This window comes from Oryctolagus cuniculus, chromosome 15 (genome assembly GCF_964237555.1).
Source record: "Oryctolagus cuniculus chromosome 15, mOryCun1.1, whole genome shotgun sequence".
NCBI lineage: Eukaryota > Metazoa > Chordata > Mammalia > Lagomorpha > Leporidae > Oryctolagus > Oryctolagus cuniculus.
The window spans coordinates 81,175,749-81,297,644 of NC_091446.1; the positions used below are offsets into that span (position 1 = coordinate 81,175,749).

Consider the following 121,896-nt stretch of genomic DNA (forward strand, 5'->3'; position numbering starts at 1 on the left):
TGAAGCTGTTAATCATGGAAAAGGGCAGGCATGGGCTCGGTTACAGTCAGATTCCTTTAAAAAAAAAAAAGGGATTTATTTATTTTGTTTGAAAGGCAGAGTTACAGAGAGGCAGAGAGAGAGAGAGAGAGGTCTTCCATCCTGTGGTTCACTCCCCAGATGGCTGCAACGGCCAGAGCTGTGCCAGTTCAAAGCCAGGAGCCAGGAGCTTCTTCCAGGTCTCCCACATGGGTGCAGGGGCCCAAGGACTTGGGCCATCTTCCACTGCTTTCCCGGGCCATAGCAGAGAGCTGGATCAGAAGTGGAGCAGCCAGGTTTCAAACTGGCATCCAGATGGAATGCTGACACTGCAGGCGGTGGCTTTACCACCTACACCACAGCACCAGCCCCAGCCAGACCCCCTTGGTGGGTCCAGTCTCCTGGAAGTTATGACAAACCCTGCTGCTCTTAGCCTAGACCCTACCATCCTGGTCCCCAGAGAGAGCCACCTGCTTAGGCTAAATAGCGTCTCAGAAGCAATGGTGAGCCTCTGTCCAGACACCAGGGCCGGCTTCCTGCTGCCTGACTCACTGACAGGAGCTACCTTCTCCCCATAAGATGCCATGCCATCCTACGGCAGCCAAGAGCCCTGCACGTGAGCCATGCAGTTGCCAGGGTGGGATCCCTCCCATAGGGATGGCCCCTGGTTCTGCCATTTCTTCCATTTCCTGTGTCCACTATCGGGGTTCTGCACATGGGCAGCCTTCCACAGATACAGGCAGCAGGAAGGAATCAAACTGTTAGACGTGACTCCATGTCCTCACGGAGGGGACACGTGGCGGGGAAGAATTTCTGTTCACAGCACTGGGAAACCGTGAATGGGAGGGGACCCTGTGGTCTCACCCCTCCCCCGACCACCTGCTTGGCCACTCTCCCGGAAGGCTCCTCTTGGCTTTCTGATTTTTTACTAGTGAAAAATTCACGGAACTCTGAAGTTTGGGACTCTGCCGTGTGTCTCTGCAGTTAGCAGCGGTGCAAGGGGTCGCTGTCTTGGGACTGAATAACTGAAGGCAGAGGGCGTGGGTGTTTCTGAGACAAAGGACAGGGGCGTCCAGCACGAGGCCTGGCAGTGCAAGTCCAGCCTTTCCGGAGGTCCCGTCCTGACACTTCTCTCAACTGTGACTGCAGCGGGGTCTCTGCGCTTGCTGTTGCTGTCTCTCGCTGTGTGTCTCTGAGCATAGGCCCCAGTGCACGCTCCAGCTCTGTACTGCAGGCAGCGGGACTGGCTGTACTCCATTAATAAGGCCCGTCACACTCATCCCACACCAGATGCCAGAGACCTGGCTGCTGACTTTCCCTCTCCCCATGGACTTGGAAACTCAACCTTGGAGTTGCCCACCACAGCCCCAGACTCAGGCTCCCGGGGGCAGGCCTGGCCCCCACTCCTGGTCCTCCAGCCCTGGCCTCAGCTCTGCCTCTCCTCGTCCACCCCTCCAGGTCTCCTTTCCAGACTGACTGAAGGGTTTCCTGGTTGACCCCTGCCTGCTGCACTCCTACCCCCAAAATACTGCCTCCTTATGTCCCACTTCATCGTCCCAAGCTCACCCTGAGCCTTTAGTGTCTTTGTCCATTTTGTGCAGCTATGAGTGGGCAACATCAGGTGCTCACATGGGGCAAGGCAGAGGGCAGAGAGGCGAAAGGGGTCCAAGCCACCCTTCTCTGATGCCATTTCTCCCACCCGTGGAGGCAGAGCCCTGTGGCCCTCTCATCTGGTAACACTGTCACCATGGCAACCACATTTCAACAGGGCTTCCGAATGGGACAGACACTCGAGTGGTCACACTGGGGAAGCTCAGCTGGAGGAGTGGCGGGGGCCAGCACAGCGAGGCACTGCTGAGTCTGGAGCCTCTGGCCCTGGTCACCCAGAGCCCTCTAGAAAGGACCCTGAGGGCCAGGCAGTCTACTGGTGGGGCCCACACCTCTCTTACAACTGTAAGAACATATTGCCAAGGCGGTTTCTCTTCTCAGACAAGGCGTCTCCCCATCAGAGAGGACCCCAAGGGACAGCTTGGTCTCAGGATCTCAGGGCTCAGTCGTTTCTTCATAGTCGCCAAGGCCCATGCTCAAGTTCAGAGTTTTCTAATCTGGCCTTGGGACCCCAGAAGAGCAGCTAACTAAAAAGCAAACAAAAACAGTAAAAAAATAAAAACCACTTTCAGAACAGAATACTTGTTTCAGGGGCAGGCACTTGGCGCAACGGTTGAGGTTGCCACTAGGGATGCCCGTGTCCCATGTGGGAGTGCCTGGGTTGCAATCCCAGCTCCTCTGCCCCCAATCCAGCTTCCTGCTAATGAGCAGTGTGGGAGGCAGCAGGCAATGGCCAAGGGCTTGGGTCTCTGCCACCCTTGAGGAGAACTGAGATTAAATACTGTGGTCCCGGCTTCAGCCTCGGTCCCCGTCTTGGCTGTTGGGAGCTCTTGGGGAATGAACCAGCATATGGAAGATATCTTATTTGAAAAAAAAATTAGTAGTAATCACTTCAGTGCCAGGAGTCCCCCGCAGGACCTGTTCCAGGCCTCTGCTTTGCAGCCTGGTGTACCGGGGAGTGGCTTCTCCACGTCCAGCACAAGGTGTGAGCCAATGAGGACCTCAGTGAGCTTGGAAGAAGCCGTGGGGCCTCCCCGTGTGTTTCGTTCTCTGCCCACCTCTTGAGACTTCCCATAAAAGACTCTGTAAAAATAAATTGTCAAAAGTCCAATGCCAATAAAAATCTGAAAACTGGCTTATTTAAAAAGCAGGGCATTCACTTCTCTTGCGGTGAATTCCTGGCTGCCTAGTCCCCGGGCTGGCACAAGGCAGATGCCCAATAAAAATTAATTGACTGCTCCACTACTTGGCTGCTCACCCATCTGCGTCTCCGTCCAGCCCATGGCTCTGTGCACATGCACACACACACACACTGCAAGGAAAGAGAGACAGCTGTGAAGTTGGCAGGAGAGCCTGCCACAAACACTCCAACGTGAATGTGCTGTCTTCCACTCCCAGCTCTATGTATTAACTGTGAAATCATGATGTGGCGGGAAGCAAAGTGCAGAGACTGACAGATTGGAAGAGAGGAGCTAGATTTGTGCTTCTTAGTCTTTTTGCTCTACTCCTCCATCTATGTCAAGCCTTGTGCTTTCCTAAGCAAGAATAGAGATGCCGCTGTGCTACTGCCCCTCGTTAGCTGCCTCCTTCTCGTAGGGTGCACGCAGAGGGAACTGGGTTCTTCCCAATGTCATTCAGACTCAGTGCCTCCTCACCAGCCTGCACCCGTGCGTAGAAAGTCTTGGGCTGCTCCATAACCTTGAGCAGCCACTGGAGCAGTCCCATTCCAGTGAAAGACCCCCAGGTCTGGCTAATCCAACCCTTAGGCTCCCTCTGCCTCCAGGCTTGTGAAAGGGGCATCAACAGTCTCCTCTTTTCACACCCACACCCCCCTCTCCCCCAGACCCAGCGTCTGACACCTCTGCAGCTAGATTCTCCAGCCACAGGGGAGCTCAGCAGGAATTTTGAGCTGGCTGTTTCTCCAGAGACAAGCTTTCCTTGTCTCGGGGTGATGTTGCCCCTGGCCAGCAGCTTACAGCCCGGCCCTCCAGAGCTGCCAAAGTGCGTATGATATTTGTGCCGTAAATCAAGGCATCAGACGAATGGTAAGTGGAGGCTGGACTGGGGGCCTGGTTTTGTGCTCCAGCCTCTGTGTACTTCATCAGCCACAGAAGGGTGTTTCGGTGATTCTTACAAACGCAGTCTCTGTGAGAGCTGGGGCTTGGCTCCCTCTCTGCTTAGGGCCACTTTGCCCCTGCACGCTTTGCAGTGGCTGCAAGCTGTAGATGCACTTGGCTACACCCACCAACCTCCCATGCCCTTTCCCTCCTATGGGGATCGGCGGTTGGCTCCAGGGGCAGCCCCCTTGCTCTCCCACTGTGAATGCTGTTTCCGCCATCACCTCTCACCTCCAGATCACCCAGACACGTGTCAGATACTGAAGCCCTTGCACATGACACCTGTCAAGCCCTACAAATTATTCTCCTAAAGTCTTTTACCACATGTCCAGAGGAGAAAGAAAAGCACTTCATTCTACCACCCTCCCCCAAGGAGCAGAAGCAGATGTGGAAGGGGGAAATGCCAGAGCGTCCCAACCACTCTTTTCGGAGGAATGTTCCACGGCTGGCCTCTCACCTGCTAAATGCCTTGGGGCTCTGGGCAAGTAATCACCAGTGCTGTTGGCTTTCCATAAAGGTGACTTCTAAATCATGACTGTCATCGCAGGGAGAAGGGAGACTGTGCCGTGTGGGTGTCTCGGGCACAGAGCAGCATAGGAGAGAGTGGGAGAGAGTGGGGATCCCTCACAGGTACTCCAAGGAGCTCCCTCTGACTGTGAAATAGAGTGTATGGGGGATAGTTGAAGAATTGGTGGGGTTTGTCACTCAGCCAACAAAGAGTCTGATGAAGTGACACAGAGGGGGCACAGAATCCTTCCCTGTCCTCCCCTCCTCCACCCACAACCATGAATTTATGTCCACCTACACTGACCTCTGAACTCCTCTTCTCTCTTTGTATATCATGGTGTCATGGTGCAACTGACTTTATGGTGCCTGATACAGAAGCTCTTGTAGAGAGCATCATGTTCCTGCATTGCAATGGAATTCACATGACCCTACCTCAGAAAAAAAAAAAATCCCCCTGGGACACCCCATGTACCAAAAGATCTCAAATTCAAGATGGAAGACAAAACCGGTCACCAGGAAGGATTTTTCTCAACAGTCCCCTACTCAGTAAATGAGCCCACCATTCCTCTTCTCTTGGATCATCGGTGGTTTCCAAAGTGGTCCCAAGTTCTTATGTCTCCCACACTAATCCTCTCTCCACCCTACAAGCCAGCCTAATCTTCCTGGGGCTCAGTTCTGATTTTAACAACTACATGCCAAAATGCCAAGCCTCTTTTTTTAAGATTTGTTTATTTATTTATTTGAAAGTCAGAGCTACAGAGAGGCAGGGACAGAGAGAGACAGGTCTTCCATCTGCTGGTTCACTCCCTAGATGGCTGCAATGGCCACAGCTACACAGATCTGAAGCCAGGAGCATCCTCCAGGTCTCCCACATGGGTGTAGGGGCCCAAGGACTTGGTCCATTTTCCACTGCTATCCCAGGCCATAGCAGGGAGCTGGATCAGAAGTGGAGCAGCCGGGTCTCAAACCACTGTCCATATGGGATGCTGGCACTGCAGGCGGTAGTTTTATCTGCTACGCCATAATGCCAGCCCCACCAAGCCTCTTCATTCACACTCTGTACGCCCCTCATCCTCCTTATCCATTGGCCCCTCTCCTTATCCTAGCCCCATGTGCCCCTCCGTCTGCTCCTGTGTCCCGGTCACCTCCTCCTATGCCCTGCATGCTGAGTGCTGTAACAACCTCTCCTCTCAGAGGAATGCTTGGCTGCCCCAACCAAGACTTTCCCCCAGCAGGATGGATATTCCCTTTTGTCAAAAAAATAACCCCTGCTTCCTATACAACATTGATCTCTAGGCCATCATTCCAGCATCAGTCCCACTGGTTATGATGCTGGTTCGTATGTTTTGGTTTTACCTCCTTTGCCAGAAGGAAGCCCCCATAGGGCAATCCCCAGCCACATCCGTCTCTATCCCTGGGACCCTGCTTGTAGTTGGACAGTCAGTGCTCAGTGAATGTGTGCCACGCTGAAATGGAGCAGAGACAGAGACGGCTGCTCCAAAGCTCTTCCCTGTTTCTTTCCTTCTGAATTATTTGACTGTTGAGTTCTTACTGTGCAGTGGAGTTATATGTAGCTGAGGCATGGAATTGGCTTTAGTCTATTACAATTAATGGGAAATACTACACGTGTCACGGGGATGGCGCTGGCTATATAACTGGGCTATTGGAGAATCAAAGTCAGTACTCTCCTTTGGTAGTTTTCTGTAACACCCATCCCAGCAGTGTGGAGCAGCCATGGCCTGGAGAAAGCGGTCTTGAGAAGCTCCCTCTTTTTCCATTGCATGCTTTAAATTGTTAAATGGTTGAGTACTCCTTTGCAGTTAGAAGAAATGATACAGATGAGCACCTGTACCCTTACCCAGTTTGTCCCAACAGTAACATCTTGCAAACCGACAGTTCAGTCTCACAGCTACCGTATTGCAGTGACAAAATCCATCCGTCTTGTCCAGATTGTCTTAGTTTTATTTAAATGCAAGTACATGTGTGTGTAAATTCTATCCGATGTATCACGTGGGTGGGTTAACATATCCACTGCCACAGTGAACACGCAACCATCCCGTCACCACAGGAGCCCTCTTTCACAACCACATCCACTTCCCCCCTGTCCCACCTCTCCTCCCCACCCCCCCTTGACTTCTGCTGATCACAGATCTGTTCTCCACTTCCACCATTTTGTCGATTTAAATGGAATCATACTTGTACTGCCTTTGGGGACTGGCCTAACTCCCAGAGTTCCGCCCAAGCATGAGAGTACTAAGAGTTCACTCCCTGCCACACAGATTTCCACATTTTGCTTAACCAGTCGCATAGCTGAAGGACGTCTGAGTTGTTTGCAGTTTGGAGTTATTACAAATCAAGTTGCTGTGAATATTTGTATGCAGGGGCTTGTGCAAAAAAACTTTTAATTTCTCTAGAATTAATGTCCCAGGTGCAGTTTCTGGGTCTTCTGGCAATGGTGTGTTTAGTTGTATGTTACCTTTTCCCCATTGGATGCACTGGCAACCATTTTCTCTGTATCTCCACAAGCATTTGGTGTTGTCACTGATTTTACCAGTCTGACACCTGAGTAGGGATGTCTTATTGTGGTTTTATTTTGCATTTTCCCGAAGGCTCGAGGGTTGCACTTATTTACATCCCTATATCATCTTCGGTGAAGTTCCATTCATGTCCTGCTTATTTTTGAATTTGATTTACATTTTACTATTGAATGCTTTTAATTCTTTATATATTCTAGATACAAGTCCTTTGTTGGGTCTGTGGTTTGCAGCGACTTTCCCCCAGGGTGTAACTTGTCTTTTCCTATAATTTTTAAACATGTTTTGGCAAAGTCATAAGCTCACAGTACTAAAACGGAGGAAATTTTATCTGATTATGACATCTAGGAGATGGGCACGTCCTTAGGTTATGTTCTCAAGAGAAGGTTGGTTATACAGGCTCAGCTGGGGAGGGGAAGGCAGTGTGCTGTGGCATAGCAGGTTAAGCTTCCACCTGCAGCGCCAGCATCCCATACCGGTGCTTGTTCATGTCCCAGCTGCTCCTCTTCCAGTCCAGCTCCCTGCTAATAGCCTGAGGAAGCAGTGGAAATTGGCCAAGACCCGTGGTAGATTCTATCCAGGGAACTGGGGGCACTTTGATAACCACAGAAACTCCTCTGTCCAGCGAGGGACTGAGCAGTGTGGACTGGCGCATTGCATCCACGCTGGAAAGTGTGTGCCGGTGCAAGGCCTCGGTTGCTTCTCTAACTCCTTTCAGGTAGGGAAGCCAACTTGTACGCCCACCCCCCCCCCCCACACACACAACACCCAATGCTTTGCTTAATATACATCGTAGAACCCACAAGAAGGTCACAGCCACTATGCAAAATGAAAATGGCAGGTGCGATGTTTTTGCAGTTAGGCCCTGACAAAGCAGGCCAGGGTCTCCAGTCCAGGTCACCTTCTCAGGGATCCGCAGTGGCACAGCTGGCAGCCACGTCCTCTGGACCAAGGTCACCTGCAGGATCACCAGGGACCACAGGTTCTGCCTCTGTGCTCACCTGGAACAGTAAGCAGCTCTGGGTGAGTGCCTTACCCCTGACTAGGGCCTTCCCCAAACAGAACAGGTCCACCCTCTCCTTGGTCCCACTGCATCATGGGAGTTGCTTTCAATCTCATAAAAGAGAAATTGTGGAGGTGCTTTAGAGGAAAAAGTAGGACTCCTGCCACTTGACGGAGGGATGGGCTTGTTATATAAACTCACGTGCAGAGACACTTTCTCGGGGCAATGGGGGAAGGTGCCAAAGTGGAATGAGACAGCTGTAGTGTGAAGCCACCTGCCACCTCTGCTCACTGTTTGATCTTGGGCGAAGGAAATCAGCTTGCTAAGCCTGTTTGTAACAGAGGAGCGAGCAGCCCATTGCAGCGTGACGTGATGAGTACATTAGATCGCCGGAAGAGACAGCCTTTATCCTATTACTGCCTCAGAGACTGAGAGGGGCAAGCAGCATGATTCGTGATGTCAGTTTAGAGGATGCGCTGCTTCAAGGTCCCCACGTGCCACTGGCGTGGATGGCAGAGGTCCCTAAGCTCTGGGGCATTACAGACCCCGCTGAGAAGTTAAGGAATAGGAAGAGCTGCTCCTTTTCCCGAAGCAGCACATGGCTAATATTCTAGATGTGAGACTCCACGGTGCCATGAAACACGTCTGTGAGCTGCTCTGGGGGCCCAGGCTAGGAACTCACACCTTGAGCACTCGATGCCTGCATGCCACTCTCTGCCAGCAGCAGGTGCATGGAGGGTGAGACTTGCTGTCCCAAAGTACAGGCCAAGGGGCCATGGCAGGCTTGAGCTAACTGTAACCCGATCCCGACCCCCTCACCATACATGAGGACTTCTCCCCAGCCTGTCCCACACAGCGTGTTGGGGCACAAGACCAACTGCCTGGTTCTTTTGTCTGTTGGGGGGAAAATAACTCAGCAGGCCTGAACCCACTCAGATGGTGACATCACCTCAACTTCATTCACGACTTATGACAAAAATAGCTAATCCTTTGCGAGTGCATTGGCACCTGGCCCTGACGAGAAGAGCAAGAGGTGAGGTTGGTGATCTCCGTTTGACAGGCAGCTGAGCTGTGGATGATTGGCAAGTCATTTGCTGTAGGTCATCCAGCTAGGCTGGGGCAGAGCCAGGCCATGAACCAGAGCCCTCCAGCCTCTCCGCCCTGCCATCAGCACTTGTGACCATGGCTGCCTGCGTAGAGTCTGGCTGCAGACACATGTGGCTCTTTTTGGCTTCCCGGTGGCCCAGCCTTCTGCTTGCAGCTCCCCAGCCCAGAGGAGCCGCCTCCAGGAAATCTGCCCTCCCCAGCGAAGCCGCCCCCTGCTTGTTCCGCACTTCTGTGAATCCATCACGGACCTGCTCAGCCTTGTCAGAGAGTCCAGCATGCCCGTAAATGGCCGTGCGTGGTCTTCAAAGCTTCTGGAATCTTCCACTCTGTTAACTAATGGCTTCTTAGTCCCGATAAGCACCAGCCTCTTATCTCACTGGCAGAATCTCAAATACTCACTCTCCTTGTCAGCCTGCCTGCCAGTGTGCCCAGAGGATCCAGTTCGATCATTTGTGGTGACTGAGCTGCCTCCCATAGAGCCGGGAAGACGTAGCTGGGACAGGAGGCAGTGGAGTGCAGGAGCACGTTTCACTGAGCCCCAGATCTTCACAAACCAATGTCTGCCTCATTAACTTTCGGGGTGCCTTGAGGAGGTACTGCTGTCAAAGCTTCTGGAGCATTCTGCGTGCACCCTGCCCCTGGAAGTCCACACATTATAGGGACTTCACTGCCGTGTGGGCCGCCTCACGTCCCCCAGCCCTGCAGTCTAACAGCTCCGTGGCACGTGCCCCTGCCATGTCTTCCTCAGACGCTCTGACCCCCACCCGGTGGCCTAGTCCCTTTGCATGAACAGTCTCTGGTCTGTCCCCAGCGACAGTGGCCCAACAAGAGGGCCCATTCCACGACAGAGAGGCCTGTCTCTCAAATGCACCTAGCCCTAGGCCAGACAGAAAACAGGATTGGCCAGTGATGGGCAGCAGCCCCGCCCACCCCACCCCACCCCCCAAGACAGAGAGGCCTGAGGAGAGATGGGGCAGGCACCCTGTGCTGGAGGCAGCCCACAGGTGCCCTCAACTGTGGGCCATGGCTGAGACTGGGCTGTGAAGTCTTTTCATTTTTTAAAGATGTATTTATTTATTATTTGTTTGAAAGGCAGAGTAACACAGAGAGAGGGGGAGAGACAGAGGGAAAGAAAGTGAGAGAGTTTCATCCACTGGTTCACTCCCCCAAATGGCCACAACAGCCAGGGCTGGGCCAGACCAAAGCCAGGAGCCTGGAACTCCATCCGGGTCTCCCATATGGATGGCAGGAGCCCAAGCACTTGAGGCGTCTTCTGCTGCCTTCCCAGGAGCATTGGCAGGGAGCTGGAGTGGAAGTGGAGCAGCCAGGATTGGAAAACCAGTGCTCATATGGGATGCCATTGCCACAGGTGCAACTTAACCCACTGCGCCATGACGCCAGGCCTGGCTGTGAACTCTGACTGGGTAGAGACCTCAGCAAGCCCCAGATGTGTCGTGTGTAAAACGGGGCGATGGCAGTCCTGGTCCTGTCCTGTCATCATCATGGAACATGCACCACAGTGGGTAGTCGGTGACAATAGCTACCAGGGTGGCCCCCAGCAGGGATGCCGGGGAAACTGGGGATGCTCGTGGCCCATCTCCCCAGCCAAAGTGCAAACACTGTGCCCACAAGAGAGCTCAGCCTCATCTCGCCTCCCCCAGGCTGGGTGATACCCACCGGAGGCCGTCACCATCGCCATCGCCATCGCCATCCGTATCCACAGGCTCCTCTATGTCTTCCCATTCGTCTTCACTCCCATGACAGCTTTCTGGAGGCCAAGGCTCTGGGAGGGAGGCCCAGGAACAGAACTGAGGCAAGGGGATGGTGCCTGCATCTGCCTCCAGACAGTCTCTGCAGGGGAGCTGGCCTTCAGATGCAGGGTCAATAGTCAGGTAGTCTTCATCCCCCCAGGCGGGAGAAGGGGCTTCAGATGGAGGGCACGAGCCCCCTTCTTCATCGTCCTTGTCCGATTCATTGCTGGAAAACAGAAACCCCTGTGCCTCCCAGCCTTGATCAGAGATCCCTTGCCCCCTTCTCCCTGCCTTCCAGAATGTTCACAACGATGCATCCTGTGAGGCCCAGCCAGAGTTCAGACAGCTCCTGTCCGAGACGGCTCCAAGCACCAGCAAGCAGACAGTGAATAAGGCATGGCCCCCGCTCTGGAGGGAGCCCCCAGTTTATTTTTTTTTTTTGACAGGTAGAGTTAGACAGTGAGAGAGATAGAGAGAAAGGCCTTCCTTCCATTGGTTCACCCCTCAAATGGCTGCTACGGCCAGCGCTGCGTGGATCCAAAGCCCGGATCCAGGTGCTTCTTCCTGGTCTCCCATGCAGGTGCAGGGCCCAAGCATTTGGGCCATCCTCCACTGCCTTCCCGGGCCACAGCAGAGAGCCAGACTGGAAGAGGAGTAGCCGGGACTAGAACCCGGAGCCCATATGGGATGCCAGCACCGCAGACGGAGGATTAACCAAGTGAGCCGCAGCACCGGCCCAGCTCCAGTTTAAAAAGAAGAAACAGCAGGAAACAAATGCCACTGTCCAGAGGTGTAAGTGCAACGGTGCTGGCAGCCCAGGGCATTATGGGAGCTGGTTGGGAGAGCACCTTACCAAGGCGAGGAGACCAGGATAGGGTGGGGGCACAGCATGGCAGACAGAGCTGCAACCCAGGTCTCAGACACACTCCTCGCAGAGCCCATCCGACCCTGGATGAGTTTATTGATTTCTCTGGAACCTCAGCGTTTTTGCATTTGAAACACAGGAAGGAAAAAAAAAAAAACCCACGTGGGATGTCTGGGATGCTTCAACCAAACACTTCCAATGCCGCCCTCCCGTGGCTCCTGGCGCAGAGGCTGAGATGCTATTATTACAGCTGCGATGACTACTGTTTCAGTAGAGGAATTAGAAAGAGCCTGAGAAGGGGGCTGGGCGCAGCTCAACTTTCAAAGCCCTTCGCATAAATACCGGGCCCCTCCCCAGAAACGCGCTGAAAGAGTGCGTGTTTCTCGAGGCCACCAGCTGGACTCCCCACGTCACGGGAGGGACACAGGACGCAGAGGCGCGGCGAAGCTGCTATCTGGCGAGGCAGCTGCAGATGCAAAGGTGAGAGAGTCGGCCTTCCCCGGAGCCGCCCCCAGATCCCCACGCAGGCCTCTGGTTAGAAAGAGCAGTCCGTGCACGGCGCTGCCAACATGCAGAGAGGGTGCTCAGAAAAGACCGCTGGCAAGTCTGGTTAGAGAGGACGAAAAGGAAAATCTAAGAGAAAAGCACAAAGATTTAGCTTTTTAGCAACCACACAGTACCTCGGTCTCCAGCCCTGCGCTCCAACCAAGGGACTGTCCCCTGTCCTGCAACGCCCCTTCCTCTTCACATCACAAATCCGCAGGCCTCCAGAGGTCTGTCCCCCTCCCTGGTAGAGCCGGGACTCTCTATCCCACCCCGAGCTTTCTGCCAATGAGACAGTATTCCCGCTCCTGAGAGCTACCAGGGACCTGTCTGAGTGTATCTTGTGTTGTAGAGAGGGGACATCCACGCACGTTATCTCAAAGAATAGGCCATCTGCCTGTTCCCCAGGCAGATAGGGTGTCTGGCAGGTTGGATTTGCAGTGGCTCCAACACATCAAGGCAGAGAACTCTGACGGACTGCTAGATTTGAAGCTCAAGTGATAAACCTGAGCTAGACACCAATATGAGGTCACCGCGTCAAGTTCCTAGGAGGCGGAATTAAAAGATAAGTTTACTTTGGCCCTAAAAATTCCATGCAGATGTGTGTGTGTCCCATTTTCCTTACCCATTCATCTGATAACAGGCATCTTGATTGATTCCATAGCTTGGCTATTGCAGATTGTGCTACAATGAAGACAGTGGTACAGGTGCCTGTTTGGTTTGAGTTTCTGACTTTTGGACATTTACTCATATAGTGGCATCGCTGGGTCAAAGGGCACTTCTCTCTCAATATTTCATGAAATCTCCATTCTGTTTTCCCTAGTGGCTATACTAATTTACAGTCCCACCAACAGAGTGCAAGGGGTCCCTTTTCTCTACATCCTCACCAGCATTTTTAATTTTTATTTTACTCTATCAATAGTAATTCTTTTTATTAATAATCATTCTATATACATATCTGTTGGTCATTTGTATTTCTTCTTTTAAGAAGTGTCGATTCAGACCCTTTGCCCATTTCTTAACTCGACTAGTTGGGTTTTCTTCTTGAGGTTTTTTGGTTGTTTTTGTTTTTGTTTTTAGTGCCCTGTATACTCTGCATTTTAATCCTTCGTCAACTTGCAAATCTTTCCTCCCATTCCAGCTCTGCTCACTTGTCAGCCTCATCCCTCGATACGACACTGGTGTCACACCTGACCTGACAGCTGCAGTTGAGTTAGACCTTTCGACTGCTAATTATCTTTTACTATTCCAGGAACAGCACTCTCCCCCAAATGGTATCAGTAACTTCGGGGTCATTTCAAGGACTTTTGCTTCATTTTGCATTTTTTTTTTTTTTGGACAGGCAGAGTTAGACAGTGAGAGAGAGAGAGAGAGAGAAAAAAGTCTTCCTTTTTCCATTGGTTCACCCCTCAAATGGCTGCTACAGCCGGCGCTGAAACCAGGAATCAAGTGCTTCCTCCTGGTCTCCCATGGGGTGCAGGGCTCAAGCACCTGGGCCATCCTCCACTGCACTCCCGGGCCACAGCAGAGAGCTGGCCTGGAAGAAGGGCAACCGGGACAGAATCCGGCGCCCCAACCGGGATTAGAACCCGGTGTGCCGGTGCCGCAGGCGGAGGATTAGCCTATTGAGCCACGGCGCCGGCTTCATTTTGCATTCTGAAATGGACATGGAGACTTACATCATCACTTGCTGAACAGACAAGCATTTCACTTACATGAATTCAACTACATATGCTAGGCCAAAGTTATAGATACACACTAACAGGAAGTTCAAAGAGTCTACGGGAAATGGAATTACACGTTGTTTATTTTGGTGCAAAAATTTTTGAAATCCAGGGAGTTTTTTTCACCAGATGCATCTGCCGTGAACTTTCTGAAGACCTCTCTCAGGTGCTTACGTGTGTAGAGACAGAGACAGAGAAATACTTTTACTCATTCTGCAAGGACCAAGTGAAATACACTTATTTAGAGAACTGAATCCTGCATCTCCTCAGTCGGTCTCTTGTCCTGAGACCAGACTCTAAACACTTTGCACACAGCCTGGCCCATAATGCAAGCCTCCAGAATTCATAGGAGATTGTTTCAAAGGAGAAGTGAGCTGCTTCCTCCCTGGGGAGACAACAGCACCCCAGCTCCCAGAGTGCTGTCCAAGGCTAGTGTGGCTTGATGTGGATCTCTCCTTACGCCCTCACTTCAGAAACTAGCCATGCGTAAGATGCCACTTCAGCCAAGTCTTCCCTCTGGAAGGCACACCCATGAAAATGCAGGGCTGGGGCCAGCGCTGTGGCACAGTAGGTTAATCCTCAGCCTGCAGTGCCTGCATCCCATATGGGCGCCGGTTCTAGTCCCAGCTGCTCCACTTCTGATCCAGCTCTCGGCTATGGCCTGGGAAAGCAGGAGAAGATGGCCCAAGTCCTTGGGCCCCTGCACCCACATGGGAGACTGGGCAGAAGCACCTGGCTCCTGGTTTTGGATCGACACAGCTCTGTCCATTGCAGCCATTTGGGGAGTGAACCAGCAGATGGAAGACCTTTCTCTCTGTCTCTCCCTCTCACTCTCTATAACTCTACCTCTCAAAAAAATAAATAAAAAAAATTTTTTTAAATGCAGTGCTCTGCTTTATGACAATGTGCCTTACACAGATCTACACGGTACAGCCAAGTCTCCGGGTGTGGCGTGCAGAAACGCAAAGAAGGCAACGTGAAACACAATCTTCTCCACGAATATTTGCTGGGGCGCTGGCAGCCGTCAGCAGTAGGAAGTAGCCACCCGGCAGACGGCAAATTCTGGCAATTTGCTGGGAATGGCAACCAATGGGACCTGTGCTTTAAGGGAAAACAGCTTAGGAAAGGGAAAGCAGAGATGTGTGCTGAGTTCCTGCGTGTGTCAGGCGCGGTGACAATGCTCCGCCCTGGGCGTCTGCTTTCAAACCGACCCTCTGAAACTGCCCTGGTCCTCGTGTGCCCCTGCGAGAAGTCCATCTCCAGGCTCACAGGCAGGCAGCAGAGCTGAAAGACTGGGAAGTCACCATGCTCTTCTTGTTCTAAATTGCAGAAATGGAGTTTGACTGGCAGATGCCACAAGCAAAGAGACAGTTGGGCTGAGACGGCCAATTCAGACACTTCAAGGGGTCCACAGAGAGTCACGGTTCTGCTCTGGAGTCCCACTCCTGAGGCTACTGGGGCTCCCAGAGCTAGGGTCTCCGTTTCACTGGGCATGCACTACATGTTTCTTCCTGTAGGGGGCGATCGCTAACTATGTGTGTGTGAAATGCAAACCTACTATCCCCTTGCTGTAAGAGAACTGAACCGGTTTTAAGTCCTTTCTGCCAGTGGAAGAGAAAATAAGGGAGAAATGGAGCCAGGAAATGAGAAGGAGCAGAATGCCCGCATCACGAGGAAGCAAGAGGAAGGGAGAGGTGTTGGCCACAGAGGGAGCAGTGCTGGGAACACTCAGGCTGCCTGGACCACATGGCCGTGGGCATGTGGCAATGACAACAGACTGAAGATCAGAAGTTTTGTTGCGATGTCCTGGAAGAGCCCCCTGGAGTCTTGTGTGACTCAAGAGAGCAAGCCCTCCAACGGTGATAGATTGTGGACATCTGGTATACCCTTGCAAGGAAGGGGCACTCAGCCAAAGGCCATTTGACTCAGGGAAAAAAAAACAGTAATGTGATGTTTCTTCCAGAGTGTCAGGACTTACAAAGAGAAGATTCAGAGAGGTCGACTGCCTGTTAATACGAGGAAATACTCTCTGATCAACAACTACGTGATAGTAAAATGGGTTTCCATGGTTGAGTAAAAGCTGGGACCCCTTCTCCCAGGAGGCTACAAAGCAGACTCCAGCATGGAGGAGGAGGTGAGAGCTGATCATTGGATGCTGGACAAGCTGACGCTCCGTGATGCCATGAATGAAACACTGAGTGCCTATGTTAATCATCACATGTATACAATTTTAATAACTACTGACTATCATAGCAAGTAAAATTCCCAGCTGGTACCTAAGCCTAGAGCCCTTTCACAACCCAGCTCGCAGGGTCCCTGTTCATCACCCCACACTCCTGAGCAGCAACACGCAGCCCTGTTCTCACAGGGAAGTGGTTTTCTGTGCTCGTCCTCACGTGGATCTCTGCAGGCTATGTCCTTTATCATTTTATCAAGTACGTCTGAGGACTAGTGCCTGGAGTGCAATCATAAGGAAGCAGCAGTACATCTGCGTTCATCCGTTTCAGACAATGACAATGAACATCAGTGACAAATGTGCTCACCTATCCTACTCTGCCTGCAGATGGGTTGGGTTTTGCAAGGTTAGCACAGGGCTCTTTAAAACATTGTGTCTGCCTGCTTTAGGGGAACCTCTCTTCTGTCTGCCTCAGCTCTCCCTGGGCCTAAGGGTGCTGGTGCACTCTTTCCTAGAGTGGTCCCTAGGGATCCATTGGGCATCAGCTCCAGGACCCCTTTCAGATACCAAGATGTCGCTCCCCGTCTTCGTGGAGGAACGACACAGGACCCTGCGCTGTTCTTTCGTCTGCTCGGCCCTCCCCGGGTTTGCTGCTGGTTCTTCCCGGGTTGGCTGCCGTCCCTTCCACCTCCGTGGAAGGGCAGTTCCCCCTGCCACTTTCCCCACTTCCTCAGGGGAGCGGCACACCGCCGGCCGGCTCGCTCGGGGGGTGCACAGGTGTTCCTTCAGATAGATGTTCCCCTTAGATGTTCCTGGTGCATGTTGTCTCTCTCCTCCTTTATAGTCCTCTTCCACCAATCCCAACTCTGCTACCCACACGCCGAGTACGCTGCTCTCCTCCAATCAGGAGCAAGCTCCTGCTGTTTATTGGTTGAACTGGAGGCAGCTGTGTAGAAGCTGTTTTCTCCTCTCCCAGCACCATATTGTGGGAGAGCAGATGCATAGAATAAGTCTTAATTCCAGTAACAGTCTAGTCCGAGTTGCTCCCCACACCAAGATCTGCAGCTGCTCAAGTCTTTCACATTATTAAATGTGCGGTATTTGCCTGGTACCTAGGCGCATCCTCTTGTCTGCTCTGAATCATCTCCAGATGACCTATAATACCCAATGCAATGTAAATGCTATGCAAATCGTCGTTATGGTGCAATCTTTAGGAAATAATAGCAAGCCAGAAAAGTCTACATGTTCAGGACAGGTGCAGTTTGTTTTAGGGTTTGGGGGGTGATTGTCAGTGCACAGTTGGTTGAATCCATGGACGTGAAAGCTGCAGTTTTGAGGCCAACATTGTGGTGCAATGGGTCAAGCCACTGTCTACAATGCTGGCACCTCATATGGGTGCTGGTTTGAACCCTGGCTGCTCTACCTCCAATCCAGCTCCATGCTAGTGCACCTAGGAGGGCAGCAGATAATGGCCCATGTAACTGGTCCCCTGCCACCCACGTAGGAGACCTGGATGGAGTTCCAGATTCCTGGCTTTGGTCTGGCCCAGCTCTGGCCATTGCAGCCGTTTGGGCAGTGAACCAATGGACAGAAGATAGTGGTCTCTCTCTCTCTCTCTCTCTCTCCCTCTCTCTTTGTAATTCTGCCTTTCCAATAAATAAATAGATATATATTTTTAAAAACAGGCCATGAGGGATGAAAAAGTTTGTGTTCTGGGAAAAATCCCAGAACATCTGTAGCTTCCGGGACATATTGGAGATAATTGTAGTCTCAGTCAGGTTTGCTCCCCCAAATCTCACAGGCGGTGGCTCCAAACTTTGTTTTTCTCTTGTGTCTGCCACCCTTCCTAATGCCTAGAACTGTGCTGGGTACTAGGAGTATCTGACCACAGTTACTGACTGCTTGATTGGAATTGTCTAGCAATGCCATGCACGTGATTTACCAAAAGGTCTGCAAACCACAGGATTCTTACCTCCCAAGTCTCCGGAGGTCACAAACAGAATAGCAGTGCTGCCTCATGTCCCTTTCCAATGCGGTAGGCATTGGCGGTGCCTCCTTGTCTCGGCGAAGTCTGCATAAGTGAGGTTGGGACTCCGGGGCATGTGTCAAGGAGCTGGCCCAGGGCCTCTCTCTGCCTTGGCCCCCTTGCGCCTCTCTGAGAGCCTTTTGCAATGGCTCTGCCATGAGACCCAGGCATTCCCCCGTGTCGGGGGAGGCGCTGTCCCTCCAGCTCTCCTCCCGATCCAGACTGGGGCTCTGCTCTGAGTCAGTACATGCTGCCCTGGAGAATTCTCTGTCTGCCGAGGGTGCAGGTGTCTGCGAAAAGAAATCCAAGTGATTATTGCCCCCGTGGCACACACTGAGCAAACTCTAAAGATTTTCTTTTAAAGATTTATTTATTTTATTTGAAAGTCAGAGTTACACAGAGAGAGAAGGAGAGACAGAGAGAGAGAAGTCTTCCATCCGCTGGTTCACTCTCCAATTGGCTGCAATGGCCAGAGCTGCGCCGATCCGAAGCCAGGAGCCAGGAGCTTCTTCTGGGTCTCCCTCGAAAGCGCAGGGGCCCAAGGGCTTGGGCCATCTTCCACTGCTTTCCTAGGCCATAGCAAAGAGCTGGATTGGAAGTGGAGCAGCCAGGACTCAAACTGGTGCCCATATGGGATGCTGGCACTGCAGGCAGTGGCTTTATTCACTGTGCCAGAGTGCTGGCCTCTAAAGACGCTTTTTTTTTTTAAAGAGTAAAAAGCCAGGGCCGGCGCTATGGTATAAATGTTAAGCGTCTGCCTGAGAGCTGGCATCCCATATGGGTGCCAGTTCGAGTCCCGGCTGCTCCACTTCTGATCCAGCTCCCTGCTAATGTGCCTGGAAAAGCAACAGAAGATGGCCCAAGTGCTTGGGCCCTGGCACTCACGTGGGAGACCTGGAAGAAGCTCCTGGTTCCTGGCTTGCAGCCATCTGGGAAGTGAATCAATACATGGAATCTCTCTCTCTCTCTCTCTCTCCCCCCCCCTTCTCTCTCTCTCTCTCCTTCTCTCTCCATATCTCCGCCTTTCAAAAACTCAAGGGAGATAGTTCATGAGCTGGAGGCCATACCTCCCCTGCCCCCCATGTAATCCTATCAACCCACCTGTCAATCAGACTATGTAACTCCTCCCCATTTTGGAGTGCAGGAGAGGCTTGGTGAAGGGGAGGGCTCTCTTCCTCTCTTTCTCTCTCTCTCTCTCTCTCTCTCTCTCTCTCTCCCCACCCCACTTGGGGATCCAGGGATAGACTGATACAGAAGTCCCTCTTTTCCCTTCCTTGGCCCACACTCCCTTAATAAAGCCCCCATGTTCTTGTGTATTTTCACTCCATAAATATGCCATATCACTCTGCGCATCGTGTTTGTGTCTACTTGGAATTCTACTCTAGGTAAAAAGCAAGAGCCTGACATAGGAGCTTGGGCCTGACCTAGCCCAAACACCAGGAGTGCCAGTTCCTGCAGGTTCACCACCAGCTCCTCCCCAGGAACTACACCTTACTCATGGGCACACCTCAGCCAAAATTAAGCAACCCACACCCCAGGGCTGGCGGAGGCCAGGGTCACGGGCACAGGCTCTGCTGCCATGACTTAGGACAGTTCTGAGAGGCAGCCCAGCTGCAGACCCAGGGCGTCAGTGCAGGAGGCCCCAGCTGCAGCTGCACCACACTGGCCTCTCCTTGCCCCCCACCCCCACCCTAACAGGCAATCCCCCAAGGCCTGGCCCCACAGACCTTGACTGTGCCACAGGATCTGCCGCCTGGGGACCCCACAGCTTTATGTGCCACCTTGGCTAGGCCACGACACTCATATATTTGGACAAGCACCAGGCTAGATACTGCCAGGAAGGTATTTTTTTTTTAAGTGTAGTTGATGTTAAACTCAGTAGACTCCAAGGAAAGCAAATTGCCTTCCAGAATGTGGTGGACCTTAGGCAGGCTGTTGAAAGCCTTAAAGACTTCCTGGAGGAAGAGGCAATGCGCCCTCTGTCTCTCCTGGCTTGAGTGTCTACACCAACTCTCCCCAGGCCTCCCACCTTGTGGGTCTGTCTTGTGAGTTTCAGACTTGCCGCCCCCCACCCTAACCCCATAATCGGTGAGCTGATTCCTTAAAATCACTCTCTGGCTCTATAAACATACACACCTCATTGGTTCTGTGTCTGCAAAAAAGCCAGAGTAACACAAACATCAAGGTAAAACTCCTGGGTTTTAAATGAGCCCTGTGGCTGTTTGCTGGGCACGGACTATAAATGCCTGATTCGTGATTCATCCAGCGCATTCCTCCGGATGGAAATGCCTGTTGAAAATGTCAGGAGAGGCAGAGGCAGGGAAGAGGAAGGAGCTGGCGAAGATCCAGGCCCGCCCGAGCTTGTCACAGACTCACTGAGGTTTGGGGACAGCTGTTTTCCTGTGAAAGATGATGGCATTGAACTCGACCGACAAACAGCCTTGAGCATTTCAGGATCACCAGACAGGGAAAGGAGTGCCTGCCAGAAACCAGGTAAGGAGCGCAGAGGTGCGCCTCTTACCTGCCAGCCAGGTAAGGACAGCAGAGGTGCCCTCTTACCTGCCAGAAACCAGGTAAGGACAGCAGAGGTGCCCTCTTACCTGCCAGCCAGGTAAGGACAGCAGAGGTGCCCTCTTACCTGCCAGCCAGGTAAGGACAGCAGAGGTGCGCCTCTTACCTGCCAGCCAGGCTCCACATCAGCCAGTGTACCTGCGGGGGGTCGGCACAGGAGGAGCGTGACTTCCTCTGGGGCCGCTCGCAGTAGGTGGAGCACCTCCTACGAGAAACCCAGCCCCCCAGTTAGGTCTGGGCTGGCATCACAGGGGAGCATCTTCTCTGAGTCCCCCGGGGGCTCCACACCCCCTCCACCTCCACCTGGATCAGTTTCTCGGCTCCAGAAAGCTTTGGGAAACACCACTATGGACCTGACTTTCCCGAGTGCAAGGTTCCTGGACGAGTGGCATTCAGCCCCCACAGAGGCAATGCGCAGATGCTGGGCTGTGCCCTGGGGCAGCATCCACCAGAATTGGTGCCTCCTCTTCAGCAAGTGACAGAGGGACTCAAACGAATGGCTGTTCCCTTCTCTCCCCACCTCCCCCCATGTCTGGGTTCTACCTCCTCAATTTCTGAAGCCTGACCTGGCTCTGAGCCCCCTGCAAGGCTGGGCGTGGGCCCTGGGAAACTCTCATCTCTTCACTGCTCCTGTCCTCTCCAGTGTCCCCTTCCTCTTTCTTCCACATTGCAAAAGGGTGGGGCCTGCACCGTAGTGCAATAGGTTAATCCTCTGCCTGCAGCGCTGGCATCCCATATGGGCGCCGGTTCTAGTCCCGGCTGCTCCTCTTCCAATCCAGCTCTCTGCTGCGGCCTGGGAAAGCAGAAGAAGATCGCCCAAGTCCTTGGGCCCCTGCACCCATGTGGGAGACCCGGAAGAAGCTCCTGGCTCCTGGCTTCGGATCAGTGCAGCTCCAGCTGTTGTGGCCATTTGGGGAATGAACCAGCAGATGGAAGACCTTTCTCTCTGTCTCTCCCTCTCACTCTTTATAACTCTCTCTCTCAAATAAATAATAAATAAAAATCTTTTTTTAAAAAAGGGTGGTCTTCCCAAAAAGCAGCTGTAAGCAGGTGCCTCCTCCCAGGCTGCATCCCTTTCTGGCTCACCTTGCTCTGGGGGGAAGCCCCAAGGCCGGCACATAGACTCTGTTCTGATCTGTGCTGCCTCTTGCTGCAGCTCACTGGCACCCACACTCACTCCCTTCTGTACCCACATCCTAAGCTCCCACCATTTGGGACCCCAAGCTCCAAGCCACCCTTTCAATGCCCAGGGCACAAGTTTGCTTTGGCAGCTCCTACTTCCTATCACAGAAAAAATTCTCAACCTCTTAGCACCGTGGACCTTTCATCCTGGATAACTCTCTGTTGGGACACCTGTCCTGGGCCTTATAGGTACTCAGCAGCCTCTCTGGTCTCTAGTTATCAGTAGCTTCCATCAGCATCTTTGGACTTGGCCAACTGTCCCCTGAGAGGCAAAACTATCTTGGCAGGGGGCTGGCGCTGTGGTGTAGCAGGTAAAGCTACCTGCAGCGCCGGCATCCCATATGGGCGCCGGCTCAAGTCCCAGCTGTTCCACTTCTGATCCAGCTCACTGCTATGGCCTGGGAAAGCAGTGGAAGATGGCCCAAGTCCCTGGGCCCCTGTACCCACGTGGGAGACCTGGAAGAAGCTCCTGGCTTTGGATCAGCCCAGCTCTGGCTGTTACAGCCATCTGGGGAGTGAACCAGCAGATGGAAGACCTCTCTGTCTGTAACTCTGCCTCTCAAATAAATAAATAATCCTTTAAAAAAAAATCTCAGCTTGAGCACCACGGCTGCTGCAGACCTGGCTTAGTCCCCCTGGCTGCCCAGGGCGCCCCCCTTTGCTGGCTCCTGGGGTAGCACCATGCACGGACTTTCACATCTGTCTACACCTCGCCGTGATCTCTGAGGCTCAGGGGCTGTCCCTCCACGTTTGTCCATCCTGCTTAGTGTGCCTGGGATGTGAGGCTTCCAGCCTGGCTCTGCCCAGAGGAGCCTGGGCAGGGACCAGAGGCTTTCTGACTACCGCCCATCGGGGCTGCCGCAGGACTCCTGTGTCCCTCGGCTAACATCACATCACGTGTCACATTAGGGAGCCCCCTCCACCCAACTGCAACCGATCTCTCAGTTCCTAGGGCTGGGTCAATGCACCTTCCTACCCCGCTTTGGGCTTAGGGGGCTGCTACAGCCCACGGTGACACTCTCTCGGGCTTCCCCTCAGCCTGATCACCCCTTTACTAAGCTCTCCTTGAATTACTCCATTTGTGCCAGGATCCTCACTCATATATACAATGTTTCCTTGAGATTTGGAGCTGTAAACATTGAGAAGAGTCTCTCTCTCTCTCTCTCTCTCTCTCTCTCTCTCTCTCTCACACACACACACACACACACTTTCTTGGATCATAGGCAGGACAGAGCAGAACCACGGGTCAAAATTGCACATTTAGCGGAGGGACCGGAAGGAGAGCAGAAGGGTGCCCCCTCTCGCCTGCCCACTCCACGCTGCCTTGCGCACCATATGCTAAGAGACCTTCAGCCAGCGCAAATTCAAGGCCATGGAGAAGGACAATTTAACATGGGAACGGTCTGCCCGTCGCTGCCTCTGTGTGATCAGCGTCCAGCGCGGGCCAAGGTCAGCGTGCACACCCAGCTGCATTCCTCGAGGCCCCAGCACCTGGAAGACAAGGCCTTCGGTGGACCTTCCGTTCACTGCCAGGATGATGTCACCCACGGCGATGGCCCCGTGCTCCTCAGCTGGCTGCCCTGGAAAGAGCCTCTTAATCCTCATGAGATCATTGCTGGAGTGGCTGCAGCTGTCTCTCTCCACCTGCACGAAGCTGAAGCCCAAACCGTTGGTGTTCTTTTTCAGTTTGACTTCAAACTTGGGACCTGTATTGTGGGATGTTGATAAAAATAAATCCTTCAGGTCACGACAACTCAATGCAAACTGCTGAGCAGACAAATGACTTCTGCTTTACATAGAAAGATTTCATTCACTAACATTTAGGCATTTAGGATGGAGTCCTATAGACACATTACAGATCATTGCTACCCAATAGAAGCATGATGTGAGCTGCAGGTACAAACTGCAGATGTTGCAAAGTTCTCACATAGCTGTGTAAAAGGAGGGGCCGGCATTGTGGTGCAGCGGGTAAAGCTACCACCTGCGACACAGGCATCCCATAGGAGCACCAGTTTGAGTCCTGGCTGCTCCACTTCCAACCCAGCTCCCTGCTAATGCACCTGGGAAAGCAGCAGAGGATGGACCCAGTGCTCTGGCCCCTGCTGTCCACATGGGAGACCCCGATGGAGCTGTCAGCATCCGTCGAGGCCAGAATGGAAGCATCTAAGGCAGGCAGGTGGGGGAGTGTGGTATGGCCAGGTCCACCCTTGCCAGCCGGGCCCCTGGCTCATTTTGTCATCAGTTTCTCAAGGTCCCAGGAGATGGTGTACAGGAGGCAGAAATGCAAAACAGACCTGGTTCAAACGCAAGTCTCCCTCTTCCATCCCACCCATCACTCTGCCTCTGGCCACCTTGCACTCTATCTGCCTCATACCGTCGCAGCTAGACAGGATACCCTTACAACGGGACTCGAGCCTGGGTAAGCTTCAGATCACAACACACTAAGGAAATGCACATTTTCCTAGCCGCCAGAAGAGATCGCAAGGGGGTGCCAAGAGGCAACCCACAAAGCTGGACGATTGTGCCCCCCTCAACTGACCATGGGTTTGCTTTGCAAGGTGATGCTGAGAGCAAGTCAAGATGCCTGGCCCGTCTTCCACCTCGCAGCCTGCCCCATCCGTGCCCTTAGCTGGAATGTAGAGCCAAAAGGGTCAGAAAATGCACGTCCTCTCTCTTCAATTTCACCCCTGAACACTTAGCAGAACACTTAGCAGAAACAGTCATATTCCAGCAGCTGCTAAGAGGGCCGAGACAGGCCTAGGGGCAGAAGGGCACCAGTCAGCCTTTGAGGACGATGCATCTGTCTTGCAGAGACACAGCCCATTAGACTGGCTCCCACCGCAGCTGAAAGCCAGCCCCATGGTGGTCGCCACTGCTCAGTTTGTTGTTGTTTTTTGGGGGGTTGGGGGTACCCAGAGGAAGGCTTCCTGCCTTTCCCTTTTGACTTGACAATTTAAAAGCAGCATGTGATGACATGACAACAGTAACATCAATTCTCTCTCCTCACCATCTGTCACCGAGACACAGCTCGCGGGCCTGCCAGGCATGGCTGTTACCAAGGAAACAGCCGCCTGTCCATCTCCCGTTCGGTCATTAGCAGAAGGACACTGCTGTGCGGGCCTGGCACTTCTTCTCTCTAAGACCAGGCTGGCCACCTAGAAGGAAGGGTGCACAGACTCAGTTCACATTGCAGATGGCAGGCAGGAGGCACGCCCTCCACGCCACCCTGCAAATGCTTCCTGAGTCTCTGAGGCTTCCAGGAAGCTGCTTCATTTGAATCTCAAAGCGAAATCTCCAGATTCTCCTGTGTGTTGGGATCCAGAGTTTTTACTGGCACTTGTCTTGCACACGTGCACCTGGAGGGAACACATGTACCCCCAGTTCGGCACAGGCAGTGCCAGCCTCCTCTGCTCCCCTCACTCCCCATCGCTTCTCCTCCTCCTGGTTCTCACTAAAACATTCTTCCCCTCGCATTTGTCCCTGGGAACACAGAACCTCTCCCCCATTGGCCTCCCAGGGGCCACCCACAGATGGGTCCAGCTCTCCCCGCTCTGCCCTGCCAGGACCCATCTGGTGTCTAAGCTTGCAAGCTTCCCAGTAGAAACAGGTTCCCTCTCCCAGTGCCCAGCAGGACCACAGCAAGCTCCAGGTAACTTGGTTTACTGGACCACACTGTCCCCACCTCTGTTGGCCCACCCCACCGTGGCTGCCAATGGACTGGTCTGATGCAGACACTGGACATGCCGCACCCTTGAGGAAAAACCTCCAATGTTTTGCATCATCCATAACCCATGCCCATAGCACAGCATCCCAGGCCTATTGCCAGTCCACCTCCTCCTCCCTCTCTGCTTTGATGCCCCGCCCTTCTTCCCCACTACGCTGGGTGCCCTTGTCACTCAACGCGTGTTTCCAGAACCAGCGGCCAGATGTCACCTGGAAGCTTTTCAGAAACACCAGGCTTCCCTGCAGAAGACTTGGCCCAGCCTCCTGCCTTCTGCCGCCATTGTCAGTCAGCACCAGGCCTGAGACTGGAGTGACAATCCCTACTTGTCATCGCCGCCAGCAGGTCATGCCAGGGCCCTCCCGAACCAAGTTCATCAGCAAAGGTCTGAAGAACTGTTCTCAAGGCCTGTCAATCAAGGCCACGCATAAAAGCAATCTCCACTGCAAACGGAGGAAGCCAAAGGAGGCCAGAACCTGACCTTGGCTGGAAGCGCCCTCCGTCACTCCTGCTGTCTCTGCTGACTGCTGGGTTAGCAAGAGGGGGTGATGCCAGCTCTGTGGCTCAGGACACTGGGGCGATTAAAGGCTCTCACGCTCAGATAGAGGACCACACGCAGCGTGCAGACATGCCTGGGTGGGCACCACAGGGGACACAGTATACAATGGGTGGATGCCTCTGGCATCCCGGATCTCTATACCATTGAGATAAAAAGAATCCCAGGAAAGCCCACCCAGGCCCTAGCAGGTGGAAACTCAGGGTGATGGGGAACAGCATGAGCTGGCGGGGTGGGATGAGGGTCACCGTGGCCAGAGGCAGGGAGGTGAAAGGGCCTGAGAGCAGATGGACACTCTGATCGGCTGGGCTGGAGCAGGGTGTGGGGGGCGCCACCAGGGCCGGGCTGGAGACGTCACCGTCTCCGTCTCTCAGCTCTGTTCTGCTGTCTGATTCCGGGATCTAGGCAGGCAACAAGCAGGCTCGTCAAGGCTATTTATAGGGGGTGAGGCTTTCTGCTTGGAAACATCTGGGTGATGCCTCCTGCATTTCCCATTCCCACAGGAAAGCAAAAGAAGAGGAAGAAGAGAAAGGGAATAAAACAGAGAAGAAACGTTGCCTCCTCCCACCTGGCGCACCTGTAGATTCTGATGTTCTGGAAAGCTCTAGAAGGAAGGGAACACTCACCTGGCCAGGGCCCTTGAGGCACTGCACAGCCTGCTTGTGGGTGAGGCCACACAGACTCACGCCATCCACCTGCAGGAGCCGGTCACCTGGGAAGCGGATGCGTGTTAAGTCTTGAGCTTGTGGGGCTGCAGGAAGGACCCTGTGGACAGCACCCTGCCCAGCACCCTCTGGGTGGCCTGGAGGAAAGGGGGCAGGACACAGAGGTGCAGGTGTCCCTGCAGAGTTAGCAGCGGCCGGCCTGAGCCTGAAGGCGGCCACCTCTCCGAGCATGCTCCCTGCCTCCTGAGACAGACATCAGACTGATGCTATCAAAGCCTTTCTATTATTGGCTCACAGTGTGGTTGAACCAGCACTGGTCAAACGGAGCCTTCCTCCTGTTTTCCCGTGAAATGTTTTTTTGAAAGTATTTTCAAGTTGTTGTGGGGTAATATTTATATCTCTAGGGATTTTTTTTTAATTTCAAAAAAAGATCAGGACACTGGAATTTCAGAGGAAACAGAGATATATGAGAAATCTCAGGTATCGTTTTGGGCTCAAATAGGACCGTTTAGGAGAACAGTAAAAAGCCATCCTTCTGAGCAGTGAGACAGGAGGCAGGGCAGAGAGAAGACTCGCCAGCATGCACGCCCTCCACAGACGGGGACCCAATGCCAGCTCTGCGTTCTAAGGAAAGCAAGACTCTGTCCCATGAAGGCCAAACAGGAACACTCGAGCGTCTTTTGCATCTCTCACCTTCTCTCTCCCTATCACCTTATGCTTCCCAAAGGACTGTCACCCACATCGGACCTGAAGTGTAGAGTGAGGGGCGGGGCAAGGTCAGAGGCTGTGGGTCGGAGGACCCACCCCCGGTCCAGGGTCTTTGCACGGAGCTCCCCGCCAGCACGCGCACCACCACGTCAGCCTCACCCTGCAGGATCTGCCCTTCCTTGTCAGCAGGTCCCCCGGGAATGATGGATTTCACGTAGATGCCTCCGTAGAGTGCACTTGTGTTAACGCCACCCTAGGGGGAACACAAAAGGAAAAATTCACCACCTGTTTGCTCCCTCCCGGGCAAGGAGGGGGCCGCTCTCCAACCTTCCTGGCTAAGGAGCCTCCCCCATCCATCGGCTGTGCCGATGTGCCATCTCTGTCTGATGCATCTGTATTCATTTGTTTAGACTGTTCTCTGCTGAGCCGTGAAGTTGGGTGTGTACGCGGAGTGTGACAACCCGATCCGCCCTCGGGCTCTGCAGGTGCTCCGTCTGTGGATTCAAACGACCGCAGATGGAACACATCTTTTAAAATGAACACACACACACTTCCCTTCTCATCATTATCCCCCAAGCAATACAGTACCACAAACGCGTACATAGCACTGGCGTTGTTTTAGGTTTCGACAGTCATCTAAAGATGATTTAACGTGTACAGGAGGACCCTGCAGGTTCTGTGCAAAGACTGCCACTTTATATAAGGCGCTTGAGCATCAGAAGATTTGGGTGCCCACGAGAGTCCTAACCCCCTGCAGATCTGAGAGATGACTATATCAGTCACAAAATGGAGTCACAGCTCACTTCCTTTATCGCCGTGGATCAAGATCCAACTATGTTTTTCTTCCAATTTACCGTGTGCATGCATACACCCTATAGACAGATTTGCACACCAATGGCACCATTTCATTTCTGTGGTCTCTTTGAACCTCCTCCTTCACGAATGCTCGCCTCTTTACTCATGTCTGCCACCACCACCCAACCCCAGCACAGGTAACACACTGACAACTGCTCAGAACCGGGTGTGTATCCACAGCTCCTTCCACACGTCTCTCTGTGCTCACGACATCCCCTAGAGAAGGCTAAAGAAAAGGCTGGCTAAGCTTCAAGATGGGCACCCAAGCCAGCAACCGAGTGACCCTGAAGCCTGTGGATTTCTTTGTCCGTGAAAGTGAATTTCTTTATTTTGGGGAAAAGTTTGAGAATTAGCTATAAGCCAGGGAAAAACAAACAGAAAAAGCAAGGGCGTGCTCTTTTTTTAAAGATTTTATTTATTTATTTGAGAGGTAGTGTTACAGACAGTGAGAGGGAGAGACAGAGAGAAAGGTCTTCCCTCCGTTGGTTCACTCCCCAAATGGCTGCAACAGCTGGAACTGTGCCGATCCAAAGCCAGGAGCCAGGAGCTTCTTTGGGGTCTCCCATCTGGGTGCAGGGACCCAAGGACTTAGGCCATCTTCCACTGCTTTCCCAGGCCATAGCAGAGAGCTGGATTGAGAGAGGAGCAGCCGGGACTAGAACTGGCACCCACATGGGTTGCCAGCACCGCAGGCGGAGGATTAACCTACTGCACCATGGCACTGGTCCCAGAAAGGTGTTTATATAACTCCATATATACACACATGTGTGTTTATATAACTCCATATAACATGGAGTTCAAGGCAGACATCATAAAATGAGGGTAAAGGGGAATATTAATATGTAAGGGTTGTAACATGGCAAAGATAGCAGTTATAAATATCTATGTACCAAATAACAGGCCACCATATTTCTGGCTATGTATGGGTGTGTATTTACATATATTTATTGGGGGAGGGGGTGAAGCTGCGGATGAAAGATCTCTTTCTCTCTCTGTCTCTCCCTCTCTCTCTAACTCTACTTTTCAAGTAAATAAAATACATCTTTTTTTTAAAAAAAAAAAAGGTTGGTAGAAAAATGAAATTTAAAGATGTTTATTTTGTTTAAAAAACTGAAATCAAGCTATGGTTTTTCATGATATGCATTTGCCATGAACTTTCCAAAGACCCTTCATATGCATGGATTTCAACTGTTTTTTGGGACCAAAGTAAATTTCCATTTAAATGCCATTTTCTGTGGACTGTCGGAAGGACCCCTGTATTTCTGTGGGCCAAGGCCAAGCATGTGCTTCATTGTAATGGACGTTAGCAGATGGCACCGCCTAACCGAATGTGAATACTCATTTAATTGCTCACACTTCTCCAAGCTTTGTGTAAGAGCGCCCTGTCTTTGCATTCCATCGGTTATATTTGGCCAAGCGCATGGATATAAAGTTAAAAATTTTCATTTCAACCTCATTTGTGGAGTCTTCCAGCTTTTCCTGGGTTTTAGTGCTTTTGTTCCTTTAATGGCCATTTGGATTTGAACAAGCCGTTTCAAGAATTATTTTTGAAACTCAATTCCCCCAAGGAAAATCACAGTTTCTTGCCAGCCAAAGGAAATCACCAACCTCCTCTCAGTATATGAATAATCTACACATGAATAATCCCACACTTAGCAAGTTTTTCAGACGAGAGATTGCTATGTTTGGTGTCTGATCGGATCGTTATCCCAAGCCAAGAATAAATTGACCATACTTGGTACCAGACTGTTCACGTGGACTCATGAGCCTTATCTGTCTGTTTCTTACTTGCTTCCTTAAAATCATCTACTGATGACAGGTTCATGGCAGGCCGATGGTGCGGCGATCCAGGAATCCCTGCGTAAGAACACCATCAGGTAGGAGAGCAAGGAGCGACTCACTCACTCCTCTCTCGGGTTTCCTTTGGAGGTTTTCTTTGTTCATGGCATTTCCTTCCCTGCTAGGAAACCCATTGTGTTTCCACTCAACAATTGAATGCAACAATGACATGTCTAAAGTCTAGACCCATTCAAGGACCTCAAGGTTAACTTTCAATGCTCAGTTATAAAAAGCAACACCGGGGACCAGCACTGTGGCGCAGCGGGTTCACATCCTGGCCTGAAGCACCGGCATCCCATATGGGCACCGGTTCGAGACCCGGCTGCTCCACTTCCAATCCAGCTCTCTGCTATGGCCTGGGAAAGCAGTGGAAGATGGCCCAAGTGCTTGAGCCCCTGCACCCACATGAGAGACCTGGAAGAAGCTCCTGGCTCCTGGCTTCAGATCAGCGCAGCTCTGGCCATTGTGGCCAATTGGGGAGTGAACCAGAGGATGGAAGAACTCTCTCTCTCTCTCCCTCTCTCTCTCTCTCTCTCTCTGCCTCTCCTTCTCTCTCTGTAACTCCAACTTTCAAATAAATAAATAAATCTTAAAAAAAAAAAAAAAGCAACACCAGGGCCAATGCTGTGGCATAGCAGGTAAAGCCACCATGGGATGCAGTGCCAGCATCCCATATGGGCGCTAGTTCTAGTCCCAGCTGCTCCACTTCCAATCCAGCTCTCTGCTATGGCCTGGGAAAGCAGTGGAAGAGCCCCAGGTCCTTGGGCCCCTGCACCCACGTGGGAGATCTGGAAGAAACTCAGCTACTTGCTTCAGATCAGCACAGCTCCAGCCATTGTGGCCATCTGGGGAGTGAATCAGTGAATGGAAGATATCTCACTCTCTCTCTCTCTCTCCCTCTGCCTCTCTGTAACTCTTTCAAATAAATAAATAAATCTTTAAAAAAAAAAAAAGCAATACCTTCCAACGTCTGACCTTGGAGTTGTGCTATTCCCATAAACCCTTGAGCAATCACAGCGACACAGGCAATCTTCCCCACCAGCGGTCTACCACACAGAGCTCGGAGAGCGAAAGCAAAGTGCTGGTCTTGGCGTCTGGAATTTTTGGATTACCCCATTTGCTGTGGGCTGATGTCCCCGATGCCACAGGCTGCTGCCTTCTTACTGTGCAGAGACTCCACCCACACTCTTGTCTCCTCACATGGCTTGGGTTCTCTTGCACCTGCGCCTGCTCAGCCCAACGTTGCCCTGGGTCTCCCAGTGCGATGATCCCACAACAGGTCCCACTGACTTGCCTGGGTCCTCCACTTCCTGGGTACCCCTTGTCTACAATGAGCATGCTGGCAGAGCGGGATGCCCACCAAGGCTCCGCATGGGCATCTTCCAACTCTTTCCTCCTAGCAAGTCTTACAGTCACGCTGAATCCAAGGGTCCCATCTTCTTTCACCAGCTCCACGAAGTAGATTCCACCAGCACTCGTTTCTGAAGGTGATGGAGAACGAGAGGAACCGGCACCCTGCCCCAGACACACACAGAAATAAAGAAGGCATGAGGCTCTCCACCCTATTCCAGTAGATGGCACCCCTTAGTTCTCCCCTGCTACACGGAGCAAGCAAACAGCACCACACCTAGCTCCCAGGCTGGGCCACCAGGAGCACCCTCAGCTTTATCAGTCCCTCCCCCTGTGGCCTTGGACAAGTCTCCACGTCTCTGCAGCCTCAGCTTCCCGACCCAGAGAACTGCTGTGAGAGATTCCCTCCTAGTGTGTGACTGCCAAGTGCCCAGCTCAAGGATTCCATAAATGTGGGTTTTATTTCCACGCACGGTGCAGACACCCATGTTAGGACTGAAGCCACCCAGGTACTTTCTGGTAGCTTCTCCTCTGACTGCCAAGTGATGGCATGCTGGGTATAGCATGCACAGTTGATTGAGGTGGAAGAAAACATTAGGAGGACTTTTGGTCATTTCTAGCAAGGGTGGCTGTACTGGGTCTTCACCTACAATGATTGAGCCCTTTGGGGAGGGGCAGAGAGGAAAATTATCTGCCACGTGTCAAGCACTCTGCTTGGTGCTATGAGCGTGCCCATGGACAACGTGCTCATTCATTCACCCAATCATACAACAACATTGGCTGTGCACCTGTTACATCTCAGGTTGCTATGGTTTCAAGATCTTCTCTAAACTCATGTTGAAATGTAACTGCCACTGGGATGCCATCGAGAGGTAGAACCTCGAAAGAGTGTGTGGGTCATGGGGACACTTCCCTCGGGCATGGATTCAGACTGTAGTTATCACAGGGATGGGTTACCCTCTCGCCATGTTCTGACATAGCAGGAGGGCTCTCACTCGATATTGTCCTTTGATCTTCAACTCTCCAGCCTCCAGAACCAGAGGTCAACTCAACTCCTATTGCTTCGAATCCACCCAGGCTGTGGTATGCCATTATAACATGTAGAAATGCATATAACATAGCAGAAAATGAATGAAGACATGGCACTGTGCAGTTTGCTGAGGAGTTGGCAGTGATAAAACAGACCTGCCCAAGTTGAGCTACTCTCTTGCAGAAGAGAGACTTTCGACATGGAGATCCCCAACCAACTAACCAATAACCACCGTAATAGTAAGAGTGAATGTGGTAAAGTGCACGTTACCACCCAGAAGATCAGAGATGCACCAAGAAGGGGAAGAACCAGAATGTGAACCCAGATGTCAGTGAATGGTGTCTCAACAAGTAATGGGCAGGGAAGGAAGAAGCCGAGGATATGCTGAACTGGGCTGACCATTGCTTCCAGACAGAGCATGCCCGGTCCTGCTCATGTTCCACTGGTCACTGCACCCAGAAGATGGAGCCATGATATTCCCAGTCTTCTTCCCCTCTGCTTAGTGTTACCTGGCCACCATGTTGGAAAATCCTATGAATACAGAGGAAACTAAGCAAGCTGAAGGAAACTGGAAAATCACCAGTCCAACACAAAGGGCTCCAAAGAGTTGGTTGTAGCAGCAGACAGAGCCCCAGTATTTCAGAGACCCCACTGTCTTTGATCTGGCAGGATGTCTTGTCTGGACATGGAAATTCAAAGAATGGAAGACTCAAAGTGAGAGTCCAAACTCAAGCAGGCCATAGAAGTTGACCTGGACACAAAGTTGGCCAAATGACCCACAGAAGCCAGATGGCACAGGTCCCACAGCCTGTGCTGGGCTCAACTGTGGCCTCAGAACACCATCCCTCCTTTCAACAGCCTCCCAGAAATCCTTCACAGGCTCGCAGCAACAGAGGCCCCAGTCTGGATCAGGCCCTCTCTGCCCTACTTCTTGCCCAAGGGGCCACTCCAAAGAGCAGCTCAGGAGTGAAGGTTTCCATTCTGGAGTCCAACTCCTTGGAGTCCAGTGCCAGCTCTGCTGCCCACGCCCTAAGAGATCTTGGCATGGTCCTTTCTTCTCAGTGCCTCAGTCATCCTGCTTACAAAACAGGTTGATGATAGCAATTATCTCATAGGACTGTCATGAAGCATTCAGAGATATCACACACTGTGGTGGAATGAGAAGGCCATGCCAAGATGGCCGCTGGCAAGTGAGCATCAGTTACTCAGGAATGGCTTCGAAACCCATCTGGCAATGGAGCCTGCCTGGCAACAGGCTGCGATTGGATGGCTTTGGAAACCACATGGCAATGGAGCCTGCCTGGCAACAGGCTGTGATTGGTTAGGGCATAGAGTGCCCCTTGACTGGATTGGCTGCCTTGGCTATATAAGCTGCTGTACCAACTAAAATAAATGAGTCTGCGGGCTGCTCGCCTCTGGCCTGCTTTCACCCAGCTCCCGGAGTCTGTGTGGTGACTCTGTGCCTCTTGTCCCCACTGCGCTCCTCCTCTCAGAACGAATTCACCTCAACAATGCACAAAGTGATCTGGACAAAGCCTGAGCCCAAAGTTAATACTCGGTAGGTGTCAGCTAGTATCATGACTCATGCCAAGCCCTGAGTCCAGTTCTTCCTGGCAGGCCCTGTCTGAGTGATTGCCTTGGCCAACAGGAAGGAACAAACATCCATAGAACCCTATGGCATACCAGGTGATGGAGTTCAGGGCAGAATGACTCAAAAGAGCAGGACACCTTGGTCTGTTGAGTATTTCAAGGGGAGGGGGGACTTGAGAAGCAGAATGTTCTGGAAGGACTCTCTGAACTTCTACTGCCCTCCTCCCCTGGAGCCGATCAGAAGTCTAGGAAGGATTTTCTGATCTCCCCCTAAAGCTGAGCACCAGACCCTCTCATCAGGTGAGAGATGTCTTTCCTGAACCTGGAGGACAGGAACATCCAAATCCCTGCACACAAGGGACCCAGAAGGGACTCTGGACAAACAGGCCCTGCTCAGTGTCCCCAGCTTGCTCACAGTCTGTCCTATCACATGTCTCCACGATTTCCCATTGGGCGTCAAACCTACTGTAAGTCACACTCAGGTGGAACTGTTTCTTCAGGTCTTCAGTTCCTTATCAAAGTTCACATGACACACATCAACCAATGTGTACGCTTTTCTCTTGTTAATCTGCCTTTTGTTCCAGGCCCCCCCAGCCAAGGAGCCCAGAGTGACTGAAAGGAAAGGATATTTTTCCAATTCTACCCAAGCATAGCATTATCATCACCATGGCTCTGTAGACAGGCATCAATCTTCCAATCACAAGAAAAGAAAAAGAGAGATGAATTTCAGAGGGGTGGGAGAGCTTGCCTGTGTCAACCACAGTCCCAGCTGGAATAAGAAGGTGCTCAACCTGGATGAGGGAGAAGAATCTATGCAGAGCCTGTGTTCAAGGGCACTGGCAGCCTTTAGGGGAACAAGTCAGAAGCAGCTGAAACAGTGAGAGCTTCTCCCAGCCCGGGGCTGAGGGTCAGGAGGAGGGGGTGGCCCACGATGCTGTTCTGTGGCAAAGACTCCCTGATAGGAGGCACCAAGAGAGACAGTCCCACCTGGTACCCAAGGGGACAGCCGGGGGACAGCTGAGCTGGGGCTGAACAAAGCACATGGTCCTCAGCACACCAAGGCCAGACTTGATCTTCTTCCTCCATAGAGTGCTGGTCAAGAGCAAAACCACTGAGATGGCAGGAGGACCCACAGAGGCCAAGAATACAAGATGCTTCATTGCCCAGGCCTCAGTCTCCACAGGTTTCAGTGCCAGAAACAACTGTAATTACAGTAGTCTCCCCTTAGCCACAGCTTCAGTTATCCACAGTCAACAACAGTGCAAAAGTATTCAATGGAAAATTCCAGAAGGAAATGGTTCATAAGGTTCATTATATTGTTGTCACTGCTATGTTTTACTAGTTGTTATTGTTGAACTCTTACTGTATTTAATTTATAAATTAAACTTGCTCATAACCACGTATGTACAGGAAATAGAAGGTGTACATAGGGTTGGGTATTATCTGAGTTTTTTAGGCATTCATTCGAGGGTCTTGGAACAGAGCCCCCAGGGATACGGGTTATGCAGTGACTAAGGATTCTGGAGACTCCTATATGGGCCCTGTGACCCAGACACTGCGAGGAGTTCTCCCTTTTCTTCTTTATCTTCTTCCTAGCAACCACGCAATGCAGGCATTCACTTCCGTAAAGTTACAGCTGAGCAAGTTGAGGGCCAAGCAGGTGAGCAACCCTGCCAGCAGACACTGCACACAGAGAGCAAGGAAGGACCTGGGAGCTGGGCTGCTGGGCCCCACAACCTCTTCTCTCCTCCAGCTTCTAGGAAGACAGCCAAGGGGATGACTACCTTCACTGGCAGAGATGAGAGCTGAGACCCCAGCCTGGACATGGAACTCTGCACCTGCGCTATTTCCAGTTCGCCAACATTTCTGGTCTGATCTCGTGAGTGTGACGGCAACCGTCCCTGGTGCCCGTTGCTCAGGAAGTCTGTAGAAAAGATGGCAGAATCAGCTGTGCTATTCTTTTCTTCGCCGGGGGTATTTCTGCAAACACCTGTGAAAACAAGCCCAGAAGTCAACAGCTTGGAGGGGCTGGCATCTTGGTGGCTTCTCCAGGAGGGGCACAGAGTTTTTCTCCAGTGACAGAAAGACCTTTTACACCACTAGGAATGATGTGTCTATTATTTATTTGAAAGTCAGAGTAACACAGAGAGAGAAGGAGAGGCAGAGAGAGAAGTCTTCCATCTGTCGGTTCATTCCCCAATTGGCCATAACAGCTGGAGCTGTGCCGATCCGGAGCCAGGAGCCAGGAGCTTCCTCTGGGTCTCTCATGCAGGTGCAGGAGCCCAAGGACTTGGGCCATCCTCTACTGCTTTCCCAGGCCATAGCAGAGAGCTGGATCGGAAGTGGAGCAGTCAGATGTCAAGGCAAAGCCTATAAGGGATGCCGGCACTGCAGGCGGCAGCTTCACCTGCTACTCCACAGCGCTGGCCCCAGAATGATGTGACTTTAACATCTCATGGAAGGATGCTGCATTTGCCATAGAGAAAATGAGGACCCAGGGTGTGATTTAGGAACCTAAATGGAGCTGGTGTGATCCAACTGAGAAAGCTCAGGGCCGTGGAGAGTGAATAATTCTGGCTCTCCCTTAGTAAGCTCTTGCCATGTGTTTGGCATGATGATACAGACAGACAGATACATACATAGATACACAGATGTTAGATATGTAGATAATATGTAGGTGATATGTAGATAATCTATAGAGATGATAGATGATACATAGATAATTGATATAGATGATCATATATGGGTGATAGATAGACAGATGAAAATAGACTTGGTAGATAGACAGACGACAGTTCTTCTTATCAGACCCACAAGGAAAATGTTACTGCCATTCAAACCAGAGAGATCTGAATCAAAATGATTAAGCAGCTCACCACGAATACTGTCACAAGTACATGGCAATGCTCCCTCTCACAGTCCCCACCAAGCACATCTGTGATCAGTGTGTCAGGTTCTTTGGGGGAACCTGTAATATCCAGACTATAGGTTTTGACTGGGCCGCTGATGCCCGCTTCACCCGTGTCTGAGAATGGATCTGGACAGAGAAAAGACATGAGGTTGGGAATCAGCAGGTGAAACCCTGGGCAAGATACATAACATTCTGGTTTTCAATGTTCTTATATCTGGAATGGAGATAATAATGTTACGTTCTGGGCAATAGTTTGGATGTCCCCAAGAGCCCACGCATTGGGGGTTTGATCCCCAAAGTCTTGTGCTAATGGTTAATTACTTAAGGATGGAGATTTGATTTATTTATGACATCTGAGACATGGGCTTACAGGGAGGTCTTTAGGTGTTGGGGCTATGGACACCTTTGGATGATGGTGTCATGAGAAGGTTGGTGATATGAGCTGAGTTTGGCCCAGCTGTTCTCTCTCTCTCTCTGCTTGCTGGCTAGCCAGACAAGCCTCCCTCAGCCTACATTCCAGCACCCATCATCCTCATCGGGGGTGGGGCTCCCCATTCTTGAAGTGTGAGCCTCTAAAACTGGAAGCTGGAATAATCCTCCTTCCCTAAGCATCCACTCCCAGATATATTCTTTATGTCAGAAAAATCCGACTAATGCAAATAGCAACGTGAATATTGCAGAGTCTGTGAGGCTGAGAGGTTTTAAGTACATGAGAGCGATAAAAGTACAGATAGATGATAGATGCATAAATAGATAAAGCAAGCTTAGTACATAATAGGACCTCGAAGACAAGGTAGATTTACTGCTTTGATACAAATTCATTGGTGCTCAGGGAAGTGTAGAAGCTCACACGTTGACTACATTTGATTTCAAGTTACTCAAATGTAAAGGAGTCAGAAGGAACTGGAGAGGTCACTGCTTCCTGGTGCCGCATCCTGATCACTTAATTCGAGTGTCTACTTTTGGCAATATTGCAAGCATCTGCTCGTTTTCTTCCACATCATCCATGAGAGAGAAGATGGGACTGAGAATTAAATTGACAACTCAGGTTGTGCAACTTGCGCCCGGCCTAACAGAAATCTTAGTTAGCTAGGAGACTTCTGTGGGGCAAGTGAGACTCGGTTTATCCTAGACCATGATGGCATGTTATCTGTCTAGCCTCTGACCTTCTGTCTAGCCTGGCTCCCTCAACTGCAGCCTGACCAGAGAGAAATTTGTGGTGGCCAAGTCTGTGCCTACAGAGACCCAGCCTCCCAAGTGGACACTGGACGCCCACTACCAGGGGCCGGTTCTGAAGCAGCCCCTCCCCCCTCACAGCAGGTGAACCTGACCTGTGCTGAACTGATCGGCTGCATTGTGTTTCCTGGCAACAAAAGGGGTGGTTTAAATGCTCCTCGAGGGGAGAACGTGGAGGAAAAGGCAGGGGCTGCTGAAAAACCCTGGGAAGAAGAGTGACAATGCAGTGAAATCTTTCGGAGACAGCGAGCTGGGGTGGGGGGGAGAGGGGGGCACTGCGGACCTGCTAGGGCCAGCCCCGGGGGCAGCTACGACCACAGGATGAAAGGCACATGGCTGAGGTCCCAGCATGGTCACTTCCCACCCTCCACCATGGCTTCTGGGACGAGACAGCTATGAAGCCCTGGAAAGGCCCCTAATGAGAATGTACACAATCAAGGGAGTATGCATGGTCTTTAGCAGGCAAGGCAAATGCACAGGCAGCATCTCAGGCCGGCGTGAGGCAAAGCACTTTACCACGTAAGGGAAAAACCGCACCACGTCCCTGGAATGGGAAGACGCAGCCCACGACCCTGAACTTGCAGAGCGTCTGTGGTGAACCTACAAGGTCATCCAAACGCACAGCAGCAATGGTCATTGCTGACCAGTGAGGGAGGAGGTCAGCCTTCTCTCCTTGAGCCCGTCAAACTCCCCGACCTGCCCCAGAGAAACCTACAGATACTGTTCTTTGACATACGCTATTGTTCTCGCCGTCTTAGTGAAAAGATGCAGAAATGCATCTTAAACAAGTAAAACCTTTGTCCTTTGGTTGTTCTGTCACACACACACACACACACACACACACACACATACCCCAAGTAGGAACAGCAGGCCAGCTCTGCAAATGTACCTCGAAAATCACTTCCCTGTCACACTCCCAGCTACTGAAGCAGTGGCCGCCCCTAAGCCCAGGCTATGCAGAGGCCCTGGAGCAGCCACTTTCAATCAAGGCTTCAGTGTCCATCAGAACGCCATCCCCTGTCTCACAAGGAGAGTGGGCGGAACAGCGCACACTGGGTGTAATCGGCCAAGCTAAGAAACAATGAGAGTAGATGTCGCCTTTCAGGGGGACTTGGGACTACAGAGCGTCTCCCGCCCCTGCAGTTGCACAGTGCGGTGATTCGTGCCGGTAGGTTGTCAACTACCACAAGGAGAGCGAGCGATACAAAAGATCTCCGCCCACTTACAGACCCAGCGGCCCATGAATGAACTCCTAAAGACCGGAGCGGCGCTTCGGCTCCAGCCCGCGGGGAAAGACGTACCTTTACACTGAGAGATGATCAATTCGATGGTGTCGGGAGAATTCTGAATCATTCTAACCGCCATGTTGAACGTGAAACCCTGCAGATGGATGCGATTCAAGGCCAGTATCTGCCCCCCTGGAAAAGTGAATCACGTCAATAGCCCAGCGAGGAAGGCAGATGGAGCAGCATCTCTGGCAGCTGGAGAATGCGTACCTGGTTTGATCGTTTTTGCTTTTTCTGCTGGTCCCCCTGGGATAATAGCAGATACAAAAATGCCAGGGTTGGCGTGGCCCATGTCTTCTCCCTCCTTAATGACGAAACCTGCGGCCCAAAACAGCACGGCATGGTGAGATGACCCTTGATGATTTCACAGCCCAGAGAGATTAGGCTGTTTGCTTGGGTGCTGGTTCAAGTCCTGGCTGCTCCGCTTCTGGTCCAGCTCCCTGCTAATGTGCCTGGGAGAGCAGCAGAAGGTGGCCCAAGCGCTTGGGCACCTGCACCTGCATGGGAGACCTGGATGGAGGCCCAGGCTCCTGGCTTCAGCCAGGCCCACCCCTAGTCATTGCAGCCATTTGGGGAGTGAACAGCAGATGTGAGATTTCTTTTCTCTCTCTCTCTCCCTGCCACCAGCTCTGTCACTCTGCCTTGCAAGTAGAGAAACATAAGCGTTTTGTTTAAGTCGTCTCTGTCCTGGCTCTGATTATCTCCTGGAGCAAAACCAGGGCACACTGGTGGGCTGCACACACTAAGGGGGAGCAACCCCTCTTCTCTATTGTGTCTTGGTGGAGTGCAAAGGAGCTCTGAAGACCAGCAGAGCACGGGGCAAACGTCAGAAATGCCTCTGAGTCGCTGTGTGAGCTCAAGCAAACAACCTAACCTCTCTGAGCTGTGAGGCAGCTTAACCCACAATGACACAATGCTGGTCCCGAAAGAGATGACTTTGAATCAACCCCCTATCTTGTATTTTGTTTCATAAGTGGTTTTAAGAATCTTAAAACCTGGTCAGACCATTTCCACCTGCCACTAAAAAGCTATACACGAAGGTGCCTAGGAACACTGGGCAGGGATTTCAGAATTTTTGGCACCAAAATAAACTTTTTAAAGTTTATTTTTCCATAGGCTTTCCGAAGTGCTCTCTATATGAAAGGTGGGGCCAGCGTGGTGTGTCAGTGAGTGAAGCCACTGCCTTCAGCCTGTGATGCCGGCCTCCTACAGTGAAGCACGGGTTCCATTCTGGCCACTCCACTTCTGATCCAGCTCCTGCTAATGAGGGAGGGAAGGCAGCAGTGATGGCCCAAGGACTTGAGCCCCTGCCGCCCACGTGGGAGACCCAGAGGGAGTTCCAGGCTCCTGGCTTCGGCCTGGCTCAGTCCTGGCCATTGAAACTATTTGGGGAGGCCGGCGCTGTGGCTCACTAGGCTAATCTTCCGCCTGCGGTGTCAGCACCCAGGGTTCTAGTCCCGGTTGGGGCGCCGGATTCTGTCCCAGTTGCTCCTCTTCCAGTCCAGCTCTCTGCTGTGGCCCGGGAGTGCAGTGGAGGATGGCCCAAGTGCTTGGGCCCCTGCACCCCATGGGAGACCAGGAAAAGTACCTGGCTCCTGCCATCGGATCAGCGCAGCTCCTCTTCCAGTCCAGCTCTCTGCTGTGGCCAGGGAGTGCAGTGGAGGATGGTCCAGGTCCTTGGGACCTGCACCTGCATGGGAGACCAGGAGGAAGCACCTGGCTCCTGGCTTCAGATCAGCGCAGCAGCTCCTCTTCCAGTCCAGCTCTCTGCTGTGGCCCTGGAGTGCAGTGGAGGATGGTCCAGGTCCTTGGGACCTGCACCCGCATGGGAGGCCAGGAGAAGCACCTGACTCTTGGCTTCGGATCGGCGCAGCACGCTGGCTGCAGGGCGCCGGCCGTAGCGGCCACTTAGGGGGTAAACCAACGGAAAAAGGAAGACCTTTCTCTCTCTCTCTCTGTCTCTCTCTCTCTCCCCTTTCCACCTTCCCTCCTTCCCTCTCTCTTTGTCCCTCTGCCTTTCACATATGTAAAATAAATTTTTAAAAACCAAACTTTGTCATGTGGTATTGGGAAAATAAATCTTTTTCTACCTTGTGCTTAGATGCACCCCAAAATGGTATCAGTCCTACAAGGGAAGCACCCCCGGGTCTCAATGCTCTTTCTAAACACTTAAAGGGAGGGGAAAGCACAAGCAATGGCTGGAAAGGGCAAATTGGGAGAGCAGGGCAGGGGAGGGATGAGAAACGTGAAAGTGGAAAAGCAGCCCCCACCCCTGCCCAGGGGGACAAGCTGGGCCTCACCTCCTGGGAGTCCCCTTACCGAAACCACGGAGTGGATCGCGCCTCAGGGTCACACGCACGACTTCTCGACCGGCTTCAGCTGCAAAGCTCTCTCTCCAGTTATTTTGTGACCCTAGAGGGGGAAGCACAGCACCGTGGTGAGCTTTTCCCTCAAAGTATAGGGTGGATATGGAGACAAAAGGAGCGAACAGCATCACACATACACACATGTGCACCTCACATACATGCATATGCACACTCATGCACACATGTACATGCATGTGCAAGCATACACACATGCACCCATGTGCAAGCACATGCATGCACACATGCATGTACGTGCACATGCACACAAGTGCAAACATGCACACATGTGTGCCCCATGTGCAACACACGCCTGCATGCACACTCATGCACGCACACACCTGAAAGCAAGGGGAGCTCACGTTTCATCTTCCAACAACGCTGGGAATAGAATGCCGAGCACAGAGGAGGACATTCAAAAAGCTTCTGGCAAAATGAAATTCGATGTTAAGTTTATTTTGGTGCAAAAGTGAAATTGGCTATCCATGCAGTATTTTCTCATAATATACATTCTCCATAAACTCCTTGAAGACCCCTCCTCTGTTGTGGATTCCAAAAATCATTTACACCACAATGAATGTATCTTTCAATTCTGTTTGCCACGCATCTGCTGGGTCAGTGTCATTCACTGCTGCCCTACAGGCGCCAGGGGCCAGGGTAGCGGGACCGTGGGGCATGTTGTCAGTGACTACGGATAGATGTCTTCTGTACCGGCCTCAGAAAAAGACAGAAGATGAGCAGAGGTGCAGCTGCCAGAAGTGACAACCAAAATGGAGACACAGCCCGACTGGGATGGGGCTGGCGGCCCAACCCTGGACGTCCTAAGGGCCTTCCCTCAGCGCGGAGCTTGGGGGACACCCGAAGCAGAATCCCAAATCCACTTCCTGTGAGCTGGAGTCCTGGGGAAGTTTGTCACAGTGACCAAGGGACGAGCCCTCAAGGGAAGACCCAGTTGTCCCCTGTCCCTCCTCCCCAGGGACTGCAGTGGAACCCGGCAGGCAGCTGACAGCGTGGAGTTGCCTGGTGCTGTCCTGGTCCAGTCCCAGGCTCCATGCCCATTAGGGATAAATATTGGAGCTGGTTCGAGTCCCAGCTGCTCCACTTCTGACCCGGCTCCCTGCTAGTGGGCCTGCAAAAGTGGTGGAAGATGGCCCAAGGGCTGCACCCATGTGCAACACCTGAAAGAAGCTCCTGGCTTCAGATCGGCCCAGCTCTGGCCTATGCAGACATTTGGGGAGTGAACCAACAGATGGAAGACCTCTCTCTCTCTCTCTCTCTCTCTCTCCCTTTTAAATAAATAAATAAATCTTTAAAAACAAAAACAGTGGCCTTTGTTATGGGTTCTCTCTGTCTTTGCATTCAACTGGGAACCTGCAGGAGGAGGGATGGCAGAGGGGGACCAGGTCCACCCAGAGTGCATTTCCTGGTGAGCGCAGGGGCTGAGACTCAGGGCCCACAGGAAGCAGCAGAGCTAAGGGGTGGCGCGCTCTGCTCCACAGCGGCCACTCCTCCTCCTGCACCAGGGCACTGGGAACGCATTCGCCAAAGCTCACGCGTGTCAGATCCACGCACACAGACAACGCCAAGTGGGGCTGGGAGAGCTCTTCCCAAGTGTAGTAGTTTTGAAAATAACTGTAAAGAGTGAAAAAGATGGCTAGGATGATTCAGGAAGCAGCTTGAAGCAGGGTCACCCGTCAATACCCCGACCCCGCCATGGCGCGTCCCATACCCCTGCTCAGCCCCAGGAGACGATCAAAAGTCGCTGGCTTCTGAATGAATCGGGCATCCTGCGGCAGCTCCGGGCCATGGCAGAGGCTGCAGGGAAAGGCCACAAGGTTAGGTCAGGCGCCCCCTGAAGGCAACGTCTAGGCATGTCTGAGTGTGGACGGTGGCCTGGAAGAGACAAACTCGGTCTCCATCGCTGGGCACATCCACAGGGGGACCCTATCAGGGGCTGCTCTAGGGATCAGGATGCACAGGCAAACCTTGGGGTCTCAGAGGGGACTCTGCAGCCACACAGACCTTGGATGAGCCTCCCCCTGTCCACTGCGGTGGGCTGTGTGGCCACTCACAGAACTCCATGTCCCCAGCTGTGACCGGGACACAAAATCCCCATTGCCCAGGTCTGTGAGGGCACCAAGGCCAGGTCATCAGTGTCAAGCCCCGGTGCTTATAATGTCCTTGCATTCTGATGTTTGCTCTTGTTTGTAGCCCAGAGCCCTGGGAAGGAGCCTGGCACAGTCCAGCACCCCTCCTGCCATGTGCACACCTGTCACTTCTCTGCTGGATCCTTGTAGCCGTTAGCGTAGGGACACCGCCCCCCACCCTCCATCCTGCACGCCAATACCAAGAACTTTTCCTGCAGGCATTCAACTGCATTTGGCTGAATGGGCAGCAGTCTAGTACACAAAGAATGTTCTAGGCTCTGGGAGAATCGAGAGGGCCCCCTGTCTACCCTCAGGTTAGATCCACACAGGGATAAGCTGCCTTCCACAGTGAGCAAAGGAGAGGGAGCAAGAAGCCAGAACACAAGCAAAGTAGTGGGTGCTCGGGGCCTCCACCAAAGCCGGGTCTGGACCTCCAGGATGGCAAACCCCCTGAACAGACTCAGTTGTCCTTATCACCCAACTGTGTTACCACATTGTCTCAAAAATGTTTGAATACAGTGCTGGCGCTATGGCACAGTGGGTAAAGCTGCCGTCAGCAATGTCAGCATCCCATATGAGCACTGGTTAGAGTCTCAGCTGCTCTGCTTCTAATCCAGCTCCCTGCTCACACTCATGGGAAGACAGCAGAGGCCTGAGTACTTGAACCTCTGCACCCGCACTGGAGACCAGGAGGGAGTTCCAGGATTCTGGTTTTGTCCTGGCCGAGCCCTAGCTGTTGTAACTACTTGGGGCACCAAGCAATGGATGTAACTCCACCTTTCAAATAAAGCCTTTTCTTAAAAAGAAGAAGAAGAAGAAGAAGAAGAAGAAGAAGAAGAAGCAGCAGCAGCAGCTCAGGGTGAAAGGCACGGAGGGACAGAAGCAGGTGCATGTCGGGGGGTGGGGGCACTGAAGGCACCCTCAATGGAGCCAGTGGTGCAGAGGAGCCACCCTTTGGCTGTGCTTAGGAAAGCAGGTGGTCAGCTTCTGGGAAGTTGGAAGTCGGGCAGGGCAGTGCTGTTGTGTAGTGAATAAAGTTGCCCCCTCCAATGCTGGCATCCCATATGGGCTCCAGTTCAAGTCCACTTCCAATCCAGCTCTCTGCTATGGCCTGGGAAAGCAGTGGAAGATGGCCCAAGTCCTTAGGTCCCTGCACCTTCGTGGGAGACCTGGAAGAAGCTCCTGGCTCCTGGCTTTGGATTGGCCCAGCCCCGGCTGTTGCAGCGATTTGGGGAGTGAACCAGAGGATGGAAGATCGATCTCTCTCTCTCTCTGCCCTCTGCCTCTCTGTAACTCTGCCTCTCAAATAAATAAATCTTAAAAAGGGGGGAGGGGAGTTGATTTCTGCCTCCTTCAGATCTGTGCTGAAATGGCACTGTGTGTACCCAGGGGATGGCAGAAGCGAGGTTGTGCCAGCTTCAAGCCCAAACCGAAAAGGACTGGCAGCCTGAAGCCCTCAGCTGCCACATGGAGCCTCACTGGAGGTGCTGCATGGAGAGGACTTGATACCACACAGGGAGGGAGAGGGCCCCAGGGCAACCTGCATCCCAGTCCCCCTCACCAAGGGGCCAGGCCTGTGAGCAGACTACTCCAGCACCCGCTGAGATCCTTCATGGTCCCAGCCAGTACCGCACGAAGCAAACGAAGCCCTCAGCCCTCAGCCCTCAACCAAGCCATGCTCGGCTATGTCATCCAGGAGTGGTGGGGTGGGTGACACGATGCGGTTGTTTTAAGCCACAGTGTTTCCAGATAGTTCATTGCTCAGCAAGAGCTGCTGGGAGCAGCCATGCTTCACCCAGAGCGACAGAGCTGCTGCTGCACCGCGGTGCACACACTGCATCCACAGAATTTGGAGCAGTGCTTTTCCAAGAAGCACTTTAGGGTGTGTGTGTGTGCACTTCACCCTCTTGCTGAAGCCCGTGTAAAACTCAGTGCCGAAGCAGCTCCTCCAGCAGCCTTTGTTGGCCGTGAGCTGCCTGGGGATCTAGCCGAGCTATTTATAGAACTTGCAGTGTAAGTGTAACATAAGTTCTAGGCTATTTTTAAAAGTATGCCTGCTTTATACTGTAAAGTTGCACTTAGAAGCTCATCGGCTTCCACAGGCAAATTTCAATGAGCAGCATCCTTCAACAGGCAAGGCAGCACCGAAAAGAAGTTGGGAACCCGGGCTCCGAGGCCAGCTGTGCGTTCCAGTCCTCACCCCTCAGTTCCCTGTCCTGTAAAATGGGAGGAACCGCAGAGACGTTTCACAGGGTGGTGAAGCTCAAATGAATTGACATGCTGAGAGCAGTGCTGGGCCATGATCAGGTCAAACAGACACACTCTCTCGTTTATTTTGTCCTCCTCAATTTCATATCACCTAGCGCATACTGAAAGATGGAAGCAGGTGCTAGGGGGATGAGATACTTGCCCTGCAGCGTATGGCACACACTCAGCCCATAGCCGGCCTCCAGTGACTCTTCGGAATTAATTGACAGTGGCCCACTGAAGGTTCTTTCTTTAAACACTTGACCTCTTTAAACAAGATCTTCCGGTGTGGATCACGCCACAGCACCAGGTACAAGACACCAAGAACAGTCGTGTGAAACCCACCTGCCTCTGATTCCCTCGGGCCCCGCGTCCTTGCTGGTTCCCACGTTGAAGTTGTCCAGGGACGTGCTCAGCACGCCTCCCGTGGTGTCCAGCAGCCCGGGCGTGAACAGCTCGTGTTCTGAGCATGACAACCTCTGAATCCAACTGAGAGGCTTGGACTGGGCTGGGTGCTGGTGGGCAGGACTCAGACAGGCCATTTGCATGGACTTACTTGGTTCTGAATACAGGGAAAAAAAGACACAAGTACAAGGTGCAGCAACACGTGGGGATTTCAATAAGTTCACGGAAAATTGACTGAAAAGAGAACTTTATCTAGTTGGAAAAAAATAAAAATCAGTGCATACAAGGAATCTTCACAAAGTTCATGGAAGATATATATTATAAAAATCATGCATAGGGGCCAGCATGGTGGCACAGTGGTAAAGTTGCCACCTGCCATGCCAGCATCCCATATGGGTGCTGGTTCGAGACCTGGCTGCTCCACTTCCTATCCAGTTCCCAGCTAATGCACCTGGGAAAGCAGTGGAAGATGGCCCAAGTGCTTGGTCCCCTGCCACCCAGGTGAGAAACTGGATGAAGTTCCTGGCTCCTAGCTTCAACCTGGCCCAGCACCAGCTGTTGTGGCTATTTGGAGTGTGAACCAGCAGAGGGAATATCTCTCTCAGATCTCTCTCCTCTCTCTCTCTCTCTCTCTCTCTCTCTCTCTCTCTCATTTTCACAATAACTTTGCCTTTCAAAGAAAAAGAAATATTTTTCTAAAAACTAGGCATTTCAAACAGCTTTGCACCAAAAGTAACTTCTTCAAGTCCATTTTTCCATGAACTTTTCCAAGTGCCCTCCTACACCCCAGATCGGACCTCTCCTTTCTGTTTTCCACACCTGGGACGGGGACCTCCTGCTCTGCCTCACTCTATCCCCTGGCGTTGTTCCTGTGATTAGCCTGGGACTGCAAGTCCTCCTCATTAGCACTTGTGATGAGATAGCTTCAGGAACAGAAGGATGAGAGGAGAGCTCCCTGCCCCCTGCAGCTTCCAGGACCACCAAGGAGCCTGCTGGATGAGCCAGAACCGGGAGAGCTTTGGGAGAAGGTTCAGACCCAGTGGGCCTGCGGCAGAATTCATGGCCCCCGTCCCTGCCCTGCTCTTGGCCTTGGCGAACCTGTGCTCGCCAACGCTGGAGGAGCACAGGGGACTTCAGAGGCCTGGCGTCCCAGGTGGGCTCCACCGTGCGGTCCTCAGCATGGACACGGCCGCGCCTGCCCTGGGAGCAGCGCTCAACCAGATCCTATTCCTGCGCAAGGATGCGCCCGCGCCCCTCCCCCCGACATCGTGCCCTGGACCTGCACCTGCGCCTGCCTGCGAGGGGCCCCACTTCCCTGCTCAACCTGTTCATAGAAAATTGGGACCACGTCACTGCATTCTGGGGGTGATGAGAAAGGAAAGAGACGACTGTCCTCACCGTCTGTCGCCCACCAGAGCCAGGAAGGAAAGAGCCACACATGCGTGCTCACCTGCTTCCAGACTCCTGAGTGGGGTGTGTGCCTGTGCATGTGTGTGTGTGTGCTGTCTATGTACATGTGTATGGTGTGTGTTGTGTGTATACATGTGTGGGATGTGTGGTATGTATGTGTGTATACTGTGCATATATGTGTGTGGTGTATATACACATGCATGTGGTGACTATGGTTGGTATATGTGTAATGTGTAATGTGTACATGCAGGTGTGGTATGTTGTATGTACTTGTGTGTTGTGTGCATGTGCATCCATGTAGTTTGTATGTGGGCATGTATGCTGTGTATCTCTGTGTGTCATGTGTATATACATGTGTGATATGTGTGCTGTGTGTATGTGTATTATGTATGTGTGAATGTGGTATGTGTGTACCATATACTAATGCATGTGGAATGTATGAGAAGTGAGTAATGTGTGTGGTACACTGTGTACATATATGTGTGTGGTGTCTACATATCTGTATATGTGATGTGTCTACATGTGTGTGCTGTATATACACACGTGTGGTATGTGTGGTGTGTATGTGTGTGGCATGTATTTGTATGTGTGGCGTATACACACATGTGTGGTATTTATGTATGTGGTATGTATTTGTGCATGGTGTGTATTTGTGTGTGTGGTGTGTGTTTATGTGTGTGGTGTATATACACGTATGTGGTGTGTATTTGCATGTGGTATGTATATGTATGTGTGGTGTATATGTGCTTGGTATGTATTTGTGTGTGGTGTGTATATGTGTATGGTGTGTATTTGCATGTGTGGTGTGTATATGTGTGGTATAATACACATGTGTGGTGTAATACACATGTATGGTATATATTTGCATGTGTGGTATGTATTTATGTGTGTGGTGTGTATATGTGTGTGGTGTAATACACATGTGTGGCGTGTATATGTGTGGTATAATACACATGTGTGGTGTAATACATATGTGTGGTGTGTATTTATGTGTGTGGTATATATACATATGTGCAGTGTGTATATGCCAGTGCGGTGTGTATTTGTGTGTGTAGTGTGCATATGTGTGTGTGGTGTAATATACATGTGTGGTGTGTATTTGCATGTGTGGTGTGTATATGTGTGTGTTGTGAAATACACATGTGTGGTGTGTATTTGTGTGTGGTGTATATACCACGTGTGGTGTGTATATGCCTACATGGGGTTTATTTGCGTGTGTGGTGTGTATATGTGTGTATGGTGTACATACCATGTGTGGTGTGTGTGGTGTGTATCTACACATGTGTGATGCGGCGCAGTCTGTGTGCATGTGTGTGGAGCCTGTGCTGTATGTGCAGTGAGACCCCAACACTCCCAGGTGCCCGTGAGCGCTTCCTTCCTCCAGCAGCCCCCGCCTCTTCTCCTGCGTGCTGTTGGGGTTACCCCAGGAACTCTGCCCTCCCGAGTCCCTGGCCTTCTCAAGATACTCGGGGAGACTTTTCCATGTGCGTGGGACGCCCTACAGTACCATGACTCACACAATGAGCAAGAAAGATGGTGGCAGGAAGGAGTTCGAATAGGACTTGGCCTCTGGCCTGAATTGGGTAGCATTTGAACTCCAGAGCCCACTCAGGACTCCAGCCACAGCAGCAGCTGTAGTGCCCACAGCTGGTGTCTGCTGGGTGCTGGCTACAGGCCAAGCACAGGGGGACACATGCTGTCTGCCTTGTGTCATTGAGCAGGGCGGTGGCTGTACAGTGAGGCCAGGAAATGAGACCCCAGATGCCGGGCACTCGGCCTGCAGCCGTGCAGCCAACAGGGCTGCCAGGGAGTGCCGCCAGCCACAGCACACCTCAGCCACGTGGGCTTTGATGGGGTGGACAGATGGTAGAGGAGGGCTTCGCTGGGAGGCAGGAGAACCAGGAGCTGACAACCTTTACTGGATGGAAGGAAGAGATGCCAAGAATGTCTCACAGCCACCCCTCCCCCTGCCATGGAGAGGGAATGGTCCCTGTCTCCTGGCCATGGATGGCTCCCAGCATAACTGTGGCACCAGGAAAGGCTGTGTCCAGCCAGATGTCGAGGGCTGAAGTTCAAGCTCATTGCAATGTTCCATGCGTGCAGGAGACATCCCGAGCCAAGGATCATGAGGGAAAAGGAACCAGGGTGACATCCTGGGCAGCCCCCTGCAGATCTGCAGTCTTGCAGCCACAGGCTGGCTCATGGAAAGGCACAGGGCCCCGAGGCCACCCATGGGCCCCGCTCTGCAGGGCTGACAGATCCTGCCTGCCTTAGTCCTGAAATCATGCGCTTGCAAATACTCAGGCAGTTTTTTTTCTCCCCAGGGAAACGAAGATGGCCATAAAGTAACGAGCTTGTTGAGACAATTTACAGTAGAATGACTAAGAAACATTTGGAAAATGTTTGACTTCGCAACAATCAAAGACATGCAAAATAAAGCGCCAGCGCGGAATCATTTTCCCTGTCAAATGCACCCGGATAAACACCACAGAATCCGTTCTGGCACGGATGCCACGGAGCAGGCAGAGCAACACCGGGCGGGGACATGGCACCCAGGAAAACGGCGGGACCTTCAAAATGCCTGGCTCTCGTACCCGATGATTACACTTCCAAGGTCCAGCTCAAAGAACGGACAGGGGCCAGTGCTGTGGTGCAGCAGGTCAAGCCATTGTCTGCAGTGCCAGCATCCCGAATGAGCTCTGATTCAAATCCCTGCTGCTCCACTTCCAATCCAGCTCCCTGCTAGTGTGCTCAGGAAAGCAGCAGAAGAGGGCCCAAGTGCTTGGGCCCCAGCACCCATGTGGGAGACCCAGAGGGAGGTCCAGGCTCCTGGCTTCAATCTGGCCCAACCCCAGCCATTGCAGCCATTTGGAAAATGAACTAGTGGGTGGAAGATTCTCTCTCTCTCTCTCTCTCTCTCTCTCTCTCCCTCCCTCCCTCCCTCTCTCTCCCCCCTCCCTCCCTCTCTCTCCCCCCTCCCTCCCTCTCTCTCTCATTGTAAATCTGATTTCAAATAAACAAGTAAATCTAAAGGGAAATCAGTCAAGGGTAGGGCCAGGCTATGGAGCACCTGACCTGTCACCCTAAGATATCCGGGCTTGTCCCTGCAGGCATCAGAGAGCCCCGACAAGTTATCAATCCTTTTGAAGGCTGGCAGAAGGACATGAGTCCGAGTAGGGGGCAGGAGTTCTAGCAGGGAGCCCACTCGAGAGCATGGAGTGACAGTGAGGTGGGAACAGCAGGTGCAGGTGCAGACTCTCCCAGTTTCCTGCAGAGTGGTCCCATTGGAACAAGGTGAAGATGGTGGCCAAGGGAGTGTGGGGATGGAAGAATCACTGTGGATGTACTGCCAGGATTTTTTTGGCAGGGAGGGGGCCTCCAGCTGGAGGTGGCCGGGTCCCAGCTGCATGGAATCACTGAAAATGGTGTTTGCAAACACTATAGGAAGGGAATTTTTAAAAGACAGGTGAATGGTGAAACAGATCCCTTTTTTAAAATTTTTTAAATGATGATGAAATCAGATCAGACCTATTGTCATGTTTAATCCCAGTGAGAGTCAAGTTGGGAATTGATAATTTCTTCTTTTTTTTTTTTTTTTACAGAAGATCAGTTTAGTATACATTAAGTAAAGCTTTCAACAGTTTGCACCCCCATATAAACACAAAGTGAAATATACAGATCCCTTTAATGCAAACAAATGTTAGATTCCTGAGCACTCCCCGAAACAGTGGAATTTGAAGCTTGAGAAAAATAGTTCTAAGTCAAACAAGCCTGGAAGGACTAATCTCCCAAGGGAGCTCATGCAGTCATTATAAATATTTTACAGTGGCTGGAAAAGGCAATAAGAGCCATATTGATAGCCTGTCGCCTACTGTATCCCAGTAGGGGCAGGTGAGTCAGATTATGGCTCATTTACATGCATCATCCACAGCTCCCTGGAAACATCTTGGAATCCACACCCTGAGGTTTCAGTGAGAGGCTTATGCGGTTCAGCTGCAAATGACAAGCTGCCTTTACTTCCTCTGCTTGGTTCTGCATTCGAAAGCTCCGCAATTTTGTTTCCCATGGATCCCAACCCCTGGGCCAGCCCCAGGGCCCAGTGACCCAGCTCCCACATAAAGTGGCTCCCCATAAGCAGGAGCCACTATCAGTCCCCTCATTCTGAGCCCTGAGCCCTGAGCCCTGCACATGGAGCTTGAAATGTGATGTGTGTGCACCTGCGGGATGGCCCCCGTGTCCAACAGGGGGCAACGAGGTGGAAAGGGAGGGCTCAGTTACACAGCTAGTGAGTGGCACCCCCTGAGGCTCTTGCACTCCATGGGCCATGTTCCAACTGGTGCTTCTCAAATTTTTCCATGCATCTGAGTCACCTGGGCTCTTTCTCAAACACAGGTTCCGACTCAGGAGGAGGCCTGGAGTGGGACCTGAGAGTCTGCATCCTTAGCAAAGCTCCCAAGTGATGCACCTGCTGCAAACTCAGGGACCGTGCTCTGAAGAAGAAGGGCATGACCCACTGTGTTGTATTACTCCTGTCCATAATCAGTCATCAGGCTCAGAGACTGACAACAGCTATACCAAAGCCAGCACTGAAAACCAAGCCTGTCTAGCCCAAATGTCCATGCTCTGGCACAAGTGAAAGGCCCGAGACGGGGTGAAGACGGCAGGCGCCAGGCACCAGGAGCCAGAGGTTCAGATCTCAGCCCCACCAGCAAGCAGCTAAGACAGAACTTGACTTCTCCAAGCCGAATAACACAGCAGTCTGCCTCGTGGGGCTACTTGGCAATTGCAGTGGAGCAACCAGGATTCGAACTGGCACTCTGATATGGGATGCCTGCATTTCAGACAGTGGCCTAAGCCACTTAGCACTACATTGGCCCTATTTTTATTGTGTTCTTGTCATTACTGGGTAGATTTAAGACTTTGTAGAAGCTTCAAGGGCAACTGTATCTACATATGCCAATTACTTTCCTAAAAAAATAATGACAGATTTATAATTGCGAATACAGCATGTACTCACCCGTTGCCACCTGGGGAGACTGTCCAGAGCCCATCAGGGCGTGGAACCCGTGCTGTGCAGAGCAGAGGCCCAGTAGATATTTACAAGTCCTCACGGAGTCGGTGACAAACGTGTGCTTTTTCCCAGTGACGCTGCTGGTGATGCTGAACTTCTTTCGCTGAAAGAAGAAAATAGAGACTTGAATAAATAGAGCCCTGCAGAGGGCAGTAAGATACTCAGTCCCTCAGGTCAGCATCCACCCGCCGGGCATCCAGGAGGGGAGGACTATGGTGTCCGACTAAGACCTTTTGTGTTTCCTTAAAGAAAATCTTTGTGTCTTCCTCCACTCACAAGGCAAGTGCTTGTGGATCAGGCAAACGTCATTTGCCAAGAGGCATGAAATGAGCCAGGTACACCAGTGGCCGCGGGGAGCGAATGGGATCCCTTGGGTGCATTAGGGAAGGACCATTGCGTACTCCAAAAGATTTGCAGACAAAAGTCTCTGGCAGTGGGATTGTGGCAATAACAAAAGCACTCGGACGTGCTTGTGCGACAGTAACCAGACAGAAACAACATGTAGCACCATCTTGAGTCCTGCCCCTCCTCTCAGAAGGAAGCAGACCACCTGCCAGCCTAGCTGGTGTCCCCTGAAATTGTAAGTGTCCCCCGTCTTTCTGATAAGGTTGGAAACACCAGCAGGATGCTGAGGGGCTGACTGCTAATACACATGCAAAGGGGATACTGTCACACAGGCTTGAAGGCAGGTGCACCGTGGATTTGTGAATGCAGACAGTGTTTCCCTGCAGAAAACATTTTGCTACAGCTCCTGACCACAGGGCCTGGCCAGCCTAGTGTGGAATCCCGTCTGTGAGTGGCCTTGAGGAGCCCTGCCATTCTTCTGCATCTTCCAGTGCCGGGATTCCTTCTCAGCCTGGCGCTGGCATTCAGACTGTGCGCTGATGTTTCTCGCTGCTCCGCACCAGGTTCTACGCCAGGTTGCTTTATGCTTTAACTCATGTCGTCTTTGTAGCTACAGAATGGGGGATTTTATGTCATTAAACTGATTCCATAGAAGTGGAAACAGATCGAGAGTCCCCCAAAAATGCAACAGGAATTGAGATCCCACCACCAAGAGATGCTTTTCTATGTTACACTCCTTGTTTTTCAGAAACAGACGCCGTGGCTCACTAAGCTAATCCTCCGCCTTGCGGCGCCGGCACAGCAGGTTCTAGTCCCGGTCGGGGCGCCGGATTCTGTCCTGGTTGCCCCTCTTCCAGGCCAGCTCTCTGCTTTGGCCCTGGAGTGCAGTGGAGGATGGCCCAAGTGCTTGGGCCCTGCACCCCATGGGAGACCAGGATGAGTACCTGGCTCCTGCCATCGGATCAGCGCGGTGTGCCGGGCGCAGCGCGCCGGCCGCGGTGGCCATTGGAGGGTGAACCAATGGCAAAGGAAGACCTTTCTCTCTGTCTCTCTCTCTCACTGTCCACTCTGCCTGTCAAAAAAATAAAGAAAAAGAAACAGAGAAGGGGGAGAGAGAGACAAAGACTCATAGACAAAGGGAAAGAGTTCCCGTTCGTTTGCTGGTCCACTCCCCAAATGCCCACAGTGGCCCCTAGCTGGAGCCCAAAGTGGGAAACCAAGGACAAAACCTGGGTTCCCCTTGTGGGAGGTGAGTGGCAGGGACCTGACGACTTGAGCCATCACCACTGCTTCCCCGGGTCTGCTTAGCAGGAAGTGAGTCAGGACTGTCACTGGAGAGAAAGCCATGGCCCTTGTCTTCACAAGAAAGAATTCAGGCGTGAGACGAGAGCAGTGGAAAGCAAAGTGGCAAGGTGTATTAGGGTAGGACAACCGCAAGAATGGACAGGCGACTGCAGACAGAACCTGAGAGACAGTGCCCAGCTTACATTCGGCCTGGGGTTTTAAGGGGATAGGTCTTGCCTACCCACCTTTTCTCCCCACCCCCTTCTACTCCTCCAGAACAAAGGACTTATTGGGTGAAAATAAGAAAAATTCCTGCCCAAGTTTTCCACTGAGGTTGTCAGACAGAGGAAGCCTGGCTGGCATGGTGGAAAGGGAGGGGCTTAGTTACACAGCTAGTGAGTGGCACCCCCTGAGGCTCTTGCACTCCATGGGCCATGTTCCAAGCTGGTGCTTCTCAAACTTTTCCATGCATCTGAGTCACCTGGGCTCTTTCTCAAACACAGATTTTGACTCAGGAGGAGGCCTGGAGTGGGACCTGAGAGTCTGCATCCTTAGCAAAGCTCCCAAGTGATGCACCTGCTGCAAACTCAGGGACCGTGCTCTGAAGAAGAAGGGCATGACCCACTGTGTTGTATTACTCCTGTCCATAATCAGTCATCAGGCTCAGAGACTGACAACAGCTATACCAAAGCCAGCACTGAAAACCAAGCTTCTCTCTAGGGTGCCCGCCTTAGAGGAAGGATGTTTACCTGGCCAGGTGGAAGGGGCTGGACCCCCGGGACAGTCATCAGGACCTGGGCAGGACTTTGAAGTGCTAAGTGCTGGCCTGCACCTGGAAGGTTCCCAGGGTGACTTCAAAATGCAGATGCAGGTGCAGATGCTGGGCTGCTGTAGATGTCAGTTTCCTTAGGCCCTTCTCACACACACAGCTAATTTCCAACTTCCTGCCTAACAGGACCACAGCCAGCTGTCAAAGCCAGGTGTTCCAAAATAGGACATAGATGTCTTAACCACTAGGCCAAACACTCGCCCCTGCATTGTACTGTTAAGGCTCACACACAAAAAATAGTATTTGTGTAGCTCATAAGGCTAAACCAACAAAGTTATCTCTATGGAGCTTCATAGAATAAAGAATTATAACATTTTGGAAAATTTAATGCTAATATGAATGATAAAATATGAAGTAAGAGAGGTGATATTGTTTCAGGAAAACAGCGTGGAGAAATTATTGCTACCTCAGTTCTTTGTCTCACATGGAAGAAGAATTTCCAAGCAGACAGCAGAGAGATTTAAAAGGATTTATTAGAGTCAAAGACCTCCAGCTGGAGTGGCATGGAGGGGGCGCTTCCAAGAGAGGAAAGAATCCCAAGAGGCCCCTAGCACTGGGGTTTTTAAGTACAGTTTTGAAAGAAAAAAAACCTTGACAATCAGATTGGCATTCAGTTACCAGGTAGCGACAAAACCCACAAAAGACCTGATTTCCAACCCTCCATGCTGTCTGGCCTGCCCCTGATAAAACAAAAGACCATCCAGAGAGGTGGTACAGGTAACTTGCTCTCACAATCAGCTGTGAGCTCAGGAAGAGCTTCCCTAGCTATTTGGAGATTCTGAAGGAAGGAGGGTGACCTGCTTGTTCTTGCTAAAGATAACGTTTTTTGGGGGAAAGAAGCAAATATTTTACACTGCAAATTCCATCGGGACCACCCTGACTCCTCACACTATTACAGTGAATTTATACGTAATTCTAGATGAAGTCTCTGCTCTAGATATTCTATATATTTCGGTAAGAACTTTAGGTTTGCTCCTGTGAAAATAACTTACCCACACAGTGTTCATGCCTGAATGGGCTCCCTGGAATTCCTGACCCTCTTCTAGACTCATCTCACGTAAACCCTGACAGCAACCTTCCTGAGAAACTCCATTCATACAAGCCAGAGATTAACAAACGGCACATCGTTTTCATTGCTTTTCCTTTTTTCCATTCACCTACTTTTGGATAATCATTTTTAATTGTACTTTTATTGACAAATGTGCTAATGTGAATGGATTCTGATTCTAACGAAACTATTCTATAGCTTGTGTCTTTTTACACAATGCATTTTCTCAAATATTTATTTTTTTAAAGATTTATGTATTATTTGAAAGTCAGAGTTACACAGAGAGAAGGAGAGGCAGAGAGAGAGAGAGAGAGAGGTCTTCCATCAGCTGGTTCACTCCCCAGGTGGCTGCAATGTCTGGAGCCAGGTTGATCCAAAGCCAGGAGCCAGGAGCTTCTTCTGGGTCTCCCACGCAGGTGCAGGGGCCTAAGTACTTGGGCCATCTTCTACTGCTTTCCCAGGCCATAGCTGGATCGGAAGTGGAGCAGCTGAGTCTCAAACCAGCACCCATATGGGATGCTGGCACTGCAGGCAGTGGCTTTACCCACTAAGCCACAGTGCCGGGCCCACCAAATACTTATAGATGTTTCTCTGTTAGTCTTAGTACTTCTTCCTCCAACACCAAATCTCAGTCCTTGCCATTTGGTGCCAAATCAAAATAATGTGGACAGGGGCTGGCGCTGTGGTACAGCTGGTTAAAGCTGCCACCTGCAGCACCAGCATCCCATGTGGGCACTGGTTCAAGTCCCAGCTGCTCCACTTCTAATCCACTCCCTGCTGATGCACCTGAGAAAGCAGCAGAGGATGGCCCAGGTCCCTGGACCCCTGCACCCATGTGGGAGACCCGGAGGAATCCAGGCTCCTGGCTTCGGATCAGTTCAGCTCCAGCCGTTGCAGCCATCTGGGGAGTGAACCAGCGCATGAAAGACTTCTTTGTGTGTGTGTGTGTGTGTGTGTGTGTACCTCTCTCTGTAACTCTGCCTTTCAAAATAAAACTTTAAAAAAAATGATGTGGACGAGGCTTAAAGATAAAGTTTGATCTGCCGACAGATGAGGAAGTAGCAGACTCAAGTCTTCAGAACTGCTATCCAAACACAGGGCAAGACGCACATTGCCTCCAACCGGGTGAGAAGGGGCAGGTTGGAGGCTGGGGGTTATGTGGTCAGGTTGCATATTCGGTTCTTGTCCAAGCTCCTCTGTTAGCCAGCAGCGCTCTGCTCTTTAGGGAATGCCTATGACAGCCAAAAGGGCTATGGTCGGTGTGGTGGCCACATGCAGGTGGTAATTGCTTTCTACCCCAGATCTGGAATTCCTCCAAGGGAAACCAAATTCCTGGAGACAATGTTAGAAAACCTTGTAGGGCCAGCTGCACCACACCCTTAATCCAGTGAGTTAAACTAAAGGGGGGAGCCTGGGAGGCTGGCGCCTGATGGTTTCTGACACCTACGTTCCAGGCACTGTGTAGGGCCTTGGTTTCACCTCACTATTTAACCCAGCATTTCAGGCTTGCTGGAGATTTGATTAGAAGCCATGCACTTGATCAGCACACACTGATACACTTTTTTTTTTTTTGACAGGCAGAGTTAGACAGTGTGAGAGAGAGAGACAGAGAGAAAGGTTTTCCTTTTTCTGTTGGTTCACCCCCCAAGTGGCCGTTAAGGCCGGCGCGTTGCGGCCATCGCCGATCCAAAGCCAGGAGCCAGGTGATTCCTCATGGTCTCCTATGTGGGTGCAGGGCCCAAGGACTTGGTCCATCCTCCACTGCACTCCCGGGCCACAGCAGAGAGCTGGCCTGGAAGAGGGGCAACCAGGACAGAATCCGGCACCCCGACTGGGACTAGAACCCAGAGTACCAGCGCTGCAGGCGGAGGATTAGCCTAGTGAGCCGCAGCGCCGGCCATACCGATACACTTTCAAAGCATCCTGTAAATGTATATTAATTTTCTTCAGGTATTTAAATATTTAAATACAATGTTTACATATTGTAGAGGAGTCAGTCAACTTTTCAGATCTAATGACAAATCTAACAAATCTGAAAAGGGAGACTCCACACACACACACACACACACACACCCCTCAGTCTCTTTCAGTCTGTAAATTCTCAAACATACTTTCCCTTTGGAATTCAGTGCTGTAAGACGTTGGACACCACAGAGAGCTGAAGAGCAATCTTGCTTCTCTGCTCAAAGCTGCAAACAGTTTTGGCTGTGGAGGTGCGGCCGGCTGCCACTCATCACCATCTTGATAACATCCTCTCATGGGAAATTCTCTCTGCAGGCAAACACTCGCATAGCGAGCTGCTGTGTGAATAAGATGATGTCAGACTCCAGCCTCAGCTCGGGGACCTGGCCGTGAAAACCCTCCTGGGCGGCCTCTCCGTGCAAACACCAGGTGCATCGTTGCGAATGCCTCATCTCCACGGGCTGTGTTGTCGCCGCGGTGTGTTCGCCTACGTGCTGATTTGTATGTCTGTAAGTCGTCGTGCCTCTATGCAGAAGAGTGGTATTCTTCCAGGCAGAGGCAGGTGAAGCCAAGCTCCAGGACCCCGCCTTGGATGGCGTCTTTGCCAGGAGGGGCCCTGGCACTGTGCCCACCTGGTCGTCTAAGATGCAGACAGTAAGCAGCTTCTTCCATCCCACTCCAACTCCCCTCCTTCTCGCCATCTCTCACGCCAGGTGCTGGGTGCTATGGAGCGGAGTCCCCAGAGGAGATGTGGAGACAGACACAGGTTTAGTTTAGATTTCATGCGATTTATTTATGCCACTTAGACTCCCCTGTGCAGTAGGTACTTTGCTGCCAGCTTCGCCAAACTCCTTCCATGGAGCCAGCACAAAAGCGCACGTGACATTAACCAGGACCTGCTATAGCAGACACCCTAGGAGGCTCAACATGTACAGAGCCTGGTCTCTGGGAAGCTTTTGCAACCGTCAAAAACACCCAATAAGCTGAAGTCCCGTCCACTGAGGACATGCTGCATAATGGTAGACATTACATCATCAATGCACCACATGAGTATTTTCGGGTTTTTTTTTTTTTTGGTAGGAACCGTACAAAATAGGATTTGTTGTATTTCTTGCATTTGTAGCAAGGCGCTCTATAGCAACACCATAAAGAGACAGCATGTCTCCATGCAAAGCTGCATGTTTTATGCATCTTATCAATAATAAAAACAAATTTCTATCAGCCAGGCCAAAAGAAAGACTAAGCCATATCTCTACGCTCTTGAGAGAAAACGGTATTACAAACGTGTCATCATATGGAAAAAAATTAATCAGAGGATGATACCAAAAATTTGAAAGAAAAAAATATTATAGATTGGTCAGAGGGTTAATTAATAAAAATAGGATTTCCTGGATTTTGTGATATTTTCAGTGTTTGCTCAGCTTTTGAAAATTCAAGTGTTGATGTGATTTCTTGTCTCATTGGATAGAAATACCCCCTTGCATGCAGTAGTTTGTGTTTGTCACTTTGTATTCTTTTTCTCAAGCGAGTGCTACCTAGCCTGTACCTCTCCTGCTTTCCTGTGTTTCTCTTCAGAGATTTTGACAGTGTGTAGGTTCATTCTTCCAGTAGGACCATTTTTTGATTGATAATCAAACCATGCACAGATGCCAGCACATCTACCAGTCATGTCCTTTGAAAACAGTTCCCCACCTCCCCGGCGACTTCGTGCAGGCTGGCGAGATAAATAATCTGTGATTGAGGCATTTTGCCTTCAGCTATTAATATGCAAGACTGAATCCATCGTCCTGAGCTAATTCGTGTATTGATCTCGGCGTTCCCAATTTTGTGCTTGCAGAAGCATAAAAAGTTCAGTCATTTTCTGGAGCAGCTGCTTGTTTCGTGGCAAACAGCTGGTGGCATGACTGCATGTGATGCCTTTTCCATAAAAACCAGTCATTCACACCAAGAACGAGCCGATCAGCGGAGTGTAGAAGCCCTAATTAAGTAGTGTTTTGCAGGCTACTAAGTTTGTCTTGTGGACCTCATGACTTCCCGGCTTTAATCAAAACATTGTTCCTCATTGTGGGGGAAACAAACATCTACAAAAATTAAATCAATTTATATATCAAGTACTCACCTATGGGGATTGTTAACCTTTTTTGACTTGAAAAAAATCCACTTTTCAAAATTCCTTTTGAGCTTATCTTCATTTTTATGAATATTTTTTAAACAAACTACATTGAAATTTTTGAATGATTAAACACACAGCAAAGCACATACGAAGGAATGTAACAGTATTGTTTTGATTCCATAACTAAAATTCCTCAAATAAGCTTTTAACTAAGTGAAAGTAATTCATGTAATTAAAATTTTGAAAAATTCATAAATATAAAATGGTTTATATATAAGTTTGGTCAAAAATATCTGGGAAAAAGTCAGTATTCTGGACATATAAATGCCACTTTTATGAACTCAAATTATGCTCAAGTATTATTTATCTTAGAAGTAACCATTTCTCCTAAAGACAAACAATAATGTATCACGAAATTCTAGCAAGAATAATATTTGACACTGCACTAGCCTCAAAATCCACATTATCACACACAAAAGAAACTGTCAGAAGATGAATAAAAGCTATCATGTTCTATTTAAGAAACTCTTAACATCAGATAATGATGACAGAAACTGTGGTGTAGTTGGTAGACAACTCTTAAAACCACTGGAGAAAATAAAATAGAAAAGACATTGAATTTTTTGATGACCCCTAGGACAAAGAACCATGAAGTATCTGTGAAATCCAACAAGCAGTCCTACATACGACGGCCCAGCATCCATGGTGCCAGGGCCAAATTGGTTGTAATTGAATTCAAGAAGAAAAAATACACAATAGTGTCTAAATATCATCTGAAACGTTACGTGTTTAATGAGGGCTTCCTGTGTTTTGAAAATGGCTTTTAAACTTTCAAGGGCCATCACAAGTTTGTACACCTCAGTGTCCGTGGCACACTTGAGCCCGTGAGAGACTGGCCAGGTACCTAGCACAGTGCTAGCAAAGGGACAATTCAACCACAAGGGACGTGGCTGCAAACCTGGGGGGCTCCAGTCCACTGGTGCTATGCTCCCCTCCCTGGCCCTGCCTCCAACCTTGCTCTCATCTGGGGTGAATGCTCCAGCTGAGAACTCTACCCAGAGGAAAAGTGTAGCCCTTGGGGCTAATGACTGTCTACGGGGGTCCTGGTGGGAGGCTGGGGAGGGGTAGTGGGAAGAACAGCTTCCCAAACCCCTGGTAGCCTTCTTCTAGCCACCCAACAGTGCACAGAGCACAGCCTCCCTGCAGCCCACAGAGCACAGATTAACCCCACACCACCCCACAAAGCACAGGTTAACCCCAGCCTCCCCACAGTGCTCAGAGCACAGGTTAACCCCAGCCACCCCACAGTGCACAGAGCACAGGTTAACCCCAGCCTCCCCACAGCACACAGAGCACAGGTTAACCCAACCTCCCCAAGGAGCACAGGTTAACCCCACACCACCCCACAAAGCACAGGTTAACCCCAGCCTCCCCACAGTGCTCAGAGCACAGGTTAACCCCAGCCTCCCCACAGCACACAGAGCACAGGTTAACCCAACCTCCCCAAGGAGCACAGGTTAACCCCACACCACCCCCACAAAGCACAGGTTAACCCCAACCTCCCCACAGTGCACAGAGCACAGGTTAACCCCAGCCTCCCACAGCACACAGATCATAGGTTAACCCCAAACTCCCCACAGTTCACAGAGCACAGGTTAACCCCAAACTCCCCACAGTGCACAGAGCACAGGTTAACCCCAGCCTACCCACAGCACACAGAGCACAGGTTAACCCCAGCCACCCCACAGTGCACAGAGCACAGGTTAACCCCAACCTCCCCACAGTGCTCAGAGCACAGGATAACCTCAACTTCCCCACAGTGCTCAGAGCACAGGTTAACCCCAACCTCCCCACAGTGCACAGAGCACAGGTTAACCCCAACCTCCCCACAGTGCACAGAGCACAGGTTAACCCCAGCCTCCCCACAGTGCTCAGAGCACAAGTTAACCCCAACCTCCCCACAGCGCACAGAGCACAACCATCACACAGCGCTCCAAGCACAGGTTAAGGGTTCTGAGCACTTGGGCGGGAGATGTCTACATGACCGTGTCTCCCAGTGCAGCAGCATAAAGGAAAATGAAGCCTGGCCCTGTATCACCCGAGTCACACTCACGCAGGTGGAAATCTTCCCCGTCTCTCTCCACGGAAGCCATAGAGTTGCAGTCCTGCCATGGGGCTTCACTGCGTATACCACGACTCCCTTGGCACAGACCCCCAGGGCCATGTCCCCCTCTGGCCTCTTCTTCTCTGGGAAGACGCGGTGAACCAGCACGCCGTACTCCGGGAGCTGCTGAGTGACCTGCGTGAGGGAAAAGCCAGGCCACCGAAAGTATGTTAGCAGGTTCCTTTCGGACCACACTCGGCTGAACGAAGGTCCTTCACACAGAACAAACCCACATTTCTAACATGATGGCATTTTTCTATTCTTTCCTTGCAGAGTACCTAATGCAACACTTGGAGAGGCCGCCGCCTGTTCCCTATTCTGTAAGAGACAAGGAGGAAGTCCCAGCCGCTGTGATTCACACAACCCAGGGACTGTGTGTGGAGTAAGTGAGCTCTGGGATGGGTTCTGATGGCCATGCCATTGACAGCCTGGCAGAGGGGACAGGATGAGTCCAGAAATGACTGCAAAGCCACGTGTCTCCCCGGTACACAGCTGCAACATGCCAAACAGCCCGAGAGTGGATGCCTGTGTCCCAGCCAGAGTGCCCGTGTTCAAGTCCCAGCTCCAGCCCCTGACTTCAGCTTCCTGCTCACACAGCCCCTGGCAGGCGGTGGCACTGGCTCGCATGATTGGGTCCCGGCCACCCACGTGGGAGACCTGGACTGAGTTCCAGCTCCTTGATCCAGCCCAGCCATTGACCATTGTGGGCATTTGGAGAATGAAGCACCTGATGGGAACTCTTTGTCTTTCAAATAAAATAGATAGAGGCCAGCTCTGCGGCGGCATAGCGGGTGAAGACGCCACCTGCAGTGCTGGCATCCCAGCTGCTGCACTTCTGATCCAGCTCTCTGCAATGGCCTGGGAAAGCAGTGGACAATGATCCAAGTCCTTGGGCCCCTACACCCACGTGAGAGACCCCAAAGAAGCTCCTGGCTCCTGGCTTCGGATTGACACAGCTCTGGCTGTTGTGGCCATTTTGGGGATGAACCAGCAGATGGAAGACCTCTCTCTCTCTGCCTCTAAACAAATAAATCTTTTTAAAAAAAATAAAATAGATGAATAAATGACATGTTCATTACCTGCAACCTGAATTCCACTCATGAGATCATATCCCTAAGGAACTAAGCAGAAATACAGCTAAAAATTTATGCGGAAAAATGCTAACGTCAGAGTTGCTTAAAATAGTTGCATATTGGAAGACAATTTATAGGTCAAACAACAGAGCATTGAGGCGAAAACTAGGGCATGTCATGTATTAATTCACAATTTCAGTTCAGCAGGATTATATAAATGCACGAACATGCACATGGATTATAAGCCCACCTTTAAATGTATCAACAATAAATGAATGCCCAGAACAAAGGGAGAAAGATGAAAACAAAGGGAGAAAGATGTAACTGCGCTACCTCCCAGTGCGGGGAGGTGGAATTATGCAGAAATGTTTACTTTAACAATCAGAGCGGGACAAGCTCCCTCCCTAACAGGATGGGTCCCCGTGGGCTCCAGGCAGGACGCTCATCTCTCTGCATGCTGCACACAGCCTCAAGCAGACCTCCCAGGGAAAAACCAAATCCATGAAAGACTGCAGGCAAATGACTCCAGAGCTATTCAGTGCTAGGTCAAAGGTCGAGGGAAAAGTGGCCTGCGGTTCAACCAGCGGGGAGGGACACAGGGAGCCCAGGACCCAAGGCTGGGGCCTGGGGAGAGGCTGGCAGGTGGAGTGCACCCCACAGGTGTTTCCAGCAAGGCTGACTCCCTGGCTGTCCCACAGTTGGGTGGCCACTCGCATCACATGGCTCTGTAACCCCCACTCGTGCCCCGTGAGGGAGTGCTCCATCTTGACAGGGAACACGCATGAAGGCTGAGCTGTGGGAGGCGGTGAGCGTGTTGCTGTGGGTCTCAGCTCATGAGACACTTGCAGGTGACACCGTGCTAGGCATGAGGACCTGTGAGGTCCCATCTCCTGCACGGTTGGCCAAAAAGAGAGGGCCAGAGCTTGCCCCGGCAGCTCTGTGTTCCAGTGCCCGTGACTATTAATGGCAAGAAAACACGGACTGAATATTTCTACCGGTGTAGACTTGTGTACAGAGAAATGGGCAAACCCCTGAGCTTCCTCTGCATTTTCATGTGTATCACAAAATTTTATTCACGCATATATTTGAATGGCAAAGAGAGAATGAGAGAGGGAGCAAGCCAGGGTTCCCACTTGCTGACTCGCCCTGAAACTGTCCACAACAGCCTAGACTGGGCTGGAGAAGTGATGCTGAGAGCTGGGAACTCAACCTAGGCCTCCCACGTGCAAGGCAGGAACCCAATTACTTGGGCCATCCCTACTGCCTCCCCAGGTGTGCATTATATGAAGCAGAACCCAGGTACTCCCACATGAGACAGCAGTGTCTGAACTGCTAGGCTAAACACCTGCTCCCCTGAGTTTCCTTTGGAGGCTGCTCCTCAAATCTAAAGGCCCAGCCACTTATGGCATCCTGGAGGACCCAGGGCGTCTCCTTTGCGGAGTGGATGGCTCTGTCCTGGTCCCACCATCTTGACCTAGAGTAGCTGAGGTTGCCCTGATTCTCACTGAGCGTGCGTCCCGGTGCTGCCTGCTGGCTCCCGGGCACACAGCCACTTTCCCAGGAGACCTGAGACTTGCCATGGACGGGGAGCAATGCTTTCTGTCTCCGTTCCCCCATAGCGTCTGGTCTGCAGTAAGCAGGGGTCGTGGAATAAGCAAAGGCCGTTCATCGTAATGGGTGCCCATGAATGCAGGACTGAAATGCCACTGCCTTTGCGGGGAGGGTGAGTGGCTCAGAGCTGCACCCCGTACATGGACCGGGAAGTTGCAAATTCGGGATCTTCCAATGGCTCCGCTTTGGCTCGCAGCCCAGCTTTGTCCATCGGTGGTCCTATGAGTCACGTATGAGAAACGAAGTCTCCCGGCTGGCAGAGGAGTGGCTGGGACGCTGCTCCAAGGTGGAAGAAAGGAGCTACAGCACCCAGCCCTGCTTGCTAAATCCTCCCATCTCTGGGGCCATTTCCAGCACCACCTGCTTCTAGAAGCTTCTCCCTGCCCCATCAGAGCAATGAGGTTCGCCTGTACCTGCTTGCAGGTCTGAGCCCATCTGGCCCCCTAGGGAAGGCTCGGAAGGGGCTTTGCTGACTGTGTTCCCTCGAACCCAGCTCCCTCTCAAGGCACAGAGCCCTCACCCTCAAGAACTGCAGCTCGGCGTCCACTCCCCGGGGTGTAGAACTGAGCCGGTGCATCTGGGAGACCTCCACCTGGACCCGGAGAGCCGTCATTCTTTCGATCAGACTCGCCGGGAGGTACTCTTCCACGCGAAAATACGCCTTGCTCTCCCCCTGCTGGAGACAAAGACAGAGGTCAGAGCGGGCGACGAGGACTCCGCAGGACAGCCATGTGTGGCTCGCCATGCCGCTGGGGGCCCAGGGTGGGAGCTGCCCTGGTGGGCTATCATTTCCCACACTATCAGAAGTGGAGCAAACTCTACAGCGTGGATAGATGGGAGACAAGAAAGGAGTCCCGCTGTGGTCCTGGGAACACACAAGGCTCTCTCAGCCCTCACAGTACTACCACGAGAGGGGGCATTAAGATGAGCAAGGAGGGAAATCAGCCAAGAAAGCCACGGCCACACGGCTCGCAAGGACCCGGAAACGAGGCTGGTTCACCCGAAAGTTCCTCCTAGGAGAGGCTGGAAGACCGGTGTCACCCACTGCTTCATGGGAAGTTCCCTGAAAACAGCCTGCAGCGCAGAGTATGCAGAACTATGAGAAGGGGATCTGGGGGGACCGGCACGGTGTCCGCCACAGTCCACGCTCCCGGGGTGACACAGGCCTGTCCTTGGCTGGCCACGGACCGAGCGTCATCAAGCTTGCTGCTAGCCCACACTGATTCTGAGCTCAGCTCAGAGACACAGAGGGAAAGAAGTTGCTCAGCTAGGCGAGGATGTGGGGAAAAAGGGACACTCACCCACTGTTGGTGGGAATGCAAACTGGTCAAGCCACTATGGAAGTCAGTCTGGAGATTCCTCAGAAACCTGAAGATAACCCTACCGTTCAACCCAGCCATCCCACTCCTTGGAATTTACCCAAAGGAGTTTAAATTGGCAAACAAAAAAGCAGTCTGCACCCTAATGTTTATCGCAGCTCAATTCACAATAGCCAAGACCTGGAACCAACCTAAATGCCCATCAACGGTAGACTGGATAAAGAAATTATGGGATATGTATTCTTTAGAATACTATACTGCAGTAAGAAACAACGAAATCCAGTCATTTGCAACAAAATGGAGGAATCTGGAACACATCATGCTGAGTGAAGTAAGCCAGTCCCAAAGGGACAAATACCATATGTTCTCCCTGATCGGTGACAACTGACTGAACACCAAAAAGGAAACCTGTTGAAGTGAAATGGACACTATGAGAAACGGTGACTTGATCAGCATAGCCCTGACTGTTAACGAACAACTTAATACATTATCCCTCTTAGTAGTTTTTTTTTTTTGTCTGCTCTACTTAATATGACTGGTTTAATTCTGTAATTAATACACAGTTATTCTTAAGTGTTGAAAATTAACTGAAATGTGATCCCTGTTAAACATAAGAGTGGGAATAAGAGAGGGAAGAGATGTATAATTTGGGACATGCTCAAGCTGACTTGCCCCAAATGGTAGAGTTAGAAACATACCAGGGGATTCCAATTCAATCCCATCAAGGTGGCATGTACCAATGCCATCTCACTAGTCCAAGTGATCAATTTCAGTTCACAATTGATCATAATGAAAGGACTAAGAGTCAAAGGGAGCACATAAACAAGTCTAGTACCTGCTAACACTAACCGATAGAATAAATAAAGGGGAGAGTGATCCAACATGGGAAGCGAGATACTCAGCAGACTCATAGAATGGCAGATGTCCTAAATAGCACTCTGGCCTCAGAATCAGCCCTAAAGCCATTCGGATCTGGTTGAAAAGCCCATGAGAGTATTTCAGGCATGGAAAGCCAAGACACTCTGGCAAAAAGATCTCTGTGAGTGAGATCCCAGTGGAAAGAACAGGTCTTCAAAGAAGGAGGTACCTTTCTCTGAAGGGAGGAGAGAACCTCCACTTTGACTATGACCTTGTCTAAACAAGATAAGAGTCGGAGAACTCAGAGGGCTTCCATAGCCTTGGAAACTCATGACTGGAGCATGGGGAGATTACTGATGCCATAGACAGGACTGTCAATTTGTAAAGTCTACAACAGGAGTCACTGTGCACTTACTACTCATGTAGGATCTCTGTCCTTAATGTGCTGTACATTGAGATTTAATGCTATAACGAGTACTCAAACAGTATATTTCACTTTGTGTTTCTATGGGGGTGCAAACTGTTGAAATCTTTACTTAATGTATACTAAACTGATCTTCTGTAAAAAAAAAAAAAAAGAAAAGAAAGAAATTATCAATTCCCAACTTGACGCTCACTGGGACTAAACATGACAATAGGTCTGATCTGATTTCATCATCATTTAAAAAAAATCATCTATTATTTTTCACTTTATGTTTCTGTGTGGGAGCAAACTGTTGAAATCCTTACTTAATGTATACTAAGCTGATCTTCTGTATATTAAGATAATCAAAAATGAATCCTCATGTGAATGGAAGGGGAGAGGGAGTGGGAAAGGGGAGGGTTGCGGGTGGGAGGGACGGTATGGGGGGAAAGCCATTGTAATCCATAAGTCGTACTTTGGAAATTTATATTCATTAAATAAAAGTTAAAAAAAAAAAAAGAAGTTGCTCAGCTAAGCGGGTAAGAAAACACATGGAAGGAATGCCATTGGACTGGCCAAACACCCAGGACACTGACAACATCAAATGCTGGTGAGGAACCAGAGCTCTCATTCACTGCTGGTGAGCTCGCGAAACAGCGCGGCCACTTTACAGGACAGTTTGGTGGTGGTATGGCCGGCGCCACGGCTCACTAGGCTAATCCTCTGCCTGCGGCGCCAGTACCCAGGGTTCTAGTCCCGGTTGGGGTGCCAGATTCTGTCCCGGTTTCTCGTCTTCCAGGCCAGCTCTCTGCTGTAGCCTGGGAAGGCAGTGGAGGATGGCCCAAGGGGCCCTGCGCCCACATGGGAGACCAGGAGGAAGCACCTGGCTCCTGGCTTCAGATCAGCGCAGCACGCCGGCCAAAGCAGCCATTTGTGGGGGTGAACCAATGGAAGGAAGACCTTTCTCTCTGTCTCTCTCTCTCACTGTCTAACTCTGCCTGTCAAAGAGAGAGAGAGAGAGAGAGAGAGAGAGAGAGAACAGTTTGGTGAATAATTTTTAAAGATTTATTTATTTATTTGAAAGAGTCACAGAGAGAGAAAGAGGTCTTCCATCTGCTGGTTCACTCCCCATTGGCCACAACAGCCAGAGCTGCACTGATCCGAAGCCAGGAGCTTCTTCCGGGTCTCCCACATGGGTGCAGGGGCCCAGGGACTTGGGCCATCTTCTACTGCTTTCCCAGGCCACAGCAGAGAGCTGGATCAGAAGTGGAGCAGCCGGGACTCGAACCGGCGCCTATATGGGATGCCGGTGCTTCAAGCCAGGGCGTTAACCTTCTATGCCACAGCTCCGGCCCCTGGTGAATTCTTTAACATCGCTAAATGTAATCTTATGATAGGATCCAGCCCTGGTATGTACTCAAAGGAGAAGTCTTACATCCACACAAAAACCTGCACCTGTGTGTTGATAGCAACTTTAAGCGTAGTTGCCAGGACTTGGAAGCAAAAGGTAGCATTCAGCGGGTGACTGCATAAATACGCTGCACTCCCCTCGGTCAATATTCAACACGAACAAGCAATGATTCCTGAGGCCACGAAGACGTGGAGGGAAGCCTCGATGCATGCTGCCAGGCAAACACCCTCAGCCTAGAAAGTCTTCAGAAGCTTCAAGGAAATGTGTACGAAGAAAAAAAATCAATATTTTGCACAAAAATAAACTTACTTTCTAATTCTATTTTGCAAAACTCTGCAAAGTACTCTCATGTGTCCAAGAAGTCAGTTTGGAACTAAAATAAGCTCCAACCACAAGGACATTGATTTCTATGCCATTTAATAAAGGGAAAGGTGAGAAATAACTCTAGTAATAATAATAGCAATAATAATAAATCACTTACATGGTGCCTATAGAGAGGGGGTGCCCAACAGGAAGAGGGAGGAACACGCAGCCCTGGGAAGCCATCCCATGCAGCCACACAGGACGGCCGCAGGAGGACTGACCCGGTGACGTGAGAGCAGAATGCAAAGCAAGTGTGGCGGCGTCTACAGCTGTGCCGACCCCTGCGTGTGACCAAGGCTGGCAGGGACAGTTGCTCTGCCACGATGACGCGATCAAGGAGACTTGTTTTTATATGAAATCGTCTTTGCCTGCCTCTTTTAAAATGCAAATGTAATCATGTTACCTCCCTACGTGGGATTCTTCAGGAACTCCGGATCTCTCACAACAGTGGTTTTCAACTCCTTTTTTTTCCAACACCAGAAGCACTCATCAAGCAAAATAGAAGGCTCCTAGGAGGGCTCACTCAGTCCTCCCAGGGGTGACAGGTGCCCCCAGCCAGCCTTGTAGCCAGCAAAGCTCAGGAATCGGTGAAACACCTACAGTTCACTGATGAGCCAGCCTCCTCCTCCTACCCATTCAGTGACGCAGAGAGGGGCTCTGCCCTGTGACGTGCCCCCCACAGCAGTGCGCGTACAATGGAGTAAGGCCCCAGAAGTGGATCTTGGCTCCTACTGGCTTGCAATTTGTTCAACCACAGATGACAATAGAATAAGCTGTTGAAGGGAGAGCCGGTGCCCAGTACAGAGCGGGGCCATCGTCAGCGAGCTCCAAGTGAGCAGGTGCACAGGTGAATGGGTCTGTGTACCCTGTTGTCTCTACACACAAAAGAAAGGGGCAAACGTCTGTCTCTGTGGGCAGCAGAGAGCACCCCAGGAATTCTCTGCACCCCACAACTCTGGGAGAAGTGGAGGCTCGGCAGACTCTGGGGAAGCCAGGGATGGAGAATGAGATGAGACTGAGGCGGAAACAGGATGAGGTCAGCCATGGTTAATTCTCCATGTCAACTTGAACAGGCCACAGGGGGCCAGACATCTGTCCCAACCTTCTGCGTGTGTCTGCTAGGTTGTTCCGGGGTGAAATTAGCAATTAAATCAGTAAGCTGAGTTAAGTACATCGTCCTCCCTCTTGTGGGTGGGCGTCTCTCAGTCTGTCCATGCTGTTAACAGCAAAGTACTATAGACTCAGCTTCTCTAAGGTAGCACCTTACTGTTCTGTCCTCAGCGGGAGAAGCAGCAGGAGTGGGGACCGAGCCTATGAAGTTGCTGGAAGAAGATGTAGGGGAAACCCTCCGAGACCTTGTCTCAGCCCTGTTAGAATGGCTATGACCAAACACACACACACACACACACACACACACAAAACAAATGCCCACAAGAAGATGTGACTGATACCATGGACCCTGCGGTGTTTCTGCGGGGCGAATGAGTTAATATAAGGGAGGAACATTCACCTCTGGGAGTGTATCTAAAGAACTGAGAAGTTGGGGGCCGGCACTGTGGCACAGCGGGTTAAAGCCCAGCCCTGCAACACCAGCATCCCATATGGATGCCGGTTCAAGTCCCGGCTGCTTCTCTTCAGATCCAGCTCTCTGCTGTGGCCTGGGAAAGCAGTAGAAGATGGCCCAAATCCTTGGGCCCCTGCACCCACGTGGAGGACCCAGAAGAAGTGCCTGGCTTCAGATCAGCTTAGCCCTGGCCATTGAGGTCATCTGGGGAGTGAACCAGCAGATGGAAGACCTCTCTCTCTGTGTCTCTACCTCTCTCTGTAACTCTTTCTAATAAATAAAATAAATCTTTAAAAAAAAGAATTGAGAAGAGACATCTGTACCTGAATGTTAACTGGACTACTACTCCCAACAGCCAAAATACAGAATCAAGCAAAATGTCTGTCAGCAAATTAATGTTGGGTAGGTGAGGGGGTGGGTGGATAGATGTGTGGGGACATGGATGGATGATGGCTGGCTGGATGACGGATTCTTAATTACAGAAACTTCAAGTCACTAAGGCTCCCCCATCCCGTAGCGGCTTCTCCCGTGACCCCACCCAAGGGCCCCAGGTGCCCACCCCTACCTCCTTAGGGTAACTGCCAAACTCCGCCTGCAAGGCGAGGACGCCCAGCTGCAGCAGCGTCTCATCATCACAGCACAGCCGCTCCTCCAGAATGTCTCTCCGCAGCTGCAGGTAATACTGATGCCTGGTCAGGCTGTGCCTGGAAACGCAACGCAGGAATAAGGGCAAGGCCTTTCTCAGCCTGGGTTGTGGGCGGAGCAGGGAAGAGGCAGGCAGCTGACCCTCACTCCAGGAAGAACAAGTGAAGGAGGGGATGACCCAGCACCAAAGCCACGCCCCCTCCTCATCTTGCATGCTTCGTGGAGGGAGGAAAGGGGGTGTGTTGGAGACGGGGAAAGAGAACTTTGACCTTGAATGAAGTATTTGAAAATTGGGGCCAGCGCTGTGGCATGTGGCACAGTGGGTAAAGCCCTGGCCCTGAAGCGCCAGCATCCCATATGGACACCAGTTCAAGACCCAGCTGCTCCACTTCCGATCCAGCTCTCTGCTGTGGCCTGGGAAAGCAGAAGATGGCCCAAGTCCTTGGCCCCTGGGAGACCCAGAAGAAGCTCCTGGCTTTGGATTAGTGCAGCTCTGGCCATTTTGGCCAATTGGGGAGTGAACCATCGGATGGAAGATCTCTCTGCCTGTCCTCTCTCTGTGTGACTCTGACTTTCAAATAAATAAATCTTTTTTAAAAATTTAAAAAAAATAAATAGGCCTGTGCCGTGGCTCATTTGGTTAATCCTCCACCTGCGGCGCCAGTACCCCAGGTTCTAGTCCCGGTTGGAGCACCGGATTCTGTCCCGGTTGCCCCTCTTCCAGTCCAGCTCTCTATTGTGGCCCGGGAAGGCAGTGGAGGATGGCCCAAGTGCTTGGGCCCTGCACCTGCATGGGAGACCAGGAGGAAGCACCTGGCTCCTGGCACAGCGCACCAGCCGTGGCGGCCATTTGGGGGGGTGAACCAACGGAAGGAAGACCTTTCTCTCTGTCTCCTCTCTCTCTCTCTCTCTCTCTCTCTCACTCTCTCTCTCTCTCTCTAACTCTGCCTGTCGAAAAGAAGAAGAAGAAGAGAAGAGAAGAGAAGAGAAGAGAAGAGAAGAGAAAAGAAAAGAAAAGAAAAGAAAAGAAAAGAAAAGAAAAGAAAAGAAAAGAAAAGAAAAGAAAAAAATGGCCAAGTTCTTATTTTAACCAGGGCCTGCCTCACCAAACTGATTTCCCTCCTTGTTCCAGCATAGCAGGTTCACGTTGGCGGGCAACCAAGCACAGGAGCTATTACTGTTTATACCCAATTCAAGGTTCTGCAAAGCATGTGCCTTTCCATGCCTGGATGCTCAGGTCTCCCGTAAGCACCAAAGGGACAGGTTTGCAGCACTCACTGGAGCAGCTCATAGTGGCTGACAAAAAACTTGATCCTCAGGAAGAGCGTGAAGGGGTCCCCGGAGGGCTGAGGCCTCTCTCGCCAGCCCTCGGGGGCGACTTCCCACAGTCTGGTGTCGCTGTCCAGGAAGAAGAACTCTTCGCCTGCAACGGAAATGGTGTTCGGGGGTGAGAAGTGGTTATGGATGCTCCACCCCTCAGACTCACAGCCCTGAGCCCTGTCCGGAAGTCGGATGTGAGCCCTGTGTGCCGGAGAGAGGGGGAAGCAAGCCTTCCAGGTGCCTGGCACCAGGGATCTGTGTAGGGGCCATGAAAGGCCGAGGGCACCAGACAAACAGGAGAGGATGAAGGCAGATAAACTGGGGACTGAGAGGAGAAGATGTAATTATGGTCAACCCTCCCCCTCCGTGGCCTCGACGTCAGCAGGTGCAGCTAACCATGGATCAAATCACCATGGGAAAAAAAATAGGTCTGTATCGAACACGTACAGCCTTTGTTTGATTATTATTCCCTAAACAATATAGCATGGCAATTATTGACATAGCATTCATACTGTAGCAGGTGCTATAAGTCATCTAGGGCTGATTTTCATGACACAGGGGGGTCGTGCAGCCTACGTATGCAAATCCCCCACCTCTCCTGCCAGAGGTGTGTCAGGCACTAAATATGCTTCTGTCCTCCCAAAATCCGGGTGTTGAAGCCTTGACATGGGGTCTTCGGGGAGTGTCTGGGGTGAGGTGGGGTCTCCTTGATGGGATTAGTGAAAAAGAAGAGGGAGAGACTAGGGCTTCCTCTCTCTCTGCCGTGCAAGAGCCAGGAAGCCAGAGCCCTTATTAGAAAGTGAATAAGGGGTTGGGGGATTCCCTCTCCTGGGACTTCTCAGCCTCCAGGGCTGTGAGAAATCATCATTTCAGCCAGCCAGCCTGTAGGGCATTCTCACAGCAGCCCAAGCCGAGACGGGGTGCAAGCCTTCATATTTGCCCAAGCTTGGAAACCCCCACCCCCCACCCCAAGCTCAGGACTTCAGCTCCTGCTCAGTTTGTTGTGGGAGGGAGGTTGGGTCAGCCCCGCCCACTGAAGGCACCACCTTCTCCCCTCTGCTGTCTTCAAGGGGCTTGCTCCCCCTCCCCCACCCCTCCCTGCTGTCCTCGACCCCTGCAGGGACCCCTTGCGGGTCTGCCCCTCAACTCTGCTGCACACCAAAGCAGCTCCCCCCTCTCCTCCTGGGCGTGGAGTCCTGCCCAGTTTGGAAGGCAGAGTAGTTAAATTAACAATCCCAAGGCACATGCATGTGGGGGGAGGGCAGCAAGTGTCCAGTGGTTCTAATGGCAGTCAACACACAGTGCCCAGCCCTCCCCCCAGTCAATTCTGCCTCAGGGACAAGGGTGTCCCCAGTACAGCCTGGTTGGCAAACCCACCCAGGCTGATCCATACCTAAATCCCGGAGGTCCCACTTTGGAGCAATTTCTCCAAGAAGCCCCTCACCAAGCAACACATGGGAAGGGCTCAGGGGTGGCCGCCTGAGTCGGGGGAAGCAGCAGGGGCTCTGGCCAGAGGTTAGAACCTCTGTTCTGTTCTGTTAGGCAGAACAAGCACATTATTGGTTACATGATTATGGTTACAGATGGACAAAAATAGCATGTTCCCTGAAAACACTTTTATTCACACTTTATTAAAAAAAAAAAAAAAGACCCAGCAAACATCCATTGATCATGAGCACCTCAAAGCACATAAAGGTTGTTCTTTTGATTGGCAGGGAGGATCTTTGGGAGGTCTGATGAGAACTACTGTGAGATGAGGACACCCCACCCACTTCCCGCCAAGCCCCTCCCACCCCGGGTTCTCCCACTGCTCTCTGATGAGAACTACAGTGAGATGAAGACACCCCACCCACTTCCCGCCAAGACCCGCCTCCCCGAGTTCCCCCACTGCTCTCTGATGAGAACTACAGTGAGATGAAGACACCCCACCCACTTCCCGCCAAGTCCTGCCCACCCATCTCCTCCCCCCATCTCCTCCCCCCCCCAATTCTCCCACTGCTCTCTGATGAGAACTAAGGTGAGATGAGGACACCCCACCCACTTCCCGCCAAGCCCCGCCCACCCAGGTTCTCCCACTGCTCGCTGGATGATCACAGGTAAGCCAGTGGGCTTTTCCTGCCGGGGACGGGGAAGAAGACCATGACACGACCACACCTAAGCAGGGTGGGCTGGAGCCAGGACTCAACCTGGAGGTCCGGGTGACCCCGCTCAGCCTCCTTCCCATTGCCCCACAGGGTAGATAGAGGAATTCAGGTGCTGCAAAGAGCTGGCAGCAGTGGATGGAAATGAAGAGTCCCCACGGGAACCGCAGAGAGGGAGCGGGGTATAGAAAGCCTTCCTTGGGGATCTCTGGAATGGCGTCTTCCCGGAGTCCCCTGGGGTCAGGGTGCCGAGTCTCGAGCATTCCCCACGATTAGTGATTAATGTTTGGAATATCAGTGCCCCGAGCTGGACCAACCTGGTCCAGCAAGCCACAGAAACCTGCAACAGCTTAAACCCTAGGCGCTGCCTGGCAGTCTCCCGCATTTACTTGCTGCTGCATCCGCCAGCACCGGACACCCTGGTTATCTCCCCAAAGTCTAGGGGTGCAGGGGGAGGCTCCCCAGCCTCCTGCAATCTTCCCAGAAGGAACAGAGCTCAGGGGCCCAGACATCTGGGTCACTGAAGAGATCAGCCCCTTCCCCCCGACCCCGCCCCACCGTGGGGCTCCTGGGAAGACACTCACCTTTCAGGTAAGCCAAGCCAAAATAAGTGAGCTCTCCAAGGTGGGCGAAGGACACCACGGCCTCGAAGACGGCACCTGCCGTGGACTCAATGTCACATTTCACCTGCAGGCACTGCCCGCTCAGCAGGACCACACAGAGGTCCCTGAGAGCCAAATAGGACTTCCCTTTTTTGGTCTGGAAATGACAAGAGCAGTATCATTTTCTCAGGAACCACGAGACGTCGACCTTTAGCAGGTGCAAATGCAAGTTACCACGCTCAGCACTTAATGTGACAGACAACCGGAAATGAAGTCACCTGTCTTCAGCAAGTGACAAACTGCAGCTCAGAGACTGCAGAGGACTTGTCCAGGGCTGCACAGTTAGCAACAGGCACAACCGTGCTCTCTGCCAGGCTCTGGGGAGGGGCAGACAGGCTGGGCTGCCCACCGGCTTCAGCCGTGAGTCGCATGTCCCGGGAAGCATCGTGCACCCTGATGCTGTCCCCAGTCTGCCCCAGAGTAGAGATTAATGAATTCTAAACTGTGGAGGATGTAGGCGGAGCGAGCAGACCCCGCGGGTGGACAGGGCTGCAGCAAGGGAATGTAGATCCTGGTACAGCAGAGCTGCAGCACAGACTCAAGGCTGCGTCTGCCTCTTCAGCCTCCTCGGGTTCTTACTGGGTTCATGTCCCCCTGGAGCACCCAGTGGCCCCTGCTCAGCCTCCCAGAGAGCCGGTCATCCTGCAGTCACGTGGGCTGCGCCACCTGTGGCTGCATCCTCCATGCCCACTGCCCTTCTCCCCACACAGCAAATCTCCTACGCGTCTTCCATGCTGGCGTCTGGACCCCTTGTCTGAGGTCTGCAGAGTGAGGCCACCTCCTCCCTTCTCTGCTCAGGGCCCCCGCACTGCCCCCAACCACGTCCTAACGCGCAGCCCAGATCTCGCTGGGCAAAGTCGCCCTTTGAAGGCGGCCCTGAGCAGGCACAGAGACCTTGCCTGCAGCCACCCTGACTCTCCTAGCACCCAAGGGCGGCCCCGAGGGCAGGCTGGAGGACCCTGTGGGAGGGGGCTTCCCCTAAGATCACTGGCAGGCTGATGGTACAGGCCTGCCCTGAGCCACCCCATCCCTGTCCCTGCTGTGCACCTGAGCAGCCCCAGAAATTGTTTAACTCGTTCCGGGGCCACCCCTCAGATGGCCCCATCGGCACTGGGGCAAGGCCCGGGGACAGGAGCGTCCTTAAGCTCTTCAGCGGGCAGTGGGGCCGGCAGTGCAGTCACACGGAGCCCTGTGCCTCCGGGCTGTGTCCGGGTCAGGTGATCTGGACAATCACAGGATGATCTGGAGGCATTTTCCAAGTGAAGTCCAGGAGGACAGGGTGTGTATGCAGGGAGCCTCGGCCCCTGGGAGTGCTACCCCCCCCACCTCCCTGGGATGGGCTTTGACCACCAGCTCCTGGCTCCCCAATCCCCCAGCCTCCTCTGCCCTCACCTCCTCCTCCTCAGGGCAGTCACACTACCCCATAGTTTCATCCCTGTGCAAGGCAGGTGCACCTCCCCTCCCCACCCCACCGCCAAGACATCTCATAGCAGGCATGGCAGTGGCTGTCCAACCTGGGCCAGTGGCACCAAAGCTATCTGTGAGTGACCCGGCAAGGACAAGCAAGCTTCTTACCCAGCCCCGATCCAGGTACAGGGAGGTTGTGTATTGCAGGAACAAGCCCCCATCTGTCAGGGTTGGGCAGCAGAGCCATGGGAACTGGGGCACAGTGCATGGACCCAGCAGCTGGTGGGAAGGGAACCCAGTGCCCCAGACACATGACAGGACCTCAGGCACCTGGTGGGGGTCTCTCTCTTCTCCCTGTGAATATCCCTGTGCCTGCAGGAATGTGGCATTACATAGCAGATAAAAAGCCCCATGCTTGCATGTCAAGAGAGGCAGAGAGGCCAGCTCCATGGCTCACTTGGTTAATCCTCCACCTGCAGCACTGGCATCCCATATGGGCACCGGGTTCTAGTCCTTGTTGCTCCTCTTCCAGTCTTGCTCTCTGCTGTGGCCCAGGAGGGCAGTGGAGGATGGCCCAAGTGCTTGGGCCCTGCACCCGCATGGGAGACCAGGAGGAAGCACCTGGCTCCTGGCTTCAGATTGGCGCAGCGCCAGCTGTAGCAGCCATTTGTGGGGTGAATCAACAGAAGGAAGACCTTTCTCTCTGTCTCTCTCTCTCACTGTCTAACTCTGCCTGTCAAAAAAAAAAAGCGAGGCAGAGACAGAGAGAAAGTGAGAGAGAGAGAAACCACAGTGAAAAAGGGCAATGTTGCGTGTTCTCGTTCCCACAGTGGCTGCCTGGCACGCAGGGCACAGCAGGAGGCTGCAAGTTAGAAGGCTGGCCCCACAAGAGCCTGTTTCTGGGTGTGTCCCGTGGACAGCCACACTGTGAGCCTGGGGAATCTGCTTCCGACGCCCACGATTCAGCATACAGAGATCCCTGCCGCCGAAGGCAGCTCCTTCAGGCTCTACTCCAGTGTGTAGGTTCTGGGAAACCCTGATTCCACAGGAAGAAAGGGCACTTGTTCCCAACAGCGCCCTCCACGTGCAGGGAGACACAGGCAGCTGCACACACTGGGCGCATCCGGGACAAGAAGTGGCAGCAAAAGCAACACACAGCAGATGTACTGTCCTAGCTGAACCGGGACAGGTGACCAGGGACGCCCCGGGGTATAAGGCCACCCCTTGTCTTCTGCTGGAAGACAGTCTCCCTCTACACACCCCGGAAGCATCCCCAGAGATGCCAGGGTGCAGGAGCCCTTGGAGGCTCATGAATCAGCTCCAGGATCTGGTGCCAAGGTCAAGAGGCTCCACTGGACAGAGCCAGGCATTGCACAGCATCCTTGTAGGGAGGGGAGACTGCATGACCAGCCCAGCCAGTCTGTCTGGTGAGGTAGCGGGGTGTGCAGTCACCTAAGCCACGTGACCTGAACCGTGTGAGAAAAGGGGTGCCTGGGGAGATCGCCCCTTCCTCCCCCACAGTGCTGGGTGGTCTGCAGGCTGGGGGAAGGCTGAGGACAGGCAGAGGAGGCATGGGCCCAGGGCCATGGGCCACTGCACAACACGGTGAGGAGAGAGCCCATCCGGGACCAAGTGCTTGCTGCTTCTGCCTCTTTGCCTGAGGAGGCCAGGTGCCAGGGTCCTCGGGAGGTCACGGAGCCCCTCTGTGAGTCATTCTGACACCCCCAGACCCTCGCCCCTCAGCCTCTGTAACTCAGGAGCCTCCTGCCCTGGGTAACCGAATCCTTGCCTCCTTGGGCATGGGAAAACTGTTGCTCTATGCCACGCTTCCCTTCCCAGGCTGGGGCCAGGCCCACAGCAGGTGCCCTGTGGCTGCTCTCTACATGAATGAATGCAGGTGCTGAGCGCGTAGGGGTCCAGCCTCTGGAGTGAGGTGCATGGTTCATTCTGGCCGGCGTGCCTCCACTGGCCCAGAGGCCGGCATGTTGCAGGGGGAGGGGCCTTGGCAAGCACTGCATGGAAGCTGGGATTCACTGCGACCCTTGTGGGCACATTGGCCTTAACCCAGAGTGAGCCAGAGGAGGGCGCCCTGGTCTGGGCTGCCATGAGCTATGGATTCAGGGACCCTGGAAAGGAGGGGGTGCCGAGATGCAGCAGGAGCAGGCCAGCTTGGCCAGACATGCACTTCACTTCCAGGGGAGACAGGAAGAATAGAATACCCCCAGATTAATACTGACTGAGAATCTCCTGGCCAAGGGCTTAGCCCTGCACAACAGGGACACAACCTGCAGCCAGCACAGGTGCATCCCTGGGGAGCTCAGGGTGGGACCAGCCACGTGCTCAGGGTGCTGGGCTGGACTCGGGTGCTGCCGGGCAGGAAAGGGCAGCCCATTCAGCATTCACACACACACACCCACCCCGCTCCCTCTGCCTGAACTGTTCTGCCCCCCAAAAGTTCCCAAGGCTCAATCCCTTTCTTTGTGCCTGGCTCAGCTCATGTGGCGCCCCCTAGGGGCAAACCTCTCCATCCTCCTCACCCCGGCAACCACCCTCCACCTACTTCCCTTCTTCACTGGTCTTTGTGTTGTTTAACTTTGCTTTATTTGGAAGGCAGAAAAACAGACAGACAGACAGAGATCTCCCATCTACTGGTTTGTTCCCCTAATGCCTGCAACAGCCAGGGCTGGGTCAGGCAGAAGCCAGGCTCTGGGAACTCAGTCCTGATCTCCCTCCCCCATGGGTGGCAGGGACCCGAGTGCTTGAGCCATCATCTGCTGCCTCCCAGGGTGCACATGCGCAGGAATCTGAAATTGGGAGCAAAACCAGAATTCGAATCTGGGCACCCCAGTAGGGGATGCAGATTTTCCAAGCCACATTTTTTTTTTAAGATTTATTTATTTATTTGAAAGGCGGAGTTACAGAGAGGCAAAGGTGGAGAGAGAGAAAGTGAGCTCTTCCATTCTCTGGTTCACTCCCCAGATGGCCACAACAGCCGGAGCTGTACCCATCTGAAGCCAGGAGCCAGGAGGCAGCTTCCTGGTCTCCCACGCAGGTGCAGGGGGCCCAAGGACTTGAGCCATCTTCTACTGCCTTCCCAGGCCACAGCAGAGAGCTGGATCGGAAGTGGAGCAGCCGGGACTCAAACCAGCACCCATATGGGATGCCGGCACTGCAGGCAGTGGCTTTACCTGCGACGCCACAGCACCAGCTCCTCCAAGCCACGTCTTAACTGCTATGCCACTCACTCACCACCCACACTGGTCTCTGCACAATCCACATGTTCTTTCATGTGCACACTTGTGTCTATCTTTGCCTCTCCCTGCTAGAGTGTAAGCTCCATGTGCTGTTCTGCTCAGCCTAGATCAGAGCCAACCACAGGGCCTGGTGCCTTCTAGGGGCTTCACAAGTCTTCTGGCTGAAGGCGGAGGTGAGGGCTGGGCTGGGAGGATGGACAAGACTGAGCCGAGGGGCAGAGGGTAACTCTCAAAGCAGGAAGGTAACTGCTACAGAGCAGGGGCAGGAGGAGCACATGGCCGGGGCTCCTGCAGGGGTGGAGGAGGCAGAGGGCCCCCAGAGCACCCCTGCTCAGCGCCCATCAGTCCTTCCCCACCCTCCCTCCCCGCCTTGTCTAACCCCATAGTTACCACAACTGATCCAGGCAGGTGCAGCATCACTGGGGCCTCTGCAGCCAGCAGGACAAACTCGGGCCTGGAGAACTGGGAGAGACACCAGAGTCACTTACGGTGGGGACGACAGGACGGGCTCCAGGCTCTGGGTGCTGGGCTGCCCCCGGGGAGCTCACGCCTGCTCCTGCAGGAAACAGGTTTTGGGGAGATGAGGCTGAAGCGGGCCGAGACTCCAGCGAGGCTGGCCCCTCAGAGCAGAAGCTACGTGAGCGGGGATGGCGTATTGCCAATGTCCAGTCTCTTAAACTGGGTGCAGGGGGGTCTACTTCATTGCACATTTTATACGGCATCACATAGTCTTATCACATGTATCAAAAGAATAAGGTACATTATATAGTACACATATATGATATGCAATACAGAGCTTTTTAAAAAACCTACTTTGGATTTCAGAGAGGTAGCACGTTTTTCCAGCTCTAAACAATGAATTAATTGCATGCATGGGCAGTGCCTGTCCTCACGTCCAGCTAACGTCCAGGGAAATGCTTCGGCCCTCACTATTATTTAGACCCAGGGTTCGTCCTGTGGGGGTGCACATTCTCAACCCATTTTACAGGTGAGCAAATTGAGGCTTCAACAGGTGAGCAGACAGCGTGGAGTTGGGTGGGCTTCTAACATATCCTCAAGGTACCCAGCTAAACACATGACACAAGAGGTCAAAATGCCAGTCGGGGAGTGGCCTGCGTCCTGAGACAGACCCCAGTAGCAGCGTCTTTACTGAGTGACCAGGAAGAAAATCTTACAAAAGTGAACAATGCCTTCTAGGCCCCTTTTAATCTGCCCTCCACCCAAGCTCCTGGGGGCCTGAGAGTGGGTGGGGCGTATGGGAACCGCAGCCCTCAATCTCTCTGGGGGTCAGCTGCGGCTCACGTCTAACTTGCTGAGGGGCTTAACGCAAACGTATCTGCCACAGACAGATGGACAGCAGATGCCTGGTGGGAGCTCTGGGTCTCAGGTTCCGATGCTGAGACAGAAGGGGGAGGCCGCTCTGGGTGAACAGTCTGCCAGGTGGGGCTTGTCGCAGCCCTAGGGGTGCTGATCCCTCACGGGCCCTGTGGCTAATGGCAACAGTGCATCCTCAGGAAGAGATGCCACACCCTGCACACTGCCCGTGGCTGTGACCGCTGGCTCCGTGGCCTCACCCTGCGGCACAGACCTCAGCCTGTAAGGAGGCAGGGCCCCAGGAGGCAAGGGCATGCTCCTGAGGTCTCTGACATCCGCCCCGCCTCTTAGCCTGGCCTCCCGGCAAGTTGGCCTGGCTGCTGTCTGGGCCCTCGCTGTCACGCTCCCCTAACCCCTCCCCACCAGAGAAGCTGGCCCTGCAGTCCTGGGTCTGTCCTGTGTTTCTCTCAAGCCAGAACAGCCCCCAGTGAGCACCTTCTACCTTGGCAGCTCTGTAATCACACGCTCTGCCCCTGCCCTGTGCACCAGCGACTGGAAACCGCGGGGTGGACCCAGCGTCTGTACCCTTGTACCCGACACAGTGTGTACCATGAACCCTGCCCCAGCGACACCACCCAGCCAACACCTACACCCCGAGAGACACATCTCAGGTCTCTGTGAGTCCAGAGCTGTGAGCCTCAAACCCAGGATGCCTGAGGACCCTGCCCGTCTGCAGGGCCACCTCCGGCCGCCCCCCTCTCTGCCCCTCCTTGGCTCACCTTCCTGTTTCTTCGCAGGAGATCTTTGTGAGAAGGAGTTGCTGGCAGCGAGATTTCTGCTGCCCCTGAGAGCGCAGATGCAGAGCTGAGCCGTCGACACTCCTGGGCATCGTGAGGCGTTGCACCTGCCAAAGCGCTGGTCAGGGGTGCGGAAAGGGGTTATGCTTAAGCCGAAGGCCACGCCCCCCCGACCACCCGCAGGTGCTCAGCCCCTGATGCATGAGCTCTTCAGCCTGTGCAGCGATACTGCGAAGCTATCGCGTCCACTTTGCAAACAGAAGGCAGAAGCCTGGAAAATCAACAGTGGATCACCACGCTGAGGCCGCTGGAGGTGTGTGATGATGTGTGTTCTCCACTTCATGAATCGTGTGACGCTGAGTCAATGGGCGTTTTAATTATGATCAGGATAACTACACGCTGACACCACCAACTCCATCTTGAGCTTCTCCCTGTAACACACGGCTGTAGCTGGCCCGGGGCAGGCTCACCGCGAGGAGGTCTGTCTGTTCCCTGTGGCTGGTTGACAGCCACACTGACGCCTGCGCACTGATACGCAAGAGATAGTTTGAGGCCAGGCCTTTTCCCTCCAAGGTTGACATCTGGGCTCTGAGTTAAGACACCTGGAGCAATAAACACCAGCGCCTGCGGACTGCCGTTTGAGACGTGCGTCACTGTGACGCCACTCCCTGCAAGCATTCACTTGGAGAAGGCATTGGCTGCTGGAGTGAGAAGCCCACTGCCTCTTTGCCCACTGCTTTATGGCAATCCAGAGCCACCAAGGCTCACCTGCCCGAGCACTCGGCTTGGATGTGGGAAAATTTCCCCCTTGGATGCACAGGGTCTGGCTCATTGCTAGCCATCTGTGCTGCTACCTATCTCTGCCTGTCTTTTTATATCCTCCTTCTGGGTGTCTTTGTAGATGTGGCTTTTGTGTGCATTGCAATGAACTGATTAACTCGGGAACTATCTCTGCCTCCACTGGCTTGTCATCTGATTAAAGAGTAATAGGTCCTGCCCTTTTTGGAAAAATTGTAATCCCTGGGGCCGGCGCTGTGGCACAGTAGGTTAAAGCCCCAGCATGCAGCACCAGCATCCCATATGCACGCCAGTTCGAGTCCTGGCTGCTCCACTTCTGATCCAGCTCTCTGCTATGGTCTGGGAAAGCAGCAGAAGATGGCCCAAGTCCTTGGGCCCCTGAACCCACATGGGAGACTCAGAAGAAGCTCCTGGCTTCAGATTGGCTCAGCTATGGCCATTGTGGCCATTTGGGGAGTGAACCAGCAGGTGAAAGACCTCTCTCTCTCTTTCTCTCTCATTCTCTCTCTCTCTCTCTCTGGCTCCATCTCTATCTGTAACTCTGTCTTTCAAATTAATAAAATAAATCTCTAAAAAAATTGTAATTCTTGAGGCTGAAATTGGCACCAGGCATGGGGGAACCAGGCCACCGTGGCTGGTCCAGCATGCTAAGGGGCAAGCCACAATATACGCCCCTCCCCCATCTCACAGCTCCACCTTTCTGCCCTGGATTCCTGGACCCCACGTCCTGAACACCCCCTGAGCAGGCCATGAGATGACTGGGCACCTAACTCTTCTTCCTTGGAATTTCATTTGGTTGATGAAATCAGGGAGTGATCTGGTGGCTATTTTCATTGGGACAATCAGGCTCTAAATAGCAAGAAAAATCAGTGGGCGGTGAACTCCACAAGGTAGAGCTCTAGGCAAGGGCCCAGCTGTGAGTCTGCCATCAAGTGTGGTCAAAGCCCCGGGCTGAACCCTGCAGAGATCAGACACTGTCGCAGGCCCTGACAAAGCAATGTGTAAATAAACAGATCCCCAAACTTCAAAATGGCCAAGGTGCCACAGTCCAGGAAAACAGGGGACCACGGTGTGGCTTTTGATCTGATTTAAGCATCTATGTGAGACTGCTGCAGCAATGGCCTTGATTCTTCTCCCTGGTCCCTGTCCTATGTGACCTGACATTGCAGCCCCTGCTATTAACAGGTGGGGTCCATTTCCACACCCTCTGAACCTGGGTTGCACTTGAGGCTTGATTTGTGCAATAGAATAAAGTGGGAGTGGTAGAAAGCCAGTTCTGAACTCTCCCTCCCTCCCTCCCTTCCACTCTCTCTCTCTCTCCCTCTCCATTCTGCCATTGTTGTAACAGCAGTCCCAGCCTATCCTGCTAAAGGACAGCCAGAGCCCCCCAGACAACAGACAATCACCCTCCCAGGAGCAAATCTGCCCAGCTGCTCACGAACACACAGACACCCAGCAGCTGGGCACGGCCCAAGCCACCAACCCACAGCTAAGCGAGCTAAGCGAGCCCTGGGTGCTTGCAGCCACCGTGTCCCATGGCTGTTGGTCATGCAGCAGGGTGCGCCGACGGGCAAGTGCCGCAGCATGGAGAGAGCCTGCCGTTCCCTCTCTGAGCCTGCCCGTGGTCCCCCGAGGACACAGGATGCCCCCACAGCACAGCGCCTGGGCTTTGTTGCTGCTTAGCAGTGGCTTCTTCCCACTAATGGAATGGGGCTGGCCTTTTCTGAAGAAGCCGGGGGCTTCTCATCAGGAACTGGTCAAAGCAGTAGGACACGGACCCACAGCAAGCTCTCAGCGCCCCGGACACCTTGCGGCTCACCTGTGAGCAGAGAGGCTGCCATGACTGTGTGCTGAGCTGCCCGATTGAGGCTCCAGGGAGCTCTGGGTCTCTGTGCTTCTCTCTGAAACTAATCAGATGGCATGGGGAGAGGGCAAGGGTAGAGGCAAGAGCACAGCTGTCTTAACTCAGGCAGCCTGCGGTGGGGAAAGCATCACCATTCACCAGCTGTGTGACCTTGGCAGAATTCTTGACCCTCTCTGTTTCTCTATGTTAAAAATGGGTCGGCTTTATGTCACCATGGGTTAAGCCCATGCCTGCAACACTGGCATCCCATGTGAGCACCAGCTGGACTCACGGCTGCTCTGCTTCCGTCCCAGCCTCTCTGGGAAGGCAGTGGAAGATGGCTCAAGTCCTTGGGCCCCTGCCACTCAAGTGGGAGACCCAGGTGGAGCTCCAGGCTCCTGACATCAGCCTGGCCCAGCCCTGACTGTTGGGGCTATTTGGAGAGTGAACCAGCAGATGGAAGATCAATCAATCTCTCTCTCTCTCCCTTGCTCTCTTTGTTGCTCTGCCTTTTGGATAAATAAAATAAATATTTTTTAAAAAGAATAGAAATGGAAATGGCAGTTACAGGGCAGGGGAGGGTGGGAATTTTTAGGAGGAGCTGAAGTCTAATGATGGAGACCATCTTGTTTCCAGGACAACAAATATCATGAATTTTTTTAAAGATTTATTTATTTACTTGAGAAGCAGAGTTACACATAGAGAGAGGCAGAGAGAGAGAGAGAGAGGTCTTCCATCTGCTGGTTCACTCCCCAAATGGCTGCAACAGCCGAGCTGGGCTGAACCAAATCCAGGAGCCAGGAGCTTCTTGCAGGTCTTCACGCAGGTGCAAGGGCCATCTTCCACTGCTTTCCCAGGGCATCAGTAGGGAGCTGGACCGAAGTGGAGCAACCGGGACTCGAACTGGTGCCCATATGGGATGCCAGCACCACAGACACAGGCTTTACCACTACACCACAGGACCAGCCCCTCACTATCACTAATTTAAAATAAGGTCCTAAAGCTCAGATTCCATTGGAAAGCAGAGAACAGAAGATGTGGAGGTTATTTTAAATGCCTCTCTTTCCCCCAAACCCAGGACAACAACACCAATCTTGTGCAAATCATTTTCCCCTTCACTCTACCTAGAAAGTCAAGGAGGGAAAACCGTTCTTTTCTGCTGCTCGCTTTCACTTGTTTGTATCAACTTGGACAGTTAGAAATCACTAAAAACGGAGCTGACATTTGATGTAAAGAACTCTTAAATTGTAACCCGGCAGGTCCTAAGCTCAGCCCTGTCTCTCCAGGGCTTCTCTGGAGCAGCGGTGTTAACGCAGGCTTCCTCTGGCATCCCCTCAGGGAGGTCTGGACCCAGGGGACCGTGCAGGGCAGGGGCCAGAGCCACACACACTCACCTCTGCAAGGCTGCAGACTCCCCAGCGCCTGAGCCGCCGGGCTCTCGCCGCTCAGCTGGTGCAGCCTCTCCCTGAGCAGGTAGCTTCTGCTCTGCCGCACGGAGGAGCTTTCTTCCACCACGCGCCTCTCCACCTGAGGGTCAAGAGCATCACACATCCACACCCTGAGGTCAAGGTCAGTGGGGGCATTGCGCTCGTGCAGACGCAGACAAACTGCAGTCAGACCAGACCAAGGTGCAGCTGCCCTCCCGTGAGAAGCCAACAGCACTTTCTCCAGCAGCCAGGCACACTCTGGACCCACGTGCACGTAGCTGACCCCGCCAGCACCATGTGCTCAGGCATGTGTGCCTTTGCACACACATTCCTTCCGCTGGCGAGGGTCTCTCCAGAAGCTCCACTGTGCCCATGAGATTTTATCCGCTCTGTTCCTAACCTCCTCCACCTCTTCCCCCTGACACCCTCCCTTGTCGTTGCATGCACGCCTGTCTCTATTGTAAATTACACAATGTTGACCTACTGCTCACCACCCCCCCAACACACACACATTGCACCTGGTGCAGTGTCCCAATGAATGTGGTGCTGAATAAGAGATTGAGGTCTACTTGGGATCCCTGATGGCAATGTCTTATAGGTCAATGCAGTGTCTCTCCGGGGGGGGGGGGGGGGGGGCAAAGCAGCACCAATGCAGGGCGGACTCTGACAATGGACGCTAGCCATACAAGGGGTCTTTTAAAAGTGCATGGAAAATGCATATGGCGAAAAAAGCACACGGAATTTGAAATCTTTTTGCACCAAAGGGAAGTTAGGTTTTTTTTGTTTGTTTGTTTGTTTTGGTTTTTTTTTTGTTTTTTTTTTTTTAACTTTTATTTAATGAATATAAATTTCCAAAGTACGATTTATGGATTACAATGGCTTCCCCCACATACCGTCCCTCCCACCCACAACCCTCCCCTTTCCCACTCCCTCTCCCCTTCCATTCACATCAAGATTCATTTTCGATTATCTTAATATACAGAAGATCAGTTAGCATACATTAAGTAAAGATTTCAACAGTTTGCTCCCACACAGAAACATAAAGTGAAAAATAATAGATGATTTTTTTAAATGATGATGAAATCAGATCAGACCTATTGTCATGTTTAATCCCAGTGAGAGTCAAGTTGGGAGTTGATAATTTCTTTTCTTTTTTTTTTTTTTTACAGAGGATCAGTTTAGTATGCATTAAGTAAAGATTTCAACAGTTTGCACCCCCATAGAAACACAAAGTGAAATATATTGTTTGAGTACTCGTTATAGCATTAAATCTCAATGCACAGCACATTAAGGACAGAGATCCTACATGAGTAGTAAGTGCACAGTGACTCCTGTTGTTGACTTTACAAACTGACACTCCTGTCTATGGCATCAGTAATCTCCCTATGCTCCAGTCATGAGTTTCCAAGGCTATGGAAGCCCTCTGAGTTCTCCGATTCTTATCTTGTTTAGACAAGGTCATAGTCAAAGTGGAGGTTCTCTCCTCCCTTCAGAGAAAGGTACCTCCTTCTTTGAAGACCTGTTCTTTCCACTGAGATCTCACTCACAGAGATCTTTTGCCAGAGTGTCTTGGCTTTCCATGCCTGAAATACTCTCATGGGCTTTTCAGCCAGATCCGAATGCCTTTAGGGCTGATTCTGAGGCCAGAGTGCTATTTAGGACATCTGCCATTCTATGAGTCTGCTGAGTATCTCACTTCCCATGTTGGATCACTCTCCCCTTTATTTATTCTATCGGTTAGTGTTAGCAGGTACTAGACTTGTTTATGTGCTCCCTTTGACTCTTAGTCCTTTCATTATGATCAATTGTGAACTGAAATTGATCACTTGGAATAGTGAGATGGCATTGGTACATGCTGCCGGAACTTAGGTTTGAATTCCATTCTTCTACAAACGTTTGGGAGAAACCTCGTATCTTTCAGTTACATATGCTCGTCTTCTCTCCTTGACTTCTATGGCTCAGGTAGTAGGAGCCACATGTTCACCTGCCAAGAGAGAAGGGGCCAGAAGGGAGGCGTGGCCAGGAGAGGTCTTTTCTGATTGACACCTGGCAGCCTGTTATACTTCTGTCCCCTCAGCCCTACCCACACGGCCCCTGTGCTCGGCCTGGTCTCAGCTCTCCCATGGCCACCTTCTGGTTCCTCTCAAACACAAACCTCCTGACATTCTGTACCATGCACCCCTGCTGGTCTCCCCTGCCCCAGCCTTGCGCTGGCCTCACAGCCACTCTGGGGACTCAGGCGGTCCTATCGCAGCTGTTTGAAGCTCAGCCCACCTCTTCATTCAGCTTGCCCCCGGCCTAACCTCCTCCCACCACTCCCCTCTTGCACAACAATCCCCGCCTCTAGCTGAGCATGGAGGGATGCCAACCTACACCAAAGAAATAAATGCCCACCACGTGCCAGGCCCCTTGCTGGGCACGAGGAATGCCCAGGGCAGCAGGCAGCACAGTGGGACTTGTGCAAAGTACAAGACAGCAGGGGGGCAGGCAGGGCGGGGGTCACGTGAGCATGGTCAGGAATTGCTTTCTGATAGAACGGAGTGCTGGGTGATTTAGGGAAAGAGGCACGTGAAAAGATCTCGGGCCCTTAGCCATGCCGGGAAATGGGGTCTGTCCCAAAGTCTCCACCAACACCACACAGTAGAAACGCGGTGATGAGGAGTGAGGGTCTAACCTAGCAGTTAAGATGCCACATTTCACACCCAGCTACCTGCATTCAATTTCCAGGTCCAGCTCCGACCCTAGGAAGCAGTGGCTATGGCTCAAGTGACTGAGTTCCTGGCTTTGGCCCCAGCCTAGCCTCCCGGCCATTGCAGGCATTTGGAATGTGGACCGGCTGACTCAAGAGCACTCTCTCCCCTCCCTCTCTTAGGTAAGGGCAACGAGGAGAATATTCTAGGTCTGCTGTGTCTTACAGGGTGGTGGCCAGCTCCATGTGGTGACTGAGATTTTTTTTTTTTTTTTTTGGCCAGGCAGAGTTAGACAGTAAGAGAGAGAGAGAGAGAGAGAGAGAGAGAGAGAGAGGTCTTCCTTTTTCCGTTGGTTCACTCCCCAGTTGGCTGCTATGGCCAGCGCTGCACTGATCCGAAGCCAGGAGCTGGGTACTTCCTCCTGGTCTCCCATGGGGTGCAGGGACTCAAGCACTTGGGCCATCTTCCACTGCCCTCCCGGGCCACAGCAGAGAGCTTGAGTGGAAGTGGAGCAACCGGAACTAGTACCCAGTGCCCCAACCAGGACTAGAACCTAGGGTGCCAGCACCGCAGGCAGAGGTTTAGCTAAGTAAGCCATGGCACCAGCCCAGTGACTGAGAATTTGAAACATGGCATGAGGGCCAGCATCCTGATGTAGTGGATCAAGCCACTACCTGCCAGCCTCCCATGTTGGAGTGCCGCTTGGAGTCTGGCTACTCTACTTCCCATCCAGCTCTCTGCTAAGGTGCCTGGGAAGGCAGCAGAGGATGGCCCAAGGGCTTGAGCCCCTGCTACCCATATGGGAGACCTGGATGGAGTTCCTGGCTGTTGTCTTCAGCTTGGCCCAGCCCTGGCTCTTGTAGGAGTGAACCATGGAATGGAAGATCTCTCTCTCTCTCTCTCTCTCTCTCTCTCTCTCTCTCTCTCTCCCTCCCTCCTCCATTTCTCTCTCTCTCTCTCTCCTTGTCACTCTGCCTTTCAAATAATAAATAATTTTGTAAAGACAGAAATGTGGCATGTGTGACTGAGGAATTGAACCTTTAGTTTTATCTCATTCCAATGCATTCTAAGGCACTGAGGCAAACATCAATCACTGCACGTGGCTTGCAACCAGCAGGCTGCAAAGCACAGCTCCATACTGACCTCAGAGATGGTGCCCAGAACCAAGCCAACCAGCCGCTGGATGTGGAGGCCGGCAGGGGCCGGGTACACCGACACTGCTTCCTGATGAGCCTGACACGCTTCCAGAACCGACGGCAAGGGCGGCCGCCTGTGAGGCTGCTCTTCGCACATGCTCAGCAGGATCGAGTGCAGGGGCTCGCTCAGCTGCAGGGGCTGCAGGACAGACGAGGCCGTGAGAAGCGCGCACTGTCACCGCCCAGCCAACACCATGACAGGTGCACCCGGAGACAACGGAAAAGTTCTCACCACCAGGAGGATGCAAGCTCCTTCCAGGGAGTTTTTGTCTTTAAAGATTATATTTCTTTATTTGAGAGGCAGAGTTACAGAGGCAGAGAGAGAGAGAGAGACAAAGAGAGAGGTCTTCCATCCACTGGTTTACTCCCCTAAGTGGTCGCAAAGACCGGAGCTACACTGATCCAAAGCCAGGAGCCAGGAGCCAGGAGCTTCTTCCAGGTCTCCTACATGGGTGCAGGGGCCCAAGGACTTGGGCCATCTTCCAGTGCTTTCCCAGGCCACAGCAGAGAGCTGGATCGGAAGTGAAGCAACCAGGATTTGAACCAGTGGCCATACGGGATGCTGGCACTGCAGGTGGGGGCTGCGCCACAGCACCAGCCCCTCTAGAAACTTTTTAGACAGATAGGAGATTCATCACCAAAACCACACGATGCCCAGTAGCTACCCGTGCATCAGTAGTGTGTAGCCCACTGCTTTGCCATTCAGAATGTCTTTTAGCCCAAGCATGCGCTTCTTATGAGACATTGGAGGTTGGCAAGATGGATTTGTACCTGAGCCAAGCACCTGGATCACCTAGGGCACCTGGGGCAGCTTCCGTTCATGTGGCCTGGGTTGCTTCTCTTTGCCCCCACCCCTCAGGCTCTCCTCTAGCACGGGAGCTCCATGGACTATGAACTCTGGCCACGTGGACTATGACCTTTCTACTCTGGGATCTTCAGCAGTGAAGATCATGGCTCAGTCATGGCTGGTGGAACTCTGTGCACACATCACGCCGAAGGAGAAACAGGTATCACGTAAGCACTTCCCGCATGCATTTCCTTGGTCACGACTTACACGGGGAAGGCCTCAGGTTTGGACTCAGAATCAGACTTGTTCTGATGCTCAGCCTATACAGAAAGTCGCCTTCTGGAGGGAGGCTGTGTAACCATGTGTCATAGGGAGTATCAGCCGCGAGTGCCTACACTGACCTGCACCCAGGCACTGGGCCTTGCCTCACACAGCCAATCGGAGGCCTCTAGGTGACTGGGACTGCACAGCTATACAGGATGCAGTCTCTGCTTTCAAGATCACAGTTGGAGGGCCAGCGCTGTGGCATAGCAGGTAAAGCCACCACCTGTAGTGCCGGCATCCCGTATGGGCGCCAGTTCCAGTCCTGGCTGCTCCACTTCCCATCCAGCTCTCTGCTATGGCTGGGAAAGCAGTAGAAGATGCCCCAGTCCTTGGGCCCCTGCATCTGCGTGGGAGACCCAGAGGAAGATCCTGGCTCCTGGCTTTGGATCGGTGCTGTTCCGGTCTTTGCGGTCATCTGGGGAGTGAACCAGTGAATGGAAGACCTCCCTCTCTGTCTCTCCCTCTCTCTGTAATTTTGCCTTTCAAATAAAATAAAATAAAAATCTTTTTTTTAAAAAAAGTGCTTGGCTCCGTGTCACCCAGTGGGACTTGATTAAGTTCTCGGCTTCCAACTTTGGCCCAGGCCCAGCTCTGGCCGTTGTGAGTATGTAAGCACCTGGAAAGTAAACCAGGAGATGGGAGATCTCTCTCTCTCTCTCTCTCTCTCTCTCTTCCTCTCTGCCTTTCAAATGCATAATTTAAACCAAGCCTGGGACCCTGTGCTACCACACTGGTCACACCCCAGGAAGCTGGTCTGATTATGGCAGCGTGTCCCAGAGAGAAGCCAGACAGGAGTAGGAACCCAAATCCAGGCTCCTCTGTGTCTGGCTGAGGAGATCTGCATGCGTGTAGACTCTGTCTGCAAACTCCTCCGTGGCAAACACATTGCATTTCACCTGCCAGTCTTGACCTGCGGTTGCCCAGGGTACCGAGGTGAGCACAATTCTGACGCAGACCCTGAGCCGGCAGGAAGGAGCTGTGATGATGACACGGGCTGGTGAGACCTCGGAGAGACTGACGATGCCTGTGCCCCACAGCTGTGGTCCCCGCCCTGGAGAAAGCCACTAAATTAGCCCAAAGCCATGACCCAGCCAGGTCCGGATCATGTGGTTTACAGACCTGCTTGGGGGGGACGTGGAACCCTGCTGACCACAAGAGAGTCATCCCTAGGGAGTAGACGTGCACCTGCCCGGGAGAAAAGGCTCTGATTAGATGTCAGGCGTCTCCGCTCTTCCGCGCTCCTGCACACAGAACCTGGTTCAATCTCCACCTGCACAGATGCTGCTGCCTGGTTATCCCGACGCCACCTGCAACCCCTTTCGCCTTTGCTACCTCCTTCTCTGGAAGCTAAAAATCCAGAAATGTGCTTTCTAGCAGGTAACCGGGGAAAACAAGATGTAGAACTTCTGCAATAAAACTTTTTGCATTACTGACCAAAGGAACTAATATGGCTAGCCCCATCCTTTTCCCCTTGTCCCTGCCTTGCACCCCGGTGTGATACATGGAGTCATAGCCACCATCTTGTGATCATGAGGCAACAAGCACAGGACTAAAAAGCCAGATGACATCTGAGGTCTGGATGGGAACCCAGGTCCAGAGCTTCTGCCCCAGGGCCACTGGGCTCAAGGATACTATGAGCCCTGATTGAACTTTGCTGTTGCCATGGAGCTCTTGTTGCAGCTGGGAAGTGACGTTCCCCCAGGGAACGACCTTTGGGACAATGCAAGGTAGATGGGAAAGCAAGGAAATGCGGCACATAAACACACAGCGTCACCGGAGCAGCCCGGGTGGGTTTAACACAGGTGGGTTTTGTTCTTCACATCCTAGGGTCTAGACGTGTTCATGTCACCTGTGCCAGTGAGCTCTCATCTTTGTCTGAAGTCCCACCCTACACCGGCCCCCAGCCACACAAGAACACTCACAAGCTGCACCCTGTTCACAAAGGAACAACCCTGGGAGCAGGTGCGAGAGCAGCTTCCTGCCAGAGGCACCACCCGCACCTGGAACCTTGCCTGTACTCCAAGGGCGGGATCTAGCCCTCGGTAACATGCAGCTCCACCCCAGATCCTAAATCCAGCCCACTGCTAGACTCTGCCTGCAGAGGGAGAGAGAGAAGGCTGTGGGCAGCCACGATCGATTGGTGATGTCTGCCATGAGTGTGGGAGGGCATGATGGCAGCACAGGTCACCGGCCCGTACCATCTACCTCTACCTGGGACCCAGAACAGGAGCACAAGAGGAGATGCCTCAGTGTTCTGGGTGGAACACAATGTTGGCCTGAGGCCAGGAGCCATCCTCCTATCTAGACAAGGATCCTGGGGGAGAATTCTGAGCACAGCCCCTCCTGGGATCCCTCTCCAGGGGGCCCACTCACCCCTCGTGCTAGGTTGGGTGCAGAGGGAAGCTGTGTGATGGATGGAAGAGAACAAGACAAATACAGCTGAATGTCGGGGAGGCTAAGAGATCAAGTCACCCCGGGCTCCTGCCTCCTGGCCCCACGAACAGGAGTCGAGGCTGCTGGCTTCGGGTCTCTTGAGCCCCTGCCTCTTGGTGAGCCTCCAGCCCGAGAGCCAAGCTGCCCGCAGGAAGAGCTGCTCGGTTCCCCCCACCGGCCCTCTCCCGGCCCCCTCGTCCTTATCCTCCTGGTCCAGCCTCCCAGCAACACTTGGCTCAGCCCCTTCCCTCCGCCTCAGAACTCTTGGCACCCTCTCCCCTCTGTATGGAGGAAAACATGCAGGCGGGAAGAACACGTTTGTCTGCAGCTTGAGGATGCTCGGGACGGAGGACTGGTGAGACTCGCACCAGGCGTGCGGGGGAGACCAAACAGCGGTCTACAGGGTCACACCTGTTCCTCACCAGTGAGTGCTGGGACCAGTGAGGGCAGGAAACCGGGGACACTCAGGGGCTGTCTTGGCTCAAGTCCTCTACAAAGCAGAGCCTGAGGCAAGCATTCTGTGCAGACACTTCTTCCAAGAGCTGTCAGCCCAGGGCAGTGGGAGTGCGGAGGAAAGAGGACAGAGAAGAGGACAGGTGTGATGTGCAGGGTCACTGTGGCAGCCATGGCACAGCGGGAAGTGTGGCAGATACGGCTTCCTGGCACTCAGGGTTGCCTGGACCCTGGCGTACCTTGAACCCATCTACGAGCAGAGAAGAGAGGGAGACTTTATTGTCGCTGTTCCCGCAGAGCTGTCACTGCCCGCAAGGAACAGACTCCCGCAGGCTGCAAGGTCATGTTGGCATATCCACTCCGTGCTCGCTCAGAAACGCAGACCCCAGGGCTCAGTGGGCAGCATCTTAGCTGAGTCCAGGGTGTCGGCAGTGACTTGGTGCAGAGGGAGCACCAACCCGGAGACCCAAAGCAAGGAAAGCTGAGGGGGCCCAAGTCTGCAGGGGCCCAGTGGTTCACGCATGGGAGCCTGAGGGCCTGGGGTATGGTCATGACTGCAGGTAGGGGGGACGGAGCAGGCGCACTCTCTGACTTGGAGACACACGGACCCCGGAGAAGCAAAGCTGGAAGCCACTAGGGCCCCGCTCCTGGTGTCTCAGAGCAGCCCGGAGCCCAGGAGGACTTCCAGGAGGACTGGCATCTCCAGACATGCACCTCTTCTATGAAAGGACGGGAAGCAGGCGCGGAAGTCGCGGACTAAACACCCGATGCGCCATTCCCAGGACACCGTATCTGCGCAGGTCGCCCTTGCCTCGGAACTTCTTTTGTGAAGAGAAAATGATGTTGATGGGAACTTTTTTGCTATATAAAAGCAAAACGTGTTCTCTAAGAAAAACCAAAAACCTCCACTGATGCTGCCATCCAGAAATAAACACTGCATAGATTTTCAGAGGATCAATCTCTCTCTCTCTCCCTCTCTCTCTCTCTCTCTACCTACCTCTCCCCTCCCCCCCCACTAGGATCCCATTGTGCCTGCATCTATTGAAGTTCTTCTCAACTTGGGAAACCAGCTTGTGCCGCCTGCTATCAATGTCCTCTCTTCTTGTGTCCCCTAATGTCAACAGTATACCGGACGTGGCTGCAACTAAATCCATCCTCTCCTGGGCCGTAGGATAGATTCTGATGGGAGGTGAGGCTTTGTTGGGTCATTTGGAGGGGGGGAGCTTTGCTACATGCTGCCAATGGTCCCAACAGGCCAGACCACTTCCCCATAATTTTCCCAACACTTTTTTTTTTGACATTGATAGAGGCCTGATTAACTAAGTCACGTCCACATTGGCAAATGGAGTAACTGAGTCTCAGAGAAGGCGGCCTGCCCTGGTCCAACAGCCTGTAAGCAGTCGGCAAGAAAGCCTATGAATAAAATTCCTTACAGCCGCTTGGTCTCCGTGGAGCAGCAGGCTCCGAGGGGCCGGGTTGGGGGCTGGGGATGCTGTCCCTGGCACAGGACACTCCCAGGGCGCACAAGACACGGAGCACAGAGACGCATGCTCACTTTACCTGGGACACGTCGAGCTGCTCGTCCCTGCTCCGCTCCTGCAGCAGCTCAGGGGCCTTGAAAGGGGCAGCTTCTAAGTGAGAAACGTGGTCCTGGAAGGAAACACTTCCGGCCACAGACAGCAGGGCCGACCAGGGGCACACCACGTAGTCCAAGGAATCTGAAACCAAGGCAGTGACAGGGTGTAGACGCGGGGCTGACCTCTGCAGGGCCAGCCGTGGGACTGCATAGCAGGGGCCAGGCAGTAGCTGGCTCCAGGATTGTGGATGAGAGCAAAGACCCAGGGGACACATAGAGAAGAATCAACCGGGCCCCTGCGCAGGGCAGCATGGGTCACAAAACGGTGGCTAGAGCCGTGGCCAGGATTCTGGCACCTGCATCCAACTGCATCCACAGCCTAAGAGTCTCTTGGGAAAAGGGAAGGAGACGGTAGGGCCACACCTGGAAATCAGCTCTGGAGCCAGCACCCAAGGCAGCTGGCCTTCGGGGTGCTCTATAGCTGCTCATCAGGGTCTCCAGGGTGGGGGAAAGGGAGCAAGGCCTCAGGGAAACACTGAAGCTGCAGCCGCAAGTGCACAGCCCCCTCCATCCGCCCTCACTGGGACCCATCACCCCCAAGAGCTTGCGTGATCTCTTAGGTGTGTGTCATGCACGTAGCTCCCAAGTAGGTACAATTTCTGAGTTGACTCCAAAGTGTTTGCTCCCGTTCCCCCCAAGGAACGCCTCGCAGCGCCAAATTCAGCCTTCAATGCGTCTCTCCTGAACAGAAGGGCACTGTGCAGCGCTCTCAATAGAGGGCGCTAGGGCCCGGGGTTCTCCCTGCTCTTCCAGGGGTATCGGCAGTGCAAGACACAGTGCAGGCTTCAGGCCTCCTGCCCATACCAGCCACGCCCCAAAGGGCCACCTGCACCCCGCAGGCCCTCTGCACACTCACCTCCTGGCCACTGATGGTGATAGCCTGGGCCCTGCCTGCAGACCACCTGTGGCTGGGTGAGCTAGCCAGCATCCCCATCACCCTGGGCCCCAAGCACAGCTGCCCCAGAAGATGGGAACCCCAACCTGGGGACAGGACTTCCCTGCAAAGTCTTTCTCTCACCCTGGACCTCGATGTGGGCTTCTTTTTTTTTTTTTTTTTTTTTTTTTTTTTTTTTTGGATATCTGACAATGATTCTTCTATCACAGTTTATTTGTTCTTTATGTTACCCTCCCACCCTCCCTCCCCTGTCTAGACCATAGTGTGGGGCCTGCCTCCCGATGGGCCACAGACCCTGCAGAGCAGAGCAGCGTCTGGACACCGGGTTCCCAGGCGACTGCCCCCCGTCTCCCGTGCTGGTGATGCCCGGATGGCACGGGTGCTGGCAGAGGCCCAGCAGGCTCCAGCCGCTCGCTTGTTCGCTCTCTCTTCCTCTCTCTCAGCACCATGCCTGCAAACGCTGCCACACCAACGGAAGGGCATGGCCGTTCTTTCAACCCTGTCCCCTGGCGTGGGTCCAAGAGACAGGCCTGGCTCCCAGCGCGGCGCCATGGGTGGATGCCATTTGCCCACTCACTCTGATATCTCAGACTAATCACAGATGGAGGAGCTGCAGCCAGAAACGTGCGTGCTCGTGGCAGAAGCTGCACATGAACGCCCCATGCCTTGAGCACCCGCAGCACACACAAACACACACACGCATATGCACAAACACACACGCACACACACGCACACACACATGCACACACACGCATGCACATACACGCACACACGCACACACACACACACACGTCCCTTACCTTTGCAAAGATCCTCCAGGAGCTGCTCGGCGGCCAGGGACAGGAGGGCCCAGATGTCCTCCTCGGCCAGAGCCTCGCCCCTGACCTGCAGGACACTGGCCAGCGTCACGGAGGCCGGGCTCATCCCTGCAAAGACACAACACGGCGGGGTCTTGCGAACTCCAGGACAGCGACCGGCCCAGGCATGGTGCAGCCAACTGGCTGTGTGTGGCCGCCATGTGTTCAACACCTGCCCCACCAGGCCGGCTACACGGGCACCAAAGAAGTGTTCCCTGGGGCCTGGCCCGAGCAGCCGGTCGTACTCAGTGAGTGAGCAAGTCAATCGATCACTTGCCTCCCAGACGCAAGGGTAAGGAAATAAGTAAATGCACAAGTAAACCAAGACGAGGGCACCTCCTCTGGGCTGGGCGTGAGCCTGGCAGACAGCTACCGATGCCTGCGGAACAGTGCTGCCCGCCTTCCTCCGCTGTCTGCAAATGGGGGTTAGCAACCATTTTTGCCTCTAACAAATGCAGGAGTCGTGTCTTTCCTCCCTGGCTGCCACACGCAGAGATGGGTCTGGTGCCAGCACCTGCTGGAGAACCAGCGAGAATCCTGGAAAGAATAAGAAGGGGCAGAAGAGCTGGTCTCTCTCTCTCTCTCTCTCTCTCTCTCTCTCTCAGCCCCTTTTTAAACCCAAGCTGACATTTAAATGTCTATCCTCCCGACAAAGCCGCCACCCACTAATCTCCAGAGCCAGGCAGGGGCCAGCCAGGCTTTTCATAATCCATTTATATCAGTGAGCTCACAGGGCTGGGTGCGCTGTGCTGCACAGAGCGGGTGGAGCCTGTCCCGGTGCCCCCACGCCTCCGTCAGTGCTCATCCAAGCTCTCCGCCCCCCAAATGCCCCACTCCCTGCAGAAGCTTCCAGCAGAAGGAGCCGGGTTCTTCCATCTCCACGCTGGGCTCGGGATTGGGACTGCCCAGCACCCGCTCCGGAAGCCGGACCCATGGGCAGGGAGGGAAGGACTGTTCCTTCCTCGTGTGGGGAAGCAGGCAGGTCAGCCCTGCGAGCTGCCATCGACCCAACCCACTTTTTTATTCTTTCCTTTCTTTTTTCTTCCTGCTTGCTCTTGGAAACTTGGCTGAGACCTACGCACTAGTCATTCCCCTCTGCCACCGCAAGGAAAGGCGACTCAGGCAAGATTTCAAAGGGGGAGGAGAAAGATGATGATTCTCAGAGAGTTCTGGAATCCCAAGATAGGATATCAAGCCTGTTGGGGTTTCTGCGATCGCTTTAAGCCTAGAAAAACCCAAAATAAAATATCGAGGGTGTGGAGGTTTTCCAAATACTTTAAAGACTAGAGGGAAAAATGCATTAAAAGCATAGCTAACAGGGGCTGGCGCTGTGACATAGTGGGTTAAGCTTCCGCCTGCAGTGCCGGCATCCCATACGGGCCCTGGTTCAAGTCCCAGCTGTTCCACTTCCAATCCAGCTTCCTGCTAATGTGCCTGGGAAAGCAGTGAAAGATGGCCCAAGTGCTTGGGCCCCTGCACCCAAGAGGGAGACCCAGAAGAAGCTCCTGGCTCCTGGCTTTGGATCAGCCCAGCTCCAGCTGTTGGGACCATTTGGGGAGTAAACCAGCAGATGGAAGATTCCTCTCTCTCTCTCTCTCTCTCTCTCTGCAATTCTTTCAAATAAAAAAATAAATGTTGTTTTTAAAAGTACACATGATGCCGGCACTGTGGCTCACTAGGCTAATTCTCCACCTTGCAGCGCCGGCACACCGGGTTCTAGTCCTGGTCGGGGCGCCGGATTCTGTCCCGGTTGCCCCTCTTCCAGGCCAGCTCTCTGCTGTGGCCAGGGAGTGCAGTGGAGGATGACACAAGTTTTTGGGCCCTGCACCCCATGGGAGACCAGGATAAGTACCTGGCTCCTGCCATCGGATCAGCGCGGTGCGCCGGCCGCAGCGGCCATTGGAGGGTGAACCAACGGCAAAGGAAGACCTTTCTCTGTCTCTCTCTCTCTCACTGTCCACTCTGCCTGTCAAAAAAAAAAAAAAGTACACATGATGAGAACATGTTATTTAAAATTCTCAAAGCTTGTCACTTGGAAAATAAACAACCCAATTAGAAATGACACAAATAGAAATGTCACCAGAGACATCACACCAATGACAAATAAACCCACGAGGAGCTATAAAACATGACCAGACATTAGCAAAATGCAAATAAGCCATCATGACCCAACATTACACATCTATCCGAACCACTGAAATAAAATGTGTGAGAACACCAAACACCAAGAGCACGAGTAGAAAACGGATCACTCACACGTTGCTGATGGCGCTGTAAAATGATACTGCCACCATGGAGAGCAGCTCAGTGGTGTTTTATAGAACTAAGCATGCAATTATCATATGACCCAGAGACAGCCTTTGTGGGTATTTACTCCAGAGAAATGGAAATGGAAAAAAAAAAAAAACATATGTAGGTTTCCATAGTAGCTTTATTTTTGTCTTAAGATTTATTTAACGGAGAGAACGATCCAACATGGAAAGCGGGATACACAGCAGACTCATAGAGTGGCAGATGTCCTAAACAGCACTCTGGCCTCAGAATCAGACTTTTAGGCATTTAGATTTGGCTAAAAAGCCCATGAGAGTATTTCAGGCATGGAAAGCCAAGACACTGTGGCAAAAAAAAATGACCTAAATGAAAGATCTCTGTGAATGAGATCCCAGCAGAAAGAACGGGCCATCAAAGAAGGAGGTACCTTTCTCTGAAGGGAGCAGAGAACCTCCACTTTGACTATGGCCTTGTCTAAGTAAGATCGGAGTCAGCGAACTCAAAAGACTTTCATAGCCTTGGCAGCTCATGACAAGAGCCTCAGGTGATTACTGATGCCATAAATAAAGAGTGTCAATTGTTAAATCAACAACAGGAGTCATTGTGCACTTACTTCCCATGTAGGATCTTGGTCCTTAATGTGTTGTACTATGTGAATTAATGGTATAAGTAATACTCAAACAGTACTTTACACTTTGTATTTCTGTGTGGGTGCAAACTGTTGAAATCTTTAGTTAGTATATACTAAATTTATCTCCTGTGTATAAAGATAATTGAAAATGAATCTTGATGTGAATGGGATGGGAGAAGGAGCGGGAGATGGGAGGGTTGCAGGTGGGAGGGAGGTTATGGGGGGAAAAGCCACTGTAATCCAAAAGCTGTACTTTAGAAATTTATATTTACTAAATAAAAGTTAAAAAAAAAGAAAAAATATTTATTTTACTTATTTGAAAGACAGAGTTACAGAGAGAGGGAGAGAGAGAGAGAGAGAGAGAGAGAGAGAGAGTCTTCCACCTGCTGGTTCACTCCCCAGATGGCCACAACATCCAGGTCTGGGCTGATCAGAAGCCAGGAGTTCTTCTGGGTTTCCCATGTGGGTGAAGGAGCTGAAGCACTTGGGCCATCTTCCACTGCCTTCCCAGATGCATTAGCAAGGAGCTGGTCAGAGTAGAACAGCCAGGATTAGAACCCTCGCTCACATGGGATGCCAGTATTGCAGGTGTTTAAATCCTCTGCACAACGAAGCTGGCCCCAGCAGCTTTATTTGCAATAACCCCAAACTAGAAACAACCAGATTTCCCTTCCAAACCATGGACTATTATTCAACAATAAAAGTAAACAAACTATTGATACATATAACTCGAATGAATCTTCAGAGAATTATGCCGGGTGAATAAAAGCTAACCCCAAAAGGTTGCATATGGCATGATTCCCTTTATGTAACATTCTTGAAATGAAAAAAAAAAAATAGAGAAATGGAGACCATATTAGTGGTTGCAGGGCGTTAGGGAAGGAGGAAGAAAAGTGGGTGTGGTTCTGAAAGGCATCCTTGTGATGATGGGATGGGCTGTGCATTGACTATAGCGGTAGATGCATGAATGTGATAACATTACATGAAACTAAACACACACCCACACACATGCACACTCAAATGAGTACATGCAATGGGAAAATGTCACCATGCCTGACGTTGCACCCGTGCCTTTCTCCTGGTTGTGATATGGCACTATACCTTTGCAAGATGTTACCTCTGAGAGAAACTAGGTCAAGGCTGTAAAGGCACTCTCTACTATTATTTCTTACAACTCCAAGTTCATCTGCCGTCCTTGAAATTAGCAGTTAAGGGAAGGAAAAACACAGCAAGACATAGTTCTAAGACTAAATGGAAAATAAAAGATAAGATACCACTGACTGGTGGCGATTATCTGGAGGGAAAAGAAATGTTCACCTCCCATGGGCAAGAATGTAAATTGGCCCAACCCATCATCTTGGAAAACAAAGCAGCCCTAGGTAGCAAATTCGGACATGTGTGTAAAACCACCCTGTAAGACAGGTATGACCCTGAGAGCAGTGGCACTGCTCAAAGACTCTCTGGCTGGGGAGCCACACTGAACTGAGCAGCCATGAACAGTGCCAGCATGGACACATGACGCCGTGCCTACCCACGCACACGTGCACACACGCAGAGTGGCTCAGGGTGCCACCTCTTGAACCTCTCAGACAACGGGTCAACACAAACATCTTTTCTAGGAAAAACAGCCTAAGGCAACCTCAAAATTCAAATAGTACGGCTATTGCACAAAGATCACCTACAGTCTAACCACAGGTGTGTATTGATGGCCACACGGAGTGCACGTGCAAAGTTCAAACTCTGCAGTTCAAACAGCCTGGGTTCTTTAACAAATAAAGAATTTTTTTTACAAAAGAAAAGGAAAAAACGGGGTCACGGGATGGCAGAGTAAGAAACTCCCCAAATCCTCCTCTCCATGAAAGCCATGGCAAAACAAAGCAGCTGAGTGGACACTGTAAGTATTGGAACATAATCAGAGCACTTCAAAACGCCATTCTCAGCTGTCTGGAGGTTCCCCAGAAATCTGGACTCACAACACTTGTGTTGATGGGCCTGATTCAGAACTCTCCCAGTTGTAAACAGGCTTTTTCCTGGGGACATTTTTCAAACTCAGCCAATAGCAATTGTTCGATATTGCAGCTGTCTGATGTGGCAATATCCAAGGGCTCAAAAGTTGGACAGACAACAAACGTTATCAGAAGATGTAGAAGAAGTTGGGGAGTGAGGAGCTCCAAAGAGCGTGAGGAGTCAGAAAGTCCCGCGCATGTGCAGGGGTGCACGGGCCAGGGGTGGGCACGTGCTCGGGAATTAAGCAACAAAGGCCCACGCGCTTGCGTCTCACCAACCACGGATTCTAGATAAGGAGGGAGTGACGGCTCGGGCAGAACTGGCAGCTGCCTGGCGGAGGGATGAAGGCACGGCCTTAGGACACACGGTGCGCCTCAGCAAGGACTGGGAGACACACTGGTCGTAGGTGTTTAAGGATACACCTGTCCCATTATGAGCTGACCACTGTACTAACGGAGCAGAGATGTCAGTGGCCACACGCACACAAAAAGCAGACTTTACAAAATGAGCTCAGGAAAATGAACAAACGAGCGGCAGCAGCTCAACACAGAGCAACAACCCTGGGGAACAAGAGAGGGAATCCCATTGCCAGAAATGCCAAGTTGCCTTACTTAAAACTGCAGCCTTCGAGGTTGGCGCTGTGGCATAGCAGGTAAAGCTGCAGTGCCAGCATCCCACAGGGGCACCGGTTCAAGTCCCGGCTGCTCCACTTCTGATCCAGCTCTCTGCTGTGGCCTTGGAAAGCAGTAGAAGATGGCCCAAGTCCTTGGGTCCCTGCACCTGTATGGAAGACCCGGAGGACGGTCCTGGCTTCTGGCTTCAGATTTGCCCAGCTCCAGCTGTTGCAGCCATCTGGGGAGTGAACCAGCGGATGGAAGACCTCTCTCTCTCTCTCTCTCTCTCTCTCTCTCTGCCTCTCTGTAACTCTTACTTTCAAATAAATAAAATAAATATTTTTAAAAAAAACTGCAGCCTTCAACAACAATAGGCAGAAATGTAAGGCACAAGAAAATATGGCCCATAAATGGGGGAAGTTGGTGTGGGGTGGACGGTCCATAGTAACTGTCTCTAAGGAAGCCCAGATATTGGACTTACTAGATAAAGGCCTTGTTTTAGATAATTAATATATTAATAATTAATTAATATTTCAAATTACTAAAGAAAACGTTATTTAAGAACTAAAAGAAAGTACAAGAATGATGCTTCACTAGATAGAAAACAGCAGCAAAGGGATAGAAATTATAAGCAGAACCAAAAAGTACAGGAACTAAAATGAAAAATTCACTAGAGGAGCTCAGCTGCTGATTTCAAGAGAAAGAACTGGTAAAGCCCAATAATAGGAGATTCGGGGGCCGGCGCTGTGGCACAGCAGGTTAAGCCACTGCCTGCAGTGCCGGCATCCCATATGGGTGCCGATTCGAGTCCTGGCTGCTCCACTTCCGATCCAGCTCCCTGCTAATGCACCTGAGAAAGCAGTACAAGATGGCTCAAGTGCTTGGACCCCTGCACCCACCTGGGAGACCCAAAAGAAGCGCCTGGCTCCTTACTTCAGACTGGCCCAGCCCCAGCTGTTGCAGCCATTTAGGGAGTGAACCAGCAGATGGAAGACCTCTCTCTCTCTCTCCCCCCATAACTTTCAAATAAAAAAAAAACTTTTTAAAAAATTCATAAAATTAGGAGTTTCAGAAGGAAAGAAGAGAGGAAAAACCATATTTAAATAATTAACAACCAAGAACTCACGATCTACACATCTAAGACACCCAACAAACTCCACGTAGGATAAATTCAAAGAGAGCCTCACAGCTGACCACATGTTCATCAACCTTTAAAACCAAAGACTGTTAAAAGCTTCAGGAAAGAAGTGATTCATCACAAATAAGGGATTCTAAATAAAAACAGAAAGTGAATTTTTATCAAAAACCATGAGGGTGGGTTGTGCTAGGGAAGGGGCTGGGGGTAAGACCTTCCATGAGGAATTCTGTCTCCAACAAAGCAGTGCTTCAGAGATGAGAGCCAAGGTCGGGCTCACCCACATAAACAAAAGCAAATGATTTGTCATGCCCAGTCTGTCCACCAAGACACTTCAGACTGGGGCGGAAGACACTAGCCAGGAGCTCAAACCCACACGAAGATCACCAGCAAAGGTAATTAAACAGGTAAACTCTCATAAAAGACGATAAAATGTATTTTGATTGGAATCCTTGCCTTCTTTTATTTGATATAAAAGGAAGCATCCAGAGGCCAGTGCTCTGGCATAGCCTGCACTGCTTGAGGCACCAGCATCACATATGGGCACTGATTTGAGATCTGGCTGCTCTACTTCCAATCTAGTTCCCTGCTAATGGCCTGGGAAAACAGTGGAAGATGGCCCAAGTGCTTGGGCCCCTGCACACATTTGGGAGAACCAGAAGAAGCTCTTGGCTCCTGGCTTCAGATCGGCTCAGCTCCAGCCATTGTGGCCATTTGATGAACCAGTGGATGAAGATTCTCTCTCTCTCTCTCTCTTTCTCTCTCCTCCTCCTCCTCCTCTTCCTCCTCCTCCTCATCCCTTGCCTCTGCCTTTCAAACAAATAAATCAATATTTAAAAAAAAAGATAGGGAAGCACCTACCACCCAGAAAAATCACACAACTGATCAGGTTGGATGATCAAACACTTTCGTTGGTTGTAAAAGCTGGAACTTGAAGTTCCAGTCTTGCTACAATGTCAGGATCACAGCTTCCACATCAAATGCAACCCAGAACCCAAGAGTCTGTGACAGCAAACGACTCATCATCATTTCCTATGCAGAAACAAGCAAAGATACCCAAAACACTGGCATGCTGTTCAACACGCACCCACGATCCCTCTGCTGAGACGCGTGCATCCCACTTTTCTGCACCAACACCCACAGTTCAACGTCATGGTCAGTGCACAGGGGCAGGTTGGCCCACCCAGAGCTCTGTCCTCCCCTGGCAACCCTAATCACAACCCTCCCCACCAACCATCCCTTGGAGAGACCTCATTGGGAGCCACCTATTTGGAGACAATCCACAGACCCCACTCCAGTCCAGCAAATTGGGCTCACAACTAGCCTTCGTACTGCTGCGTAGCATTGCAAATGCCCTTTCCACGCCGAAGGGCACTTCCTCGAGCAGCCACAGGAGCAAACACCTGCACGGCGCTTGCTTCAGAGTGCTTTATGTGTGTTCGCTCATGGAAGCCGCACAGCAGCCTATTGAGATGGTCCATTGTCATGGCCATTTTACAGAGGCAGCAACTGAGGGAGCGACAGGTTAGGAGACCTGGTCTGCTTGGACTTGGATGTGTACTGTTGGTGTCCACAGTGCTGGACTTCCCCCACTGAGAGGACAGGGGCAGTGTGCTTCCAGGCCGGGAGACTGTTGTCAGCCGTTCACTGCCACGCTGTGGTGCTTCTGGGCTTCTCGCCAAGTTTGCTCTAAATGGGCTGGTGGGCGAGGTACTGCTGTCTCATGGGCTAAAAACAGGATCGTTAACTCTACGAGGCTGCTTCCAAAAGTTCACTGGAAATGGGAGGAAAAGATGAGTTTATTTTGGTACAAAGCATTTCTGAAATCTATGCAGACTAGAGGCTGTTGGAAAATGCACATTGTGCAAAATACTATGGGTGGATTTCAAAATCCTTTGTGCCTAAATGGGATTGCATTTTAATTCCATTTTCCACAAACTTTAAAAAGTACTCTCAGGGCCGGCGCTGTGGCTCACTTGGTTAATCCTCCGCCTGTGGCGCCGGCATCCCATATGGGCACCAGGTTCTAGTCCCGGTCACTCCTCTTCCAGTCCAGCTCTCTGCTGTGGTCCAGGAAGGCAGTGGAGGATGGCCCAGGTGCTTGGGTACCTGCACCCACATGGGAGACCAGGAGGAAGCACCTGGCTCCTGGCTTCGGATCGGCGCAGTGCCAGCTGTAGCGGCCATTTGGGGAGTGAACCAACAGAAGGAAGACCTTTCTCTCTGTCTCTCTCTGTCACTATCTGTAACTCTATCTGTCTAATAAATTAAAAAAAAGTACTCTCATGTGACAGATGTAGAGATCCCACCACACAGGTGAACCTGGATCCACCAGCTGAAGTGTCCAGCCAAGGGCGCTGCTTTCACGGGCTGCCCCACTGCCTCCACGGCTCATCTCTCATGTACCTTCCTCATGTTGGTGGCCTCCAGGTTTCACAGGTTCTGCCTGGTCTGGCTCGGGCCCAAGCTCATCCCCTGCCTTTGTGCATTGGTGCCTTTTCTGTTTTTAAGATGTATTGATTTATTTGAGAGGTAGAGTTACAGGCAGAGAGAGAAAGAGAGCGAGGTCTTCCATCTGCTGGTTCACTCCCCAAATGGCTGCAACAGCCGGAGCTGAGCTGATCCAAAGCCAGAACCTGTGAGCTTCTTCCGGGTCTCCCTTGCAGGTGCAGGGACCCAAGCACTTGGGCCATCTTCTACTGCTTTACCAGGCCATTAGCAGGGAGCTGGATAGGAAGAGGAGCAGCCGGGACTCGAACAGGTGCCCATATGGGATGCCGGCGCTGCAGGCAGAGGCTTAGCTTCCTGAGCCACAGCACTGGCCCCGCACATTAGTGCTATACAGTAGGAGACAGACAACGAACAGGCAAGCAAAAGACCCCAAAACAAAACGAAGGAAAGGGCCGCTGTTGTGATTGGGTTAAGCCTCCACCTGCAACACCAGCACCCACCTCATATGGGAGTTGCTAATGTACCTAGCAAAGGAGCAGATGATGGCCTAAGTTCTTGGACCCCCATCACCTATGTGAGAAACTCAGATGGAGTTCCAGGCTCCCGACTTTGGCATGGCCCAGTCATGGTCATTGTAGCCATCATTTGAGGAGTGAACCAGCGTATGGAAGATCTCTTTTTCTCTCTCTGTCTCTCCCTCTCTCTGTCACTCCGCCTTTCAAATAAATGAATGAATGGATCTTTTTAGAAATACTCCTTTATTTTAAAAAATAAAATAAACCCATAGAGTGGTCTAGACTGTGAGGGAAAGATAAGACAAAGGGATACACTAGAGTGTGCTGTTGGTGTGGGCACACTCTTAGCTGGACCAGTCAGGCAGAGTGCATCGAGGAGGTAGCAACTGAACAGAGACTTGAACTTCAGGAGGTACCAGCCTGGGCAAAGTGTTCCAAGCAGAGGGAGGAGCAGGTACAGCATCCCAGACTTGCTAGATTCCAATAGCAGAAAGCAGCTGGGCGTGGCAGAGGACCTGGAGGGGGTGGGTGGGGGCCGAGGGGTGGGAGGAGGCGCTGGGGAGCTGGGCAGAGGCCCCTCTGCTGGACATCTCAGGCCAAGGCAAGGCATTTGCATTCCTGCTCCGGCACAATAGGAAACGTGGCCTCGCTGCCGACTTGCGGTGCAAACACAATCCACTCTGTGCAAAGCCAGGCAGGAGCCCAGTGCCAAGGGCATGCCTTGCGCCTTTGTTGCCATGGTATTCTGCAGCGTTTGGGAAAATGCTGGTCTCTGGACCAGGAAGGGTCTTTTGTAGATCCTGATCATCTATTAGGTGACAGCTTCTGTGGGATTTTTTTTCCCAGTTTTTATTTATTTACCTCCATTCTGTCTAAAAGGCAGAGAGAGACAGAGTTTGCCCTCCCCAAATGCTCACAACAGCCGGGGCTGGGCCAGGCTGAAGCCAGGAGCCTGGAACTCCACCCAGGTCTCCCACGTGGGTGCCAGGGGCCAAGTACTTGAGCTGTTAGCCGCTGCCAGCCAGGGTCAGTGTTAGTAGGGAGCCGAATCCGAAAGGCGGGAGCTCGCCCTCAAAGCAGGCACTCCAACATGGGATGCAGGCATCCCGAGCTAGGACTTAACCTCGGCATCAAATACCCACCCTTGGGTAGTGGCTTTTGACCTCTGAGATTTTGGTCACACGACAGTCTCCCGCCTTTGTTCACCTCTCCTAGCTCGTGCCCCACAAAGGCACCATGGAGGACCGCTTGTCTCAACTGGTGGCTGGTGAGCGACAGTTACAACACTGTGGAATGACCTAGAAGATGTTCCAGGACTAAGAGAGAACTTAGACCAGGATCCCTGGCGTCTCTAAGGCCCTCCTAAGCTGTGGAGTTCAAGGTGCCACTGACCAGGAAGCGGAGGCACCAGTGTGGAATCAATGGAGGCAGAGGGTGCTGTGCTGGGTGCGACCTGCAGAGGGCGCTGTGCTAGAAGGGACCTGCACACAAGCCCCGCTCCCATGGGGGACAGATGACCCTGGGACTGCTTTCCCCTTGCTACCTCAAACCCCAGCTTCCCCTAACTTTCTCGGTGTTCTTCCTCAGTCTCCATCAGAATTCTATTTCAGGCTCTGCGTTTCTTGTGGCTGCTACACAGATAACTGGAAATGACAGAGAGTTATTACCATGCAGTTCCAGAAACTTCGAGGCTGAAGCCAGGGTCAGTGGGACGAAATGAAGAGGCCACCTGCCAAGCCACGTTCCTTCCAGGGGCTCCAGGGAAAAATCTTCACCCTTCCCTCTCCCGGCTCTGCCCACGGCCGGCACGCCTTGGCTGTGGCCACCCCACTCCCATCTCTACCTCCATGGTCCCATCACCTTCTCCTCCTCTTCTGCCTGTTTTAAAATTCCCCCCTGCCTCCCTCTTATGAGGGAGGCCCAGCTGGATAATCCAGAGTGATCTCCCCATCTCAAGAGGCTATAACCTGGGGCTGGCGCTGTGGCATAGTGGGTAAAGCTGCAGCCTGAAGTGCCTGCATCCCTAATGGGTGCCAGTTCAAGTCCCTGCTGCTCCACTTCTGACCCAGCTCCCTGCTAATGACCTGAGAAAGCAGCAGAGCATGGCCCAAGTGCTTGGGCCCCTGCACCCATGTGAGAGACCTGAAAGAAGCTCCTGGCTCCTGACTTCGGCCTGGTCCTGTCCTGGCCGTTGCAGCCATTTGGGGAGTGTACCAGTACATGGAAGAACTTTTCTCTCTCTCTCTCTCTGCCTCAGCCTTTCCTCTATTAATATGTCTTTCCAATAAATAAATATTTTTTTAAATTTTTATAAAAAGAGCCTTTAAACTTCTTGCACCTGCAGAGTCCTCTTTGCCAAGGAAGACAACATTCATGGGTGCTGCAAATCAGAGTGTGGATTTGTTCAGGGGGCAGAGGCATTTTCCGCTCAACACTCTACCTGTTGGCTGACTTGTGCTCTAGAAGCTGAGTCCCTGGTTCCCTGACCTGCTGGTTCTGTACCCCTGCGCACAGGGCCCCGACCTAACCTCTGGGAGCCTCAGTTTTGCAACCTGAGCAATGGGACTGAATGGTAGCTGCGACCCCAGGGAACTGCTGGGCGGAGTACGCTGAGGGGCCCCGCATGCGAGAGGCACTCAGCACACCTCCATTTCCTTCTCCTGCCGCCTGCAGAGCCGTTTTAAGCACCAGGGCTTCACGCAGAGCAGCTTCCAACTCTGAGATTTTTTAGACATGGTGTTAATTGTTCCCATCTGTCTGCCAGGATCGAAGTGCTAGAAACATGAAGTGCCTCAAATACCCCCGCGTCACCAAATCAGGCACCCAGGGGAGGAGCCAGGGGAGCGTGTGGGGCTCCTGAGACATGAACTCTCAGAAACACCCCTTCCTCCCCCCTCCACGCCTGCCTTGCATCTCCCTCCATGCTTTCTCCCTTTGCTTTCTCAAAAAAAAAAAAAAAAAGGATTTATTTATGTATTTATCAGAAAGAGAGAGAAAAAGAGAGAAATCAGTCTTCCATCTGCTGATTCACTCCCCCATGGCTGCAACAGCCAGGTCTGAGCTAGGCCAAAGCCAGCAGCCAGGAGCTCCATCCGGGTCTCCCACATGGGTGGTATTTGCTGCTGCCTTCCCAGGCATGGTAGCAGGGAACTGGATCAGAAGCAGAGTAGCTGGGACTCAAAACGCCGTAGGATGCCAGCGTGGCAAGAGGCAGCTTAGCCCTCTGTGCCACAGTGCCGCTCCTCTTACCTTCTCCCATTGGACGCGCACTGCAAACCACCTGCCACCACACAGGCTGAGCGCCAAGGGCTAACCGCTTCTTTCCTCCAAGAGCAAAAAAATGTGCTGCCTCTTGAGAGCTCACGGTGGCAGGGCTTTTGCCTACCAGGACTCTCCCGCAGTGAGCTTCTCCGAGTCTGGCCTCCTGGGCAGGGCACTGCTGCCTTCTCAACAAGGCTTTGCTGCTCTGTGTCCCACAGCCCAGACCCTGGTCTCGGTACGGCTGCAACAACACTGGAGCAGGGCACCTTTCCAGGTTGGTTTCCTCCGTCTGTCAGGTGGTGATGGCAAGTCCTGCCTTCCAAGATGAGTGTGAGAGACAGAACACGCTACTGCAGGAAAGGCAGCAGCCCCGGGGCCGGAGTTGTGGCACAGCGAGTTGCCGCTGTGTGAGCACCGGTTCAAGTCCCGGCTGCTCCACTTCTGTCCAGCCCCCGGCTAATGCACCTGGGAAAGCAGCAGAAGACGGCCCCTGCCACCCATGGGGGAGACTTGGATGGAGTTCCTGGCTCCTGGCTCTGACCTGACCCAGCTCTGGCCATTGCAGCCACTTGGTGAGTGAACCAACAGATGGAAGCTCTCTCTCTCTCTCTCTCCAACTCTGCCCTTTCAAATAAATACCTAAATCTTTTTTAAAAAGAGAGAGAGGTACCAGTAGCCCCCACCTCTGTGCAGTACTGCGGGGTGGCTGGGCCTACACCACAGAGGAGAGAGTGAACACTGAACTCAGAAACTTCTCCAGGCATTCGAAGGGAGTGTTCCTCCCATATCCTGTCTTTTCCATACCACTTCTCTAGGATTTGCCACATTCTTTTCTTCTTTGTACTATTAACATGTTTTTTTTTTTCAATTTAAATGCATGTATTTCAAAAGGAAACTGTACAAAGCTGCTTTAAATGAATTCTTGGAGACTGGAATTAAAAGATAAGTCTTTTTCGGTGTGAAAAAAAATTGAAATCCATGCATAGTTTTTCATAATTTGCATTTTCATGAATTTTGGGGGAGATCTGTCATGTATCATTACAGTCCATGGAAAACGTGTATTAATGAGTGTAAACAGATAATCCTAACTAATTTTTTGAAATTTCTGAATTCTTGCTTTCCAAAGGCTCCGCGCCTGGGGCCTTTCCTCATGAAAGGAGCATTAGCTTGAGAACTGTGAGACTTCTACGGCTCTGAACAGACCCTCTTCTTGACAGTTTCTGAAAAAATGCTGAAAATGTAATTCGATATTAGTTTTTTAAAGATTTATGTATTTATTTATTTGAAAAGTAGAGTTACAAAGTGACAGAGGCAGAGAAAGAGAGAGGTCCTCTATCCTCTGGTTCACTGCCCAGATGGCCGCAACGGCTGGAGCTGGGAAGATCCAAAGCCAGAAACCAGGAGCCTCTTCCAGGTCTCCCACGCAGGTGCAGGGGCCCAAGGACTTGGGCCATCTTCCATTGCTCTCCCAGGCCAGAGCAGAGAGCTGGATCTGAAGTGGAGCAGCTGGGACTCGAACCAGTTCCCATATAAGATGCTGGCACTGCAGGCAGTGGCTTTACCTGCTGCGCCACAGTACCGGCCCCCATAATTAGATATTATTAAGACAGTTTGTGGGGGCTGGCGCTGTGACACAGCGGGTTAAAGCCCCGGCCTGAAGTGCCAGCATCCCGTATGTTTGTTGGTGCCAGCTGCTCCACTTCCAATTCAGCACTCTGCTATGGCCTGGGAAAGCAGTAAGTCCTTGGGCCCCTGCACCCACATGGGAGACCCAGATGAAGCTTCTGGCTCCTGGCTTCAGAATGGCACAGCTCTGGCTGTTGCAGCCATTTAGGGAGTGAACCAGCAGATAGAAGACCTCTCTCTGTCTCTCTCTCCATCTCTACCTCTCTGTGTAACTCTGTCTTTCAAATAAATAAAAATAAATCTTAAAAAAAATACAGTTTGTGTTCCCCTGATGCCTAGTCCTGCCTATCCTGTGGGAAGCACTGTTCCGTCCCTTTTTAAGGTGTCAAGGCTAGCTGGATGCTGGCGCTGCAGACTGCAGCTTCACCGGCTAAGCCACAGTACTGGCCCCCACAGTATTGATTTCTAGACCAGAGTCCTTTGCAGCTTGCAGAGTTCTCATAAACTGTGATGATTCCCGGTGCAAAGAGGCAAGGTCTGAACAGTCCCAACATCAAGATGAGGATGCTGAGAGTGTATCTGATCCAAGGTCACGAAAGTCACCAGGCTGGAAAGGGCCATGCAGGTCTCTAAAAGAGGGGAGGGACCGGGTTGCAAGCTAAGGAGACCAACTAAAGCTACGCTCCTTTCCATGAGCCTTCAAGTCGTTAAAGCTGTGCATTGAAAGAGCAGCCTGGTCCTGCGCCTTTAAAGTCAGCCTTGGAATATTATGTTCCACAAAGTGAGTGATGGATGTAGAAAAAGAGCCGTTTCACCCCATGTTTGGTTAATGTTCAACTCCTGCATCATGAACCTGGCAAGAAGAACAGCAAAGCACAGCAAGGCTGCAGTTCTGTGTGAGAGGGAGTCTCTAGAGACAGCTGGAAACAGCACGGGACAAAACAGCAGGGGCGACCTCCCCACGTCCCCCATCCCCACTGCCCCATACCACGTGTCCTCCATGAACTTCATGAAGACGACTCAAATGCATGGGTGGCAAACATTTTGCATCGCAATAAACTTATCTGTTCTTCAATCTTGCCATAAACTTTTTGAAGTACCCTTGTGTGTGTGAGAGAGAGAGAGAAAGAGAGAGAAAGAAATACCAATTCATCGTGAGGAAGTGGCTCATGAAATTGTGGAGGCTGAGACATTTCAGAATCTGCTGCCTACAAAACTCAGAAAAGCTGGAGGTGGAATTTATACCAAGTCTGAAGACCCGAGCCCGAGCAGAGCCAGTGAAGGAAATCCCAGTGCAAGGACAGGAGCGGGTGAGATGAGATGAGACGAGGCAGGCAAGCAGCGAGGCAGAGAACAAGGGCTGGATTCCTCCTCCCTCTGCCTTATGTTCTAGTCTTGCCTCAATGGTGCCGACCCACACTGGGCTGGGCTGTCTGCTTTGTTGAATCCAACTGGTTCAAACGCTGATCTCTTCTGGGAATGCCCTTGTAATCACACACCCTGAAATAAAGCTTGATCTGGGCACCCCATGTCCCAGTTAGGTCGATGCACAAAATCAATCTTACAACCTCCAGCTACAGCAGATGTCGCTATGTAAGTCCCAGCCAGATCGACAAAAACGTCCACACGGGTGGTCTGTCTGCCCAAGTTGCTGTCACCTGATGTAGCATGTGTGGCTTGAACAGAAAAATCCCGAACATGTATAAGAGCAAGGAAAACCCAGTCTGAAGAGACAAAGTGAGTGACAGAGTCAGTCTCTGATATGGCAGGAGCCTTGGAATTTGAAGTAACTTCAAGTAATTGGAATTTGAAGTCATTGCTATCAATATGCTAAGGTCTCCAAATGAAAAAGTGGACAACATGCAAGAACAGTCAGCTAACAGAAGCAGAGAAGACAATGAACTCAAGGATGTGTCCATAGCAACTTCTCAAACTGAAATGCCAAGAGAAAAACAACAGGGGGAAATTAACAGAACCTTCAAGATCAATTACTACAGTGAGTAATGAAATACCAGAAGGAGAAGAGAAAAAGAAGCAGTGAAAATACTGGAACGAAGGATGGTGGAGGAGTTTCCAAAATCGATGAACAGACCCTCACCACCCTATCTAGGATGCTCAGAAAACAAGCTAAGCAGGATAGACATAAAAACATCAGCATCCAGGCATTTCATATGCCAACAGCGGGAAACCAAACACAGAGAGAAAAATCATGCCAGAAACCAGAGAGAAAAAAAAATCACTTAACCTATGGTGGAGAACAGGGTAAGAATGACCACAGACTTCTCTTCACAGACCGTTCAACCAAGAAAAGAGTGGAGCAAGGTATTATGGTCTCAAAATCAGGAGGTATTAGCCTACAATTCTATACCCAGCAAAATTATCTTTCAAAACTGAGGAGAACAAATAAGGATGTTGGCCACCAGGGGGCTGCCTGCCAAGAAATGCCTTACAGTTTCTTCAGAGAGGAGGAACATTGCTTAGGCCACATTGGAGGTCACACTTATCCTCAGTCACTCTAAAAAGGAATAACTCCTCATCCAAACGACAATCACAATAATGACTATGTGAAGTGAATGCCAGCCCCATATAAAGGCTGGGAAGGAAAATCGAGAGCACCCCTAACAGGTACTTACATACACAGGTGTTATCTGAAAGTAGGCTTAAGTTACCCTGCAAACTCTAGGGCAAACACTAGAAACAATTTTAAAACCAAACATAGCTGGTATTCTGAGTCAGGAGAGAACGTGGAATCATATCAAATGCTCAATGACAACTATAGGCAGCAGAAAATAGGAGCAGAGTTTTAAAAAAAAGAAAGAAACAAGTGTTGTTGTGTGTTGTGGCACAGTAGGTTAAGCCTACCCTTGGGAAGATCACATCCCACGTGCAATGCCTGGTTCAAGTCCCAGCTACTCTACTTCCCATGCAGCTTCCTGCTAATGCACCTGGGAAGGCAGCAGATGGTGGCCTAAGGACTTGAGCCCCTGCCACCCAACTCCAGGATGGAGTTCTGGCTCCAGCCTGGCCTACACCTGCTGTCGCAGCTATTTGAGGAGTGAATCAGCAGATGCAAAGGTATCTCTCTCTCTCTCTCTCTCTCTCTCTCTCTCTCTCTGATGATCTAGCTTTAAAATAAATAAATCTTTAAAAAATAAAAAGGAAAAAGCACAATAAATAGAAAACAGTTACAACTAGTTGGCTATTCACTCAAATGTATCAATAATTACTTCAAATATGAACGGCCTGAATACACCAATTAAAAGACAGAAACTGACACTGACAAAGTGCATCAAAAGAGCAAAACCCAATTACGTTGTCTACAAGACATTCACTTTAAATATAAAGGCACCAATAGGATTAAAAGTAAAGATACAGGTGCTGGCGCTCTGGCGTAATGGGTAGGGCCGCTGCCTGCAGTGCCAGCATCCCATATGGGCACCAGTTCAAGTCCCAGCTGCTCTACTTTCCACCCAGCTCCCTGCTAATGGGCTGAGAAAGCAGTGGAATATGGCCCAACTGCTTAGGCCCCTGCACCCATATGGGAGACCCGGAAGAAACTCCTGGCTCCTGGCTCCTAGATTCAGATGAGCCCAGCTCCAGCTGTTGCGGCCATCTGGGGAGTTGAACCAGCAAATGGAAGGTCCATCTCTCTGACTCTCCCTCTCTCTGTCTGTAAATCTGCTTCTCAAATAAATAAATAAAATATTTTTCTTAAAGTAATGATACAGAATAAAAATAAAGAAAGAAACAGAAAAGGGATGGATGGCCCACCAAGTGGGCTCCCTCAGTTCAGTGGTTCAGTGGGAGCCTCTGAACAGGCCCCCTCCTTCCTCCACCACCTCAAGAGCAGGGAGCAGGACTGAGCAAGGGTGGCACAGGCAAGGGAGAGCCCAGAAACTGAGCAGGAAGGCTCGCATCACCTTCCAGATCCTCCTTCAAGCAGAGTTTGCAGAGAGCTGTCTCACACTGAGTCTACAGCAGGGCAAAGTCAACACGACTTGAGAGCAAGGGCTGATGCAGAACAGCTTGGCCAAGTAAACCTGACCGGCCTAGGTGCACCATCTACTGGGCTCCGATGTGCCTGGCCTGGAGGTCTGGGTGTGGGGACTCAAAGACCCCACCACTGTCCCACAGGGGCCTACAAGTGGCTCTCTCCTCCCCTGTTCTATGTGTGAATTGCTGGTCCTTTTTCCGTAGTGTTTTCTAGAAGCCCAGTACTGAATTGCACCCTGAACGTGCTCTTGTGTCTACAACTTAGGTGAGAGATGTCTTCATCCCCAGAGACCAGGGATTCTTCCTCTTTCTCTACTTCTCTCATTCCTACTACTCGGTTTCCCCTCACCTGGTTCTGCTTCTCTAAAACTCTCTGGGAGGGGCCGGCGTTGTGGCCCAGTGGGTCAAGCCACCACTTGCAATGCCAGCATCCGATATTGGAGCACTGGTTAGTGTCCCAGATGCTCTGTCTCCAGTCCAGCTCCCTGCTACTGCACCTGGGAAAGCAGTGGAAGATGGCCCAAGTATTGGACCTCTGCACCTGTGTGGGAGACCCAGATGGAGTTCCAGGCTCCTGGCTTTGGCCTGGTCTAGTCCTGGCCATTGTAGCTATTTGGAGCATAAACAAGCACATGGAAGAGAGTTCTTCTTCCTCCTCCTCCTCCTCTTCTTCTTCTCATTCTGTCATTACTAAATACATTTTGTTTATTTTTTCTATTTTTGTAGAGATTTATTTTATTTATTTGAAAGGCAGAGTTAGAGAGAGAAGGAAGAAAAGACAGAGATCTTTCATCCACTGGTTCACACCCTAAATGGCCACAACAGCTTGGGTGGGACAGGCCGAAGCCAGGATCCAGGAGCTTCTTCTGAGTCTCCCACATGAATGCAGGGACCCGAAGACTTGGGCCATCTTCTGCTGCTTTCCCAAGCCACAGCAGAGAGCTGGATCGGAAGTTGAGCAGCTGGGACTTGAATCAGTGCCCATATGGGATGCTGGCACTGCAGGCGGCGGCTGTTATGCCACAACACTGGCCCCTAAACAAATAAATTTTTAATAAATAAATGAATAAATAAACCTTCTTGGACCCTGTTATATGCTGAAGAAGGCTCCCACTGGCCACTAAAAGCCAATTTTTAAACTTACAGCAGTTTTTGCAAGCTGGTTGTTAAATACAACCTTTCCCCAAAAAATAAGTTAAAAAATTTCCAATGAAGTAAGTTCTAGTAACATTAAAGTGAAAAAAATGACCAGTTCCTAATTATTTTTACTACCTTTCACTATTATCTATGCTCCTGAGCTTATTTAAATCAATTGGATTTCAGCACTGGAAATATTATGTGACAGTAGGACAACCTTCCTCTCTGCCCAGCTTGGGTTCAGTGATTCCACAAAGGGGGCTTGCAATTGGGATGGTGGGGATATTTATACCACTGGAAGGGACCAAAGCTACAAATCAGAGCTGGTTCATGACTCTGTGGATTGTCCAGATTTAAGAAAGCAATGGGGGTCGGCGCCGCGGCTCAATAGGCTAATCCTTCACCTAGCGGTGCCGGCACACCGGGTTCTAGTCCCGGTCGGGGCGCTCGATTCTGTCCTGGTTGCCCCTCTTCCAGACCAGCTCTCTGCTGTGGCCCGGAAAGGCAGTGGAGGATGGCCCAAGTGCTTGGGCCCTGCACCCCATGGGAGATGAGGAGAAGCACCTGGCTCCTGGCTTCGGATCAGTGCAGTGCACCCGGCCGCAGTGCGCCCAGCTGCAGCGCGCCAGCCATGGCGGCCATTGGAGGGTGAACCAATGCCAAAAAAAGAAGACCTTTCTCTCTGTCTCTCTCTCTCTCACTGTCCACTCTGCCTGTCAAAAAAAAAAAAAAAAAAAAAGCGATGGAGAAAATGTTAATGGCACAGATTGAGCCTAAGAGTGTGTCCCGTTTATAGCTGTTACATTATGAATAGTACAAACATTGAGGAAATCGTCTTCGAATTCGGTGAAGAAGTCATTCACGTCATTGACAAGTGAGTGAAGTTTAGACATTCATCTTCGTTGCTGCATTTGCTTCTCATTTGCCAACGCAAACAAGAATATCAACCAGCATTCACATTAGCTCTTCACTTGCTTACTGTTTGCAAGCCCAAGCTGGCTGAGAGTATAAGAGCTCAACGGGACTGGCTGTGGTGTAGCAGGTGAAGCTGCCACCTGCAGTGCCAGCATGCCATATGGGCACTGGTTCGAGTCCCAGCTGCTCCACTTCCCATACAGCTCTCTGCTGTGGCCTAGGAAAGCATCAGAAGATGGCCCAAGTCCTTGGGTCCCTGCACCCGTGTGGGAGACCTGGAAGAAGCTCCTGACTCTTGGCTTTGGATTAGCACAGCTCCAGCCTTTGAGGCCATCTGGGTAGTGAACCAGCAGATGGAAGACTTTTCTCTCTCTCTCTGCCTCTGCCTCTCTGCAACTCTGCCTTTCAGATAAATAAGTCAATCTTTTTTTAAAAAAAAAGAGTTCAACAAAAATCAGTGAATGCATTCTGCGGGAATCAATTGGCTATATTGAACTTGCAACACAGAGTTTTCTTATTTTATTACTCGTAATGGTACAGTATCCACCCTTCATGTCAATAAAATTGACAATGAACTCATGTGTCTGTATATACACATGTTCGCTGGTTTTGCACAGTGCAGGCGGCACCTGCTTCCTCTACATCCCAACTGTGGTCCCTTGAATGAGGCCATCCATCACCATTCCAGGCTCTATCATCTCTAATTCCACACCTATGTTGCTCCACAAGAATACCTCTAATACTGAAAGACAATCATGCCACATATCATGTTAAATTATCAATGGCTACCTAGAAACTTCTGAATAAAATTCAAGCCACAGAAACCTTCCTTGAAAGCTTAGCCTTTTCTGTTATCAAACACCCACATTCACACTTAGATCAAACTGCCAGTTCCAGTCCCCACTTCCAGTCCAGCTCCCTGCTAACGCACCTGGGAAAGCAGCAGAGGATGGCCCAAGTGCTTGGACCCCTGCCACCCATGGGGGAAACCTGGATAGAGTTCCAGGCTCCTGGCTTCAGCCAGGCCCAGCCCTGGCCATTGCAGGTATTTGGGGAATGTACCAGTGATTGGAAGCTCTCTAAATTTTTTTTTCCATCTTCAATTCTCTTTATATACAGAAAATCAGTTTAGTATATATTAAGTAAAGATTTCAACAGTTTGCACCCACATAGAAACACAAAGTGAAAAATACTGTTTGAGTACTAGTTGTAGCATTAAATCACAATGTACAGCACATTAAGGACAGAGATCCTACATGAGGAGTAAATGCACAGTGACTCCTGTTGTTGACTTTACAAATTGACACTCTTGTTTATGGCATCAGTAATCTCCCTATGCTCCAGTCATGAGTTTCCAAGGCTATGGAAGCCTTTTGAGTTCACCAACTCTTATCTTATTTAGACAAGGTCCATTGTCAAAGTGGAAGTTCTCTCCTCCCTTCAGAGAAAGGTACCTCCTTCTTTGATGGCCTGTTCTTTCCACTGGGATCTCACTCACAGAGATCTTTCATTTAGGTTTTTTTTTTTTTTTTTGCCAGAGTGTCTTGGCTTTCCATGCCTGAAATACTCTCATGGGCTTTTCAGCCATATCCGAATGCCTTCAGGGCTGGTTCTGAGGCCAGAGTGCTGTTTAGGACATCTGCCATTCTATGAGTCTGCTGTGTAACCCACTTCCCATGTTGGATCGTTCTCTCCCTTTTTTGTTCTAATTGGTTAGTATTTTCAGACACTAGTCTTGATTACGTGATCTCTTTGATTCTTAGTCCTATCATTATGATCAATTGTGAATGGAAATTGATCACTTGGACTAGTGAGATGGCATTGGTACATGCCACCTGGAAGCTCTCTAAATTTAAAAAAGAATTAATTTTTGACAACTCAACTGAATTTTCTCTTTTCTTTAAGCATGGATATAAAACACAGAGAACAGTTCACATTGTTTTCATCTCCATTGCTTTCTGGAAGGCAGCTATCGTGGCTTGAGTCTCTATACCTTAAATCATTGATTTCTGTGAGCAATATCAAAATTCTCATTTCTGGAAAATAATGGCAGCCACCATTTATTGGGCTCCTCTTAGGCACCAAGTACATGCTAAGTGCTCAACATCTGCCACCCCATGAGCCCTCAACAATGCCGTCATGTGGGCATTATCATCCCCACTGTACAGGTGAGGAGACCAAGACTCGGGAAAGTTAAAACATATGTTTGATTTTGCACAGATGCTGAATAACCAAGCAGTGAATCAAACAAGGGTTGGACTGTCTTCATGGTCCCTGTTTCCTGTTCCGCGTGCATGTCACTGCTTACAGAACAAACACAATGCCTGTCCAGTGGCCTGGAACAACTAAGACCCCCAAATAATACTGCAAAAAAGTCACAAACACTCGGCCTAGTCGGCTCCAACCTCCTCCTGCCCAACACCCAGCCCCAGGAATGGATTTGCCCTTTCCCCAAATCATAAGAGAAAAGAGAATGATAGCAAGGGGTACCTGTGTGCTTCGTCACAGGCTGCATGGGAGCGTCTCCAGGACCCGGCTAGGCCTTCATCGTGGGACAATTTTTCAGTAACAAGCTGGGATCTCTTGCAAGTCTGTCTGCAGCTGCCACCGTTGCCGCCGTTGCTGCTGCCTTTGTTGACTGTCACCAAGCACTCGACTGCCCGGGGACTGAGTCAACAAGGCCCCTTCCCGTCCCTGCCACAGCTCTCCTGCCCCAGACCCTGTGCCCTGGCCTGTGAGCAGACTGAGCCACCTCAGCAGCCTTCATCCTCCAAGCCGGTGACCCAGAAGGGGGCTGGTAAGAGCTCAACCGGATTAGGCGCTACAATGGGAGGTTGATGGGGGGGAGGCGGAGGAGGAGTGCCGTGACACTGATGTTGCTTTATCTCCCGGTCCAATCAAACCGAAGACCCTGCAAGGAATGGGGACAGCCCCAGAACCCAGGCTCGGGGTCCACTCAGCCCTCCTCCCCGCCTGTCTGTAGAGTCACACT

At 51.8% G+C, this 121,896-nt stretch overlaps 1 protein-coding gene across 9 annotated transcripts; it reads right to left on the minus strand.

Annotated features, from left to right (window-relative positions):
* Nucleotides 1-5,018: 5,018 nt before the first annotated feature.
* On the minus strand, nucleotides 5,019-121,695 carry FRMPD2 (FERM and PDZ domain containing 2). 9 transcript variants are annotated; one of them, XM_070058098.1, is made up of 30 exons: nucleotides 121,395-121,695; nucleotides 98,292-98,417; nucleotides 96,521-96,678; nucleotides 93,194-93,259; nucleotides 90,911-91,102; nucleotides 87,045-87,177; nucleotides 85,627-85,714; nucleotides 82,992-83,127; nucleotides 81,289-81,360; nucleotides 76,160-76,334; nucleotides 73,393-73,537; nucleotides 72,035-72,173; nucleotides 66,072-66,227; nucleotides 62,817-63,002; nucleotides 53,069-53,225; nucleotides 46,582-46,798; nucleotides 43,572-43,657; nucleotides 41,799-41,891; nucleotides 39,690-39,797; nucleotides 39,495-39,611; nucleotides 35,831-36,036; nucleotides 31,487-31,591; nucleotides 27,542-27,635; nucleotides 26,636-26,721; nucleotides 24,740-24,887; nucleotides 23,224-23,438; nucleotides 20,657-20,755; nucleotides 17,926-18,269; nucleotides 10,572-10,871; nucleotides 5,019-7,785 (listed from the first exon to the last, which is right to left on the minus strand). In XM_070058098.1, the coding sequence occupies exons 1-30, from the start codon at nucleotides 121,417-121,419 to the stop codon at nucleotides 7,782-7,784; spliced, it is 4,176 nt and encodes a 1,391-aa protein (XP_069914199.1). In that variant the 5' UTR covers nucleotides 121,420-121,695; the 3' UTR covers nucleotides 5,019-7,781. The 9 variants fall into 9 exon arrangements, 8 of the variants coding, with proteins under 8 accessions (XP_069914199.1, XP_069914200.1, XP_069914197.1 ...); XM_070058099.1 differs by lacking the exon at nucleotides 5,019-7,785 and having other exon boundaries at nucleotides 7,792-10,871; nucleotides 35,831-35,970; XM_070058096.1 differs by lacking the exon at nucleotides 5,019-7,785 and having other exon boundaries at nucleotides 7,792-10,871.
* Between the last annotated feature and the right edge of the window lie 201 nt (nucleotides 121,696-121,896).

Coding starts and splice junctions, on each gene's coding strand:
- FRMPD2 (XM_070058096.1), bottom strand. CDS start 121,419: ATGCAGCCTGTGACGAAGCACACAG. Junction 96,679..98,291: donor CCTGGAGGATCTTTGCAAAG/GTAAGGGACGTG, acceptor CCTTGGTTTCAG/ATTCCTTGGACTACGTGGTG. Junction 85,715..87,044: donor GAGTCTGCAGCCTTGCAGAG/GTGAGTGTGTGT, acceptor CCATCTGATTAG/TTTCAGAGAGAAGCACAGAG.